Here is a 134,943-nt window from a genome sequence, read left to right on the forward strand (position 1 = left end):
TTCTTATCATCTTACGGTAACGCTACATAAATGGTGATGTTGAAGTGAGTCTGTGATTCTATATACGTTGATTTCCCGCATAAAGTGCAAAGACAGGAAAAGTAGTGCGATGTATGGCGGATATATATATATAGAAACTGTGCGAGTGAAATTTAAGTGCAGATGGATTTGATAAGTGACGCATCGTTGCATCTCAACAACATGGAGATGAAGGACGGAGACACGGGTTCGATCCCCGATACTCGAGACAGATGCCTTGCCACAGGAAGACCCAGACGCTTCAGACAAACGAGGACCTCTTCTCCGGGAGTTGAATCCAGAGGACAGCGGGGTCTGAGAAGGGACATTAGGAAGCATTGTGACGGTCAGTTAAGTACAGTGCAGTTTTCTTCTGAAGTGTGGAAATATAAGCGGAAGGACTTATTAAGGTAGGACAAAGTATTCTGCTATTTTCTTTATTGAAGAAGGACTATGGCCAATATTTCCGTGATTCGTGATCTCCATACTCACCTTTTCCTAGAAACTTCGGGACATTGTTTATTCATACGGAACTGTCCGTAAACATTTAGAGCATTTTTTTTCTTTCTTTTTAAAAGAAGTAAACAAATAGCCTAATGCCTTGGTTGCATTTCCAAAATTAATTCACTGATATAGGAACTGTTAATTTCATTCTTGAATAAGTACCATAAAATTTTTGATTATTTTACTAGTGAAATTTGTATACATTGATTTGATCTTCAATCATGCATTTATTTGTAATCGTAATGTGTCAATATTTAGATCCTTGAAGCCGTCATTATAATCATTTATATGCAATCCAGTATTTATTTATATCAAGTATGAATTATTTCTCTTTTAAACATAAATCGCGTTTAAGATGTGTGAATGTAATGTAATTTCTGTTTTGAGTAAACTATGATTTAGCGTCAAAGTCTAGTTTTTCAAATTTTAACATTTGTATAGGTTGTGTTAGGGAAATATGTGTCAGAGCGGTAAACAGGCTTAATATGATTTTATTGTAACTTGTCAATTTTTATTATACTCATTCTTAAAAGAAACAATCAATATAAAGGTTCCAAAGACGTGCTATGTTGAGTAAGTTTCAGACAAATAAGTGTAAACACTCTTATCCCGTAATATCGTTAGAGTCTCGTAAATAAGGTAAACAAATTTAAGATACTCGAGTAAATCCCTTCGGAGGTACCTATCTGAGCAACGAACGCAGATAGGGTCCATAGCTATGGAGAAACGTTTATTCGCAAAATAAGGAATCAGTGAGAAAATCAGAAAGCGTCGACAATGTAATTATTTTGATCAATTGGCCAAATTATAATAATAGTAGTACTATATATATATATATATATTTCTGTGTAGTGCATTTGGATATGAAATATTTGTGTAGTTAGTGTTGTGTAACGATTTTTATTGTGAATGGTATTATTTTCCAACTGACATAATATGTATACAAAGCTATGTTTGGTTTATGCAAATCTTTTAATATTGAAAATTCAGTAGAGTTCATTAGAAACAGTGCACTAAATTTTCTCAAAAGCATACTATCGCTTCTAAACTATTTCTCCAGTAAGTCTTGCAAGCAACATAAACCATTAATTCTTTCATTCCGCAATCCGATTCTTAAACTTATTTCCATTTCTTTTATTAATAAAAAGAGGAGTAACTGTGGGCAAATTACTTAATAGTCGTTTATGCCTAGGGGAAAACAATAAATCATTTTGCTAATTAATATTCAGTTTAATAGAAATTTTTGTTTGTATAACTACGTCATAGTAATTATAAAGAATCGAATATTGTCAGTTTAGTTGAGTAGAAATAGATTGTTGCTAAATTTTACAGTCAAGATTGAATAATTTGAATATTACGTTGTACAGTGAAGAATGTGTTAAGAGAAATCATATTATTTGGTCAAAACAGTCAAAAGTCTGATTCATTTGCAGTAAAGTCAATTAATTCATTTTTTTTTGTAAATCCAAATTAACTTTCTTGTTGATTTTTGTAGATATCACCTTATTTCTCGTTAAATTTATTAAAAGTCTATTTGACGTTAGAACCAAAGCATTTATGTGGTTATTATTTCAAAGATATGCCTATTTCTTTAACCGGTATTAGCATACCTAGAAGAACTGAAAAAGTTGAAATACGGTTACATTGACCATCAGAAATTTTTATCTAAATTAACTCATTTTTTTAAAAAAACTTTAAATTAAACTTTCCTTGTTTGTTGCTTTTTAACTATTTTTGCTATCTCCACACACTTCGGTGACAGAGTGATAGTCAGTGTAGCCAACTGAACAAGCCATTAGCGAAAAATCTTTCTTTCAGCTTTGCAGCTTGTGAGATTTTTGCTCCGCATGTTTAAATCACTTAACTATTAACTACGCACCTGTTTTCCTAGCGCCTTGGAGACACCGTTATGGGGAAAACAGGATCGATTAGACTTAGGTCATCTTTCGTTATATATATCATTTTTTTTAATTCCTAACCATCTTAGCAAAACTGTATCTTTACCTTGGAGAACTGAAGTTCGAGCCCCGTGGAGTCAACTTCAATTCTCCAAACTCTCATTCATTTTTTTTTATTTGTGTAATAGGCAAATGAGTTGTCGCTCATCAATACCATTCACTTTTCAAGTACAAGGTCAGGTATTCATTTCTCTGATGCATATTAGGCTCATCCGTGAGTGCCTTAATTATTCGTTCTAGTTCAGATTAAATATGCAAATTAGAGATAAGGAATCGAATTCCGAAAACAATACGTTTCATATTCCTCGTCGCCCGAATACGTAAGATCTGCTTATTCGTAATATCACGCAGTAATTCTATTTGGCAGCCCGAGCAGAAATTTTCCTTTCATTGTTAGTAATTTTCAATCGTTATAAAACTTGGCTTCCAATACCGGAACCCCCAGTGTAACAAGAAATGGCGCAACCGAACTAGGACCAAAGTACAGTGTTACAAGAAATGGCGCCCGAACAGGGACCAAAGTACAATGTTAGTTAATCTTATTTGAAGGACCAACATGCGTAGTTAATTTTATTTCAGGACCGAAAAGCGTAGTAAGCTTTAAAAAAAAAAAAAAGTAGGAAATCTAGTTTGGAGAAGCATACATAGTAAATTTCGAACAGCGAACGAAAACAGTAATCAAGTCTATTACGTAATACTAAAATTAAGAATGGGAAGCGTAATAGGAAATTAGGTAACTTTGTATTCAAAGAATCATTATTTCGAGATTACCCGTAGGGAACGATTAAGCGTTCTACTCCCCCTCGCAACCAATTTTATTTCATGTCAGCACATGCGTAAAAAAAAATAATAATAATAATAATAATAATAATAATTGTTCTTACCTCATGTTTGTTTGTTGGTTTGTTTGATTGGAAGAGAAAGGAGATACACCATTTTGTTTGTTTAAAAAAAAGAGAGAAGAAAAGAAGGAAAGAAGAAAACAAAAAGGTAATGCACCAGGTAAGCGACTAATATAAGTGAACATGCAAATTCTTGGCATATTGATGCATAAATTTAGCTAAGTGTGTTTCTAGTGAATAACATTAGTATTAACATAATTATATATTCATATATAGATATAGGTTTAGAATAGGTCAGATTTAATACTTTTATTTACACATGCATTTTATTACTTACATATTATTGTGTTTTAGACATGGTATCTGTTAATTAATACACTATTTGTATATACACATAAATATCCATATGAATATAGTTAAAAAAAAAAAAAAAAAAAAAAACAAGAATGAACTAAGTTGTTGTGGAAAACGTGTGGTGATAAAGTAGCTTGGCATGCTACATTGATGAAATAGTAATATTTTTGCGTATTAAGGTGAACTTAGAGTACGAAGTTTAGAGTGATTGACAGCATAGGTCAGATAATTAGAATTAATTTTAGACAAATTTTAATAAGAATCATTCTGACAATCCAGTTATTTAAGTCTACTTGCAGATGCCACAGTTGAGGCCATCTACCTTGAGGCAACGACCAAGAAACAGGATGTCTGCAATGGAAGAAGCACGTTGTCGCACGTGTGGACGTGACCTATGGGAACAGGATTTGGATCCCACTGATGAGGCTCGAAATTGTCCTGAATGTGGTGACCAGAGGAATACAAGTCCAGTTATGGAAAATGATGTCACTCAAGGAAGTAGAGACAACATTCAACAGCATCACAGGCCGAACAGCACTAATGGCGATTTTCAGGAATCTTTTCTATCAGCGTTACAATCAGCGTTACATGAGTTAATGAGACAACAAAAAGAAGAAAACAAGAAAAACGAAGAATTTAGAGAAGAACTGAGGAAGATTATAGAAGAACAGAACAAGAAAAACGAAGAATTTAGAGAAAAACAAAATAGAAAACTTGACAAGCTCATGGAAAAACAAGACCATTTGGCAGAATACCTCTCGAGGAAACGACAGGAGCAAGCCAGGAGGCTGGACGAACACGAGAAGTCGAACACGGAAGTACTGGAGGAACTTCCATCAGAAGCAATTGTGCAGGATACACACCAGGAAGCCAAACAAACCCCCGCACCTGTAAAGATAAGCACAAGTGTTTCCAACGCTGTGAACGCTCCAAAATTCAAGAGCAAACGTAAACTGCGTGGAAGAATGATCCCTGGGAGGACAAGAATACAACCAAGACGAAACAAAAATACAAGAATGAAAGGTTTCCACGACAAACGTGCTGGATGGCAACGCAGCCATAACTATGTCAGGAGGAATAATCACCCGAAGACACGGAGAAAATGGGCAGAAGACTCCAGAAATGCAGAAGGAAAAGGAGTACTTGAGTTCGAGGACCCAGATTCATGGAGAACTTACAACGGCCAGAGAAGTCCATGTGACCGGCAAGATATACACAGTCAGGCCAGAGCAGTAGAGACACAGGAGATAAGTGACGATAACTGGCAGAACGAAGCAAATCCGCCAAGAAGCAATTTTCATGATGAAGGCACCAGAGAAGACCGCAAGTCAGAAGCAGAATGTAAAAATGGCCAACAGGATACATTGATTGCCAATAGGAAGGTGGTGAGCACTCAGGAAATGAGCAATGACAATTGGCATTACTCACAATGTACCAAGGAAAGCCTGGAAAATGACAAGAATGGTATCGGCATTGTCACCATTCACCCGGCCATGACAGTTGCATACTAAAAATTGACTTGCAACGGTCCAGGTTCGAGTCGAGGTTACGTGACAGCTTGCTGGAAAACAGACTAAGACACACAATGGCATGAAAACTAATGGAAGCACAGAAATAGAATGATTGTAGGCAAGAAGTAAAGAAAAATTGCAAGAAGATACTGCAAGAAAAGTATAAGTCAAGGATAAAGTACTAGCGCGAAGAAAGAAAACTTAGCAGGAAACTGATGAAAGAAATATAAGAGAATTTTGTTTATGGCATAGCTCAGTTGAATGTACTGCATCTCTTATCCAAGCGGCTAACCCTAGAAGATAAATACAAATAATAAGAAGATGAACTATATGGATGCATAATGCCCAGAAATGAATTTGTTTACCAGCATTTGTTTTAACTTTATTTCAGATACCGGATGTGAGGCAATCAAAATTACAGAGGAAGACTGGAAAAAGATGTTCACCAATGTGCGCAACCTAGCATTGAAACCGGCCCAGGAGAGATATAATTTTTGTTATGCACGAAGAAGTGCCTGTATACGGAGCAATCGGTAGAGATGGACTCCCGATTTGAGCTCTCTGAAGTGGAGTTTTGCGTTTAGAGCAGAGACTCAACGCACCCCTTCGCCTTGGTGATGATACCTGCGAAAACGCGCCGAGCCTAAGAATAGTGAGCTACGAGCAGCGAGCAGATGACAAATCCACCAAGATGTTTGCAAGTTCCCACAATTGGATGTTCGCGACATGGAACTTTGCCTTACTCATTTTACTCTCCTTATATTTTAAAGTTATGTTACTGAAGAAAAATCATGGCCGAAGAATAAAAGCAAAAGTGCGAGCAGTGGCCTTGCCCTCGCACATTGAGGAATTGAAGCTCCATGCCACCCTCTGTACCAATGCTCTCTTTCCCGATGATACAAGACGCTGAAGATTATTTAATATTGTTGTTTTGTTGTTTTATTACCTAGGGCAGCCAGCACTTTGGAAGAAATATAAGAAGTCGTATACCGCGCAGGGAAAATAAAGAAGAACTCCAAGAGACAATTAAGAATAAGGTCATATTATTTAAAACATGCCTCATAAGCTTGTGTCCAGCAGCTTGAACTGACCACCAACTCAATACCTGAGACCTCTCATCTAGATTGAGATTATCTCTCTCAGCATGCACGAAATTTTAACATTAGGGTTCGGATTTTTGGTGAATTTATAAATTTTCTTCTTCAACATACATTAGGGTTAGAATTTTCATGTATTTGTACTTTTTGTCAGAATTTGAACTTTTATATTTAGCAAATGTTACTTCTCCTTAGATGCAGCCGTGCCTCACTCTGTTGCAGCACTTGCTACATCTTGGGAGGGGGGTATTGTGACAATTACGCTCACACACTTAATTAATTGTTCATATATTCAAATTAAAACATCGTTATATGTAAATTCAATTTATTTTAAAAAGTCAAGGAAAATTTTATTTTGTTTCATTTAGCAACCGAGCAACCTCTTTCATTTGTCCCAGGTAAAGAAGTTTCTCTGCTTTTCAGAAAGAAAAAAAAAACATAAGACGGTAACCGCACTAATAGACCACCCACCGTTCTACCTCGCCAGTCGATGGTATTGTTACTCCAGCCATACTGTCGCACTACCTAAGTACCTCGATATCGCAAATATCACGTCACAGACACACAGGAACCAAAATTTTTTATCTACAATCTTCGCAAGTGCTTATGAAACTCTTTAACATCACGTACGAGCCCAGAACAGACGCTAGAAACCCAAGCCAAATTATCAACCGACTTTTGGGAAATGGTGTCACGAACTTAAAGCGGCGAATCAGAATCCGAAATTCAAAATTCACAAAGAGAAGAATGAAGCGTCTATTTTTTTTTTAAATAAAGAAAGCTGGGAGAACGCCCACACGGAAGAGAGGTTACTCTAAGTCGACACTTCATCGTGAAAACATCACCAACACGCGATTCATAAGCGTACGTCAACTCATATATACATATATATATATATATATTTAAGTGTTTAAATTTCAGAAAAATGGCTAGCTAAACACCCGTTAGCAGCCAGTTACTTAAACCACGCGTTATCCACAGCAACTTCGTCGTTACAAGATTATTTATACAAATATTTAAAACATCGGCAGATAGACAAAATTCTTATCATCTTACGGTAACGCTACATAAATGGTGATGTTGAAGTGAGTCTGTGATTCTATATACGTTGATTTCCCGCATAAAGTGCAAAGACAGGAAAAGTAGTGCGATGTATGGCGGATATATATATATAGAAACTGTGCGAGTGAAATTTAAGTGCAGATGGATTTGATAAGTGACGCATCGTTGCATCTCAACAACATGGAGATGAAGGACGGAGACACGGGTTCGATCCCCGATACTCGAGACAGATGCCTTGCCACAGGAAGACCCAGACGCTTCAGACAAACGAGGACCTCTTCTCCGGGAGTTGAATCCAGAGGACAGCGGGGTCTGAGAAGGGACATTAGGAAGCATTGTGGCGGTCAGTTAAGTACAGTGCAGTTTTCTTCTGAAGTGTGGAAATATAAGCGGAAGGACTTATTAAGGTAGGACAAAGTATTCTGCTATTTTCTTTATTGAAGAAGGACTATGGCCAATATTTCCGTGATTCGTGATCTCCATACTCACCTTTTCCTAGAAACTTCGGGACATTGTTTATTCATACGGAACTGTCCGTAAACATTTAGAGCATTTTTTTTCTTTCTTTTTAAAAGAAGTAAACAAATAGCCTAATGCCTTGGTTGCATTTCCAAAATTAATTCACTGATATAGGAACTGTTAATTTCATTCTTGAATAAGTACCATAAAATTTTTGATTATTTTACTAGTGAAATTTGTATACATTGATTTGATCTTCAATCATGCATTTATTTGTAATCGTAATGTGTCAATATTTAGATCCTTGAAGCCGTCATTATAATCATTTATATGCAATCCAGTATTTATTTATATCAAGTATGAATTATTTCTCTTTTAAACATAAATCGCGTTTAAGATGTGTGAATGTAATGTAATTTCTGTTTTGAGTAAACTATGATTTAGCGTCAAAGTCTAGTTTTTCAAATTTTAACATTTGTATAGGTTGTGTTAGGGAAATATGTGTCAGAGCGGTAAACAGGCTTAATATGATTTTATTGTAACTTGTCAATTTTTATTATACTCATTCTTAAAAGAAACAATCAATATAAAGGTTCCAAAGACGTGCTATGTTGAGTAAGTTTCAGACAAATAAGTGTAAACACTCTTATCCCGTAATATCGTTAGAGTCTCGTAAATAAGGTAAACAAATTTAAGATACTCGAGTAAATCCCTTCGGAGGTACCTATCTGAGCAACGAACGCAGATAGGGTCCATAGCTATGGAGAAACGTTTATTCGCAAAATAAGGAATCAGTGAGAAAATCAGAAAGCGTCGACAATGTAATTATTTTGATCAATTGGCCAAATTATAATAATAGTAGTACTATATATATATATATATATTTCTGTGTAGTGCATTTGGATATGAAATATTTGTGTAGTTAGTGTTGTGTAACGATTTTTATTGTGAATGGTATTATTTTCCAACTGACATAATATGTATACAAAGCTATGTTTGGTTTATGCAAATCTTTTAATATTGAAAATTCAGTAGAGTTCATTAGAAACAGTGCACTAAATTTTCTCAAAAGCATACTATCGCTTCTAAACTATTTCTCCAGTAAGTCTTGCAAGCAACATAAACCATTAATTCTTTCATTCCGCAATCCGATTCTTAAACTTATTTCCATTTCTTTTATTAATAAAAAGAGGAGTAACTGTGGGCAAATTACTTAATAGTCGTTTATGCCTAGGGGAAAACAATAAATCATTTTGCTAATTAATATTCAGTTTAATAGAAATTTTTGTTTGTATAACTACGTCATAGTAATTATAAAGAATCGAATATTGTCAGTTTAGTTGAGTAGAAATAGATTGTTGCTAAATTTTACAGTCAAGATTGAATAATTTGAATATTACGTTGTACAGTGAAGAATGTGTTAAGAGAAATCATATTATTTGGTCAAAACAGTCAAAAGTCTGATTCATTTGCAGTAAAGTCAATTAATTCATTTTTTTTTGTAAATCCAAATTAACTTTCTTGTTGATTTTTGTAGATATCACCTTATTTCTCGTTAAATTTATTAAAAGTCTATTTGACGTTAGAACCAAAGCATTTATGTGGTTATTATTTCAAAGATATGCCTATTTCTTTAACCGGTATTAGCATACCTAGAAGAACTGAAAAAGTTGAAATACGGTTACATTGACCATCAGAAATTTTTATCTAAATTAACTCATTTTTTTAAAAAAACTTTAAATTAAACTTTCCTTGTTTGTTGCTTTTTAACTATTTTTGCTATCTCCACACACTTCGGTGACAGAGTGATAGTCAGTGTAGCCAACTGAACAAGCCATTAGCGAAAAATCTTTCTTTCAGCTTTGCAGCTTGTGAGATTTTTGCTCCGCATGTTTAAATCACTTAACTATTAACTACGCACCTGTTTTCCTAGCGCCTTGGAGACACCGTTATGGGGAAAACAGGATCGATTAGACTTAGGTCATCTTTCGTTATATATATCATTTTTTTTAATTCCTAACCATCTTAGCAAAACTGTATCTTTACCTTGGAGAACTGAAGTTCGAGCCCCGTGGAGTCAACTTCAATTCTCCAAACTCTCATTCATTTTTTTTTATTTGTGTAATAGGCAAATGAGTTGTCGCTCATCAATACCATTCACTTTTCAAGTACAAGGTCAGGTATTCATTTCTCTGATGCATATTAGGCTCATCCGTGAGTGCCTTAATTATTCGTTCTAGTTCAGATTAAATATGCAAATTAGAGATAAGGAATCGAATTCCGAAAACAATACGTTTCATATTCCTCGTCGCCCGAATACGTAAGATCTGCTTATTCGTAATATCACGCAGTAATTCTATTTGGCAGCCCGAGCAGAAATTTTCCTTTCATTGTTAGTAATTTTCAATCGTTATAAAACTTGGCTTCCAATACCGGAACCCCCAGTGTAACAAGAAATGGCGCAACCGAACTAGGACCAAAGTACAGTGTTACACGTCGTCTCCCCACTTCCAGCGTCCCCCCACTTTCTAAAAAAAAATTACAATGGCCAAAGATAGGCACGGGGGATGGTGTGACGTCATGCATCCCCCTACCTTTTCAGATCCACTTTTACCCCTGATTGCTACAATATAACGGAGTTTGTCTCGGACTTCGTTTGTTTGCAGTAATAAGTTACGCCGAGTTCAACTCGGGCTTAGAATTGAGTGTTAACGTGCTTCATTTGAGGGTGACATGTTTTGAACTTATATATATATATATATATATATATATATATATATATATATATATATATATATATATATATATATATATATATATATATATATATATATATATATATATATATATATATATAGGGTGTTTAATAAGTAATGGTCATAAATTAAACCGTAGATAGTACACGCCAAAACTAACAAAAAAGTCTTAGTAAACGTGTGTCCGCAAACGCTTCGTAACGGAGATAGGGGCTGTCGAAAGTGTGAGAAAATGAAGTTTAGAGACGAATATCTCAAAAAGTATGAATCGGACAGAGGGCGGTCCAATGAATGACTATCGAAGTCAGACCTGCGCTATGCAGAAATGCATGGTTGATAACTTCAATGCGCGCGCAAGGTTCCCTAAAGAAACGGACGGATTTCCGGACAATTGTCCGAGGAAAGGGGGCTCAAGATGAACATCGAGGGCGCGTCTATCCACCAATAATTCATAAGTCGTAGTACCAGGTCGAAAGCTCGAAAAGAAAGAAAATGGCGGACAATGTTGACGTGTCGTGTGTGGTTGCATAATCAGCAGGAAATGAGAGGCAATCGAAGAAAGGTGGTGGTGCATGTTGTGAACTACTTCAAAGGACATTCCTAAGACGAATGCACATGTACAGAGTAGTCTTTTACTGTACCATTCTCGCTTCCCACATACTCGAATGTTGTCATGCTTTTCCCATTGCAATCCAGTTTGCGGATATTTGTTACGTTAACTGCTTAGCACATAATGCTTCATCAGTGCCTTGCATACCGTTTGGTTTACCTAAGTGCTGCCACACTTGTACGTGTGCATTAGTTGTCGGAATTCTTCCTGGAGCCATATAAAACGTACATCACCACACTTCGATTGCCTCTCTCATTTCCTGCTTTTTATGCAACCACACACGGCACGTAAACATTGTCCACCATTTTGTATCTTTTCGGGCTTTCGACCTGGTACCACGAAAGCGTGTATAGCGTAGGTCTGACTTCGATAGTCATTCATTGGACCGCCCTCTGTCCGATTCATACATTTTGAGATATTCGCCTCTAAACTTCACTTTCCCACAGTTTCGACAGCCCCTATCTCCGTTACGAAGCGTTTGCGGACACATGTTTACTAAGACTTTTTTGTTAGTTTTGGCGTGTACTATCTACGGTTTAATTTATGACCATTACTTATTAAACACCCTGTATATATATAACGCTCCTTCCCCAAACGATTTATTGCTCCTCTTCTGTCGCTCAGAAATCTTGTCTTCCTACTTATTACTGATAGGAGAAAAACAGACAGTTTTTCTACAACTTTACGTCTGTCTCTTTAAATGAAAATGGTTACTTATCAAGAATATTATACAGAGTGGCCCAAAAATAGGTATATACCTCTGCATTGATCTAGTATAACATTCTAGTTTATAGGTTTGTTTGCTTCTGCTGTTCCGAACTTAAGGTATAAGAAAAATGGCATTAAGAACAAATAATAAAGAAACTAAGTCTATCTGATGGCTTACAAAAAAGAAATGATATAAAATGCAATGAGCTTATTAGTACGGTACTGTATATCTACTTTTGAACCACACTGTACAATAAGTGACTTAAACAAGACAAAAATAACTTCACATGTAGAATTTTATCTTTCCAGTTTTTGTTTCAACAAAAAAGCATAAGATGACGTTAATGTCCCAGGGTATATGAGCCTCACTGGATCAACCTTAGAATTAGACAGACGTAAGTTATTGCACCTAAAGATGAGTGAAATTTGCACAAAACTGCTACTTTTTACAACTTTATTTCCATAAAGGCGCAAATGCTACGCACGTACGTAAAGAAATTTGTGTTGCTTATGGACACGATACGTTATCAAAAACAACTACGAAGAGATGGTTCAGTGACTTCCATTCAAGAAAATGTCCAAGATGCTCCTCGCAGTGAGCGAGCAATACAGGAAAAATGTAACAGGGAAGATAATTTCAATCAATGTGTTCAGCTGTTGCTTCATTAAGGATAACGGTAACTTGTCTAATGTCTGTCACACCTGAGGAGTCAGTTTCCCAAATTGGGGTGGACAGAGTATCCTCTCAAAGTAGCTCCCTCCAGGTCGGTGATAATATTTTATGAAAGAAAAAAAACACAGACACGCAAACCAATTCTAGATAAGTCAATAATTTGTTAACAGCAAATGTGAATTGAGTCAAAGCTTTATTCTGAAAGATTGTTAATTTCAACAGATGACTGTCAAAGTTCTAGTGATAAAAGTAAAGAAAACAGTTCTTTTTTTATCAGAAAAGTGGTGTTAGTCAGTCATACATTTTAATTACGCTTGATCCTAGCTATAGGAGCTAAATACACGGTTTTGATTGGTTGAAATTATCTATGTTTCGCCACGTAGCATGTATATAGAACAAATCAACCGCCTGCTGTTGTCGTTCCTCGTAGCCGAGCGTGCTAGCAAACGAGCTAGTAATAAAAATCGCTTTTGGCGTGGGCTCAAACCCGGCCCAAGGATTTTTTTTATTTTTTAAATTTTCATAACACTTTTATTATTAAAATAATATAAAATAAGGTAATAGTATACAACAGTTCCTCATCGTGTTCCGTACTCGAGGATAGTTCTTACTCTTGCACCACGTACAGAAATGGTGGTATGTTATGTACAAGTTTCAGTCGATAAGTAAATGAAAGTTGCTTTGTTACCCCATTTTCAAGTTTCTAGATCCTCAATGAATAATCCGTAAAAGACTGAACTTCGTGAGTCCTCGGGAAATGATGAGGAACTGTTGTATACTATACCCTAAAATAATACTCATCTGCTATTGTACGTAATATATAATGCATAAAAAGTGATTTACTTACATTATGAAACAGTCTAGCAAGCATCAGCGACTGAAGGGGTTAGAATCCCCTCAGGGCTCGTTTTGTTCCACCTTTACCTCCATAATAATATCACGTGACATTATGTCACACTCGGGTGGTCCAACTTTGAACCTCACCCGCTTCCTTGTGACCAAAATGCATTTTTTTAAGGGTAGCGCTTGAAAAAAATATTCCTCGTGTTCTTGTGAAATGTAACCCAAACATAATTATCTTTTTATTTTTATCGACACACATAGTGGCAATTTTCTTCTGTTACTATACTAGACAATACATGTACCAGAAGGTTTGGACAATCGCAAACTGCAACCAATGAGAAACATGTATTTAGTTCATATGGCTAGAGTCGAGCGTGAAACAATGTTAGACAAGAAAATATGTATTACACCAATTTGGCTTTCATTGCTCCATATATGAAAATCGTTAAGCTTAAATTCATCTGTAAAGTAATCCTATAAGCTTGTCCTTGTTGGAAAACTTTGCAACCACCTGAAAAATATCTCTGAACTGGGTGTAAACAATAATCTAAAAATACTTAGGTATTAGAGGGTGCATCTGAAGATTCCAATTTCATTATATTTATTTTTTTAAAAAAGTAATTACAAATGCAATTTTTTCTATAACTAATAATATAAAATTTAATTTTACAAATGATCAACCATTGAGTATGTGCTTTACACTGTTAGACAAAATTAATGGCACAGCACACACATTCTCTCATATGCTGGTATATACTTCCTTATTTCTAGGAAAACCGATATTAATCCGCCATCTTTCATAATCACCCTTTATTTTCATAAATATTTACATGAGAATTACACATTGCAAAACAATTATTTATAATAAACTCAGTGATATAGGGACTGATACCTAAGTCTGTAACTGAATTGAAGTTGAGATAGTGGAAAGTTTTTTTTTTTTTAATTTTGAAGGTCATGATAAGTTGTCAGATGTAATAGTTGTAACTAATACTTTAAATAAATAGGTACTCTCTTATATAAAATGGAGAGCACGGTGGCTAATTGGTAGAACACTTACTTCTGGTGTCTGGGACCCATGGTTCGATCTTCGGCTAAGTAAATGTGTGCTAGAAACATCGTTAGACCCATATAGATGAACTTGATACTCTTCCGGTTTATGTATACATACTTAAATTCACGAATTATGACTTACTTCTTCAGGAATTAGATTAGTACATTATACTACAAATGCATTTTAAATTATTTCTTATGGAGGGAGTTGTATTCATGGGTGCAGATTTACTTTAGCACAGCTTAACTGTTATATTACATACTTGTGAGGATTATGCCATAAAAACGACAGCTAAGAAAACAGAAACACTCTGTGATAGGTGGCCATTGAATAAGATGAATTCCATCTAACAGAGTTAGAGCAGGGCAAAATTTGTGGCCCCTCTTGGGGGCTAGTCTGAAGAGCAGACGCGTTAGAGACGGTGAGTATGCATAAGCGAAGATGGTGTAGGTATACTATATTTTTCATGTTACTACATGCCTTACTTGTCAGACAGCTTTATCATTACGGATGATGACTGAACACAGCATTGACATATGAATTCAGTTCATCATGACTTTCTTATGGAATATTACGAACTTAAAAGCATACACTTTGGTTTATGTTTTTTTAGACATTATTACAGATGTCAGAGGTAAAATTCCGATATATTTTGATTACTTATATATCCTTGTTTTCAAATAACATTCGACGTTTTTTTTTATTTTTATAAATCTATGGATATCTAAACTGAGATAGCAACCTAGATAGATTTGAAAATATATCATGGAGAGCATTGATCTATGTATATATTGTATAGTGCTTAGAATTAAAAGGAGAGGAAAAATAACTTTACCTTCCATAAGAAAAAGCACAGTACAGTAGAAGGATTGAGTATAGTCCGCTCCCCCCAGTGATTTTTAACGAATCATAGTGATTCTAACGATTCATATTAGTTCATAATGAATCGGAAACGCATGTTATAAAAATTTAAGATGTAAATCTTGTGGTAAGGAAGCTTTAGTATAAGTAGTAGTAGTAGTAGTAGTAGCGATAGTAGTAGTAGTAGTAGTAGTGGTAGTTAGTAGAAATAGTAGTAGTAGTACTAGTAGTAGGAACGGGTTAGAAGCCCCGCAGGGGTTGGTTGGGTTCTGTTCTCGATATAAGTAGTAGTAGTAGTAGTAAAGTAGTAATGTAAAGTAGTAGTAGTAAAGTAGTAGTAGTAAAGTAATAGTAGTAGTAAAGTAGTAGTAGTAGCAGTAGTGACTCATCCAGTTCCGGTGACAAAGAACTGGGGGGAGCGGTATTCTACACAAACCCAGTAGAATACCGTAGAGGAGTACAAAATGTAGTCCTTTGTCTTCGAAAAGAAAAAGTAGAATATAGAGATAATTTTGTACATGTTACGGCTAAAGGACGGAGGCCAGATAGTCCACGAAAGTTCGTGGTACTATTTTCATAAAGGCAGTAATTTTATTTACTTTCATCGTCGAATATAATCGAAAACGCACATTGAAAATCTAAGAATGTGATTAAGGACTCTAAACAGACTAAGAACTTACCCTACTGATATCTTTGTAAATTCCTAGAGAATAAAAATTTATAGTATTTATTATCTTTGCTACTGTTTCTCATTACAAAATGCAGTTGTAAATCTCAATTGAAATATAAATATTATATACACACACATACTACTCATTGTTTGTATTGAAACTCGTGAAATTAATTCATATATTCCATGAATTTCTTATCATGTAAATTAAGTTTGTCATTACCACAATTTGTCTTAATATTAAAATTCTTTCACAGAGTATATCTCCCCTTTTAGAACAGATTTACACTGAGGACATGACATTACATTATTTGGTACAGATGCAGCTATAAGAGAATCACAAACTTCTACGTAAACATTCAATTTTTTGTACAAACTATGTCCATACCGTTTAGCAACACATTTTCACTCTGTTGCACTATAAGAAACCCAATAGGTACAGGTGAAGTTATGGGGATCCACTGAAGATACTTACATAAAAATTTCTGTTTAAAAAAAAAATTATATTTTCTACACTTTTAATAACACATAACACAATAATTCAGAAGCTATCCTTAAATGCACGAACCAATTGAAGCCGTGACTTCCACAACCGCACAAGTCCAGCTGAAGAGATATTGCGAAAAGCAATAAAAACTGAATATTTGTTGGAAATGTAAACTTGGAAATAAGACTTTTTTTTTCATACTTACACTTTGCAGAATAACAAATGTCACTATGTATGAAAAAGAAAGTCTGATTTCCAATTTCACATTTCCAACAAATTTTCAGTCTTTTATTTGCTTTTCTCAATATCTCTTCAGCTGGACTTGTGCTGTTATGGGAGTCACGGTTTCAATTTGCATTTACTCTAGTTCTGAGCACGGAAAACTGTGGCCACATTCGTACAGGAATGGTTAGTGATGATGCGGACAACAAAAGAATATTTATGTTATTACATGTATTGGTCTGTTTTTCTTCTAATTTTCCTTTTATCTGACTTTTCTGGACATTTATTAATTCTTTTTATCAAAATCTCCATTCCATGAGTTTTTCCTTGTCATGGCAGTCTCATATAGTAAATGATAGAGTCTCTGGATTTTCTTTCACTACAAGAAATTAACATGTGGAAAGCAGGTCGTGACCACAGATGTTGACATTTTAAATACCGAACTTACCTTCCCCTTTGTTAATCATCTTACATAAACTACTTACAAGATAATCTTCACTGAATCTTTATATGTAGAATGTCCCAACTTTCCTTCATGCAAAACTCAACACAATCACATACGTTACACAATCCTGCATCACTATTTTGTGTATTAACATAAAGCAGTCTTTGGTATCATCTAGAGGTAAATAAGTATTTTTACCTTCAAACAGGAAATTTAATAAATTAACGAATGTCATTGTTTTAGCGCAATTGTGAGTTTTTTTTATTCCAAATGCGCATATTTTTTAATGGTATAGCGGTGGACTTCTTGGTGATAATGCAATAATTTCGACGGTGAAACGTGATGTCCTACGTGTCAAATGATTCTCCATTTTCTTGTGCATAAATGAATAATGCGTTTCGCCCTAAAAGTAATTCAATGATTATTCTTAACTTATTAATAAACTTTCTGTTCCGTGACACACTCATCTTCATTCATATCTTTATCTCCGTAGCCCCAAACGGGATGTGTTCCATCCCCAGTCCGTAGTACTTTCCGCTTTATTACTTCTTGAGACACTGTTTTGAAGTCATAGGCCAAACCGAGTTTGGCGCATAGATTGAGGAAGACCGTGGTAGGGTTGTTCTTGACGACTCCGAATTCAGAGGCCCTATAGTCCCAGGGAAACACGTGGTGGTAGTTATGCCAACCTTCACCTAGTGTGAAGAGAGATAGCTTCTTGTTTTCTGTGGGGCCAATATATCTGTAAAGAAAAAATAAATTGAGATTATTTTCAAAATGATATTGTTAGGGAAACAGCGAAATAGTTTCTGCTCCAAAAATACTACCTAAGAAAAACTACACGTTTTGTACAGAGTGATCACAAAGTTTCGTTACCCCTATATTTTACATAGATGTTAATGAATTATTGTTTTTTATCGTTGCACGTGCTGATATATATCTAAATCATGGGTGATAAATTCACTTACACCATGGAGAAAAGGATCGTAATGAACACGTGGGCTCACGAACGACCCCTTACAGGAAAATCAATAAGACATAATCAGCATGATTTCACTGTAAAGTTTCGTAAACCTTCCCCGCCAAAGCCAACAATTTTCGGGTGGGAGAAAAAGTTCTTTGCAACTGGTTGCATAGAAGATAAGCCTCGGTCAGGACTACCACCAACATGACTGGAAACGCATATGGAGACTGCAGCGTCTGTCGAACGTTCGCAAAAAAGAAGAAAAAAAATTCATAAGTGTCACAAGAATTGGGTCTCATACTTGACATTACAAAAACACATGAAGAAGGATTTGCAGTTAAAGACATTTAAATCTTCGTTCGTAAACGAATTGAATAATAATGGCGCTCAAGAACGTCAGCAGGCTTGTGAACGAATGCTCGATATCTTTACAACTATTACTTCAACGGAGAAAGTGTTTTTCTCGAACCAATGTGCAATAGACGTGGACACGCGATAAGGGGTAATGGGATTTTCTGATCACCCTGTAGAACATGGATCTGAAGGGACTTCGTCTCAGAATTCTATCCATCTCAAATCTTTTAATAAATAAACCTCGGAGTTGATAATGTTCACACCTTATGTATAAAGCACGTAATTCTTTCTATAGCTTTTAAGTTGAAAAAGAAAACTAATATATACATATATAATCTGATGTGAGGTATTTTTTGTTATTTTTGGGTGTTTGAAATCAATTTAGCTATAATTCAAATTCAAGATAAACTCATTTTAGGGTTTGAACAATTTTCATAAAATGGAGCTGACAGAGAGCTTTTTGGAACTGAAAAAAGAGATCTTGTTCTCGACTTTGGGAAGACAACTTTCGTGAAATAAAGTTGTCTTCGAGATATAATCAGGCCCGTATTTAGGTAAGTGCTATTCTGTGCTCGAGCACAGGGCAGCAGAATTTAGAAGGCGGCATTAAAAAAAAAAAAAAAAAAGATTGACAGTAAAGTAATATTTAAAACTAGCAACCCGCATAGTCCTACTCAAGCGCGAGAAAATATGTTAATGTCTTTAATTCGCTCTAATTACAGTAGTTACTAATTAGCTAGCTTATCTCATTATTTTTAAAGTCTTCCTCTCCCACCCCTACCAAAAGGGGTGAAGATGAACTTTAACATCATGAAAACTGATATTGTTATACTCAGCGACCTCGGAAACTATGAATTCAACACTAATAGCTATCGTTTTCGATTACTTTTAAAATCTCGCCCCTGCCCTGGGCATTGAGGTTGAATTGAATTAAAACTGTCACTATTCATCTCAGTGACCCAAAAGAATATGAAATCAACTCTAATATTGGTCTTCTTTTATTTGAGTAACCTAAAAACACTAGAAAACGCATACAGAAGAAAAACAATTTATTGGTAAATACTTTGAGAAAAGATTGTTTTTTATTCGAGTAACCTAAAACGTGAGAAAACACATACCGTATATGAGAAAAACTTTTTTTTTCTTCAAATATTTTGGACAGTTTTTAAGATTATTTAAGTAACCTAAAACATATAAGAGAAGAAACCGCATACACAGGAGAAAATAGTTCCTTTGCAAATACTTTGGGAGTATTATTATTATTATTATTATTATTATTATTATTATTATTATTATTATTATTATTATTATTATTATTATTATTATTATTATTATTATTTGGGTAACTTAACAACGTAGGAAAACGCATACAGGAGAAAAACAAATTTCTAGAAATACTTTGGGAAGTTTTAAAAATTATTCAACTAATGTAAAACATGAGAAAAGAAAATACATACAGGAGAAAAAGTTTATTTGCGAATACTTTGGAAGTAGTTTCTTTTATTCGTTCGAGTAGCTTAAACATATGAAAGAATCCACGCTCATTATGTAAACTAATATATTTCTTTACATATAAAGTTTTATAAAAGCTTTTTACTAAACACCTATAATCTTTAATTATATGATAACTTCAAAATAAACAACGTCAGAAACACTCCCTACAATTACAATATTTACTATTACTATTACAATAATAAGAGTAAATATTTAAGAAATTCAATCATAATTCAAGTGAAATTATGAAATTTAAAAATTACATTAACTGTTGATTATGAATTAATAAATAGAGTGCATTTTCTCCGGACAGTAAATTAAAACCTACATGAATAAATTACATGCCAGTATTGAGAGAATGTGTCCCTAATGGATTAGTGGTTACGCTCGTTGCCTTGTAATCAAGAGGTCCCAGGTTCGATTCCCGTTGGGGATACAAGTAGTTCAGATCCCAAGTTAAGCTGTAGGTCCTGTCCTTAGTACGTCCATGGGAGGCAATGGGAAACTACCATGGGCACTCGTTGTCGAGGAACCTTCGGACCAAACACCCACCTTCGTGCAGAACACCACATCATAATCATCATTGATAGAATTAGGCCATTTAAAATTACGTTTATCACTTTTGTAACTTGTAATACCTAAACTGCTATTCAAGAACAGCTGGTATGTTTGCAAAATCGCGACTTCTTTCCTTGTTTGAGATATAAGTATGTGGCGGGGGACGGCAAATTATTTTGAGCACAGGGGCGCATAATATATAAATACGGGCCTGGATATAATATACAAATAAAATTATAAAGTGTAGAATTATATATGATTGGGAGTAGTAATGAAAATAAAAATATATGTTCTTCATTCTTTTTCCAGATGTGAGAAACGACTAGCAGACTGCCCATTCAGAAAAAGCTTTTTTAAAAAAAAGAGAAAAAAAAGAAAGAAAGAAAGAAAAGTGAAAATGCTGTGAGACTTGAAGTGTGACAATCTGTTGTGCAAATGTAACAGTACAGCAGAGGAAAAATTTCCGACTAAACTTTTGCCACTTCACTTTTCTTTTTCGTCTTCTTCTTTTCATGTTAATTGTTTAAATACGAGGAGTGGCCGAAAAGTAAGATTACAAAGCCTGCAGTAAAATTTGTATGTACTATTTCATACAACCAATACAGCCAACAGATAGTACTTAAATTAGGTTACTTTTCGACATAGTCTCCATGTCGGTTGAGGTAATTGTCGCATCGTGACATGAATTTAAAGATTCCCTCCTGGTAAAAATCCTGTCTTTGCGTGTTCAGCCACGTTATCACAGAGTGTTTCACCTGTTAGTCTGATGCAAAGCGACGGTCTCCTAGATGCTCCTTGAAGCGCAGGAACATGTGGAAGTCGCTTGGAGCGAGGTTCGGGCTGTAGGGAGGGTGGTTGATGATGTCCTAGCAAAACTGCTTCAGTAATGTTTTCTTAACCAGCCGCAAACTTTCGGCACCATTCTGAGACATACTGAGAAGACATTACAGTCTCTCCGTAAGCCTTTTACCAGCTGCCGGTGAATTTCAACCGCGATTACATGTTTCGCCCACGGAAATCGAATAACTGAGCGGACATCTTCGCAAGACCACTTTTCGAAATGAGTCGCCATTTCTGTTTACCTCAACTAGCACCGTATAGGTGGCGGATAACTGAAGCTCTGCAGAGTTGCCAACTCGATGTATTAAAATTACTGCACACTTCTCATTCCTATATAACAGACTAAAGTCCAGAAATATTGGTCCTGTAACCTTAGTTTCTGAACCTCCCTCGTAATTAAGTAATAGTTACTAATTTAGTATTATTTGATATTTTTATTATAACAGACATGAAACTTATAATTATCTTAACCGCAATTACTGATTAAACTTATATTAGTAGTACAAGGACTGGATAAAAGGTATTGACAACATTGTTATAATTCACACCTGGTTTTATGAACAGATATACAGTAATATTATTCGCGCCTGGTTACTTCTATAATACACGCATATCTAAGATTGAGTATCACTGTAGTATCGTGTGCAGTGTCAGTTCGGTAAGAAAATCCTAGAGTTTGATCCTCTCGTTCACAGGAGTGTTGTTTTTCATCTTGTAACAAATTCGCGTCTCCTCACTACATCACAAACACCTTTAATTGTTGGTGTGATTTGCCAACGTCGTCATATGGTGTTAACGTCCGATGCCACTAATATCTTTAGTATGGAAGTACCTAGTATTTTTCAAAACATCGCCATGCTGTGTTAGTGTATAGTAGGCCTACTTGTGGATATTATTACCACTTTGCTGTATTGATTCTTATGTTATTATATTGTAAAACTTTGTCTCATATAGGTTTTGTGGGTAGAGCATTTAATAAAAAGAGCGTCCGGAATCGACTCCCACTACTAGTTTTATTATAAAAGATTCCACTATAAAAGTATTTTCACAAAATACAGTAAAAATTAATCTCTCTAGAATCAAAGGTTAGTTATAGGTGGTCTTTGACCGTAAGGTCGCAGACAGGATCTCCAACAGAGCCCCGTAGCAGGCTAAGCCAGGAGATAGGATAGGCGTAGTCCCGTAGCAGACTGGAGGCCTGGGGTTAGGTTGCTCCAAGAGTCCCGTAGCAGACTAAAGGAGGGTCACCAGAAAACTGGTATCGAGTTGCCTTCGTCCATCCAATTTATAGGGTCCTTTGGGTGGCGGTGGCGCTGCTGCTCCGATGTCGTCTTCTGCTCCGTGGGAGGGGCCAGAAGCCGTCGTCTGCATGTGATTATAGGTCCCTCTGGTGGGAGATCCTCTTGCCAAACCACGTGGTGATGTTTGTAAACACTGATGCGTGGAATTGTTTGTTTACAACATCACATAGGATATTACAATATTGTGATTGTATATCCTCACTACACCAGTACAGTGAGGGACAACATCTATTTATAGATTGAAGTACTAAAGCGGACTAACTATCTCTGCAACCCGATAGTGTTTAATTTTTAATATTTCTTGAGTTATGCACCTTGGAGAAGAACTTTATTGAGACCGCTAATGATGCGATTTACTCAACTACTGTAATCGATTTTTATCGCTGTACGCCTTACAAAGTTTTCAAGACAGTCTTCCGTCATTCTTCTTACTCTGGTTGAATTTCATACTTTGGTAATATACTCACTCTAGGTATATATAAATATAACCGGAATTCCTCTACTCACTCGTACTAATTACACCATCATAAATTATCTCAAACAATTCAAGATAAAAGTACACTAACAGATTAAATCTATTAAAATATAATTACCGAATCAAATAAATTATAACAAAATTACAAATACTAGGTACCGCTAAGCTCACGTATTTGACAAACAAAATTATATTATAAATAATAAAATAGTAAAGAAATAATCCCCCTTACTGTTACTTATGAACAACTCCTAATAGATTTTAAACGTAGACTACTAGTATCCTAATCATAGATGAATTAAATTAAATTCTTGCACAACCAGATATAACAGAAACCGAAAGACATTTCACCACTAAAACAAAATTAATAAAGGTAAAGTAAACCAAAAAAGTTCTATCGCTTTTTGTGGAGGACTGTGTTCAATTGACCCTCACACTGTGAGTTGAATGCGAATGAAGATAAGGCGAAGGTCAGTTGTTAGTGTTGATATGTCCAACATACTACCTGGTTGTGGCAGTTCAGTTACACCTTGAACTTGTTAAGGACAGAGTGAACATGAGACCTCCACAGAGTTTCATAAGGGCATGTATGCTGTACGAGTTCAAACTGGGCTCAAAAGCCGCTGCAGTGGGGCGAAATATATGCCAGGCTTTTGGTAATGATGTCGTGACGTCGTGACTACGCGGACAGTGCAGGACAATGACAAAATACTCGAAGACGCACTACGTGCCGGAAGACTAACACATGTACAAAATGAACATCTTCAGGCAGTAATTGAGGCGAACAGTGGCTAGACATGTGAGGAACTGAGACTACAATTCAGTGTGAGTGGAGAAACCATTCAACAGCACCTCTATCAACTTGGGAAGCACTACAAGTTGGATCGATGGGTCCCACATGATTTGACTCTGGGCCAGAAGGCAACGCGAGCAGACACCTGAGGAAGGAGCCATTTGCTGTCTCGTCTGAGGAAGGAGCCATTTCTGGACATGGTGTTGAAATGTGATGAGACTTGGGTCCTATAAGTTCCATGGTGTCGTCATGATTGGTTAATATCCTGGCTTCAAAATAACCGAAACTAGCACCGCACCAGAAGATCCTCCTGTGTGTTTGGTGGACTGCTCGTGGCATCGTGCATCGGGAACTGCTAGCAGCTGGTCAGAGCATCAATGCAACTGTGTATTGTCAGCAGTTGAGAAGTGTTCAAGAAAAACCCAAAACTCTTTAACCAGCACCTCTGAATCGCAAAGGGCACTGGTGTTAGGATGACCTGGGACACCATTTTATGCCTTGGATGCGAAACAGTATTGCATCCACCTTACTCGTCGGACATTGCACCGTCCGATTATCACCTACTCCATTCCTTGAACAATCACCTTAGAGGACACCAGTTTAAATCCCTAGTATAGGTGCAAAATGCACTTGATACCTTCTTCGCTTCACGGCCCACCAAGTTTTACCGCGATGGAATCCATAGCCTTCCAGAACGTTGGCAGAAGGTCGTCGATGCTAATAAGGACTATTTTTGATCTTCCAGGTTCGTCGTGGGTGACACATCGATGTTCGAAATTGGTGGGTGAAAAAGCAACAGAACTTTCTTGGTTACTTTTATAATATGCCACCTATAATATCATATTATCTTGGCTCTTTCCGTTTTGGTAAATAATTATATAATTATATTATTTAGTGTTTCTTGAAACAAAGGTATAACATTACATGTCTTCTTAAAAAATAACTTTCATTATTGTTTAAACATTGCCTTACGGTACTAATTAACCATTATTTAACAAATTAACTCTATATACCATACTTTAACACTAACTCAAGTTGATTCACCTAAACATAAATATAATAATAATAATAATAATATGTGCATAATTTCTAATGAAGGTAATCTGAATAACACAGAAACCCCTTTGATGTAAGCAAATAGCTCAACTAATAACTTATATTTTGTTGTACTCAAACTAGGCACACTTTCTGGTACACTATGTTATGACTCATTTCACTTAAACAAATGAGCAACGGGCTATGTGTACATATCCTAGAGCCTTACTTATATAACTCAACATTTCATTCAAATCCACTTTCTTTAAATTATTTCATATTAAAATTCTTTTTAAACACCTTATTGTAATCCATCTCCATTTTGTGATAAGCTGCATCTTGACCTGAGGTTCATCCTAACAAAGGACATTGAAGGTATCCAGTTTCTCCTTCACTACTAACACTATCGACCGTCTCTACCAGTATATTGCCCTAAATCTTTGAGCCTGTTCTTGTCTTGGAATTGTTCAGTACATTCTCAGTTTCTACATTGTATTCGACCTTTTTCATTGGCCCTGTAAACACTAGATCTCCTTTATTATGCGCATCCAGTTATAACTTGTAATTGTGTATTAACCTATGACCAGCAACCACTTTATGTAAACCTCTATCCTTTCCTCGAAACCTGAAAATTATCTTAGTGAATTTTTTAATATCATCTGGCTTCCAAAAACAAATATCTCAAATAAATCTTTTTTAGACTTCTAATCCTTTTGTGTCTCGTACATCAGTTACGACTATCAGACTTCCCTATAAAACTCGCAAACTCTTTTGCTACATTGACTATCTTGCCTAATGGTCCCTCATTATCGTAGTTCTAAGGCATGGGAAGTTGTGGTTCGTATAAGGGAATCGTTAACAGTATTAACAGTCACTATTGCATAGACGGGAATTCCTTAAAGATGCTTGAAAGAATAAGCCTAAACTAACGGCGTGACAAACTTCTTGGCGTTTGAAGGCGGCGCTCGAAGTTCCCTTTAAATGCTGCTAGGCTAGCAAATGAGAGGCCAGCGGTATTGCAACGTTTATTTTGTAACATCCATATTTATCTTCTGCCACCTGATCGCGCTGTAGTTCGTCTGCTTAGCCATAGCCACACCCCTTAGCTTTCGGCAACATCGCGTCAGAGCTTGCGTTTTATTCGTTTAGCTGAAATGTCAAGATGTTTGTCACAGGCTTGCAAAGACTCGTACGCTAAACATCACAATGGAGCTCATTATATTGGTTGGTGGGGTGGGAATGGAAAGAGAAAAGAACGCCACGTTATATGGTCAGTCGTAATGGAGCATTGGAGCACAGAACATCGTGTTATCTCAGTTTGTACATGGTGGTGCGGAGCCAGCTGACACATTTCAAAGTTGAATATTACGCAGGTGTGATAGGTTGGAGTGGGTTACGGGTGGAGATTGGAAAAGAATAAGATGTCATTTTATAATAATACCATAACAGTTACCATGAACATCAATAGAACGTTGAACAATGTGTTTTCTATGTTCGTGTTAATTACGAAAAAATGTCAGTCATTAAAGTGCAGCTATTGTTCGATATTTCATTGTTACCTAACATTACGCTAAAGGTCCATTGTAACTGTTGCAATGTTCTTACGAAATGGCATCCTATCCACTTTCCATCCCCCAGCTGTAACCCACTTGAAGCTAAAGCGCCTGCGCAATATTCACATTTTGAAATGTGTTAGTTGGCTCCGCGCCACTCTGTACGAACTGAGTCAGATAACACAATGTTCTGCACTCCAATGCTACATTGCGACTGACCATATAACGTGGCGTTCTTTCCTCTTTTCGTTCCTACCTTGCCAACCAATATGTTATTACGCCTGCGCAATATTCAAATTTGAAATGTGTCAGTCGGCTTCGCGCCACCCTGTAGAAAGACCTCGAACAACGCTATTGCCGAATTAAGTTAAGAATGCAAGGTATTCATACATTTAGGTACTTAGGTAACATGTGGTACAAAACACGGAAAATATACGTCAATATCTTATCAGAGTAAGAGAAAAAGTGAACATAGTTGCAATACGTACTTGTCATAAGGCTTGTTTCCCCACAAATGTGCAGCGCTGTTGACAGAGAAGGCAAAGTTGATGACAAACACAAATCGGAGGATAAAAGGGCATAAAAATGCCTGGAGAAGGCCTTCATCCCATAGCCATATGGGAACTCCAACTGGGATGAGGAACCACGTCACAAAACCCAATGGAATGAAATAACTGTAAAATAATAGAATAATACTTAGTAATCAATGTAAACTGAACATGGATTTTATCCTACATGCGGAGATACATTACAAACTCCAATTTCGGGAGTTTAGAGCATAACAGAATCAATTTCTTCAATAAAGGAGAAAGAATGTTTGGTACGTTCGAATACATGGAAAAGTTAGCAGTTTTTAAATATTACAACACTTATTGACAATATTTGGACATGAATCTTTTAGATTCCTTAAGAGGCTTTAGATAGAGATCTTAAAGATGAAGTTAAGTCCAAAATGACCAAAAAAGTGGACTTAATTCCCTCATGCACTGAACACGCCATACCATACATATTACCACGATTACTGTACAGTGGTCTCGCCCTATATCGGGTACAGCAAAGGCAGAGACAGACTTTCTTGTGCCCCAGCTACTCAATATATATATATATATATATATATATATATATGTGTGTGTGTGTGTGTGTGTGTGTGTGTGTGTGTGTGTGTGTTAGCCTCTGATCCTTTCAAGTTCTTCCTTTGTACGAAAACAAAATTTTTGTGAAATTTGAATCAATTTGCTTAATATTTAGAGGTGGTTCAAGCGATTTGAAGTTTATTGCATACTCTGTCGCAGACTACAATGCAAGTTGTACGTGACATACTATCTCGTTATTATAGTTGTTCATTCCATCATGTATAAATTAATGATAAATAATAATATTAAATACTAATACAAGTAACAAACAATATATTATTATAAATTTATAAATATAATGATAAGCATCCTTATATATAGATTGCTTATGTCTGTCTCTGTGTGTGCCCAGAAAGACCAATACTGAAAATTAGTACCTATAGCCAAAAAAATTTACGTCTTATACCACATTGTTTGGAGGGTAACCGAAAAGCAGGGATATTATCGCTTACTATCTACACGCTCCACCTCGCAAGTTTACATATTCTGTTATTTTAAGAAATGCATCAAAAGTGGCTGGTGTGTTTTAATTAATGAAGAACATATTTTTTAAGTTTAGATTTTTCAGTGACCGAACGTTTTGTAAGTATTAATCAGGTTTTAGTAGTGATATTCCAGGAAAATTATTCTTATAGCCATACATTGTAATCATACATTAGTTTACTTTTTAAAGACAACTGAAAAATGCATAGTAGAGGGCCATTCTCAATATGTATATTTATAGTGCAATTTCTGAAGTTGTAACGCGAATAGCGCTGAAGAATGAAATGGCTAGGCGTTCACAGGAGTTTCTAGTCACTCCTGCAGAAGTGATAGAGGGTAGTAAATTACCTTTAGTATCTTGCCCACTTTCTGTTGTCATAGTTTTTTTTTTTTTTTTTCAAAGAAATGATCCAAATGGTAGCACCAAAGACAGTGGAGCCAGTGGAAGACTTCTGGTTCCGTTCTAGGATACCTGTCAAGCATCACCAAGATTCGATAAAGAAGTTGAGCTTTTTTTTTTCCTTCCAGTGGAAAGGACTAAAGGTTGGTTTAAAGGGACAAGTTTTGTCGATAGATGGCAGTACAATCTTCGTATCTCTTCCATGTATTTTTTACCTTTCACAAAAATTTACAATTTCTTTTACAAATTTCAACGTAGAGACTTCAAATTTTTAGAGAAGGGACTTCATAACCTATTAAAAGGAACAATCCCTGCCGATTTTTTATTTAGAATTTTCTTCATTTTTGAAACAGTTTCATTGTTAAAGATTTGGATATCCATTTGAACAATCAAGCCATTTCAACAATGAGGAAAATTCTAAATGAAAAATCGGCACGGATTGTTCCCTTTAATAGGTTATGAAGTTCCTTCTCTAAAAATTTGAAGTCTCTACGTTGAAATTTGTAAAAGAAATTGTAAATTTTCATGAAAGGAAAAAATACATGGGAGAGATACGAAGACTGTAGTGACATCTATCGGCAAAACTTGTCCCTTTACACTAACCTTCAGGAAAATAAGAACCGACACGGACGCAGACTCAAGAAGCCAATAAAGCCACACTCTCAGCATTGATTGTGGAACTTTTTTGGCATCGCACATTCAATTGTCATATATATGATGGATAATGAAGAAGAATATGTTGTTCTCTAATAATTCAGTAGAGACTAATAGTAGAGACTATTCGAAACGTTTGCAGTTACATTGATTTACTGTGAATAATTAACTGTGTGAAACATATGGAATACTTGAACAATTAACATTAAGCTTTTGCATAACAAAACTTTAACATTGTTTTGAGCCACCTCTAAATATTAAAATTCTTACATGATATTTTGCAATATTATTTCTATATGAAAAGGAAACTTTTGAAAGGGTCAGAGAGTAATTGCTTTATTTTGAAATTTCTCCTTATGTATAAGGATAACCATATATATATAATGTACAGTCACCAGCAAAAATAATTCCCCCTGTTGGTTTAACTTCATTAGGTTGGATCCAGTACTTCTATTGGTATTTCAAACGCCTGAATAGATGCAACCGAACTTAAACGTAACATTTAAGGATGTTGGTAAACCTTTGGAGCACTGAAATAGGCTTTCGCTGGGCAGTATATGTAGAAACATTTCTCTATTTTAAGATTAATATATATTGTGTGGAGTGTATGTTCTCCAATGAATGCCATATATGAAAGACATTATAACTTGTTAACATAATGTACATAATATATGAAAGACATTATAACTTGTTCACTATTCTGCATATACGAAAAAAAGAGAAAGAAACACTGATCATACATTAGTTAGAAAGTGGTTCAAATAAACTGAAACATCAAATCTGAAACAATTCAAGGAAATAACTTTGTATGTCATTATCTCTATTCATGGTCTTACTCCAGTTCCACGTCATTCCAGCATCTGTTTCCTTCCTTGCGTGAGATTTTACTTATCACACTCAGTACGGATTAAAACTGAACTTGGAACATATTAAAAAGTTCAGACCTGTCAGGATTCTTACCTGGATCTTATGTAGGGAAATCCAACACAGTAACTCCTAAAATACACCGAGACTTACTTGAGATTAACAAAAATGGTTACACACAGGGCTCGAAGTACATGATATGGCATAAAAATATATATGTCAAACCTGTCCGTAATAGGGCACACACACATGTCGTAATGATATTAAACACACTGCCAACAACGTGAATAATACTGTCACTAAACACACTGCAAGAAGACGCTAGAAATATTAATTTTAGTGGAAATATTGCTAGTTTAGTCACTAGACAACATTTAAAAGGTGCTAAAATTCTATTCTAACAATGATAAATGAACCAATTGTTTTTGATAAAAATATCCTTAAAAATTTCTAGATCAAGCGACAAAGTGCTACATTGGTAACACTGATAACAAGAGACAAACCATAACCGCCTCACGTTTCCGCACATGTGTATAAATTGTTGACGTACAAGTATATCATCTCAAACACTGCCCCAGTGATCAAAACATAACATACTAATCCGTCAAAACTAATGAAAACAAGGCAGTCGATCATTTTGACATGCTATAGTTGCTCATTTTTTATGTTCATGGCGGACATATCCGTAATGTCGAAAAATCGACATATTTCCTTATGTCCACCATTAGAGGGCAATTCATTTGTACACATTAAAGTATGTCCAAATTTGAAGACATACATTTTTGTGTCGTTTTGAGTTGTTTCGGGCTCTATGTGTACCTTGTGGCAAACATCTCATGTAAGATTATTAATTCAGTTAATTAATTTTCTGTATCAAATTTGATTGTTAAGGTAACTATTATTGCAATTCTATTATTATTGACGATCATTCCAATTCCCATCAATTTAAAAATTCAACCTGTTTAATATCAATATTGTGACGTAAAAGAAGATGTGGCTTATGCAAGAAATACGTTTCTACATTACAAGATATGTAACATCCAATTATTTAAAAGTCTGTCGTATCTGACTGTAAACAAAACCTAGTATGCAACAGAAAAACCACAGTACACAAAGTCAAAAGCAGATTTGAAATAGCATAAGAAATATTTGACCGATTTGGATGAATAGCTTGTTAGTCTTATGTTCATGTTTTCAAATTTGGAGTAGATAAAGTTCATCTTTTTTATTGTGTTATCCGGTGGTGCTATTCTAACTTTTTAACAACTTGCTCTGTATATCTTGTATCTAAATATATAGGTATAATATATAAATAGATAGGTATAATTCTCTTCTAACATGTAGAGACGTATAAAGCATACTAATATAAGGTGTTATGACGAAAACATCTTGGAAACGAATCGTTGAAGATAAATGGTTGTCAAAAGTATTGCAAAGACTTTATCCAGCGCAATGGATAGACAGTTGTTGATAATGTTTTGTATGCCTTTTAAATATAAATAATCCTCACCACTTCACTCATATAATACCAGTTCTCATTCTTAATAAGATCTGAGCATTTGAGATTAAGGAATAAACGCCTATACCTTTTCTGAGAGATCGTATGTTTAACCTTGTAGCTGTAACAATTTCTAAGAACAAAGACACTTAAAATAAAAGTTTCCATTTCCCGCCCTCCATTAATCATCTGGTATGTACAGAGCAAAGTAACTTTCTTCAAAGAAATTAATTGTTTTCGGCTGTGAAACGTTTGTATTCTAAAAGCTCTTCTTTCCAGCTGAAATTTGCAGTACATACACTTGCTATGCTAATAAAAGTACAAGAGATATAGAAATGTTATCTGTATAGTTTATTTTCGATTTCCGAAAATTGATTCTCCTATGTGAAGTTGGCACCACTCATGTTTTTGGTATAAATAGTTTATAAATGGTGAACAAACGAAAATTTTATGAGAACAATCATGAACAAACAATAAATAAATAATCTGCATGGTTTATTTTCTATTTCCGAACTTAGGTTCTGCCAGGTTCATGCACTTAAGTCTAATTTGTTTGACTTATTTCTTTCGCTCTTGGCTAGGTTATAGTTGTGTGTGTGTTTATGTGTGGGTATCCGTATAACGGGTTCTGCGAACTAGAAATATTTTAACAACCGGTTCTACCGAACCAGTGCGAACCGGCTGAATACCACCACTGGTGTTATCGTAACTAAACCCAGAGACTGAGAGCATTTCTTTGCGTAACTCTTTGGTAACTCACTTCCTTTCAAATTCGATTAGAAAACAACACTATATAAATTATAAATATAAAATGTCATAGCTGAAAATAAGGTATTAAGTACGTTCACTATTCTATTATTATCCACTCAAACGCGGGAGACCACGATTCAATTCTCGGTGAAGCCCATGTGCTTCCAACAATGGAATGAACGTTTGGACAAGTGCGTTAGTACTAATAGCGAGTACATTTAGGATTATTAAAATTGTATTTGAAAAAAAAATTACATTAAAAAAAGTAAAGTCCATACTTTTTATCAGGAAATTCTGGTTAGTTTTGGGTCCCGCTATTTAGTATACAAGAAAGCATGCAAACAAGAAATATTTGTGAAAACAATTACCAAGGAAGTAGGGTAATGAAACAGGAGTAATTGTAAGGTATATCAACGTAGCCATAAGTAATAAAGAAAATAATGTTAGAAACAGGTTCATGTTCCTGCCATGAGGTCGAGACCATCAGCAGAACATTAGCCAACGGTAAATTTAACGGTGGAAATCCATATCACATTTTTACTATTGATACAGAGCTATATAACTGTAGGATGTTGAAAGTTACATACAGCGCCGTTAGATGGCAGTATATATCTTCAGCATTTGACATCTACCGGACGAAATTTAAACTTCTACGTAGGATCCTCTTTACTGTTCCTAGCAGAGCTTATTTATCTTTAAATTTGCCTAATGAGACTGCCTTTACGAACACGTGCATTTCTCTTTGCTCTTATTGTCTGTTCGTCTGATTTACTGAGAATGTGAAAACTGTACTATGACGCTACTAACTAACTCTATGGCCTATGGAACCAGAAGATTCAATGCCGCATGTACGAAAGCTCTCCACTGACTTCTATCCTTAGCCAACTGGATCCAGTTTCTACTTTGGATTCCTATTTCTGCGAGGTCCATCTTAATATTGTCCTCCCATCTGCGCCTTGGTCTTTCTAATGGTCGTTTTCCGATTGGTCTTCCAGTCAAGACTTTGAAAGCGTTTCTACTTTCTTCCATCCTAGCTATATGACCTGCCCACCTAAGCCTCCTAGATTTGATGACCTTAACAATGTTTGTTAAACCGTATAAATTATGTAGTCCCTCGTTGTGAAGTTTCCGCCGTTCCCCATTCCCGTTCCTCTTGGGTCCGAATATTTGTCTCAGGATCTTGTTCTCAAATACTTTCAGTCTATGTTCTTCCCTCAGAGTAAATGACCATGTTTCGCAACCATACAGAACAGCAGGCATGATTATCGTTTTGTATATTTTAAGCTTCAAATTCCTCGACAGAATTAGCGACGACATGAGATTTTGAACCGAATAGTAGCACGAATTCCCTGCTTTTAGTCGATATTTAGTTTCTTCGTTAATATGGCTCTCGTCCGTTAATATGACTATAACATCACAGAGGATTCAATTAGAAGTAATTAGTATTTTATATAGACCAAGGATGTTAGAAATAGAGGATCTGCCCATATGTATCTTCATCCTATTAAATCGATGAAGCCAAAAAAACAACAGAGCATCGGCGTTCTGATTGGCTACTCTCGTATCTGCCATCGTCTGATTGGCTACTTTCGTTTCCGCCATGATAGTTGGCTCAAAACATTGCGATCTTATTGAGCGGAGTGGGCAGAGTAGGGATGGCGAAACAGTGACGTATGGCTTCAAGATGTTGTTGTAAGGGCAGATCCTCTATTATATAAGATCCTTGATATAGACTAGGGATTACCTTTTCTTTTCTTTTCTTTTTCTTTTTTTTTAGAAATATCATGCAGAAAATATTTTTTTTCAAAAACGGCTCATTTCGCCCGGATCTTCATCACCGTCACTATTTTCAACATCGAGACATAGCTTATCCTTGAGTATATATACAGCTTTAATTCATTAATTGGTTGCTTTGTGAACCTATGTAAACGTCATTACAACCGAAGAGTATTTTTCCGGAAAGAGCTTCTGGCATTCTTTGTTTGATAAACGTAGGAAAGGAAAAATAATTGGCGACCGTTAGTTTTGCTGAGTAATGATGTCTATAGAAGTAATGAAAATTCGTAGAATAATTATCTATTTATTTTAAAACAATAAAAAGATTTTATTAAAAGGTTAACTATGGGTTTTACGAATTATGAAACACTTTGAGATCCTCCTAAATGACTCTTCGCTGCCAGGTGGATAGACAACGTGAGTTTCTCTTTCTTAAAAAAAATGTAAACACAATACTCTTAGGTATGTGAGTTTTTCTTTTTAAGAAAAATTTAAAAAAAGAAAGAAATTTTTTCCAACTAGTTATAATTAGTGGTAACTGCACAGTACGATACAGTATACATTACGCATGGGAGAAAGGGTATGACTCATGTGCTTCACAGAGTTTAAAAACTAAGAATAAATACACGTTTTCCTCTCTTATATATATTAAGTTATGGAGAAAACAATTATGTATAGTCAGGACCGGATCCAGGATTTTCTGAGGGGGGTGCACCATTAACTATTAGTACATTTGAATCAAATTTATTTTTTTTAAATGTCTTTAGGCATCTGTGATGTGCATGAGGAACTGACTTAAACTATTGTGTTTAGAAAAACCGCTTTCTTTTCAGCCCGAAACGGAAACATGACATGAAATTTTAGGAAAGTTGCTATTTCCACTGCCAGTTGCTCACTTTAGATAGTGTATATTCAAAACGGATGGGGAGGGATGCACGTGCTCCGATGCACCCCACTAAATCCGACCCTGTGTATAGTTTAAACTGCGATTCCTTTAACAAAAGTTTAACAGAACATCGATGTCCGTAACGAAGCATAGATTTTAGTAATTAGTGCATTTAGGACCAAGACAATTTTGCGTCCCTCTCCACCTTTCTTATACAGGGTGTTTCAAAACAACACCGACAACGTTTGAGGGATGACTCCTTACACCAAGATAAGACAAAAAGTATAGACCAACCTGACTGCAAAGATGTTTCCTGGAGCTATGATAAGCCAAAAATTTATCGGAAAAAATGCAAAAACAGTCATAACTCAAGAACAAAATGCCGGATAGAAGTCGGGTAAAAGAGAAAGTCTATTGCTTTTAGCCGTAGATTCTAATAATGCATAATTCGATAAGATGCAGCGGCGGCACAAGGGTGATCCCAAAAGAAACTGAAGAATTCCTGCTGTATTTTATCAAAAGTTGACTGAGGAAAATTGACCAGAATTAAGTACATTACGTCAACGAACCAAAATCGTGCTACATTGTTCAAGTTAGAAGAACACTCTATCAACATCACACAAGGAAATGGCAATCAATAACACTACCCAGCATTAAAAAAAAAAAAAAAAAAAAAAAAAAAAAAAAACCTGCGACAAGAGATATGATACGTGATTTTAACTAATTTGAGGTCGCTGAATATGAATCTGTCGTCCGCTTCTACGTATTACACCAGATTTTCTCGTAATAGATACACCAAAAAATATATTGCATATTATAGTAAAAAGTACTGACTAAATATAAGTTTGGAAACATTTACACAAAGAACCAAAATGATATGTTTATACAGTCCCTGACATGTGTATTCCATGTTGTGAATGTGGGCCAGATAAAATTAAGTTTCATCTATTAGAATTGCCAATACGTACAGTCGAACCCTAGTAACTGGGAATATATGTGACATTCGTGATTCCTGTGGTCTAGTAACGAAGTCCAAGCAAAGAATTTACCAAAAAGCTAATTTATATGTAAAATAACACCTTAGCAAAAGAGCAAATTTGTAGTCATGCTAATTTGAACAGTCCTAGTTGTCCCCTTGGAATTTTTTTTTTTTTCATTCGCTCAGCCGCGTTACTGTCAGCCGGTGCCTTGAGCATTCAAAACCGGCGAAGTATCATCATTGCGAATGATTTCTCTTTTGGGTTTATTTATTTCATAATTTTGAAGAAGGAAAGGGAAGGGGAAAAGGGAATGATCGCTTGGCTGCCCAGCACCTGATTGTTGTATCTTTGCCATCTCTTTCTAAACACCAACAGTAGTCTGCCATCATGGATACAGCCCAACCCCCTGCTATCTTCTTTCTGCTTCCTTGATGTCTTGGTGAAACCTCTCTTCCATCTCTTCACTAACAACCCCAAGACTTTTCGGAAAGTAATCGAGATGAGAATGAAGGAAGTGCAGTTTCAGGCTCACTTTACATCCCAAATCTTTCATGTGATCCAACATCGTTTTCACTATTGTTTCATACTGCTTATCCTTGACATTTCCTAGGAACTTTGTCCTGACTTCCCTCATTGAATTCCATGCAGCATACTCTACGGCATTCATCGTCTCTTCAAAGTTTCGGTCTTTCAGAAGTTTCCTAAATTTATGGTTCATCAAAAATGCCTTCCTTGACCTTTGCGCCCGATAAATGTGGAAACTTGTTTGCAATGTATTGAAAACATATATCTTTGTCCAAGGCCTTCAGAAACTGCTTTATGATTCCCAGTTTGATGTAAAGTGATGGCAGAATGTGTTTGTGTGGTCACCTAAGGCAACATTTGTAACATTTTTCACATCTGGTATTAACACGTGCCTCTCCATCCAGGCAGGTGTAGACCAGTGTTTGTTCCTAACCGTGCTGTCCCATTCACATAAATAACAAGGAAATTTACTGTAAACCAGGTTGGGTAAGTTTAATTTGTGCGGGTACTACGAACTACAGAAACGCTGGATCTAGCAGGTGAAAAGCTAAATTGTCAACACTGCATTTCAGATGGTAAAAATTCTAAAAATAGACTCATACCGGACGAATTCAATGGATGGAGTAAATGTGGTGAACGGGTGTTGGATTGACAAACATGCACAATAATAATAAAGCAAACCGTGGCCATACTAGTAACTGGCGATTCGCTGTTATTGCAAAGTAGTACTTATACCCGCAATGACAAGTTTGGGGAGAGTAAATGGTTATTATTACGAAAACTAGAAGTGATACAAGAAAACTGATTACATTTCTGAAATTAGGAGACCTTAGTTAGTTTAAAAGCACTTATCAGATGCGTTGCCACAAAAATCATTCTGTGGGTAATGTAATATGCAAACATGTTTACACACACAAAAAACACAACTAGCAAACGTAAGATCACTTTGATCTCCGAACTGGGCGCGTGAGCTCTACTTATGACGAAGTTTGTACTTCAAATCCGAGTGAGAACGAGGAGGCTTCTGTGTTGTTTCTTCAGCGTTGCCAAGTTGCGAGATATAAGATTGATCACTTGTAGTGCGTTGGGGTAGCATACGGCATGTCAATTCTGCAATCCACACAAGTGTTGATGCCAAGGCTACAGTGAAAGACTGGCTGCGAGGAGGTTCAGTACCCACCGTAAGCCCAGTGAAAGACTGTGGCTTCAAGGAGATCCAGTACCTACCTTAACCCCAGTGAAAAACTGTGGCTTCGAGGAGGTGCAGCATCCACCCTATAGCCCAGATTTAGCACTGCGAACTTGGCAACAACATTTGTATGGACTGGAAAATTGCCATGCATTACGCGACCCTGACGCAACAACGGGTTCAAATGATTGCCTTCAATGAACTGACAACTAATTAGACAATTTAAACTGACACATTATTTCTTCCGTAGATGTCATTGTGTACACGAATGTCTTATTGCAGTACTTGGCCGGACATGTTTGAAAATACCTTCGCATATGTTTGCTTGGATCACAATAAGTTTGTTACTTAATTTACGACTGTCAATATATTTAACTACTTACTTCTTTTGAAACATGACGAATTTATTTCTCTTCAAATCACTTAAATCCACAACTTTCCCCTTTCTGACAACTTCTGGGTGCTTCTTCATCATTAGCCACCCCACGTGAGAGAACCAGAAGCCCCGCTTAGCGTTGTGAGGGTCGGCGTCTGTCTCACTGAATTTATGATGCACTCGGTGGTCTCTCACCCAGTCAAAAATCGTGTTCTGGAAAAGAACAGAGCGTTTAAATAGGCTGTTAAATCAAACAGAAAATAGTATTACACTTGTGCTACAGTAATTAGATAAAAAGGCATACACAATAATAATAATAATAATAATAATAATAATAATAATAATAATAATAATAATAATAATAATAATAATAATAATAATAATAATAATAATAATAAAACAGTGAAGTAAGTATAATGTTTGGATACCATAGTAGTATCTTCATGCTTTTGTGTCTGACAAAGATACTGTTATTCAACAGTCTATAATCGGATCTGAGAAGAAAAACGAAAACCCGTATGATGTGTAATCCGTTCTATCACTGCTGCATAATGAATGACACAGTATTCCTCTGGAATCTATTCATGATTTTTTTTTTTTTTTTAATGAGTCCAGTCCAAGGCGAATCAAAACTAGTCTCCAAGTTAGTAGTCGTACGCCATATTAAGTGGATAAGCTGCATTTTCTAGGTGTTTCCATTATTTTGGTAACCATCAATAGATCTTACTGAATAAAAGAATTAGATGAACCTGTTTGAGCAGTGGCGTGTGGTGCTGTTGCCGATCGGGAAACACGTCATAAATAGTAATACACTCTTCACATTGTCAAATACAAGGGAATATTAGCATGCGTTTAATATGAGAAATATAATGTTAATGGGTTTCCTCAAAGCTCTGCCGTTTCCTCCCACGCTATCACTCCACGAATTATTTCATAACAATACGTTTTCTTTAGTCTAAATGACCTAATAGGAAGTTAAAGACTTCATTTCATTTCTACATATCCTCAGTCAATACTGCAAATGACCGATTTCCAGTAACATCTGTGAATCATGGAATTCATTTTTCTACTTCTAACAGTATTAAAAGTTGATACGCCCGTTATTTCGTGAAGTAATAGCCAAACAAAGGTAGAACTAAGAAACCCCATGTTCTATTTCGTTAAATAATTCCTCTGCTGTACCGCTGCTTCGGCCATTTTGAATTTTATTCCAAGTTCTAGCAAATGTAATTGTGTTCAACAAATGATTTACAACTTTCTAATCGTATATTACAAATTCAGTAGTTTAATTTAGTTGTTCTTGTTCATTGCCTTGCTAACCTGTCTTTGTCTTCTATTTTCCAATCCCTGATTTTAATTTTGTCTTTTTTTTTAAGGTAAATTATAGACTTTCAGTCAAAAAGCTACGTCATCATCTTTATTTATCCTAGGATCATGGTTTGTACCTCATTCTCTTCACAATCACAACCATTCACATGTCTCCATCTTGTATCTTAGGCGGGAAAATCGCGAAGGGATTTTTTTGTTAAAAATTTCCCTTTATTTTACCTTTTTGCTCCTCTGGAGCTCCCTATTTTAACGCAGAGATCTGGAAAAAATTTGAAAAATACTCAGGGGTGCACTAAGTCTGTGTGCAAAATTGCAACCTTCTAGGTGCAAAAGAGAGCCCGCCAAAAAATAATAAAAATAGGCATAACAAAAATATTTTAAATAATGACGTCATCACACCCTATCTGCCGACGCAGAAATGCATGAAAGCATACATAACGTGTTCTACAATGCTTCCAGGCTTGGAAAAACAAAAAAGAAACCGAAACAGAAAGCTTTATTGGTACTTTTTAAATCGAATAATGAACACACTACTTTAGTCCCTGAAAATAGGCATAAAATTCAAAAGATTCTTGTTCATTGACTTGCTAACATCTGTTTGTCTTCTATGTTCCAATCCCTGATCTGCTTAAGAGTCTTCATCCCGGCGAAATTAAAATACCGCTAATTTTACAGTAATTATGTGATATCTTCAAGTAGATAAAAGATAATCGAAATGTGGAACAAGAGCGCCCTAGACAATATTGTTTTACATGAGAAACCGTTATCACGACTCACTTATTTGCTTTCGATTTCGAGCCATTTTGAAAATCGGCATTTATTTTCGCGTTTCTAAACAGCTGAAAACGGAAAGCCACTAGGTGCCTTGTGATAACGGTACCTCACGCAAAATAATATTGTCTAGGGCGCTCTTGTTCCATATTTCAATTATCTTTTATCTATTTGAAGATATCACACAATTACTGTAAAATTAGCGGTATTTTAATTTCGCCGGGATGAAGACTCTTAAGAAAACTTCCGACACTAATTAAACAAATTCTTTTTGTTTGGTTTTACGTTTTTATTAGTTTTAATTATCCCACAATGATGTTGATATTGACCGTCAATCCTTGTGTAATCGAATGTCATTACCCAATACTTGGAGATGGTTTTAGGACTATTCATCACACTCACAATTTACATAATAATTATGAATAAATTCTGAGACATTCTAAACGGGTTTTCAGTAACAAAATAAATAAGACTAATACGTCAATTTATTACTTGACGAACACCCAGTTAATCGTTTCGTAGAATTATGATGACTACTTAGAAAATGCATTATGTAAGATTTTACTTTCATTTTAAATTCTGTAAGATGAGAGGCAGGCATACTATTTAAAATAATCATACATTATCATAAAATCCAGTGAACCAAAAAGACTAAATTTCACTTCATCTATCATGAACTGACTGGTTCATTTCTGTGCGAAAGGAAATTTCCGAATGCATGAACCATAAACAGGTACTATTTACCTGTTCTCTTGTCGACTTATTTTAACAAGTTTAAGTAGCAAGTTTAAGCCTTCTCAAGTTTTATTTTTTAAAAAAAGTGATACAATATCACATACAACGTTATATAAGAGGATGAAGAAATTCCTTTATTCCTTAGCAAATTAAAATTACTAAAACAAACTAAACCGTATGATAACTTAAATTCCATTACGTCCAATACACAAGTATGGACAGGTTAAACGCACAGCTTGCTCTGCTTCGTCGCCATGTTCGTGTCTGCTCGGTTTTACTCGGAAGGAAACATCACTTTGACCACCGACAGGAGCAGAGCAGACGACGTGGAACTTGCTAAGGCAGTAAATGAACTCCCCCTAGACAGTCCAGTTTTATAATAACTTAAATCTTACTTAGAGAGGTAGAACAGACTGTTCCATCTGTTCCGTGGAGAATCCGTCACTGGTTCTGGACTGCTGTAACATTGCGATTATATAAGTTATTAAATTGTGAAAGTAAATTACCTGTCCTGTCATAGAAAATAGAATCATAAGCAATAACTCGAGAGGCCATTTGGCTTTATAAGATCGATGAGACCACAGCCTATGAGCTCCGGCTGTTATACCTAAGCCTGATACCACCACAATGCCCAAAGCTGAAAAAGAAAAAGAAAAATTATTAACTCTATAATCTATATTGTTAGGTTGGATTTATAAACTTAATATTACTAAACATTGACATTTATAGACTTAAGGAAAAAACAACATTAAAATGGCATCGGACGATTCGATTGGTCCTTAAAATTTTCGTAGACAATTGACAATTTGTGAACTTCTTTAACTACGTATTCTCAGGCTAGATAAGTTACAGAAGTATGAATGGTCCTATTGTTTTGGAAACTACGCAGTTCTGTGTAAATCCGTGAGAATGGATGTCATATAACGCAGCAAATCCTAATGTTAAGGGGCCCATAGACGATCCATGGTTTGTGCAAACATCATGTTTACAATTCATCATGTTTACAAACATCAAACACTCCGCCATACACGGTTCAACTGTTTGTAGAAACTTCAGTTCAATTTTGAGTTTGAATGTGTAAACATGTCCAGTGAACCAGCTTGTTTAGCGATAGTAATTGCTTGTGCTTTGAAAGAGGAAAAACCTGGAAAAGCAAAACGGAAGAAGAGGGTGTGGATGAAAGAGTGGTCATCAAAATTTAATAGTCGAGCTTGATATAAGTTCGACTATGGACTATAAAAATTATTTACGAATGGATTCAACTACATTTGGTGAAATAAGAACGGTTCTTTTAAATTATTGAGCCATTAAAATGCCAAACTCCGTTGAATAAAAATCCATTTATTTATATCTTGTTGTCCTGACAACGACATTCCAAAATTCTATTGTTTAAAACATATAAAACATATGAATATCTTTTTATATCAATATTATAATTAACATTTTTCTTTTTCTTCTTTGATTTACATAATCAGCCTAGTACATATTTTAAAATATCTTACGCCCTAATAAAATAAGGATTTACAAGTAGTAAAAATATATAAATATACAACGTACTGTTGTATATTATGGCGCTCGACGGACTTTTCCTTTTTTTTTTACTCAATAAAAGGAAAAAGAATTCTGGACCGTTTACCTTTACATGTTAATCATTTGAGTTTTCGAATGCACCTCATATACTTGAAAATTACAATTCATATAAATATACATATATATCATATTTAATTTTATAACAATATTATTATCATATTTATTTTAAATTTTATCATCATCATCTTCATTTATCTATACGTTTCAACGACGATAAGGCACATTCAAAATTTGATTTGCAAGTTATTTAAGTCCCCCCTTTTTCTCGGGTCTATTAAATGATTGTTACAATTTAATGATTTTAATGATTATTTACTTAGGCATCATGAAGAAGGTTTTGAAAAAGATGTATGTGATATTCATATAGTTGTTCTTTGAAGTAAAATGATCGGATATAAGATGTAGTTAAACAAAGTATAGATTAAGATTGAAATATGATAATTATCAGAACATAACATAATAATTAACGTCTCCTTAACATTATAAAAAATACGAATAACAAACGAAATCATAATGATATTTCAAGTGAAATAATGCAAAAATCAATTGAGTACGGTTTTCTCAGATGCCGTAACTTTAATTTAAGTTACATGACCTACGACTTCATTTAAGTTGCATTGAAAACCATAAACAGAAATACAGTATTGTGCATTATTTACTTCTACAGTTGTTCGTTTCTTACTTTGAGAATTTTCGCCTTCTATGAGATTTCTACGAAGTCCCCATCGAATGAAAATAGATCTAACGCTTACATGCTTCTTAGGTGTACGTAATCGTACTACACTAAGATTAGGTTGATTTACACAATCACTATTACTTGTACTACTAAGGTTAGGTTCGGTTATCTTACCGGTAAAATTAGGTTCGGTTCTCATTCGTTTTACGGGTGGCGAGATGTCGTGTCTGTACCTATTCTTTCTACAATATTCACGGTAATCTGTCCTACCACAGTTTCTATTCCTATTGTAATTAAGTTCGGTTACATTACCGTTACTCGTTAATTTAACATCATCTTGTACATTGGGATCACACTTTAACCTCACATGAATGTATCGAATTTGGTTTCGATCAAGGTTCGTTTGGTTCAGGTTATTACTGTATTGCACGATCGATGGATTTTCAAAATTTTGTTATATCACACTTGAATGATGGAAACCAACTCACTACATCACGTTCTGTAAAAGCATCATCGGATTGTCTACTAACATCATTTTGGTCTTTTCGTTGAATGTACAATTTGACAGATTCAACCCAATCGGCCAATCGCTACAAATATTGGTGGGAACACATGTTTTCTTTCTGAATTTCACGAATACTGGAATCGACTGTCTTCCTGCTACATGAACCAAAGTCGTGTACATATCATTAAATGATTCTATTACCATTACTTCATCTTCAGGATTAGTATCATGACATGATATATACTCAACATGATACTGTGAGTTCAAGTAATCAATAGCATTCACTAGACGAAAACGATCGTAACTTTTCGCACATCGATACATACCAAAATCATCATTACCCGCAGCATCCATAAGACAATCAAAAATATTCGAATGAAAAGAAAAGTTAGGATAGTCTGTTCCAACCAATACGGCAGTATGCTTTTGTGAAAACTCCGTAAATTTCACTAATGTAAACTCAAAATTTGCTTTATCCGTTGTTTCTACAATGTCTACAGTCTTGAACTTCGTTGAATCTCTGTACTATCTTGCCCATTTCTTCAGCATAACGCTCGGACCTAACTGTAATTTGCTGATTCATTAGATTTAACTGTCGTTGTATTTGGTCCCATTTGCCATCGTTACATTGCTGCAATTGCTCTAACTTTTCGTCAAAATGTTGCGCTTGATCCCGAGCTTGATCCTTAATTTGTTCCGATATTCCCTTTAAAACATCCATTATGTTTTCTGGAAAATTCATGTCAGTATTTTGGCTATTCGTAGCACTCCTGATATTTCGAGATATTATCTTGCCACTTCTTAAGGTGGTACAATTAATATCAGACTCAATGTTGCTCTTTTTACTTTACTTCTAAACGATACAACCTATTCTCGGGCTTTCGGCATCAATTTTGGAACGGTTCTTTTAAATTATTGAGCCATTAAAATGCCAAACTCAGTTGAATAAAAATCCATTTATTTATATCTTGTCCTGACAACGACATTCCAAAATCCTATTATTTAAAACATATAAAACATATGAATATCTTTTTAAATCGATATTATAATTAATATATTTCTTTTTTTCTTTGAATTACATAATCAGCCTAGTACATATTTTAAAATATCTTACGCCCTAATAAAATAAGGATTTACAAGTAGTAAAAATATATAAATATACAACGTACTATTGTAAAATACTGGAAAATTTATTTTATTCCTCACTGAATCTCTATCCACCTTCCGGTCTATTTCCTTAATTTTATCCATCAATTTCTCGTATGCCGCATTTTTCAGAAGGCCTCTTACTCGGAAATAAACCTCGTGCTTCGACAAACATGTCCATACACGATCAACATGATTGTGCAAACATCATGTTTGTGCAAATAATTTTCGAACTAGTTCGATGTGAAAAAGGTTTGCACAAACGTTTGCGCAAACAGTTCATAAGCACCATACACGATCAAATTGTGTGCACAAACAGCGTTGTTTGCACAAACCGTGGACCGTGTATGGGCCCTTTTAAAGAAAAGTAGTGAAATTACCGAAACATTACGAAAAATTATCTGTGGTTCCTTTGTTTTTCATGTTGTATATGACACCAACTGTTTAAGAAAACAACTTTCTCAACTGTCTGTGACTAATTTTGCTGTGTATTCTAAACGCCAGTTCATTTGAACAATGCATCATCCAGATTTGAATGGAATCCATAAAAGGATGCTTAGTTTTTCACTTGTAGCCCAAAAATAATTGTAGTTGCCACCACTCTGTATTAGTAATCAATACATCTCCGCCAATCTATTCATTCTGTTGCTATCTAAAGTAAATAAATGTATTTTGGGTGCCTTCGAGTATCCAAATGGCTTAGGAGCATGCATTCTATCTGTGTGGTCCGGGATTCGATTTCTAGTGGAAGTATTTGACTTAGTAGTAGCTTGAGTTCTACTTTAGACGGTAGGTCATAAAGCATCGATTCTGAACAGCGGCTAATTTCATGCAGATGGTAACAATGCCCACGCTTGGATGAATTTTTTATTCCGGATTTTATCTATGTATCTACATATAAATGAAGGTCACAATGTTTGTGACTTAATAATTCTTGGATCATCTGACCGACCTCTAACAAATTTTCAACATAGATGAGGTTCGGGCCTGGAATGTTTTTCTTTTTTCTTTTATCATTTCATTATGACACTGAAACTTACGGGAGGGAGAGGGGGACAAATAATAAAGATTGAAAATGACCAATATTAGTGTTGAATCCATTGTTTTCGTCGTCGCTGAGATGAACAGTGACACTTTCGATGCCACTAAAATCCAAATTCATCCTCCATTAATACTTGTAAAGGGAGACATTAACAAGCAAAAATAATTGAAGATGACCGATATTAGTGTCGAATTCATAGTTTTTGGGGTAGCTAAGTTCATTAGTGACAGTTTTGGTGCCCTTTATGTCCAAAAATGAAACATATTCTCCTCGTACGAAGAACGGATATTCTGCTAGTAATACAATAATTTGAGGACGCTGAATGTGATATGCCTACTACTTTTGACCGTACCTATCCATGAGCTCACAAGAAAAGTGGCCTCGAAGCTCCGATATTTATTTTCATTTGTAGTTTTTTACCCCATACATAGATATATTTTTAAAAAATAATTCCATTAGATTTAGCGTCCAGAAGCTAGTATAAAAAGCGCAATTACAAGTTTAACTAAGCCTGAGCACTTTTGGAACATTGGCAGTGCGGTATTTCTTTCAATTAACTAATAAAAAATGAGTGTTGCTTGATTTCCGCACACCTTGTTTTTAATTAACCCATTTAAGACACCCGTGTCGAAAACGACCCACTTACCTATTTTGTTATCACTAAAGCTTATATATTTGCCCCCTGGATCTTTTTCGACCCAATATCATAATTAGCCAATGGAAAATCAGCAAAAACAAATGACACTAAAATCACCAAGAACAGGTCGAAAACTATTTATTTTCCAAAACTAAATCTAAGTACAAAACAAAAAAAGAGATAATGACATATATGGATTTGCAGTGAAAGCCTGATAATAGATAAATTGTACCTAATCTAAGATTGTAATAAGACAAGGTGAAAATTCATTGGAAACCAACCCACCACTTTTGAGTTAAATAACTTAACTACAATGCATACACCATTCGTTAGAGCTTGTTATTATACAGCACGTTCAAAAAGTCTCTACGCACAGTTGAAAATGGTTGCATTTAGCTTGAACACACATGTGTCCTCCTAGAGATGCTTGCTAATACTTGAAGTAAAGTCTGGTGATCGATAGTTTGTATGCAGTGCTGCTATTCAGCTAGAATCGGTTGTTAAAATATTTTGAGTTCGCAGAATTGTTTGTTATACCCAAACAAAAAAACACACACAAAAATCCTCACACTCACGAATGAGATATCAACAATGATGCTCAGATATCAAGAATGAGAACTGGGATCATATGAGTGAAATGGTTAGGGTTATTTACATTTGAAAAAAACATTCTTAACAATTGTCAACCCATTGCTGGATGAAGGTCTTTCCAATACTTTTTGACAACAATCTTTAATGGTTAACTAGGTCTTTCCAAGATATTCGCGGTGCTACATAACTTCGTCACATCACCTTGTATTAGAATACTGTGTAGGTCGCTACTATTTTATAGTTACTTGTGGTATCCAATAAAAAAAATGCTTTTGTTTACTTTGTAAGATTTGTTTACTAAAAGAATTACATCTATCTATCTGTCTATCTTTCAGTTTTAGATCTTGAAAAGTTTTAGGTCGACTTTTGTACACCTTGCGTTTGGTTCCCCCGCATAAGAAATAGATTTGTCATCCGTGGGAAACAAACAAACAAACAAATTTAAAAAACCTGCGTTGTTACGTTGTTAATATTGTAACACATTGCTGCACGGTTCGATACTCGACAGAACGCTGACTGGCTTTTACCGCTGACCACAGCAATACTCTCGTTCAATCTGTACCGGATATTTGTATAACGTACATATAGACAAGATGAAAAGTATGTTTCAACATTTTTCTCAGCTATATTCACTGACACTTAGGGAAAACTTTTCAGCGTACTGTATTTATATTGACATGGGTAACTATAGAAATGTTACTATTTGCAAGTTCCACACTAATATTATAACACTCGTACCTAGTGAGGATTTCATGGGGGGTCTCCGGGGGCCTCAAATCATGCTCATTTTAATTTACCAGTATTTTCGCATTTCTACTTTCATCCTCCCCTTAATTCAATCCCTCAGTGAAATAATCACTGTTTGTACCTATATAAAACAAACCTTAGACTGTTGATCCTTATAGGAAGTATAGTCATGGCAATGTACTTACCCCAGAGGATTGTAAGAAGTTTGGTGGAAGTGAGAGAGACGTAAAGGCCCCAAATTGCTAGGACATGGATGAGGCAGAGACCGAATACGTTGACCCATTTGATTGGTTGATTTGCTGGCGTCAATTTCTCTGGTTCTTCCTCTTCTTCTGGTTTTAGAATAGGGTCTGCGTAGATCTTCTCATTCGGAGCCATGCTGTTGGATTCTATAACGAGAGAAAGCGTCTTGTCTATTACTTTTATATAGGCGAAAAGTCAGGATTTTTTGTGACAGACATACTGACACTGGATATTAACAAGACATACAGGGACCGTTCTGAAACTTGGCAGTGGGGATCCTAATATTGAAAACAAGGCATTGCTCAGTTACCTGCGAGCAGTGGTTGAGGTGTTATCGCTCATGTTGTGTACAGCGAAACAACTTCGCATCAAGAACTTCTAGTTGGTGGATTTGGTGACAATGGAGCGCACTTTGGAACAGCAATACGTTGTAAAATCTTGTGTTAAGGTTAAAAAGAAAAACTTTTACGACGCATAAAATGTGGAATAGAAAAATAAAGACAAGTTTTTTTGAAAATTTGAATTAGAACTGGCAAATCTACACAAAATTTGGAATCTACCAGCAAAAACGGAACGTTTCTAGCACTTGTGGTTTTCGAAATCTCATTGATCTCATTCTCGAAAGGATTGGCTACAAACATATAAACTTTTCTTGACCATTAACATATCAACCAGCACTTTAATATATAAATAATCATAAACATTAGGATTTAAAATGTTATCATCGTAATAGCGAATAATAATTGTTAATCCACTTCTGGATGAGGGTCTCTCCAACTGTTCTCCATAACCTTTTGCAATTTTGTTTTCATCTTACTCCGCTGTGCTTCTTGATTTGGTCTCGTCTCATCACCTTGTAAGAAGACATTTCCTATGTCGTTTTTGTCTTTTCCTATCCAGTCAAGAATGTTCATCGATTATAGTTTCCTCTTGTAATATTTCCGGTCCACGTCACTTCAGAGCCTTTATTTTCATGATAATATCCGTTACTCCTGTCATCTTGCTGATCCATGTAATTATTTTCATCTCTTTGCGGGTGGTTCCTTACAGACATTTCTCCGTGCTTCGTTGTGTAGTCTGCAGACGGTGAATGACTGATTTTGTTAATGTTCACGTCTCCGATCCATGTATGAAGAGAGGCAGAGTACATCCATCGAAAATTTTACGCTTTAGACATGTTGCTTTTCAATACCAAGATGTTGCAGCTCAATGCATTCTAGCCTAACCTAATAGGTTACGTCGGTTAATTCATTTTTATGTTGTCATTCGTGTATAGGCCATCTTCTATCCCAGATAGAAGTAGGTCTTCATTTCTTAGAATTCCATATTTTCAACTTCAATTCTTCGATCATATTTTCAACTTCCTTGTGAACATTATCTTAAGACTTTTACATATTCATTTGCAACCTGATTTCCTTGCTCAAATCCTCGCTGAACAGACGGAATAGGGTAACTCGAAAAATTGTGATTTGGTTTGAGTTATGAACACCATCATCTAAATATGAAAATGCTGGGTTTATATGTTTGACTCCAAAGAAAAGTTTATATGTTTGTCTCTAAACCTTTCGATAATGAGATCTCGAAAATCACAAGTGCTAGAAACGTACCGTTTTGGCTGGTCTATTCCAAATTTTGTGTACATTATCGAGTTTTAATTGAATATTTTTTTCTTAAAAAAAAAAAAAAACATGTCCCTTATTTCTTTATTACATTTTTGGGGTACACTGGAAGTGTTGAAATTTTAAAAAAATACATCATATCCTACGACACATGTGTTCCAACAACACATATTTGTATATAGGTTTTGTATATCTCAGGCGTTTATTTCATGACCAAATGATATGAAAAACGAAGGATAACCATTTCTCCAGTCTAAGATGAATCTTTATTGTTTGGAGTGTTTTGCCCAATGAACACCATATATCACTGCCATAATTAATTATGTGTGTAATGTATTTGCTTATTATATACTGCATGTAAGAAGAAAGAAAACACTGATCATACATGAATTAAAAACTCTAATCGGAAGTAGGCTCAAATGTTGCAAGTGGTGCGAGATACTGAAACAATAATCGAAAAGATTTCTCCCTTATGGTACCCCTTGTCGATTTTTGTCAAGACGTCTTTCACTTGTGCCTGTAAAGGGACATGTAGAGATGTTGTGAGGAATGACAAGGAGATTGATACTCACATGTGAATGATGTGCTGTGTAGAGAGCACAAGCTCAGCTAGTCTATATACTAAAATGCTAGAAAGGTTCATATGTTTGTGGCCAATTCATTTGAACAATGAGATCTCGAAAACCACAAATGCTAGAGACGTGCTGCTTTCGCTGGTCGATTCCAAATTTTGTGTAGATTTGCCAGTTCTCATTCAAAGGTTCAATGACCTTGTTTTTATTTGTTTCTATTCCACGTTTTAGGTGTCGTTTCGACCCTTTTTGTTTAATATTTATTTAATATAATAATGGTTAAGGTTGACACCTTTGTGAAAGGCAATCAGTAGAACAGCTATGTATATGTTGGTGAATACTTCAGGCGCTTTGCTTTAATCTGAATAACAAAACCTATTGCAAGCTGGTAACTTCGAAGGCTTGTGGACCCACAATGATGCGTACTCGGATATGAAATTATAAGAAGAAAATATTTGCATTTGGTATCACCTATCCAAGTTTGCTATAAACTCATCCTTACATTCTATATATTAAAATAGTACATTTATATGATTGTCTATAGCAATTCAGTCCCTTTGAGAGTCTTCCTGTCCTTTACTTGTGTTCGTAAAGGGACTTGCACATATATAGTGAGAAGTGGAAAGGAGATTCACTCTCATATTTGAACTGTGCGTGTGTAAGTAGTGCAGGTTCAGCTAGTCCTTATTTAATCTGCTCTATCATTCAGGAAACATTCATGGCTGAATTTCTTACATTAACGGAGATATGAACTTTCTGGAAATGGGTAGCACGCTATATCGTTCAACGTGAAAATTTAAACCACTCTTCTGAAAAATTATAAAAATCAAGATAGGAAACTTAGCCCCTTCATCAGTGAATATCAGTAACGAGTGTCGACACTATCAAAGTAACATGTGCTTCTAGCTCCCGAGTGTTACTTCCTTAGTTAGAAAATACCTTAGTAACAGGAAAACATCTTCTCCACAAGTTGATATTCACTATTATACTCAGTTGCTTAAAATTATAATGAGCAGTTATTGCTCAATATAACTTCAAAAGTCATTTCTAAATAAAACATCTACATCAATCTTATAAACACTAAATAAATAAATTACAGCTTATAGTCCACTAAGAAGCGTAAGCTGTATTTTAAGTATATTCCATTTCATTTAAGGGAATTAGAAACAAAAATAACAGCACATTCTGTAGGCATGCTTCCAATAACAATACAGAAGGATATAGTACTTAGTTTTTATTTGAGGATCAAAAACAGGTTCGGAGCATTTTAAACAACACTCTCTTTGTTCCAGTGAAAAATAACTTTAATTTAACGGTATACAGTAACACTATGCTTATATTTGTTTATTTTGCGAAGGATTTTTATTAAAATTTGTTAGCTATTTATTGTTCCCTTTCCTCCCACTCTTTGTCACTTACATACAAAAGACATATAACGGAAGTTGCTAATTGTAGAAATTCGTAACTATTATAGATATAGAAGGCTAAGGATTATCAAGTATCTAAAACCACTTGTCAATTATGTGAGAAACAGGATGGAAATAGGTGCAACTGTGCTTTTCCATGTTAAGAAACAGAACCTTCCTGCATATGGTCAATGTTATTGGGTATAGTTGCAGGAATTAAGCAACTAGAAACGGTAACCAGTTGAGAATACTGAAAAGCATTGTCAGAAAGAACTTAAAAGAATTGGAGCTTTCGAAATTTAAATGAAACTGTACATTGAATTTATTTGATTAAATTGAATACATAATATAATATAGATAATAATATTAATATGAATTATAATTGTAATAAAATAATTGGAAATTTATAATACAAATTGTAGGCAATTAATTAAATGAAAAAATATGAAATCGGAACTTTTTTGGGGGGCCAATTTGTTAGAAAAGGTAAGAGTGACGCGAAAAACTCCATAACTTCTTTCAGATAGTTTTTGATGCTCCATCGAATAGAGGATTCAAAATTGAAAAATTTGCAAATAACAGACACACACACACACACACAGAGAGAGAGAGAGAGACAGAGACAAAGACAGAAAATTCAGTAATAAACTTTCTTTTCAGTTTTTTTTTTATATGAATTCTTAAGAGATACATCAATATTGTTTTGAAGTTAAATAGTGACGCTTATGAAATGAGACGAGAAATAGGATTATCGCGTCTCGTCTCGTATATTTTTTTTTAAAAATCTCGTCTCGATTCTCGAAAAATTCATTTTTGTCTCTCCTTGACTCTCGAAAAGTTTTACCTAGTGCCGTGTCGAAAAAATATCCCGCCTCGTTTTGAATTTACGTACAAAATGTATCAAATGCTTGTTTTCCTAATTTCACCTATAAGTTATCACAGTCCTTTATGTCACAAGAAATCCATGAAGTTAGTGATATAACAACATTTAAAAATCTCTTTATTTTTGGCGACGTACCTCAGTGGTAGTGCACTTACCTCTGGTGCGTTGAGTCTCTCATTCGATTCTTAGCCAGGGAGGTTTGTGGTGGACAAAACATCCTGTCCGTGAGTTTTCTTGAGGTACTCCCGTTTCCTCATAGATTCTCATTCCACCAATTCTTTCTCGCTTGCCTTAATCATCCGTCACCCTTCACTTAAAGGGAATAATCATAGAACGTTGGATTAAAAGATTTAAATTTTATTATTTTCGGGTATTGTGTAAAGATTTACCTGTCTTTAAACGTCGATAAATGTCCTTCATTGTGTTCGTAGAATCTCTTTATCAGTTTATAGCTATACTATGAATCATGTGATACTAAAACACTGTTGGAGACTTAAAACTTGGGTGAACTAGTTTTGCCGCATGGGACTAATTAAATTTCTCTTCTAGTCTCAATTATCATCTCCAAAACGAGACGAGAATTGTCTTGTTTTCAGCCTCGTCTCGCGTTTTTAGTCATAGACAGAAACATGATACTGTATGCATTTTCTAAAGTTTTTTTTAGACATTTTTCTGTGATGAAGAAATATATCATTTGTAAATATAGTTAAGTGACAGTAAATTAAATAAAACAGAATAAGAGCTAAAATAGCACAAAAAGGAAAAAAAATGAAGATAAGTAATACAGGACTGGGGAAAATTAAGTTCACGGCAAACACGCAGAAGCACATATGAGTATTTGCAATTGTGCGTATAGGTGTGTATGTGTGTGTTCGTGAGTCTAGAGGAAAACAGTGTGAAGGGTTCGTGAACATTGGAGCTACTATATACAAAGGTAACCATAGAAGTTCTGTCGGTTTTTGTGGAGATCTGTGTTTAAGTGGCCCTCACACCGTGAGTTGAATGCAAATGGAGATAAGACTAAAGTCAGTTGTTGGTCTGGCTATATCCAACATACTATCGAGATGTGGCGGTTCAGTTACACCGTGAACTTGCGTAAGGACAAAGTGAATATTGGACCTCCACAGAGCATCATAAGGGCGTGTATGCTGTACAAGTTCAAACTGGAGTCAAACGCCGCTGCAGCGGGTTGGAAGATATACCAGGCCTTTGGTGAGGTTGTCGTGAATACGCGGACAGTGCAACGGTGGTTTAACAAGTTTAAGGACGATGACGAAACACTGGAAGACGCACCACGTGCCGGAAGACTAACACGTATACAAAATGAAGATCTTCAGGCAGAAATTGAGACGAACAGTCGTCAGACATGCAAGGAACTGGGACTATGATTCAGTGTGAAGTGAATGGAGAAACCATTCGGCAGCACCTTCAGCTTGCCAACGCGACCAGACACCTGTGTTTCTTTGCTGTCTCGTCTGAGGAAGGAGCCATTTCTGGACAGGGTGTTGACATGTGATTAGAAGTGGGTCCTGTGCGAAGCACCACAGAGCAGTCATCATTGGTTAGCATCCCATGAACCGGTTTCAATACAGCCGAAACCAACACTACACCTAAAGAAGATCCTCCTTTGTGATTGATGGACTGATTGTGGTACCGTTCATCGGGAACTGCTACCAGCTGCTCAGAACATCAATGCAAGTGTGTACTGTCATTAGTTAAGCCGTATTCAAGAAAAACTCAAAATTCTGGAGTCAGGATTTCTGAATCGCAAAGCGGTCCTCCAGTTACAAAACAACGCTAAGCCCCACGTGGCTAGGATGACCCGCGATACCATTCTACACCTTGAATGGGAAACAGTATTACATCCGCCATACTCCCCGGACATTGCACCGTCCATCTATCATCTGCTCCATTCCTTGGACAATCACCTTAAACGATGCCAGTTCAAATCCCTAGTAGAAGTGAAAAATGCAATTGATACCTTCTCCACTTACGGCCCACCAAGTTCCACCGCGACGGAATCCATGGCCTTCCAGAACGTTGGCAGAAGGTTGTCGATACTGATAAGAATTATTTATGATTTCCAGTTACGTCTTAGGTGACATATCGATGTTCGAAGGTGATGGGTAAAAAAAGCGACATAACTTTCTTGGTTGCCTTTAGAGTAATCATGAAAAAAAAATCGGTTTGGAGAATACAACGGATTTACACGATTCATTTTCCCAGCGTTTTGGCTCCCTTCTACAGTATAGACCATATTAACATATCACCTTTGTGTTACAATGATAACATGTATTTACTTCTTTTATTTTATGATAACATGTATTTACTTCTTTTATGTTCGACAAAATTGCTATTTTATCTGTCAATAGCTCCAAATTAGAAGAAAGAGAAAAGATATAAAATGTCATGAATAATATTGATTTGTTAATGTTTTATTTTGCTCTAAAGCAAATTAGTTCATATTTTGAAATTTAGTGCTTTTCAGTGAACGAAAATAGTGTGTAATATGTAGTTTAAATTAAGAAAAAAATAGTAATCTTCCTTTAGTCAGTAACTTTTTACTATTTGTAAAGCGCTCTCTGATATCGGTCATTTTCGATCATTTTTATATTTCTGTCCCCTCCTCCTCTCCATGTTGCGTAGCTGAATTTAGATTTAAACGGGAAGCCGTGGTGGCTCAGTGGTAGAGCGTTCTTCTCTGGTGCATGGGGATGAAACAGGGTTCGATCCCAGCTCCCTCGAAGTGAACGTTCTGGTGGACAAGCACCGTGTGCGTGGGTTTTCTCGGGGTTCTCCCGTTTCCTTCAATTTTCTTCATTCCATCATTTCATTCATTTCTCATCATCACCTTCTCCTTTAGCCTAGCCGGCATAGACGTGGGACGTAAAACTCAAAGATTTCATTTCATTATTTAGATTTAGACGGCATCGGAACTGTCACTGTTCATCTCAGGGATCCCGAAAACTATGGATTCGGCAGTACTATCGATCATTTTCGATGATTTTTATATATCTCCAACCTTCCCTCCCCCATGTTGTGGGGCATGGCATCTGTTCATCTCAGCGACGTCGAAAACCATGGATTCAATACTGATATTGGTCATTTTCGATCATTTATGTTTACTCTCCCTCTCCCAAGTTGCGGTGCTGAATTTGGATTTAAACGGGATCGGATGTGTCACTGTTCATCTCAATGACTCCGAAAGCTATGGATTTCACAATAATGTCGATCATTTTAAATGTCTCTCCTCCACCCCTAAGTTACAAAATCAAAATGAATAGATAAAAACACTCCCAGGCTCAAAACGTATCAATGTTGAAAATTTAATCGAGATCGATCCGGTGATTCAAGAGATTAAGAGTCACACACATAGTTACTTTCAATTTTATAATATAGATATACTAGGATAAATCTTTATAATAATTCGAACTGTGGTGGTTACAGTATGGTCATCTGAATTACTTCTTAATGAAGGGGAATCTAACAAATTCAGTTTACGATGAATTAAATTTTGGAATTTCACTTTATGAAGTTTTGTCACGTGTAATATCCTTACACGTTGCAATATCTTGTCACGTGCAACGTAAGAGAATCCCTAACATAGCATCTTTGACATTGATGGTAAACAGTAATCTTAGTTGAGATGAGTGAAGTCAGCATATGAAGACTTCTATTGACGATGTAGCTGTTTTTCCTGGCTGAAGTCCAAGTCTTTGATGCTGAGTGAATTGCTCCGCATACAACTAGATCTTGCACTGATCGTCGGCCTAGGGATTTAGTTTATTATTATTATTATTATTATTATTATTATTATTATTATTATTATTATTATTATTATTATTATTATTATTATTATTATTACTATTATTATTATTATTATTATTATTACAGTGAAACCTCTACTAACGGACACCTCCCGTAACGGACACATTTTGTAATCCCCAAACACTGTAATAGGATAAAACATATTGGCAAACCTCTCTAAAGCGGACACTTTCTAGTACGGACACGGACAGTCTTTTCTGTCCTTTATAGGTATTGCTTACCTCCGTATTACGGACACTTTCTCTATAAATAAGTTGAAAAGTATTGTAAAAATACATTTTTAGTAATCCATACATGTGTCACCAAGAAAGCATTGTGACATTTTGTCTTCTCAACTGTCTACTCAGCAAACCAGACGAAGAGTCTCTGTTTAACAACACTCGCATGTCCTTTGATTGCATTCCACTCCCACCCAAGCTGTTTTAGACACAAAAGTGATTGACAGTTGCCAGCCGTTTGGAATAACACGTTATTCTACTTTCCTGCTGGAATCTCTAACCAAGCAGAAGACAAGTTCGGTAGTTTTTGCCCGCGGGTACGCATATTGTCACAAAAAGACACTACTGGACTGTAATTAATCCACAAATTGAAGCGACATCCTGAAAACCTAAATGTAAAGTGCACAGAATTATAACATCTTATTTCCATCTTGTGCCTTGAACATAAGAGTATTGGACAGCAGAGGACAACACAATACATTAACATTTTGGTAATGTTCGTGAATACATGATTCATCCAAAAATATTGTTACTAATTGCATATTACCTTCTTTACTAATTTACGTAAGAAAATATCAAAACCTCTCGAAGGCGGACACCTCTCTAAAGCGGACAATTATTGATTCCCCACGGCTGTCCGCTTTAGAGAGGTTTCACTGTATTATTATTATTATTATTATTATTATTATTATTATTATTATTATTATTATTATTATTATTATTATTATTATTATTATTATTATCTTATATATAAAAGAGAACGCACAAATCCTTTGTTCCCTCATCACGCTAATACGGCTGAACCAATTTCTTTCATTTTTGGGGGGTTATTAGGATTTGGACCCTAGATGGTTTTTATCATATCACTTTAATTTTTAATTACCAGTGTCTTGAGATAATTGACCATTCAAGTGTCCATAACGTACAAATCCTTTGTTAGTTCATCATAGGTAAAAATAAACGTATTTATATGCAACCCGCATGACCGTGTCACTCGGCGGGTTAACATAAATGACAGGCGATATAATGTTAACATTTACTGCAATCTACTATGGTTTTTATCATATCACTTGAAAGCGAAAAAGTAAAAATTATCTAAGTAACAAAGTTTATTGCGTTCCGGGGTGACCGCAGCGAAGCGGGGCGGGTTAACATAAATGACAGGCGATATAATGTTAACATTTACTGCAATCTTCTATGGTTTTTATCATATCACTTGAAAGCGAAAAAGTAAAAATTATCTAAGTAACAAAGTTTATTGCGTTCCGGGGTGACCGCAGCGAAGCGGGGTGAACGCTGCTAGTAACATATAAAATCACTTGTTTGGAAATTGTTAGTACTTGAATCGACATAAGTTTTCTCATTACACTTGGATTGAAATGCCTATCGTATTGGTGGAAGGGAAGGGTGTACATATGCTTTTGAAAAAGAATAACTGCTACACCGCACTGAAATGAAGTTTTAGAAATGGCCACCACTTGGCTCAAGTCGGATTTTTATTGCTCTATTTAGTGGCGGATCCAGGTTATGATCAAAGGATGGGCTAAACCATAGTTTGCTGCTTTATCCACAGTAAAGCGGGATTGAAGCCCATTTTATCTTGGGTATACCTAAGCGTCAAGGGGGGCTATAGCCCGTATAACCCCCCATTGGGTCCGCGCATGGTTAGATTCAAATACACATCATAAGGGAAGAAAAGGGATTCAAAATATACGTGTCGTCAAACGTTTTTCATAAACCTATGAGTATTTCCCATGCAACTTCAGCTAATATCTTATACAGTAGACTATCGATTATCCGAGTCCCGGTTAACTGAACATCTGGATTAACTGAGTCAGTTTTTTTTTTAAATACAGATTAGAGTTGTTGTAAAAGATGGCGCTCATACTGGTTCTTGCCGAACTGCTAAGTCATAAATCTTCGGTGTCAGCTATCTGCCATTGTGTATCGCAATAATATCGCAGCAACAAAGAGAGACCAAAAGATATCACAGAAAAGTCACTGACTTTTTTTAAAAAAAAAAGTTTTGTACGATACTGTATGTATGTAAAACTATTGCTTTTTATAACTTCTATTATACTGTAATAAATCATTTCTTTATGAAAAATATTTAATAATTTACACTACGTGTACTACCTACAGACTGCGTAAGGAAGGAGTCAGTGTACCTGATAACAGTTGATCTCTGTATTATCCAAGTTTTGTATATCCGAGGTAGGCTTGGTCCCAATTACCTCGGATAATCGGGAGTATACTGTACATAAAGCTCATTCTATATTTGTCCCTTATAGATAAGCATGCTTTTAGGTAACTGTAGGGAAGGGATCGTAGGCTATCTAGAAGTTTCTTATCATGCGTATCTTAAGAGAGGAAGGGGTTCAAAATTTATGCCAAAAATAGAATATTTCAGGAACCTCTTAATGTAGTGAGATGAAACTCGGTATAAAAACTTCTTATTAAAACTGAGTTCAGAAGTGTTCAAGTATCTTCAAAAATTACACTATTTAAGGGAGGCATTAAAAATTTTCCGTCATTTCATTTCACATTTAAATTAATGTTGTTTGTCTCAATATTAGAGGTCAACGACTGAAATCAGTGGCGTATTTAGGGAAGCTATCAGGCTCAAGCCTCCCTCGAAATAAATTTGTTAGTTTTTCGCATTCCATGTACAACAATAATCCATCTTACCATTTCTAAGAATTTCATTTTCTTATGCTTTTTGTTCAAAAATAATACTGTATTCGTCAAATTTCATTCCATGTAAGAACTGCGTTCTTTTTTCTCTCTCTCTCTTTCGTCCAATCTACTCTTCTGTTCCTTTTTCTTAATTGTTACTTTCTTTCGTTTCTCGTATCATACTTGCAAGCGTTGCTACTCGTGACTCAAATCGGCCGTCGTTAGTAACACCAAAACTAAGAGGAGCTGATGAGAGAAACTGGTATTCCACACTAACTTGCACTAATGTCAACAGAATGGGACTTCAGTTATTATAGCAAAAGAATGTTTAAATCGTTTAACTGTGAATAAAAGAAAATCAAGAGGAGGGGAATAAGTAGCCCGGGAAATTAGATAGGCCAAGAGGATGCTTCCTCTTTCTTCTATGAATAGAATAAACGGTTAGATTCACTGCTAAATTTTTGTGTGTATCACATCACATAAGATTCACAAGTCTGCATTTCTTGCCATTAAAACTTCAAATTATGCATAAATTAAAATATTTTTAATTCTCAAACTCAAGTTGGCAATTGCCCCCGTGTTTCCCGTGTTCTGCATAGCCCTCGAAACAAAATCCTAAATACGTCACTGAATGAAATGTTTCCCATTTAGTTTGGAAGATAGTTAGAGGATCACTCGAACCACGTTTTTATCATTATCTTTCATTAAATTTCATATTTTCTAGGCAGGGATGTTTTTTGTTTGCTTTTTTAAAAAATTTATGCCAATCTCACACCCTCAACCGTTTACAATCATTTTTTTAAAAAATATTACCACTTGCGTCAACCTAGATTTTATCATTACAGTTTCACTGAAATGGATATTTTAAGGACAATAATGATATTTGAATTGTTCAGAAAGAATTGTTTCAATTAAATTTTTGAAAAAATGAAATGAAATTTTTGAGTTTAACGTCCCACAGTTATGCCGGTTAGACTAAAGGAGATGGTGATGATGAGAGATGAATGAAATGGTGGAATGAAGAAAGTGGGAGGAAACGGGAGAACCCAGAGAAAACCCACGTACACGGTGTTTGTCCACCACAAAGTTCACTTGGCGGGAGCAGGGTTTGAACCCGGGACCCCAAACACCAGAGGTGAACGCTCTATCACTGAGCCACCGCGGCCCTCTAAATTTTTGAACATAGCACTTGGGTCCATCTGGATTTTTATCATTTCATTTCGAGTCAAATACGTATCCCACAGGAGAAAAGGCCGTTATACATTACAAATATTTTCCACAAACATATTCTTCCCGTGCGGAGAACGGGTACGAATATTAAACATTATGCACATGCATGAAAACCCGTGTTTTATATGTACCTGTCCAAAATCTTCAATAAGAAAAAAGACATGTTGATATCTATGCATGTTACTGTGGAACACCAGTTTCGATTATCAACTCCTCTTAGTTTTGGTGTTACTGAAGACGGCCGACTTGAATCATAACTGACAACGGTCGAAAGTATGATAGGAGAAACGAAAGACAGTAACAACTAAGGAAAAGAAACAAAAGAGTAGAATGGACGAAAGAAAGATGAAAAGAACGGTTCTTACATGAAATGAAATTTGACAAATACATTATTTCTGAACCAAAAGCATAAGAAAATGGAAAGTCAATGAAATTCTTAGAAATGATAGGTCTAGGAAGGATTGGAATGTTGTACATGGAATGCGAAAAACTAACATTTACTTTGGGGGACTTGAGCCCGATAGCACCCTAAATACACCGCTGTATATATAGTACACCACTTTATATATATATATATATATATATATATATATATATATATATATATATATATATATATATATATATATATATATATACAGTAGAAACTCGATTAACCGTCACTCTCTGTTATCCGTCACTGCTCCGGACAGTACTGTACTTTAAATGTGCCGTAATTGACGCCGTGCGCCGCACGGAATAAAGTGTAAGCGAAATGGACTGAAATAGTCATGCGTCACTATGCTACTTTCCACATAAAAACTTGGTACAGTACTAAAACCCTTATGGAGAAAAGCATGGACTTGAAACACTCAAGATGCCAGAAATTAAATTCCAAACTGTTATGAATTATTTTCAAGATGAACCTATATTAGTGTAATATGGAAGGAATACGGTTTACTCTGGTCCTGTTCAATCATTATAAGTATTATTTACTTGTATAAGGTTATTTATTTCTTCCAGAACCTTTTAAATCTACTTACTGTAGAGGTTTATAACGATATTTCTGTTATCCGTCTATTCTCTTAACCGTCATGGTCCCGGTCCCGAGGGTGACGGTTAATCGAGTTTCTACTGTATATATATACATATATAATACAAGATGTTGGCATTCTCCTGAAAATTTAGTAGCTCTATGTTACAGAAGCAACGAAGAATATCGAGAATCCCTTCCTGTGTATCTCGTATTCTTCAACATGCAACTAATTAAAGATGAAGATACGAACCTTACTTTAAGTGTTCCTTCCCAATCAGATACTTATGCGAAACTAAAAAAGATTTTCAATTCACACTTTCCAATGCAAGGTCAATACACGACATACCTGAAGCTTCCTAGCTAACGCATGCATTTATCACAAAAATCACTCATGCCTTATCTATACATGCCTATCATCGCACGAACAGCTTATTGTGAAAGGCAGTTATAGTATTTGAAAACAAAACGGGAGAATTATATATTTGGAAACTTCAAGAATCTTTTATTTTTCAACCAATAGCCAGATCTCATTAGATTAAGGAAGTCAGCAGTTCAGGGTCTGGATTGTCCTTGATCGATGGCCGTTGGGGACAAAATTACAATATCAAAAATTATTGAATGCAGGACATTTGATACAATATATAAAATTTTGAAAACTGCTTATCTTATATGAGTTCACTGTCGCAAATCTCGGGGGTATGAGGGGGACTTGTCCCCTCCAATCTTGGACCTAGGGCGGACTGTTCTCCCAATAATCCGATTTGAATTTTTTGGGGGGGAGAAATGTGATGATTTTTGTGCAAGTGCCACAAAGGAAAGTGAGATTAAATTGATATATCCCCAGAATAAGCCTCAAATCTGCCTGTCTCTCAATGTCGAAGACAACTATGCTCCCTGATCCTCCACAAGATTGTTTTTCAACTTCATAAATACTGTATGTTGAGCATCGCTTAACAAAAAAAAAAAAAAAAAAAAAAAGATATGGTCTTACTTGTCCCCCCCCCCCCTTAATATTGAAGACAGATTAGCGCCGCTGACTGAGTTGACGAAGTTGAAACTGTAGTAGTTGAGGCAAGGACACATGCACGGGGTTGGCCCTGAAGGTCCGGATCCCCCCCCCCAGAAAAAATCCCGACAATTCTATAAATTTCGTCTAATTGTAGGGGTGATTTTTAAATATGAATATAATTTATCCTCATATTGAATTTATCTTCCCCAAAAGCTTTAGATCTCCTCCTGAAATAAACCCTGCTTACGCTAATGGTTACAGAAACAGAATGTGACTTGTCCTACTTTTTCTGCAGCTGTCACTTTCGACACAACTCCGTTTATGTTCTTGTAACAAATATTTCTAAAATTCTTCACAAGACATGTGTTTGAACTTAAATTTTTAGCAAAATCATCCCCTTAATATGTTATTTCTTTCGTTTGACCACACGGTTAGAGAAAATACTTTTTCAATTGCTGCATCACTGGTTCCAATTTCAAAATAAAATTGAAAAAATTTACATTCACTGCATGTTTCAGCTATTTTTAGTTCTGAAAAATTAATACCACTGCTGCTCCTTAAGAGTTAAGTTTTCATCTACACCAGAAATTCGTACCAGACTAGACCATAGTATGAATTACTTCATAAATGTGTATTTGTATGCTCAATTACTCACATGACGGAAACTGTTTAAGAGTTTCTATCATTTCTTGTGATTTTTTAAAAGACAAATATAAATCTGACAATTCAAAAATAATTTAAATGTCTGTCAGACTGGGTAGAAAATAATGAATAACAGGGCATGTCCGGTAGAAATCGTAAGGATGGCAACCCTGGCTGGGGATAACTCCGATAGCATCAGCGACATGTCAAGTGCAATCAGCGTCATGAGGGTAACTGAGGAGCTAGTAGTTAAAAAAATAGCAGACTGTTGTCAACGAAACCAGCAGCGATGCCGATGAGACTAATGATGTGCTGACTAATTTCCACTAATTTCACAGTCTAGCGCAGTCTAGCTGTAAGCTACGTCATTTGGTATTGTCTTAGGCTGCATTCCGCACATAAGGGCCAGGTTCACAATCTACACATTGATAAACAAATGAGAAACTGCTACAATCTGTTTGAAAGACATCTGTCGGGGTGACAATGGACGGTGGTTGTCACACTGAATGAAATGTACAATTATCTCACGCGTAATGCTAACATCGAAAATGAAATCTGTAAGTTTTACGTCCCACGATTATTCCGGTTAGGCTAAAGGAGACGGTGATGATGAGAGACGAGTGAAATGGTGGAATGATGAAAGTGAGAGGAAACGGGAAAACCCACAAGCACGGTGTTTGTCCACCACAAAGTCCACAAGGCGCGAGCTGGGATTGAACCCAAGACCCCAAGCACCGGAGGTGAACGCTCTACCACTGAGCCACCGCGCCCCCCAATGCTAACATCGAGCAACTAGATAAATTGATACCTCTGATACAGGACAGAACGTATTAAGTTATTTTTCTGCTAATCCAGAGAACATTTCTCACAGAAAATCGTGACTGTTATCGGATAAGGCCACGAGGGGAAGTTGGAGGTACGTAATGTGGTATACGACGTGAAGGTGAATGCTGTTTACTTCCACACATCCATCATGACCGCATTCTATTGGAAAGGGATCCCTCGTGTGCACGGAGCCAACAACAATAGATGCAAGGTAACATCTGCTGACACTATCTGATTGTATGAGATAAAATTATAAACGAGAGTCTGTGTTATTTCTTCCATGGCATTCCTGTAGAAAGTAATGACGCCACATTTCTATGCATTTGAACTATTTAAAAGCTATCTAGAACGTTGCCCTCTCTGACCGATGGAAACCCTGCAGGGTGAAATGAGATCGAATTCATAGGTGTGTACTCCAACATAATTTGTTGCAGTGAAAATTGCAATGTCGGGTGATAATTCGTGTTTTGCAGTGGTGTATGGTGCCATGTCTTTTTATGGGGTAAGCGCACTATGAAAATTAGCCAAGGTTAACTCAATCAATTTTCTATAGTGTTACATGGGGGAGCAGTGCAGAAGGCGTTCATTCGTCGCCAAGTGGCTAACGCATGATTTGTGCGCGACAGAGAGAAAAATCCCATTTTTTGTGTGTATTTTTTTTATTACAATTTCTCGAATGAAGGGAATTGTCGTCGCGGTTGGCAATACATATATCGGATTTTTCATACTTCATAGTGAACAACAGAATTCTCTGTGGGAGGAAACTTCCTAAAGAGTTCTCATAAGCTTGAAATCAGTGTTAACTGTTACATTTTGTTGCCGGAAAATGCATGCTACTGCAGATGCAATGCAACTTTTGATTCTTTAGAAATAGCCAAGGATCTTATAAAATAGAGGATCTGCCCTTACAACAAAATCTTGAAGCCATACGTCACAGTTTCACCACCCCTACTCTGCCCACTCCGCCCAATAGGATAGCAATGTTTTGAGCCAACAATCGTGGTGGAAACGAAAGTAGCCAATCAGACGATGGTAGAAACGAGAGTAGCCAATCAGACGTTCCGATGCTCAGTTGCTTTTTGGCTTCACCGATTTAATAGGATGAAGATACATATGGGCAGATCCTCTATTTATAACATCCTTGGAAATAACCTCCAAAAAACGTAAATTACGTTCTGGTATTTAAATACTACTACCACTAACTAACTAACTCTATGGCCTATGGAACCCGGAGGTTCAATGCCGCGTTCACAAAAGCTCTCCACTGACTTCTATCCTTAGCTAATTGGATCCAGTTCTTACTTTGTATAAATACTACTACTACTACTACTATTACAAATAATAATAATAATAATACTGATAAACAACCAACTTAGAGAATATTCCGTACAAATTTGCTGAAGAATAAAATTTTTCTAATATTAATGCTCATTAAAAGATGATCTCACAAAAACCACAAAGGATAATAATTAAAACTGACAACAGGATGTAGCTACATTTTCTCATCAACACTTTCAGTTCTCTTTTTTAATTAGGGAAAAGGATTTGATAAACGCAGAAGATGAAATCTTACGGATAGTTCACTCGTAAATTGAAGAAGGTGAGAAATATAGAACTGAGTGAGTTAATTTACTTTTCACCCACACATATATATGTATACAATATATTTTTTTAAAAAATAGTATAAGGTGGGAAATTGAAGAGCGTGGAAATTTCTGCCTCTCGACATGGCATCATTGGCTAAAATTCTATTAGGAAAGAGAAGAGAAGTTGCTTGCGTCGGGTATAAACCGATATAAACTCATGTAGCTTCGCTGCTGAGAAGGAACGTTTAACTCCAATTGTCCAATCAATTGAGATACAGGTAATTATTCTGGTGTAAGAACAACGCGCATTGCCTTTTAGTACCAGTGGCGGGTCTAGAAGGTAAAAAGTGGGGGTGGGGCAGGCAGAACTCAGACTATGATAGGTATACCATAAGTTTACATAAACTTTAAAAAATATATAAATAATAGCTTAAATTATATTTCTCACTGAAAAAACTGGGAGACCAAGGAACTCCCGGCCCCAGGCTAGATCCGCCCCTGTTTAGTACACGCTTTTCGTTGAAAAAGACAGTGGTTTTAAAATGAAGAAATGCTTTATAATGAAACCAATCCGTAAACAATATACATTTTCACATTTATTTTCTTTTAAAGCGTAATTTGTGAAAGAATATTAAAATTTCTCACTTTTTTCTATTTTGAGTTTGTTTTGACGAGATACAAAGAAAGAAAATGGCTCCGGGCTGGGCGTCCATGTGGGGGGGGGGGATAAAAGCGAGCGACTGTCCGCGATTATTTACTTTAAAAAAATTGAGCAAAGTCTATCAGAATCTGAGTGAAATATAGGCCAACTCCATTTGTAAGTAAAACGTAGTTTAGTTTAGACTGTTTCTAAAAAAGTTTATAAAAAAACAACAGAAAAGACGCTAAAACTACTCACAACACTGTATGTCCTTACTTTTCGTTTTTAATTTGTACTTAATGTATCATTTTACAGTATATTATATGAGAGACAGAGAGAGAGGGGAATATCCTGTATTTTGCCTGTAAAATGCGCACCTTTTCGTCAATACTTTAAAGGAAAAAACCTGGATGCGTATTATACACTAGTAATTACACATCACATTTACTGCATTTACATGAAAATAAGGGCTTTTTTTTCTGTAATGCAGGGCTAAAAGTCTTGATGGCCGCTTATACTCGCATAACAGTTTTAGTAAAAATTTTATCATACACATATAGATAGATTCTTTTTAATCATTGTTTATAATACATTCTAAACAGTAACATTGATTTGGTAACTTTGATAAAGTAGAGTTGTATTCTCGATTGTTTAATTTTTCAGTTCACATCGCACCACTGCATCAAACAGTTGAATAATAATAGCATTTTTCAGAATAGACAAACGTACTACTGGCAACTATATCTGGAAAGATACTTTAAACAAGTAACTAATAATGATGGATTGTTAGTTTTGTGAATTTACTGTAGTGATCTTGTACGGTGTGCTTATACGCGTATCCACGTAATGAACGGATTTTCAAAACAGATAAAATTTTTAGGTAACCAGTTATATTTGAAGGATTCTTACATTTGCATAAAACCTTACATAAATGTTTTAATTCTCATATCAAGTTTTTGTCTGTTAAAATATTGTCATTTCTAAAAGCAATTACGTCAATTACGGCAATAATTCCAATTGGATTTGTTAATATTACTATTGCAATGAAACCAAATTATGTGAGTTAAGTACATTGTATAAAGAAACGAATATGACGTATTAAGCACTCTGATTATTAAATCATACAGTAATAACATTTAAAGCGAAAAATGTTGAAAAGTGTCACATATAGCAATTGATAGAACTTATTGACAATCTGCCCTCATGAAGCCCATTATTAAAACACAAACAATCTGCCCTCATGAAGCTCATTATTAAAACACAATCTGCCCTCATGAAGCTCATTATTATAACACAAACAATCTGCCCTCATGAAGCTCATTATTATAACACAAAAAATCTGCCCTCATGAAGCCCATTATTATAACGCAAACAATCTGCCCTCATGAAGCCCATTATTAAAACACAAACAATCTGCCCTCATGAAGCCCATTATTAAAACACAAACAATCTGCCCTCTTGAAGCTCTTATTAAAACAAACAATTTGCCCTCATGAAGCTCATTATTATAACAAACAATCTGCCCTCATGAAGCTCATTATTATAACAAACAATCTGCCCTCATGAAGCTCATTATTATAACACAAACAATCTGCCCTCATGAAGCTCATTATTATAACAAACAATCTGCTCTCATGAAGCTCATCATTATAACAGAAGTAATCTGCTCTCATGAAGTTCACCATTATGACTAGACATCGAATTTTTATGCAAATGCATATTTTGTTTGCTTATACGTATCTCTGTTAAGCTTCGTAGTGGTTACAACAATAATACAGCTCCGATTTGAAGTTTTATAGTGCATATAATTGGATATTTCGAAGGTCAAACCACACATTAATGCTTAACGTAGAGCATATTTTGTAAGTTTTCACTTCAAATATACGCTTATAGCATGCAATAAATATAATTTTAAATAGAATTTTCAATGCATTTAAATGTGTATGCAACATAATAACTTTTTGCATGGGAGGATGGAAAAATGCCTAGTTTATGAACGACCAATAACTTTAAGAATCGATCAGCAGAGTAAATATGTTTTCAATTGTCAAGACTTTAATGGAAATCTGATAGTGATAAAGAATCATTTTAAGATCTTGTCGACATCAACTCCGAAACAAGAGACACGAGGATGCTTCTCTGTTAAATGCTTTAGTTGATTAAGTCAGCACGTGTTCTAGTCAGTTCCTGGTAAATGCAGGCGCTCTATGGAAAAGAAATTGATGGATGCTATTACTAGGAATTTTGATTATAAAACAATTGAAGGAGTGGGAAAATACCTTCAAGGGTTATATTCCAACTGCCAGAAACTACAGATACTAAATTTGCTCCTCTCTATAAATGTTGTACGGTAACATCTGTTGATTCTGATAGACCATTTTCTAGCCACAAACTTCACAAAGGGATACCAGAAAATATAGAGAAATATCTCGTGAAATACTGTAAGGCTAATTACGGGAAGGAGTAAGTCCTTAAAAACGAACACTTATTTTTTTATACAGTGGAAACATGTACAAAAGTAAGGCTCGTCAAGGAAAATGCATTCTAAAATACAATTGTGATGAAAAACTAAGAATTGCGTTCTCATATCACTGTATTCATTTTAATCTCATAATCTGTTTTTTTTTTAATTGAGGTATACAAACTGCAAATATCATTTTTTTTAAATCTTCAGAGAAATCTCTTAAACATAAAGTACAGTATCGATTTTATATTTCACCTACAAAACTTTAGTCATAACTTTACTGCATGTTTTAAAAATGTTCATTGTATTTCTAGTTCATATTAATTGCATATTTTAACACATTTAACTGCATAGTTATAGATATATATATATAATTTTAATTGCATAAAAATCTAATGTCTGATTCTGTTACTAGCAATCTGTCCTCATGAACCTCATCATGTATCATTACACTCACAAGTAGTCTGTTCTCATCTCTCATTAAGCACGTCATTATGACACTAGTAAGACAATAGTAATTAGTATGTTTAATGAGATATAACCTAAATATATTATTAAATCTTAAATGTTAAGTTCTGTTCAACTACGAAATTGTCCAAAAACAAAACCTGTATCCGTAGATAAATCCCAGCGAAATGAACAAAATGTCACCCATGAGGGTAATTTCTTATGAGTAATTTCCGAGAAATAATAAGAAAAGAAACTTTTAGGGTGCTAAAGAGCATGTCATTCGTTGACAAAATAGTTGAAAGCTGTTCAAAGAAATTGTCATATATTCATGTAGTGTATATATAGCCTATTGTTATTTGTGTTTTCCAAACGGTGAGACACATACTCTTTACGCACACAATACCTGTAACATTGCTTGAACCATACCGCCGCCGAGAGACAGGTGGTTCAAGGCACGGCTTATGGAATGACCTCCAGAGTAGGGATGGCCAGAACCGGTTCCTGGTGGAACCGGTTTTAGGGTCTGAAAGGATCCGGTTCTAGAAGATCCGGTTCCGGAACCGGTTTTTCGGATCCAGGTCTGGAACCGGTTTTTCGGATCTAGGTCTGGAACCGGTCCCTAAGATCCGGTTCTGGAACCGGTTTCTAAGATCCAGTTCTGGAACCGGGTTTTCAGATCCAGATCTGGAACCGGTTCTAGAAGATTCAGTTCTGGAACCGGGTTTTCGGATCCAGATCCGGAACCGGTTCCAGAAAAGATTTTGGAAACCGGATCTCCGAGAACTGGTTCCTAGCGGAAACGGTTCCGCCGGAACCGGAACTTTGTGGCCATCCCTACTCCAGAGCACTCCCAATGAGCCAGAGTGGATCAAGGTTGGCAAACTGGACCCAAGTTGTGTATATCATAGGGTGACCAGATCTGCTTTTGGCCAGGCAGTCCAGCTTTTAGAGGTCCTGTCCCTTGTCCGTCGAGCCGGACACACATTTGTCCTGTTTTTCAGTTGTTTCATTGTAAATATTTAACTTTCCATTCTTCTGATGACTCGATGGCTCCCGTCTCAGACATGTCAGAGTTTGCAAATTATTATCAGTACGTTACATTAGGTACAATTTCGAAAATTTAAAGAAGATCCATCCTTATTATTCTTTCCATACAAAGTAGTAATGCTTACTGCGAACGGGTATTTTCATTAATGAATGCTGCTTGGATAAAAGAACGCAACCGACTTAATATCTCCATTGTTAAGTCCGAACTTCAAGTTTGTTTCAACTTTGAATGAAAAAGTGAGAATGGAACGTACAGTTGACACATTTAAAGAATTCTTGCAAAACAAGCGTCTATTGAAAGCCGCTCGAGGAGCAGAGAAATATCTATAAGGTAAGAATTTTAACATGTAAATGTAGCTTTCCCAACTTGCTTGAGCCAAAAATGCCTAAACGCAATTAATAAATTGAATTGTCATGCATGGGGAAAAGGTTTACAAACTCATAAAGTCCGTCTTTCTAAGTCAATGTGTCCGACTTTTTAATCATTGCCTTCTGATCACCCTAGTATATCATAATTTCTTTGATATTCTGATTGATGTAAGTTTTAGATTTATAAACTTAGAGCAGTGGTGGCCAAACCTATGAAACTCCTGAGCTACCGTGCCGTTTCTAAATCCTACTGTGAGCAGTTGCGCGGGAAAAACAAGCAATTGTTGTCGTCAGCGCCCCCTGTCGTTAGCGTCAGCTCAGTGGAGGAATCGAGGTTAGCCAACCGGAGCGTTAACACGATCTATCGAAAAATGTCCCCGAGATCGACGATTTGGCGATTACTAAGCAATTTACGTTATGTTAAAAATATTTTGAGGAAGTACTAGACCGAATTTCATAATCCTATCTTTATTAACTTTTCAGTTATAACTAATTACAATTTTTATTATTCAGATAGGAATAGTTGTCTTGGACGGCATGGTAGTGGCATGGCAGCTCTGGACGAGTACAGCCTTAAGGTTATTTATAACGTCCAAATAGTTTGAGTCTAACACGGTAGATGGCGCCATCGTCACTAATGTTAACATATACAATACTTATTAAATATGCCATTATGGTAATAGAGCTGCCGACAACTCAGATCTCTTCCTACTGAGAGAGGCACCGGATTGTGCAGATAACAGGCGGAAAAGCTTCTTCAAATAACAAAGAAAAGGCAAGACATAATAGTTCAGAAACCTAAGTGCTCATTATACAGGGTAAAATACAGTGTTAATATCCCTTTGAGATCAACCATATGGACGCCTATGCTCACAGTGATAATGAGAAATTTTTCAATCTTTGCGAATGACCTTGTGAAAAATTTTCGCGGGGAGAAGAGAAAGAAAAGCCGAAACGCAATTTTCTGCTGTTCTGCAGTCTACTGATATGTTGTGCTGAATGAGTGAAGGTCAAAGTCGTGTGAAAATGTTGGTTGCGTCGTTTTCTTAGTCGTCACTTTGCTATCGCACCTTCAGTTCCACATATTTGAATCTGTGGGATGGAAATTATGGAGTCATATACTTCCTTAACTTGTACGTGAGAACATGTACATTTAAAGATATCATATATTGATTGAATAAACGATGAGAGTTTCATGCTTGTGTGACAATGCATTTATTAATCACACTTGATTTTATATCTACGTACAGAGTTTTTCAATTAAATTCCTTGTGTATTGAAGCGAGCTTTAATGAAGCTTCAATCATTCGACTAGATTGGCATTTGTTTCGGTCTGTCGGTTCCACAGGAACTCTCGTGAAACCTTATCCGGTTCTGATGGTAGGACGTTCCTTCCTTCAACATGCAGAAATAACTCCACTGTTTAGGGTTGCGATCTATCAAGAATAACAGGGTAAAATGGACAAAACGCAACCCATGTTACAAGTTTAGACTTCTACATGCAAGACAACTTTATAATACAAACTAAGTAAAAAAAAATGTATATTTTTTACGAAATTGGAAATACCCCCACAGTTTTGGGTTAACACCTACCAAGATTGAAAGTGTGAATTCAACCCCTCCCTCGATTATGAAAATATGTTCTATGGTAATTTTCGTTTTAAAATGTTTAATCTTGATGTAATCTCGTACATTTTCTTTAAGATTTTTCAGTCATCCTCTCTCCATGGAGTTAAAATCAAAAAAAGAATAAAGTAATGGACTTACTCGCCTACTTCATCTTTCCCCGATTTCTTTTTGAGTACTACGACAAAAAATTTTAAAATTCAGTTTCATACAATATAATGCACATTTTCTTTGACTCTTTTCTATACTCCCCAGTGCTTGGGATTGAAATAAGTCAGGAATGAGCGGTGAATTCAGACCCTTATCTAGGACTGCAGACCAACAGACCCTCATCTTCATTTTAAAAAATATGTTCCACTATAATTTCCGTTACAACTGTTTGATTTTGTTGTAATACATTTTCTTTAAGGTTCAGAATCATCCACTCTGCATGGAAGTAAAATCAGCAAAGAATAAAGTGCCGATCATACCCCTGGACTTCCCAATTATCCTTTCTGAAGGAAATTAAAATCAGCCTCTCTCCCTCCCCCCGATTTCTTTTGGGATTCCATTTATTTGGAAGTTACGTGTTATAATGTCTTCCCTTGAAAGATGACCAATAGAAATCAGTTTATGTTTATGGAATGTCTTGAATATAGTGAAAATTTCTGTGTGGATAAAGAATACAGGAAAATTTTATAAATGTAATTCACGGCGTTATATTCTAAATAGTTTTTCTCTTGCTGCACGCGCAAGCACAGTAATTGTTTAGAGATAGAGTAAGTCCTGTAGAGGTGGACCCCTTTGGGTGAGACGAACCAGGGTCACAATTCGTAAATTATCCACCAGAGTGGTATGAATATTGGTTTAGCATTATGGCGAATGTATGTACGACACTGCGTGTTTTCCTGAAGCACAAATTCACACATTTCTTGAGTAAAAGTGATTTTTGATTTCAAACAGGTTGAAACTTTTTTTTTTTTTTTTTTTTTTTTTTTACATTTCATTCGAAGCAGTATTCAACGTTCTTGATGTATATTTCTTCGGTTTTGTTTTTTTACTAACGTATTTCATCATAAAAGAATGTGTTAATGAAAACAATAAAGTTTCCCGCGTTCAAAAACTACCTATCCTTGTTATCTCTCCTTCTCGGGATAGACGAACCACAGCCATTGTGAGTGAGATGGACCACATAGGTAATATAAGAATGTTTGTGATTTCAGTAGCAAAGGTTTCAAATTAGTGTTATCGAAATCTGTTTTTGAAAAAAATCTAAAACCGGTTTTTGAAAAAAGTGAATTTTCATAAAACCAAAAAGTCGGTTTTGAAAACCACTTTTGCGGTTTCGGTTTTGAAAACTGCTTTTGTAGTTTTGGTTTTGAAAAGCGTTTTGCGGTTTCGGTTTTGAAAAGCGTTTTTGCGATTTCGGTTTTCAAAACCGTTTTTGCGGTTTCGGTTTTGAAAACCGCTTTTGCGGTTTCGGTTTTGAAAACCGCTTTTGCGGTTTTCGGTTTTCAGAAAACCGATTTTTTTTAAAAAACCGAATACCGCAAATGTCACAAAAATTCGACAGCACTATTTCAAATATACAAAACAAGATGCAATGTATGGTACAATATAATTACCGTCCACTCATTTTTCTTCTTAAAACATGTAACTTATGTATTCTTGCGATTTATAAATGTTTCTTTTCCATGTTGCATGTTAAAAAGAAAGTTCATTTTAGATTTTCTATATTTCTCACTTACTTTAATCAATATTAGATTATATGAGACCAATATTAGATTTCAGTAAAAACTTCGTAGTTGTATAATTTCTACTTCATTACTATAATGTATCTAAAAAATTAAACTGGGGCAACAGAGGCTCAGTGGTAGAGCATTCACCTCTGGTGCATGGGGTCCTTGGTTCGATCCAAGCTCACGCCAAGTGAACTTTGTAGTGGACAAACACCGTATACATGGGTTTTCTCGGGGTTCTCCCGTTTTCTCCCACTTTCTTCATTCCACCATTTCATTCATTTCTCATCATCACCGTTCTCTTTAGCCTAGCCGGCATAATCGTGGGACGTATAACTTAAGAGCCTGCCTTACTAAAAATAATACAAAATTTCCTATTTTTCTTTTGCTTATTTATTCATAAGTGAAAGGAGATAATAAAATGCAACTTACCACAATCGTAGATAATGTTATTCTACAACAGAAAATATGAACTTGAAGAATTTTCAGTGTTTCCATCCATAGAAATGACAGTGTTGCCAGAATTACAATTCCCCTAAAATCTAATTCAAGGGGGCGACTAGGGGAACGAACTCCACTGCATTTGATTATGTATAATGTTGTTTTGGTTTGCTGTGAACTACTTTTTAAATAAGAGCTGTATTTAATTTGTAATAAACAAAATAGTTTTAACACACAGTTATTAAAATTAAATAATGACGTTATTTAAAAAGTAGTTCTCAACAAACCAAAACAACATGATATGCAGTTGAGTTCGTTCCTCTAGTCGCTGTTTTAACTTAGATTTTAGGGGAATTGTAATTCTGGTGACACTGTAATTTCTATGGTTGGCAACACTGAAAGTTCTTCAGAGCCATATTTTCTGTTGTAGAATAACATTATCTATGATTCTAGTAAGTTGCATTTTATTATCTCCTCACACTGATGAATAAGCAAGCAAAAGACAAATGGTAAATTTTGTAAATTTTTAGTAAAGCAGGATCTTAAATATTTCATTTCATTTCATTTTCAAAGACAAAACTGTTCCAAATTATCTATTTATTTTTTTATTGTTTAGGTTCTGCATATGGTCCATCAGTCCCACACTGCATGGTGCATTTAACCCATAGTACTGTGGGATAGATGGACCAGTCAGACATTTTTTAAAGCTTAAATTTCACTTAAAATATATATCTCTTTTGATCCTAAAAACCTTTAGTAACGGTTACAGAACATTCTTTCTTATATTTCGTGCAGTAAAAAAACAAACATGCTCTACATGCACAATTACTCGAGCTATTGGAGGCAGAATAAAAGTGACCATCTCTACCGGACTTACTATATGTTTAATATGCCTGCAGAATTATTTGCCATCCTATTTCAAATAAATATTTTCAATGGATTTCATTTTCAAATAAGTCGACTTTTAAAGTGCAATATAGGTATTTTAATGGAATTTACAGACATATTCATATAATTTGGAGTTAGTGGGAGAGAAAATGAAGGATCGCTCTCTTCAAGAATGTATCACTAGTTGGGATCTCTATTAGTATTTGTGGATAATTGAAGCGAGCATAGCGAGCTAAATTCAAATTAGTGTATCTCAAATTAGTGAAATTAGTGTAACTGAAATTAGTGTACGATTATTCTCGTAAAATTTATTCGATTTGAATGAAACTTAGTATATTACTTCCCTCTAACTAACTAACTCTTGTCCTCTTGTCTATAGCATCGGAGGTTCAATACCACGTTCCCAAAAGCTCTCCATTGACTACTATCCTTAGCCAACTGGATCCAGTTTCTACTTTATATTCCTATTTCTGCGAGATCCATCTTAATATTATCCTTCCATCTGCAATTAGGTCTTCCTAATGGTCGTTTTCCGATTGGACTTCCCATTAAGACTTTGAAAGCGTTTCTACTTTTTTCCATCCTAGCTACATGACCCGCCCACCTAAGCCTCCTAGATTTGATGATCCCAACAATGTTCGGTAAACGGTATAAATTATGTAGTTCCTCGTTATGAAGTTTCCGCCATTCCCCATTCTCGTTCCTCTTGGGTTCGAATATCGGGACCGCGGTGGCTCAGTGGTAGAGCGTTCACCTCTGGTGCTTGGGGTCTCGGGTTCGATCCCAGCCCCCGCCAAGTGAACTTTGTGGTGGACAAACACCGTATGTGTGGGTTTTCTCGGGGTTCTCCCGTTTCCTCCCACTTTCTTCATTCCACCATTTCATTCATTTCTCATCTTCACCGTCTCCTTTAGCCTAACCGGCATAAGCGTGGGACGTAAAACTCAAGGATTTCATTTTGGGTTCGAATATTCGTCTCAGGATCTTGTTCTCAAATACTTTCCGTTTACGTTCTTCCCGCAGAGTAAGTGACCATGTTTCACAACTATACAGAACAACCTCCCTCTAACTTCTGGAACTAATCATATTGTTAAGGGTTGAAATTCACTGGTCGAAGTGAGACGGTATGCGGTGGTATGCCATACCGCCTCTGGTTTTTCAGTAATGAGGACATACCGTCTCTGGTTTTTCAGTGATCAAGACAATATTTAAATAGCCGGTATGTTGAGTCAAAATCATAATAAACATACCGCCTTTGCTTTCTTTCCACTTCGAACACTGTGAAATCCATCAACGATAAAGGACGAAAAGAATCAACATACACCCAATTTTGCAAGTTTAAGTTTTGAAAAAAAAAAAAATCGCAAGAGCATGACCAAATTAACACGTCCTGCGGCTCCCAGAGGGGAACAAAATATTTAGGCAATTTTGTATTTCGTAATGTTGAGAATAACATACTAACCGATTTTGAAGTTTCAATTAATTCGTTTCGTGAAAGTGAAGATGATATTCAAAACATAAATTCGCCCTTTCCCACACAAACATTCCCCATAGTGAATCTAACATTATAAAGTGATTTCTTTCTATTTTTAAAGGGAACAAAATCATTAATTAGAAGAATGATGAGCTGTATTTTTAGAAGGAAGACAAAGAATAAAGAAGATACTTTAGCGAGCTAATATAACCTATTAAAAATTACAACGGTAGCAAATGTCTTCATTTATTACATTAGAAATCGTCTCGGGCTGGACCGAGCTTTTAAGAGTCCCTATCACTGCGAAATTAAAATACCGCTAATTTTACAGTAATTATGTGATATCTTCAAATAGATAAAAGATAATCGAAAAGTGGATCAAGACCTCCCTAGACGATGTTATTTTGCATGAGGTACCGTTATTACGAGTACCTAGTAGTTTTCCGTTTGCAGTTATTTAGAAATGCCAAAATAAATGCCGATTTTCTAAATTCCTGGAAATCGAAAGCAGATAAATGAATCATGATAACGGTATCTCACGCAGAATAATATTGTCTAGGGAGATCTTGTTCCACTTTTCGATTATCTTTTATCTACTTGAAGATATCACATAATTACTGTAAAATTAGCGGTATTTTAATTTCGCAGTGATGAGGCCTCTTAAGGATGCCACGTATGACCCGCGTGCCGTAATTTGGCCATCACTGTATTAGGTCATCAAATTAATACTATGTACTATATTATATTCAATGCTCATTTAATATGGGTGATTTAATTGTAATTGTGTCATACTGTTTTTCAATTCATTTAGTAATAATCTCATTTTACGAAGAAAATAAACGTTTGCCACAGACGTTAGCCACCATCGTTGAAAGAAGTATCGATGTGCGAAATCACGCTAATGTTAATTCCATAAACGAAACTCACAACTTAGCAAAGAAATAAAATGAAACTAATTAAAGGCTTTAACGAAGTTTTAAGTTTTTTCTTCATAATCTAATCTAATATAAATATAATAAAGAGTTTGTTTGTGTGTTTGTCTGTCTGTGTGCGTTCTGGGGAGCAGACGAGTGGACCGAGAGTTACCATATTTTGGTCAGGGGTACCTTGACCCAGGCCCCAGATCAAGGCAAAGGGGGTCTGCTCAGGCCCCTTTCTTCAAATTTCGAACCAGCAGGTCTCAGGGGGGGGGCATTTACCGGAACCGGTTTGGGAACCAGACAAATTGACCGAGAGTTACCAAATTTTAGTCACGAATACTTTGGTCCAGGCTCCATACTAGAGTTAAACGTTTTTGTCAAAATTTGAACCAGGGGGGTCTCAGAGGGGCGTTTACCGGGACATGTAAAAGTAGTAGAAAATGACCAATATTAGTGTCGAATTCATAGCTTTCGCGGTCGCTCAAATCAGTGGTGAAGCTCCGATCGCATTAACTTCCAAATTCACGCTATTTGGCGCCGGGCCGGGGGTCACCAGGGGGGGTGAGATACCGAGACATATAAAAGTAATCCAAAATGACCCGTATTAGTGTCAAATCCATAGTTTTCGCTGTCGCTGAAATCAATGGTCACACTTCCATTAGCGATGATGTGCAAATTTAGTTACAATTGTATGCGGGCCGGTAGTCAGCGGAGGGGGGATACCGAGACGTAAAAATTAGCCCAAAATGACCGATATCAGTATCAAATCCATAGTTTTTGCGGTCGCTAAGATCATTGGTGATACTCCCAAAGGCGTTGACTTCCAAATACAGCCCCCGTGCGAAGCATGGGTATATTCAACTAGTATCATAAAATAATTTGCATCAAGTAATATTACGGTTATATACAATATTAAACAGTACATATCGATCACTGAAATATTCCTTTTGGTTTCTGTTGTATTTTAGTAATAATATATTTTTAAAATTAAATGTGTGTGTGTATCTGTTATCAAATATTTGCTTAGAAATAAGTCATCTACAGTCAACAAGGTTTGTACACAGAAAGATTATCTCCAGACATAATTGCGTACAAAGCATTTTTATAAACGAAAAGGGGTTCGAAGGGCCAATATTTATATGCGAAAATCATAGTGAAAATTCATGTTGGATAGGCAACCCAACTATTTTCTCTGTGGTTCAGGTTGCATACCTCTCAGGTCTTGAATTCTTTTGCATTAACCTTATCCTTCCCGTATGAAGAAAACGCATATCAGCTTATTTCAGTTTAACGTCCTACGATTATGCTCTTGAGTTAAGGGAGACGATCATTATGACAAGTGAATGATGATGGAAGAATTGGTGGAATGAGAATTTGGGAGGAAACGGGAGTATCCCCAAAAAAAACTACGGACACGATGTTGTCCACCACATACTTACTTCACCGGGGATTGAACCAGGAACCCCAAACACCAGAGGTAAGCCATCGTGCCCACCAGCTTTCCCAAGAATCAATAGCGGCAATGCTCAAGACATTGCTCGTTGGTATATATTTCACGCATATCTTTACTTTGAAGTCAAAGATTTTACATAAAAATTATTCTTCCCATGCGGAAAACGGCCACCCTATTTGAGTCCTCATAGGAATATACTATGTCACATTCTTGAACTATTGTTTATTTATAAAGCAGCTGGAATGCCCGTACTTCGCACGGAGAGAATAGATTTGAAGAAACTATTTGAGACTCTTCCTTACATTAGGATGCGCATTTCAACGAAAGTGTAATGATTAAAAAAAAAAAACTCTGTTTTGGCACAAATATTGAATCCCTCTATATCCTTTAGGGTAAGCCGAAAAAAGTTTTTTTTCTAAATCGTAATACTAACTGCTGATGAAGTTAATGTCTGATGAAGACAACGTTAAGTTATCGAAACCGTTACACTGTAATTTAGTTTTCAATAAACAAGTGTATATACTCTGGTCAGAGGTGTTTATTATTTCTTTAGTGAGTTCCAGAGTCGTGATGGATAAAATAAAAATCGTTTTATATCTTCCGGTTGCGCGTGTGCTTTAATTTTGGCAAAATTTGGAAAATTCACATTTTTACGATAATTTTTAACATTTTTAAATTCGCCTCTTTTTGAGCGTAATAGCTATTAACTATTAGGTATTACGGCTTGAAAAAAAAAAAAGACTTTTTGGGCTCACCATGGTACACATGACATTTTTTTTTTTTTTACACCACCCTACGCAAACTCACCTGAGAAACTCTCAACAATTATTATCTAACCGTCTCCTTCAGCCCAACAGGCTTAGCTGTGGGACTTAAAGCTCACAGATTTCCTTTTAAAAAAATATTTTGCAGCGACAAAACGTATAAATTTCTTAAATATTTATAATCTCGGAACTTTTTGTATTGTTACTTGAAAACAAAACTACCGCAAAACGTGATTTTAGAAAAATTACATTCATTTCTTGTTCTTTACTGACTTTTTAGTCATACTGGTGACAAAAGAAAATCTTATTGATAAAAATCTGTTCTCCTAAAACAGACCAAAGCCGATATCTTTCAAATAAAAAATAAACGACAAAAAATGTCAAAGCCGATCTAACCTCTAAGAAATGGTCTGCACAATAGCCCGCAGGCCATTCAACGAACATTAAAAAGAATTAGATGACCATCCAGCAGGTATTACAGTAATACACTCCTATTCTTGTATATACAATATATATGGGAGTACAAGGGCCCACCTGCAGAATGATGCTTAAGGGCCTTGATGAATACCGAGTTGGTCTGGAGTCTGGACTGTCTTTTTAGGAAGGAATCCTTACCTGGAGACTTGGATGGCTAAATTCCCGCTCCCCACGAAATGTAAAGTTGTGTACGAATATCTATAGCTAAGCATTATTTCCCTTTCTTTATTTTCTACACTCTGAAAATCTTTGCAATGAATCGTACATATGCCTTCAAAGTAACGACTGTTTACATTGAAAGAGATCTGAATATGATACGATTCCATCTTCAAAATTATGAGGAATTTAATTTTCATGAATGGTGCATGCAAATGAGTGAACGACCCTTTGCCTACCCCTTCCCGCCACTGGACCCGACTATGATTGCAATAAAGCTTTCTGAAAATGTTTCTGAAAGTTAAAAACTAAATCATGAAGTAGAAGATACGCCACAGAACCGATGCTATGTCATGATGATACTCCTACCGCATTTTTTTCAATTTTAACTCGAGCCCCGGCTTCGTCTAGTAGTTAAAACGTAAGATTTCTTTTCTACGCTGTCCCGGGTTCGATTTCCAGTTGGGGTGTAACTTTTCGGCGTTCACCCAGTGTCGTAAGTCTGCTCTCGGAGCAGGCAATTGGGGAGGCGACTGGGTTCGACCCTGCATGTGGCCATCCTGATTGAGGTTTTCCCTCAGTCATAACAGACGAATACCGGGATAGTACTTTGAATAAATCCTTCTCAATCCCTTTGCTCGGAGGCATGCGCTGTGGGACGTCATCCTCCTATCTTGTGAAGGGTTTCGTAAGGTCAAAAATGCCATAAATGCCTATTCAAATAAAGTTTCCCTTTTCCCAATACAGATAGCAACTTAAAATGACATTTTCCCTCATAAAATCTCATATCCTTCCAGCTATCAGTCTATAAAGCGTCCAGTGTAAGTGTGAACTTCATTCATGTAATGCAAAGCATAGCAGTGGTTCTTATTTCCAAACTAGCGGCCAATGTATATACATACTTGGGGCAATCCATCTGAAGTGGTCCAAAGATCTGAAAATGGTTGCTCGATCACCTCCAAAAATTATAAAAATTTGGCTATGGAAGTTTACGGAAATTTGCGGAAAAATTACGGAAATTTGGCTACGGGCATATAATTTGAAATACTCACCAACTACCTCTATAAAAATTGTTCCGAAAGTGCCACAGGATACTGAAACATGGATATTTGGAGGAGGCACATAATAGTTCATAAGTGAAATCTTGACCCGACTGAGGTAGGCCCTATAATATTGGACCTATGGACCTTTAAAGTTCATTTTTTTCATGTTTTCGGCAAGCCTATAACCCCGAAAGGAAGCATTTGTGCACTCAGGTTGGTTTACACTTTTTGTCTTATCTTGATGTCAGGAATCACCTTCCAAATGTTGTCGGTGTTGTTTTGAAACACCCTGTATAAACGTATTTACATGAGGGGAAAATAAAATCTAGTACGTACAAGTACACAAGATTGAAACTAATTTAACGTAACTTTCAAGCAATTAAAAAAAAATGAGGCGTTAGAATTCATATTTGAGTCAAGAGCGAGTCCTAGCAATAATCGTAACGTACAGAATTAATTATACAGTAATGAAGGTTTTCAGTTCTTTTCCTGTTGTACACACGAATCGCACTTTCATCAGTTGTTCAAAGAAAAAAAGGTTCGGAATTATCGGGCAACTTGACGCATTGCATGATCTGTTGGTTTTGTACTAAGTGAACCGAATGGGATTGTGATACGCTGTTATAATTAGTTAAGAGTGTAACAATAATTATCTAATGCAGAAGGCAAAATGACACTTTATGGAATACAGTAATTGTCTTACCATCAACTCGACAATGAAGACGGGCAGGTTTACTTGAACTTCTATGTCAGAAATTTACTCTTAGGTATAATGGGAAGATCCTCCTTCTCAAAGAGCAGCACTCAGACTACAAGGGATGCGAGGCGATATCTAGTCAAACACATGACATCTCTTACACGCCCTGTGACCATCGTCATCACTTTGCTGGTAGGAGCTTCCACGCAACATGCTGGTCAGCTATATCTTCATTTGATGTTGCTACTATCCTTTCTATATCGTCCATTAATTACAGCTTCTTTCGCCCATCTCTCTGCTATCTTCTCTCCCACAGTATTTGCTATCACGTCACTCAGGACACAGTTCCCTTTCAGACAATATTCCAATCAGTTTCCCTTCCTCTCTCATTAGATGATTATTCTTTTACACCTTACTATTCGCAACACGTCCTCGTTCTTTTCCGTTTGACCTAAGTTTCACCATTCTTCTTAACACTCACATTTCGATATCTTCTTTCGTTTCTCTTAATATCTCTCTCTGTTCTTATCTCGTAGAATGCAACGCTCTACAGCAATCATTTTAGTAGTAATTTTCTCAACTGGTATACGAACAAAATCTCGCGACCGAAACATCTCCGTCCAAAATCCCACGGCCCATAACCTTGCGTAGCCAAAATTTCGCTTGGCCAAAACCTCGTAGACCGATCTCGATGGGCAAAGGCTTGCAACGGACAAAACCTCGCCGTAACAATATAGCTATACATGACTTTCTGAGGTCAAAATAATAATAAACTTTATTATTATGAGAAAAGCTAAAATGTAGCACATTTCTTACTCCACATATATTAGCAGTATAATATAGTATAAGTGATAAATTATTATTATCTCATTAACATAAATTATTAATAATAAAAACACTGACACTGTAGTGTAGCGTATGTCAATTACTAAAGACAAAGAAATGTCAAAAATTGAAAGTAAAAATTAAAACTACTAAGTTTCATTAAAAATTCTAAATATCATATTTTAGGATATGCATTCATTATAGCTTGTTAAAATCCTAAAATTTTAAAATATGTTTTTTTATTATGTGGTTGCAATAAAATTTTTACCCTTGTACCATATGTTGGAACTTTAAAATCTACATTTTTTAAAAAAAAATATATAGTCCGAGGTACACGGTTGTCAAGTAACTTTTCTACAAATATACTACAGAGTTTATCAATTTTCTCCTGTCAGCTAATCGTTCCAATTGAAAGTATGTTATCTAATATTCATACGTGCTAGAATAATGGTCAAGTCCTAAGTTAAAACAAAGTATTCTAAGAAAACACTTTTCGACCATTTGAAACTTGTTCACGAGAGAATTTGTTAGACTCTTTCAAGTCACCGATGCATATTTAAGTTTTGACTTTACCAGTAATTTATATAAGGGTACATAAGTATCTGAGTGACAAAAAGGTAGGCCGTTGATTAAACAAATAACCAATTATTTTTCTAGCTTCATTACATACATTTGTATATTATCATCAAAGCGTAATGTCCTGTCAAATGTTACTCCTAAATCCTTCATTGTGTCAACTTTCTGTATTATAATACCTTGTATTTCGTACTGACTTACACAGTATTGCGATTTGTTACTGTAGATCATGCACTTAGTTTTCAAACAATTGATACTCATACTGTTATCTTTGCACCATGTAATGATCCTGTTTAAGTCTTCTTGTAGCCTAACATTGTCCTGAATATTGTTTCCTACTATATAAAGCTTAATGTCATCAGTTATAATAATAATAATAATAATAATAATAATAATAATAATAATAATAATAATAATAATAATAATAATAATAATAATAATAATAATAATAATAATAATAATAATAATAATAAATGAGAATACTTAATTTAGACATTCGAAGCGAAACAAATTATGGATATATAATGATAAATCAATATATAATCGTAAAATAAACTTAAGTTACGACAAATATCATCCATCGAATCTATTTGTAGTTAAATTATTTGGTGGAAGTGAACTGCGAATGCTACCGAGAGTTCAAAATTAATGTCAAAAATCTTGTATATTACGAATCCCTTAACTTAGAAAGATGGAACTCTCAATATAAAGTTCGTTCTCATTAATAATAACTGGAAAGTCCCAGCTTTCGAGGATAGAAGAGGGCAATTTCTATAGTTTTTTTCTCTTCAATTAAATAAACGTTGTCTTTGACATCATCACTTGAAAACTTCAGAACCGTTTGAGATGAATTTTCTGCCTTCCGTACTGTACTCAAATTTATTTTAAAATGTAGAAAGGTGAAATTTTCTGAACTAAATATCTTTTAATTGAAAATAGTTTTTGTCCCTTTTGAAGTGTTAGCAACATATTCCGTGTTCATATCTGAGAGTGACCATAAAATAGAGGTTTAACTGTATAAGCTATTTTATGCGTATATACAAAGATACAACGACGCGATATTGTGCACGGCGATATTTCATCCCTCAAGGTTATCGCCAGCTCGTTGCACGAAGTTTTGGCAGGGGCCGATTAAGGAAGGGCTTATGGTGGAGTTGTAGCCCCGGCCCTCCAGGAGAACGTAGGCCTCCGCTCTGATCAAAATCTCAACTGGCTATCTAAAAAGAATCACACAAGATACAGTCACCATCATAAGATAAAATATGACCAAAAATATAAAATAAATTTCTTCATTTGATACATTCACGGTCTAAATTTGGAAAGCTCCTTTAGGTATAATATCTTCTAATGCGTGGTATGGTTAATGTTGTAGAACTACGTGTATCCCCTGAACTTTCCTAATGTACTTTCACAGAAATGTGTTAGGCAAAGTCAGCAGGGGCCACAATTTTTTTTCTAGCCACATTCTTGCAGATGGGTTAATCTGACCCTGGGTTTTGGCAATGCAAGATTTTGACCAGGCAAGATTTTGGCAAACGAGGTTTTTGGCGGCAAAGTTTTGGCCATGCGAAATTTCGGCCGCGAAGTTATGTACCCATATCTTCCTAATTCTTATATTCAAAGAACCACGAAATATGTTTTTCTTCTTCGGAATATTTCTTTCGCCACTCTTATCTTGTTTTCTCTCTAACACTTTATGTCTTCACTAACAGTACAGGGTGTGCAAAAAGTCCCAGTATCCGCCAAGACAGGTTTGTTCTTCAACTGCAAGCTTGATTGAAGTATGGTCTCAGCAGCATATTATTCGATTGTAATAAGAAACCATCTTAATGAAATGGTTCCCAACAAATGGATTGGTCGGAGTTCTATACACTTACCAGCACCTTTAGACTGGCCTCCGAGAAGTCCTGACCTGTCTTTTGTAATGATGTATCGTTGGGTTATATCAAACAGAAAGTTTCCAGCACTCGTCATCACGAAAAAGACAAACTTGAAGAAATCATTCGAATGGATTTGCTACTATGCCTCCAGCAATGCTGCGGAGAATTTAAAATTTTACCTTGAGACGAATAGTTCTGTTATGAAAATGATGATGTATACATAGAGGCCCTGGAATAAAGCATCTACAGTTTCCTCAGAATACTCTGTTCACTTCAGATTCATCACTTATATTAGAAATATACATGGAAGGTAATGAGATGCTTGGCTCACCCCATACTAAATAAATTATCTGTCTTAACTTATTTCCTCTTGCTTTTACGTTTGATACAGACAACCTCTGTACAGTCAGTATTGTTTTTGTTCTAACGTTCACTTTAATTCTATAGTATTCTTTGTAGCATTTCCTCGAGTTTTCTAATAATTTGATGTTCAGATTCAGCAATCAGTATTATATTGTCAGGCCCTAATTAGTCCCTAGGTCAGGTCCGAATTAGCCTAAGTAGGCTGGAGCCTGGGGAGGCATACAGCCTAAAGATGACATACTTTGACACCCTCTCTCTATTCTATCTTACAGAATAAATTAGGCTTACATACTCGCTGAGCAAAACAATACGTTTATTGTAATAGTTATTAATGTGTGACAGTTTCTTCAACTATCCACTTTGGCTTCATCAGACACTATAAAGACGCAACAACAGCCAATGAAAATGAAAAAATGAAATCTTTGAGTTTTACGCCCCACAGTTATGCCGGTTAGGCTAAAGGAGACGGTGATAATGAGAAATGAATGAAATGGTGGAATGAAGAAAGTGGGAGAAAACGGAAGAACCCCGAGAAAACCCACGCACACGGTGTTTGTCCATCACAAAGTTCACTTGGCGGGGGCTGTGATCGAACCCGGAACCCCAAGCACCAGAGTGAGCCACCGCTTCCCCCACAACTACCAATGCCCTTACAACACACACCAAAAAATAAAAATAGACACAAAAGTCGTTATTCCCCTTCCCCACCTCTCCTGATGACAACCGTATACATTCATTGCTAAGAGCTAGGCCTAATACAATTAACAAAATGAGCTTTACAATTAACTTCTTAAATATGAATACTAACAACGTAAATTATAAAAAATAATACGGAAATTACAAAAGTAAATCTGTACAGTTAACTTAATGTAAATTTAATATTGTGAAGTGATCCATAGTTATCTGTACTTCTGTTATAATTTGTTAAATTTAATAACATAATCAGTTTATTTTCATTCTACAAGTAAATTTTATTACAATTATTGAAATCTTCAATTCAACCGAGACAAAACTCTTATTCATGTTGTACATTTTCAGACAGCTCAAGTAAACATATACTTCCTTCTTGTCCTTCTTGTCCAAAAGTTACCAGTAAATATCAGACTAGTTTCTCTTGCTTCCTGAAATGAATTAATACCTATGGTCATAGCTCCATACACTGGCTGAAATCAAATTATAATAAATCAGTGCGATAGAAATATTCACGGGGCCGCGGTGGCTCAGTGGTAGAGCGTTCACCTCTGGGGCTTGGGGCCCCGGCTTCAAAACCTGCTCCCGCCAAGTGAACTTTGTGGTGGACAAACATCGTGTGCGTGGGTTTCTCGAGGTTCTCCTATATCCTCCCACTCTTCATTCCACCATTTCATTCATCTCGCATTATCACCATCTCCTTTAGCCTAACCGGCATAACCGTGGGACGTAAATCTCTAAAATTGCATTTCATTTCATTTTATCAGAAATATTCACCACATATAACCTAATACACCAACTAATATGCAAATTCTTCTTATCTTCATTCTTCTCTCTTGAGTCTTCTATCATTCTTCGGCATCGAATTCCGGACTTCAAGAATTTCGGACATCGAGCGCATGGAATAGATTCTTGCAAAATCTTGCAATTAATCTTCTTGAATCTTCTTACTATGTATCTACCTGAGTGTTAGTTCATATATACGACGATAATTTTTTCCATTCTTTACATACTCACATTTCGAACATATCAAAAATATAAAGTATAAGAAACTTCTACAGCAAACAATAACGTTGCCCAAATGAGTAAGATATTATAATTATTGGATTCCAATGTATTCCAAATTAAGATAAACTGATTAAGTGATTATTATTAAATTTAACAATTTGTAACAGAAGTACACATAACTATGGGTCATTTTATAGTATTATTTATTTATTTTTATTTATAATTTATGTTACTAGTATTAATATTTAAGAAGTAACAAATAAAATTGATATTCCCTTCCAGCATTGAGGCTATATGAGGGATGATCTATTAATTACTGGAATTCGCCGAGTCAACCACCACCGGAATCGAACTTCGAACCACACGCACAATCAAACCGTACTGACTGCCTACGTATCTTGAATCATTAGCGCGTGCGTTGCTTTATAAGGAGAATTATTTCTATTTTTTCTTTAAAATGGAATTTAATTTACATATTTTGCACTTATTTCTTCTTCAATTCGATTCTTCTTCCTTGCTCTTTTACTTCTAAGCGATGGAAGCAGAGAAGAAAGTATGTTGCTCGTTAAAAAAAAAAAAAAAAATGAATTCGAGATTAATACGGATTTACACGTTTCATGGCCTCTTCTTGCGAGAAACCAGAACTTTGGATGGCTGTACATCTGTTCCGTCTGTCCCGATGTAATCACATCTAAGTAATACAGGCCACACTATTCAGCTTACCGAGACCAAATTTTAAACTTAAGATTTTTTTAAGGTTCTCTAGGAGTGTTTTTGGAATTTTCTTCCTACCACCAAAAAAAGCGTAGTTTACTGAAGGATGAAAATCAAAATTTACTATTTTGTCGAAAACAGCTCTAACAATTTTGTTCATATTTCGTGAAGCAATGTACCATTAGAAAAAGAATGAATAAATTTTACTGTGGGGTTAACAGTCGATAGTATAGTAACTCATTAACATGCTTGGGACCCTTTGTATTGTATGAATTCTGTTGACAAATATAATAGATTTGATTCTTATAATACAATCACCTGATAACCGTCATCTTATAAGTCGATTTTGTATAAATCTTCACGATAATTATATAAAATAAATTAGAGAGAACAATACCGTGGCAAATAACACCAGAATCGAGTCGTGGCAATGTTTAGTTCGGAATCCTATAATATGGTATACGTTTGTTGTTGTTTTATTTTTTCAGACAATACACTTATAGTTTACTCCTTCTGGTTCTTTCTGGACGATTTTCTTAAACACTAAATCTTTCTATTTTGTTCATATTTCATATATTCATATTTTGTTAATAACACTGCACTGTGGCTTAAGTAGTTTTTCCTTTAAAAATCTACAACTTACAGTTTATTCTTTAGGATGAGCTTTTTTTAGGACGATTTTTTCTAAAATTACTCAGGTGATTTTTGTTTATATTTCATAAACAAATGTTCCGTTAATAGGTTTGGGTGCAAAACTTCACGGATCTCGCGTCATGAAATCTTGCCTACGACAAAGCCTCGGCATCCAAAACCAAGCGAGATGAAACCTCGCCATGGTGATTTCTTCAGTTTAGAAAATTCAAATATCATTGTATGCACTGGCTTATTTAATATTTTTGGTCCGGGGCAGCGGTGGCTCAGTGGTAGAGCGTTCACCTCTGATGCTGGGGGTCCCAGGTTCGATCCCAGTCCCCGCCAAGTGAACTGTGTGGTGGACAAATACCGTGTGCGTGGGTTTTCTCGGGGTTCTCCCGTTTCCTCCCACTTTCTTCATTCCACTATTTCATTCATCACTCATCATCACCGTCTCCTTTAGCCTAACCGGCATTAGCGTGGGATGCAACACTCAAAGATTTCATTTTCATTTTATTTTTGTTTCAGGGGGGCTTTGCTAACCTTATCCTTGAAATGTGAAAATTCTGCAAGATATTTCAATTACTTTAAAACAATAAATAAAAGTTTTGGGGGGCTTAAGCCCGGAAGCTCCCCCTTAAATACGTCACTGATTGTATTTATAGGTTATACTCTAAATATGTTCATACAGTTAAACTTTAAACAACGGACACCATAATAGAATTAAATTTTTGTCCTGGTGAGAATATATGTATATATGTATACCAGACAGATACTACTATTTCACGTAAACTTAGAGATATGGACACTAACAGTGTTTTCGCCCCCGTAACATGTTACTAGCACGCTGTTTTACTTCTTCATAACTGAAGGGAACTATTCACAATTCAAACTTATTTACCACAGAAATTTTGGCCTTTCTGAATTTTAAAAAGAATTCTTGGGCACAGTATAATAGACAGAAAAATTCATTTCAAATTGTTCAACCGTTTTCAAGTGATGATGTAAATTTAAATGTGGAGAGAAACTATAGAACCCCCTTCTCTCCCCCATTTAAAGTTGAATTTTCGAAAACGTTGGAGAACGTTTCCATTTATTTTTAATCAGGAGTTTATATACAGAGGTTCAACTACTTATCTTAAGGGATTTGTGATATACTAGATTTTTAGCATCAATTTTGAACTGCCAGTGAGATTCGAAATTCATTTTCACAAAATAATTAATTAAAATATAGGCCCGCGCCCGTACTGGCCTAATCATCATTACACTTGGCAATGTCTGGAAGTGCGAAGGAAAAGCAAAAAACGCAAAGGGTTAGAAATACAGTGCATGGAACGCGTAAAGAATGTAAAAGTTACCTTTATTTTCTCGTTTCTTGCAGCTAAAAGAAGACAAGCATTTTGCTGCAGTCAGAGGAACGCGTGGTTTTCAGTGTTTAGGTGATAATTAAACGAGGGAAGAAAAAAGATGTTCTCAGAAACAGCGGTCGAAGTGTGACGGTATGCGGTAGTATGACGTACAGCCTCTGGTTTCTCAGTGATGAAGACTTACCGCCTCTGCTTTTTGAATGATCAAGACATACCATCACTGGAAAGTGGATGCTAATATACCTTTAACAAGTCCTTTTTTATACACAGTAATTGACGAATGGTTTTGCACATCAATTTTATTTCTTATGCAGAAATAATTTCAAGTTGACGACACCAAAATTTTTGTTATATTTTTCCTATCTTTTGCTTCTAAAATGAAGCGTCTACAAAGAAGTCCACCCTTTGCTCCTACACAAGAACTCGTGTTGGTTGTGATGGTTGCAGATAAGGGTCACATGATAGAAAGGAATCAGTCATAGGCCCAATCTACCAAAAGGAAGTATATTGAGGCAATTCGTTTAAACTGAAATTGGGAAGTATTGTTATGAGTTCCCCGGGACTTCTTTGCTGTCCGCAATGGTAAAGAAATACATAACTGAGTCCAGTATTTACGAGAAAAAATATAGTTTATGCAATCAAAAAGAAATATGTTATTTTGTTTAAGTGTTCGTTTATTATGTGATGTGTCAAGATTAAATTGATTGAGCTTATATATCTATCTATTAAAATGATTAAAATGCTACAATTGCAATTAAAAGCGCCCGAGCTCCAACCTATAACTTTGGCTTTTAAATCTTTCATTTACGGTTATGTGTGATTTCACGTTTAACAGAGACAAACATTTTAAGTACGAGTACTTTAAACAAATCAGTTAACTAGATCTTTTTCATAAAGTTTATGATATAAAATTATTGTTCAAAGCCTTTGTATTTCAATAAGCCTTCTCTAAAATCAATGAACATGAATTGTGCTGCCATCTTCCGAGTTCTTTTAAACTATATGTTTTGGACGTTTATATGTTTGTGGTAAATCCTTTGGACAACGAAATCTTGGAAACTACATGCTCTAGAAAGATGACGTTTTCACTGATCGATTGGAAATTTTGCGTAGATTGTCCAGTTCTAATTGAATATTTAAAAAAAAACATGGCCATTGTTTCTTTATTACATTTTTTAGGGTACACTGGAAGCGTTGAAATTTAAAAAAAAACTAAAGCATCATATCCTAGTCGTTATACATTCCAACACCACACTGCTGTATATAGGGGTTGCATATGTCTCAGGCGTTTGTTTCATATCCAAATAATAATGAAAAAGAAACGATAATCATTTCTCCAGTCTAAGCAATAAGATGAATCTTTATTTTTAGAGTGATTAGCCCAATAAATAACATATATAACTGCCATTATAATTAATTGTGTATGTAATGTATTTGCTTATTGCATACTGCATGCAAGAAGAAGGAAAACACTAGTCATACATGAATTAGAAACTTCAACCGGAAGTAGGTTCAAATCTTGCAAACGGTGCGAGATATTAAGAAAAAAAATAATCGATAAAATCTCCCCTTTATGATACGCCTTGTCGATTTTTTTCAAGATTTTTTCACTTGTGTCTGTAAAGGGACATGTACAGATGTTGTGAGGAATGAGAAGGATATTTATGCTCATATGCGAATGATGCACTGTGTAGAGAGCGCAGGTTCAGCTAGTATTTTCATTAAAACGTATTCTTGCATCTTTCTAATAATTGGATAAGAACCTTACGGGGGTAAGGAATACTTCTCAGTCAAATGGGGAGTTCGAGAATTTACCCGAAGGAAATTGTTTAAAAATTGATAATATTAAAACAATCGGTTTTAGAGCATTTTCGTGTGTAATTCTTAATAATTCAACATAAGGGGATTTTTCATTATTCGTAGAAAATTGGGGTGGCCTTTCCATGCCCCACCCGTAACTACGAAAAGTTCTCTCATGTTTTTCAATCATTAATTAAATAGAAATGCAATCTTTTAGGCAACATACCCTCACTGTATTTCAACATTTAGATAACCGGTATGTCGAGTCAAAATCGTAACATAACATACCGCCTCTGCTTTTTTTCCACTTCGAACACTGCTCAGAAACGGATATTCTGCAATGCTGTATTGGTAGGTACGTCTCGACCGTTTCCAAAAAATACACCGTATATCCATCTCCGTATACGTTCGTTCTTTCGTAAACGGTATAGCCGCATAATGCGGTATAAAATGCCCTTACACGGATTGTTGTAATATTCATACCAAAGGTATCTCATATTCAAAGATAACTTTGACCAGAAAATAAACTTCAAATTCCTTCGAATTTCGATATTGTTGAAAATTCGAATAAAAAAAATGCTCATATAGTGTTGCCATAAGACGAGACAGAATTCTCGTGTCTCGTCTCGTCTCGTAAACAAGACGAGACAGAACTGTTTGAGTCGACACTAGACGCGACAGGCTACTTGTCATGTCTCGTTTCTAAGACGAGACGTCTCGTCTAGTGTCTCGAAAATGCAAACATAGTTTTTGAATTTATTTAAAAATTTATTAACTCGGATTAGATTATTTGCCTTCGAAATGTATACCAGCGTTTATTATTTCAAATGAGAACTATCCTATAAAGAACAGGAAATACCTAAAATTATTTTTTTGAAATGATTCTTACAAACAGTTTTCATTTCCATTTTTCAATCGATTCAAGTTTAACTATTTTGTGACAGTGGGCCAGATTCGAGTACAATGTTAAAGCATTCATTGAGATCAGTGATTCAGAAGATTTCATTCCTGGGATGGTGGGGATATCTATGTATAAAAACCCTGTTATAGAAGTACAAGTTCTCTTAAAGGCAGTTTTATCAGTAATTGATCATTATTTTATGGACTTTCTCGTTCCGAACAAAGTCAGACACTTGCCAGCCTTTTTCGATACTGACAAGTGAGTTTTGAAAGGATGCTGTTTTGACAATATAATTTAGTTTATTATTTTATGATGTTATTCGAACCTAAGCCTTTTTTGAAATCGGAAAGACACATAGACCTCCTTATTTGTTGAAGTGGCGCCAGAGGTTCTGAAAAAAGGGCCTCAGAATAAGTGGGGAGGGCTTGCCTTTCGACTGTACCAACGGTATTAACAAATATTCCTGTAATTCAATACTGGTTCACTCGAAACTAAGCAGTCGTTATTTGAAGATTGTAGTCGTGTTATGATGTGCTCTGTTAACCAAGCCAAACTTGGTTAAAAGTTGAAGTTTTGTACAACTTGACGTAAGAGCTCTTTTTTTGTGAGCATCAGCCCTCCTAGTGTTGCCACAAAACGAGACATTTCTCTTGTCTCGTCTCGTCTCGTAAACACTGATATCGAGAGAACAAGGCGAGACAGAACCATTCGAGACTAGACACGAGACTATATAACTTGAAGTCTCGTCTCGTCTCGTCTCGTGGCAACACTATGCTCATATCTCGGAAACGACTGAAGTTACGAGCATTAAACAAAATATGAATATACTTTGAAGAGCCTTACCGAAAACAAGAAACAATGTATTTCGTTCTTCAAATTTCCAGTGAAAAGCCCGTTGATTTTTTTTTTTTTTTTTTTTTTTTTTTTTTGTATTGGAGTTACCACCTTCTGTTTTCCACCATAGAAGCAGCACCAACCCACCTATAATATATTTTGATCATGGTTTGTTACTCGTTTTGCAACTTTGTGTAAAATAAGGAAAGCCATACGCGTCGAAGATAAACAACCCACGTTACACTATAAATGGTCGGCATGAGGGTATCAAATCTTGGTCAAAATATATTATAGGCGACTTAGTTCTGCTTCTATGTTGGAAAGTACAAGGTGGTCACTCAAACATGAAGCAAAAATATTTGAATTCCAATACTTTCGACTCGCTTTTTGCTAGAAATTTGAAGAGCGAAATACATTGTTTCTTGTTTTCGGTAATGCTTTTCAAACAAAGTATATTTATATTTTGTTTCATTCTCGTAACTTAATTCATTTTCGAGATATGAGCAATTTTTGATTTTTTGAATTTTCAACAATAATTCGAAATTCAAAGGAAATTGAAGTTGATATTCTGGCCAAAATTATATTTGGATATGAGGTACCTCTGGTATAAATATCACGGCAATCCGCGTAAGGGCACAAGGTAAGTATATGCTAAACTATAAAAAAAATTGCTGGGTACCTGTACACCCGATTACATCTCTGGTAATCTGGCAATCAGTGGTCGAAGTGAGACGGTATGCAGTGGTATGCCATACCGCCTGTGGTTTTTCAGTGATGAAGGGATATCTTCACTGGAAAGTAGATGCTAAATACTTTTAATAAATCCATTTTTATACACAGTAATGGACGAAAGCTTTGCACATAAATAATTTTATTTCTTATGTAGAAATAACTTCTAAGTTGACAACACCGACAGTTTGATTATCTTTACCCTACCTTTTGTTTTTAAAATGAGACGTCTTCAATGAAGTTCATCTAGTTTATATTTTGATGTGCCATATTCAATTGTTTCTGTCTTATATATGTGTATGTTTTGTTAATTCATATAAATGTCGTGTTTTGGCATGAGCGGATTTAGGGGTTGTCTGCTGTCGGGGTAATTCTTCCAGAGGTTTGGAATACTTCTCAGTCCAATAGGGTGTCCGGGAGCTTTCCCGCAGGAAATTGCTAATATAAAAAAACTCGATATGTTAACTTTGTTGCGTATAATTCTCTATAATGCAACATAAGGGGATTTTTTTTTCAGAAAGTTGTTGCCCCCCACCCCCCCTATCTAAAAGGAAGCCTTCCAGTGATTTCCAGTCATTATGTAAATAGAAATGCAATATTTTAGGCAACATACCCTCACTGTATTTCAACTTTTACATAGCCGGTATGTCGAGTTAAAATCATAATAAAATATACCGCCTCTGCTTTTTTACCACTTCGAACACTGCTCGTAATCCTAATTTTGCTGTAAGAAAGGACAGCAACTATGAAACAAAGAACACATTTACCTTTTTTAAAATACACGTAGATAAAGGAAAAGTTGGGTTTTGATCGAGGCTATTCTAAGTATTCCTTACCTAAGAAGTAATTCCAGTTTCAAATAACTAAAATAAATACAACACTTTTCTTACAGCACAAGAATCGCTAAATCCGTCCTTTGAAGAGCAGAAACAAAGCGACAAGTTACCACTTAGAAATTGTTAGACCTTCTGTCTGGCCATTGTTGGCCAGTGATACTTATATCCACAAGAATACTAATCTCACATGACACGAGCCGTGGGAAAAATTCCCTCGAAACTGAAAGTGGCGTTTTGCCATTTTTTTTCCAGCGTACTTCGTTAGCGTGGTTTATCTCATGCATTGACCCTGACATTGGAGCAACATTGAAAAATACAATCACAACAATGGAAGCGCCACAAATCAAATGGAGGCGTTCTTGTGACTTTCGTGTTACGTCCAATAGTTCTTTCGTAACTTAACAAATAACAAAATGGAACGCTAATTAGCTACATCTATTCGAGGTCGCCATATTTTACGTGCTTGCAGATTCACAGATCTTAATATGGTTATTCTGCATGTTATGTAAAATATTATTACGATACATTTATTAGCAGTTGAGGGAGAAAAAACAGAAAAATCATATCTAGTTGAACAATTTTAAGAATATTATCTTTATTTTTATATCACAATTACCTCTCTGAGGACTTTCATTGCTGTATGTCACGCATGTCCCAGGTGTTTGTGTAGAGCTTCTATTGCACCACAACTCCTCTGGACGACTCATGCCAAAATAGTTCCGTAGAATTAATAACGGTCTCGCTTTGCGAAGGGGAGGTTCTGATTTCGATTGATTGAGACTGCGGTTCCACGCCAGACGATTAATTTCACCAGTCTCATGGGCAGACCTATAGCTAGAGATTTCGGCGCCTATGGCGAAGTAGAATCCAGTGCCCCTACACTCATCTCTCTAGTCGGACCTTTTTTTTTTTTTAATTTTATTTTTAAATATAAGTGAAGCAGGTTTTGTTGTTACGCTACGCTGAAATTTTATCAAGCTGCTTGAACAAACCATTGCAACAGCCAAAAGCGATCAATATGTAGCCTGTTCTTTTACAGTAAGAGCTGTTTTCAAGAGGCTTATTATCGACTTTTTACTAAACTTCACGAAATTACCTTTAGTTGATAAAGAGAGCCACTTGGGAAACAGTTATGGAAATGCTTTTAAAATGTTCGAAATGGGTGACAGCATTAATTTGAGCAATAATTGTAAAGTTTTGAAATTTTATTCTGTATGTGCCCACACAAATGGCATTTACATTTCGATTCTTTTACGGTAAAATATACAACGGATGGGCTCGTCGACTCGAATTTCGAGTAGAATCAAAGGTAATTTTCTTGAGTCGAGTTCCGAGCCGAGTCACTGTTTTTGAGGTCGTTTTTCGAGTCGAATTGAATTTGATAAACGGCTTGCTCGTTCAGCTCATTTTAACTCGTTTTGAAATCATGGCTTGATTAGACTGGAAAGAGAAAGCCATGAGAAATGTAAACAGAAATGTCGAAGACTTTTAGTATTGCTTACGACACGGGACAGACACTACTTGTATCTCGTGTCGTCTCGTTATCGAGACGAGACAATAGATTTTTATAACGAGACAGTTTCAAATGTCGTGAGAAATAATATAAGTATATACTGTAGTTCTTATCATCAAGGCTGAGATCTGCACGGTCGAATTTTTGAGCCCATGCCGGGTAGTCGGCTCAGCCCGGTTCAACTGAGCGAACAGCTCGAGCCGACCAAAATTGTACCTATGACATGTGGCGTTGCATAACTTCCACTTGCAGGCAACCAATTATAATAGCCAGGCCTCAACTGAACATACAAGTTCTGAATTTTGTAAAGGCACTGTTTAATTGTACAATTCACTATGGGAAAGCAAAAAAGTAAGAAAATCTCGAAAAGCCCAAAGAAGCAAAAAATAACCATTTTTAAAATTAAAAAAAAACTTTTTTTCGTATCTATGTGAAAGTCAGGTCTCATTTTTATAAGCGTGTGTGTTACTATAGGAAGATCTAGGGCCGGATTTAGAGGGATGTACTGGAGCAGGTGCCCCATCTCCCTTCGTTGTGAATATACACTGTCTAAACTGAGAAGCTAACACTGATAATAGCAACACTTGCTGAAACTTTCTAGCATGATGTTTCCGTTTCGGACTTCTCTAAGAAAGCGGCGCTTTGCAAAAGGAATAGTTTAAGTCGATTTACTGAAGGTTGATGGAGAAGGACTCAGCAAACAAAACAATATAACATCTCTCAAATAGCTAAGAAATCAGAAACCAGGAGGATTTAAGAATTAGATTTCTGGGTTTTCTGCGTCTATGGCCATGTTAGACCGTCATGTATGAGAGGTGATGTTCCTCAGCGATCACACTATCCGAGGAAAAGGAATGAAGGAAGCTGCCTGGGCACCCCGGCATGTGCCTGGTGTGAATGAGGAAAACCTAATTCAGTAAGCCCGGTTTGAAAAAACTTTTTAAACCGAGTGCCCCCACCGGGAATCGAACCCGGGACCGCTCGTACCGAAGGCGAGAGCGTTGACTACGCTATGCGGAGCCACTAGAAGCCAAGAGGAGACAACATTTTTAGTTCCTGTATGCCACTTGCGACCCTTTATATACAGTGATCGCCAAACTGTCTTTCGCGAGCTACTAGTAGCTGGCGGGGACATTTTCTGTAGATTGCTTTAACGCTCCGGGTGGGTAACCTTGATCAGTGTTGCCATTTGTTTATTGCAAATGTAAGATTTAAAAAAAAAATGTTGGTAGTTCCCTTGGTTGGTAGCTGACAGTAGGATTTTAAAAAGGTACTTTAGTTCAGAAACTTCATAAGCAGTGTGACCACCGCTAGCACTTTCGTATTAGATGCAGTACCTTTTTATAATATTTTAGTGTTCTAGTATGTTCACCAACAAATCTAGTACATTTCTCCTCCTCATCTTTTCTCATAAATACATTTGGGAGAGAAAAAAAGAATCTCATGAACATTTGACAATGTACGAAAATTTCACTGTTAAGGGTGTTGGGAAGAAACAGATCCATTTCTATCAATTTTTTGCTGTAACTTATAATTCATTGTATTGGGGAAAATAGGAATACAAAAGTGCCAAAGAACGAAGGGTTAAGACTAATAAATGACCACAGTAAACAATAAATTATTACATATTTGATGATCCGTTCAAACAGTAGACTATTAACGAATTAAAACTCGATTTTCTCAATTAAGACAATTTTATGATATTTCTTGTTTTCTCCCGACATCTTCTATATTTGTCATACTTGTGTTACATTCGTGGTTTTATAGTGAGTTCTAATACGACAATTAAGCACTTATTCCGCCAGGATGTGTTAGTTTGGGGATGTAAAAGTGAAAATTGGGAGGGTGTAAGTGGTTCTTTGCACGATTTGTATCGAATTTTGACTGTAAAAAAAATAAAGTTGGGGGCCCTTTCAAGAATGTGGGGGTCACTCCCCCACCCCAAAGGGAAGGGAGAGCTGCTGGGTGGTAAAAAGTCATAAATATGATGAAACGCGAGCACATAAAATTTTAGTACTTTTTCCCCAGATCAAGTACTTTTTTTCTGCCTAGGTTAGTACGAAATATTTTTGCTAGGTGGTCACATTGTTCATAAGTTTGGCGACCACTGTTCTATAAAATACTCTCCTTCGTTTTACGCATCAACGTTGTAGGGAGTAAAGTATTGTCACTTTGAAGAGTTTCAGTGTGATTGATTATTTTGGTTATTATTGGTCCACCACCTCCACCTCCGGTAAGAAAATCTCGAATCGGCCCTGGCAAGATCTGTCTCATCATGCTTCGTGCCCAATTTCAACTGTGGGCCGCGGTGGCTCAGTGGTAGCCCTCCCCGCTGGTCTAATGGCTAGCACGTGTGCCTTTGGTGTACGGGGTCCCGGGTTCGATTCCCGGTGGGAGAGCCTTTGTGATTTTAACTGTCCTCGATGTTAACTGTTCTATGTTCGTGTCCCTGTCGCTCTAGGTAATTGCAGAAAGCAAGTTAAAAATGAGTAAAGCAAATAAAATTAGATATAAGTAGTTTCAGTAATTAAAAAAAAAAAGTGGTAGAGCGTTCACCTCTGGTGCTTGGGGTCCCGGGTTCGATCCCAGCCCTCGCCAAGTGAACTTTGTGGTGGACAAACACCGTATGCGTGGGTTTTCTCGGGGTTCTCCCGTTTCCCCCACTTCCTTCATTCCACCATTTCATTCATTACTCATCATCACCGTCTGCTTTAGCCTAACCGGCATAAGCGTGGGACGTAAAACTCAAAGATTTCATTTCATTTCCAATTTAACCTTTAAAAAACTGACAAAATAATATAAAGAAGAATAATAGAAAGAATACGTTCTCTCCCACATAAACGAATGGGCTCAAAAACAGAAAACGCAGCTATTCAACATGCTTAAAGAAATAGCTAATTTTTATAATCTTCGCCGTTATACTGTTATTCTTTCACTTTTCATGTCTAATTATTTTGTATTTTTGTATTTTAATGTGTTATTGTAAGAAACTTTTAGTCAAAAGATTGAGCGCCAGAAAGAAAAGTGTAAGCCTTAAATTTATTAGCGTAAAACAAGCAAACAAAATGTGTCGAAAGTAACAAGCCACACAGTTAATTTACCTTATGTTCTATTTAATCTATTTTATAACGTTTACTACTTTACCTGAAAACTCGTCTACGACCATATCATATCACAATACGATTTCACACGGATGCAAGAACAGAAAGCAAAATTCAACAGTCTCTCCATAATTCTGTGTGCAATGAATTTATAGCTTTACATTTCTCTAATTCTGTTGCATTCACGGTCGCATTTTAATGTCTACTGAGTCGACCGAAAACAATCGATTTTTACGTTCTTCAAGTTTTACATTGTTCCGGGAAATTAGTAGCAACTCTTATCAGTAGTGGAACATACGCAACATGTTCAAGCCAGATAAAACGTTATTTTCTCCAACACCAAGTAGAAGTTCATATATTCATTTTTTTAGAGATAAAATAAACGTTTTAGAGGAATTTTAAAGCGTAAGGAATGTAGTTAATGATCTGCAAAATTATTGGAATCGTTGCAGGGGGAGGGAAAGTGAACAAATTGTTAATCCGTGCGTTGGGAAACTTTCATAACATCGATTCTTTCTCTTTTTTGTCTGTGAATTCGCGTTTTGAAATGTTCTTTCACTGCTGTTTATAACGTTATATTTAACCTTGAGAAACTTCGACTGCAAATGCTGACCGAAGAATGAACCAGACTTGTGGGCAGATCTGCAAGTCGGTTTTACGAAACCCTGCGGTGACATTTTAGATTTTTTTTTTTTATCACTCGTTAGTTGACAGTTTTATTAACAATAAAGTTACATTATTACCCGCGTATGTAATGGTAGTAAGTCAAAGTTCGTTCTAGACTTATTTCTAACGTTGGAAACAGACTATAAACAGATTTTGCAAGGTAGTTGTTCATGTTAGGAAGTCGTTTGGATATACAGTATATTAGATGTGCACAAGGGCACCCATCAGGGAGGGCAAGGTGGGGCGCTCGCCCCCTCCCCTTTAGAGGATTGATCGATTGATTTTTGAGTTTAACGTCCCGTTCAGCAGCGAGGCTATATGAGACGTGGAATCCGAACCACATGAGCTCCTGCCGGAAATCCCCTTTAGAGGAAATTGTGCTTCGGAAGATCGAAAACTCAATAGATATTTTAGAATAGTTCCCGCAAAATTTGAGACTACATTTGTAATATCGCTTATACTTGCCCCCCCTGGAAACCACAACATGGGCGCCCTTGGATGTGCAATTATGCCATTCAGCTGGTTTGGCCCAATCGGTTGCTAAAATTTCTTAAGATTCCCGGAGCTGCTTCTTAAAATTGTGTATCCATGTCTAGATCCAGTACGTGCGCAAAAATCAATTATTTTTCTAGAATTATTTTTGAGAATCTGTTATATACGAGGGTGATCGGAAAGTAAGGTTATCAAGCCTGCAGTAAAACATGTAAATATTATTTCATACAATTAATACAGCCAACAGATAGTACATACACTGGGTTATTTTTGACATAGTCTTCATGTCGTTTGAGGCACTTGCCGCAACCTGGGATGAGTTTGAAGATTCTATCATTTCAAAAAAAACCTGTCCTTGCGTCTTCAGCCACGTTGTCACGAAGTGTTTCACCACCTCGTCTGAAGCGAAGGGACGGCCTTCTGGTACTCCTTCAAGTGCGGGAACAGGGGAAAGTCGTTTGGAAGGCCTTTGATGATGTCCCAGAGTAACTTCCGTGCTTGGTCGTGTTTCGTCCACAGAAATCGAATAAGTGAGCGAACTTCTTCGCGAGACCAGTTTTCCAAACGAGTCGCCATTGTGTTTACAACTCTGCTTGGGGGGAGGTATGGAAAATTGACCTATTAGCCTTCTCCTCCTACTACATGGTAGTGAAACAGATATTTTCTCCGAAATCCGGTATTGCCAAGAAATTCTAGCTAGCTGACAATTCTCGACCAGAATTCCTCTCTGTCACTTGAGAAAGGTTTTGACGAAAAAGAAAGAAAAAAGTAGTCTGGAAACTCCGAGTGCTTGATGTTGCTTTGTTATTTGACACTTTCAACCTTCAGAATATTTCTTTTATCCATTGAGAAGGAATGATCTATATATGCAGGCAAGTTGGTCAGTGTTTGTTTATTTCCCCCTTCTCTATATAGAAAGAAAGAACCCACATGTATAAGCCATTAATCACAGCGTAATTGGGACCAAAGCTATGGCAACGTCGTTGAACATAAGTTATTTATTTATTTATTTATTTATAAGTTATTTATTTTATTTTATTTATTTATTTATTTAACAATCACCAGATACAGCTCAGAGGCCATTTTACACTGGATATCCAACAACAACAACAACAACAATGGAAAGGATTTGGGAATGTATCGGCCAGGGCCTGTTTAGTAGGTACCATCCCAGCATTTGCCTGGTAGGACTGAGGGAAACCCTGGAAAACCTCAGTCAGGATGGTCGGCAGCGGGATTCGAACCCACGACCTCCCGAATGCGAAGCCAACGCTCTACCACTTGCGCTACTTCGCTCGGTAAAGATCCAATGTCACTAGTAAGAGGATATGACTGTTCGGACAGTTCCGATTACCACCCACGAAGATTTTTAAGATTCTGTCAGTACTGTACTTGAGATCTCTCATTTCTCCACAACAGACCAAACTTCAGAAATACTGGTCTTGTAACCTTCGTTTCTGATACTTTAAAGAGACAATTAATAACGCTGTGGTTGAGGCATGACACCTGAATTTTCTACAGTATCTCATAAAAGGGAAATATAATCATATTTATGTGTAGATGCAGCTCGTTTCTGTAGCATGTGGTTAGATCCCGAACATGTATTTATAAACGCAATTTTTTTGTTGCTTTGAGCAATGCGATATGAAAAGGGTCACCTGATATCTTGACTTTTAGTATTTAGGAATTAGTTTTCTGCCCTTTTGGCAACTATGACTATGTTAGCTGGTCACGTATGAGGGATGACGTTCCTCGGAGATCACACTATATCAGAGGAATATGAAGGAAGGAAGCAGCCTCGAATCTGTAGGTTAGGTACCATCCTGGCATTTGCCTGGTATGGATGAGGAAATCGCAGGAAATGTCTCAGGATATCTGGTCTGCAAAAGCTTTTACACTTTTTTAACCGAATGTTTCTATCGGGAATTGAACCCAGGACCACTCGCTCCATGAATTGACTTTACATAGGCGTCGCTGCTATGTTTCAATGACCAGAAGAAATATATATTGCAGTCACATGATATTTTGTATCTAATTGGTAAATTACGAAACAGACAACTCGGTGTTACAATTCTGTCATATCTTAACGATCAGTGATATTTTCCGTTGAGTTGATTTAGAGTTTAATGTCCCTTTCAGCAACGAGGCTATATGAGACGGGACCTACTAATTAACGTGGAATCCGAACCACATGGCTCCCGCTAGGAATTGAGCCCCGGTCTCCCACGCCAAAGGTGCGTAGGCTAACCACTTAGCCACGATGGATTTCCAGTGTGATTTTTTCCGTAACAATTGTAGTTTGTTTTAACTTCTGCAATGTAGTAGCCTATAATAGACACTAATACTGTATAAGTACCAGTGGCGGATCCAGGATATGATCAAGGGAGGGGCTAAACCATTGTTTGCCGTTTTATCCAGTGTAAAACAGGATTGAAGCCAATTTTATCCAGTGTATACCTGAGCTTCAAGGGGGAGGCTATAGCTCCTATAGCCCCCTTAGATTCGCCACTGCTAATTATAGTACTAATAATAATACTATTAATAGTATACTACATAATAATAATAATAATAATAATAATAATAATAATAATAATAATAATAATAATAATAATATTAACTTACTGGACTAATCATAGACTTGGCTGTTCGTTTGCTTTATTGAGTTAAATGTGTCTTTCAGGACAGACTATATCACTCCCACCCACTGGAAACCGAAACCGCGCCTAACGCGCGTAGAGAACCGGTTGTTAAATAATTTGAAAAACGCCACTGGATATAACAAATCTAATATTTGAGGAGAGAAATATGAATACGCGACAAAACGTACTAGCGACGAAACGTACCACCGACAAAACGTACCACTTACCCTGAGGGATGCTTGTGAAAGGTTTTCTAAAAACACTTTAAATAATGACAAGCGACAAAACGTACCACTTGCCTGAAGGGCTACTTGTGAAGAGTCTTCTAATCAGTCATCAAATAATGACAGGCGACAAAACGTACCACTTGATAGGACGGCATATAAGTATATACATACCGGCTAAAATAAGGTTAAAAGTTGAACAGATTGCTGGTGAAAAAAGTAGCGATGCAAGACCAAGACTAAGACTAAGGCTAAGACTAACGTAAGACCATGCCTGCAAGATTCTCGCAACACCAAGACAATACCTGCAAGATTCTCGCCAGACCAAGACCAGCAAGAATCTTGCATATGCAATATTTGAATATTTGCTGATTTCCATCACACTTTATCCAGGCTTTGGACCAGAGACGGATAGGCATTATTAGAGGGACGCGGGCGCTTTCTCCTACAAGGGCCACCAGCATCTCAATGTCACAAATCAATTGCAGTTTTCTTTCTACAGTAAGTCAATAGTATCAACAATTGACAATTAAAACCTGATATTCTTTCATCAGTATATTATTCTGAATTGTTCAAAATATTATATGAAGTTCAAGGAGAACGTATACTATATTACAAAATTAGCAGATGTTTTAGTGTACTAGTTTTTGATGCTACTGTATCTATCACTTTTGTATTCGAAATATTTTTTAATAAATCTTTTTCAATAGACATCAACATAAATGTTTTCAAATGTTCCTGAGACATAGTACTCGTTATCCTATTTTTAATGTATTTCAGTTTATTTAAGTTTTGAAAAATTTCTTTTACATGTTACCTGAGTTACGGGCAAAGTCAATAAAAATTTGTATGCTGGAAACCTGGATAAGTATTACTGCACACATTACAATTCTGCAAAATTAAAAAGCAGCACATTGGACAATTTTGCAACACGTTTTGCATTCGCTTTCCTTGTAAACAAATGTATTTTCTCCTAATTCTGAATCACTTGCACCATCAGGACAGTCATTTTTTCTCGGTTGTGCTCGTCATCAAGACTGACTTTCAAGGATATCCACGTCCTTCAAAAGTCCAAGAGAATACATTTATAGTATCCTTGGAAACTCCTTTACTGAAGTTTTTCAGAAAATATGTAAGTTTATCGAAAGGCACGTCTGGAAGTTCTGTTACTTGGTTGAAGTGGGTAGGGTCCAAATAATCCATAAAGTACATTGCTTCTTGAATCTTGAAGAAATACTCGAAACTACCATGTCCAATATTGTATGAATGCTTCGATGCAATTCCTGGTCATTGGATAGAAGCAGCTTCATCTTCATATTTACAAGAAAATCTTTGTCCATCTCTGAAGGCGAATTGTCGACAGGTCAATAGAAAAAAAAAAAAGAAAAGAAAAGAAAAGAAATCACGTTCTAAGTCTTTAAATTTGTTATTGGTCCATTCTACAAAGCTTAATGCTGCATTCTTAACGGATTCAAAATCATCTCTCTACTCTTTCTCTTGGAACAGAGTAGTCTGCACCATCCGATAGGACTACACTAGCAGCACCCTCTATTTGGAGATAGGTTGACAGAGAGGTCGTCACTTGAAATATCTTAAGGAACATTTGTGCTGTCCGAGTTGTTTTGAACTTGAGAAGATCTTTTATATATCCTTTCGCTTTACACCTAGCCTTTGGTTTGATATTTTCTGTAGAAGCAATTTTCTTAATTATTATGGTCAACTCTATATACAAAGCACTTTCTGGGTTCGAAAAATGACCAAACTTTTTCTGAAAAACAGTGTGTTTTCTACCATCTTGTTTCCGCAATAATTGTAAGACGCCTTTGTTAACATTTGATCTTCCAAATGTCCATTCGCTGATAAGACTCACGCATAAATATTCTGCACAGTCATTCAGCAGAACAATGACACAGAATCAATGCAATTTTTTGTTAGATCACATATGACATGATTGAGTATATGAGGGTAACACCACACGTGTAACTGAGTTTCTTAGTGGTTAAGCGGTTAGCGTATGCGCCTTTGTCGTGGGAGACCTGGGTTCGATTCCTGGCAGGAATTCATGTGCTTCGGATTTCCCGTAAATCAGTATGTCCCGTCTCATATAGCCTCGCTGCTAAAACTCAAAATCAACTGAATCACAGTGTAACTGATCATAGGTGAATTGAAAAAATCCGAATATTGTCCTTCCATGTTACTTGGTCCATCGGTTGAATTTCCAATACACTTTTTAATATCAAGGTTCAAGTTCCACAGAATTTCCTGCAGTAAACCGCAAGGACACTGGCCTGTGGTAGATATGCATTTTACAATGACAACAATACTTTGTTTAACAACCATTTTAAGAACATACCGTAAAACTATAGAGCACTGGCCTGAAACTACTATATCTTGAGTAGTGTCTAATAGAACAGAAAATATTGAAGGTTGAGAGACTTCTTTCGAAATATCTTCTCTGATAAGTGTGTTGATAGCATTCAAAACAAAATTCACCGTGTTTAGTAAAAGTTATGCGACAACTATCCTCGTATATTACTCTTCTCGGTGACCTTACCTAAATTACTTTTAAGCGGAAGATCAAATTTGCTTAAGAAAGGAATAATACCCAAAAAGTTTCCATGATCTATAGCTGTGTCTTTCAGTTTATAGGCTGCTACATTTCCTCTGTAAATGAGCCCTCTTTTACCAATGAGTTTCTACACTTTGACAACTCGATATATTGCCTGTCTGTTCTTGTCAACCTTATACTGCCGTTGTTTTATCTGTTCATGAGGAAGTAGTTTCTTAACATTATGTTTTCTTTTGTTAGATATGTAAGCACCCACATTGGTCTAATGTATTTTGGAAGACTCGTGTTCTCTTACTCGCTGATAAACGTGTTTAATGTTACGTTTGTCACGTACAGAACCTTTAAGAGAAGTTTGTTCGATCTGGAGAATAATCTGTGATCATGCTGAAAAAAAAAAAGCTTGAAGTGGTACGTTTTGTCGCGGATTAAATATCCGAAATGTTTTAATTAGTCCAAAACAGGTTGTAATTTATATAAGTGGTACGTTTTGTCGTGGAATAAATATCAGAAATGCTTTAATTAATCCATGACAGGTTGTCATTTATGACAGGTCGTCAAAAGTGGTACGTTTTGTCGCGAAAATTCAAGTGGTACGTTTTGTCGCTGGTACGTTTTGTCGGGACACCGAGAAATATACCTAGGTAGCAATGTCGTTACTTCAAAGGAAATATACTCTATTAAGGCGTTCTTTGAAATTCCATTTTTCTCAAATTCAGTGTTTTTTCTTTTCTTTTCTTTTCTTTTTTTCTTTTTTTTTTAATGGCTACATCATTTATGGCTGTCTAAGTGTGTGAGATACAGATATGATTGTTGTTATTAATCTTGCAACAAATGTTGTTTATTCTAAAGTTAAAAAAAAAAAAGACGAAAATTTGAACAATAGTCACATCTGATGCACTTAAACAGAATTATGGCAAAAGACGCTACACTCATTTCGCAAAATTGACCTCTGTTTCTTATTGCCAAGGTTCTTTTTCTATTGACACTTCTTTCTTTTTCGCATGGCATTTATGCACAAATAGACGAAAAGCACGTATATGTATAGTGACGTTTTTCTTCTCTTTGTAACTACGTGTACTGGACCTCTGCCCTCACCTCATCATTAATTCGCAGTGTAGTCGACCGAAAATTTCATGAGTGCGGAAACTAAATCCTCTCATAAAGACGAAATAGCAAATAACTTTATGCATTAATTCTAGTCAATATTAATACTTAATTAGTACTCAAATAATAATAGTAAGAATAAAGTAATTATTTTTATATGTTGGATAAGGCAATATAAGATAGAAATGATATCAAAAATTTAAAAACCAGACAATTGAAGCTGATGAAATAGCTAAACAGGGGCTATCTAAGGAAGAAAGCAGATGCACAAAACAGTAATTTGTAACATTGGATTCAACTATAGTATTGCCTAGGTTTTATGTTTCTGCATTTAGCGTTTCGCAACATTCATTTAAGACTCTTTGAATCTATGTTCATAATGTAAGTTTATTAAAATCCTCGTTTTCGTCTTTAAGAATTTTTAATGCCCCGCCATTTATGCTATACCACAGTGATCTCGAGTATAAAACCAAGATGGCTTCGCACAGATAATAAAACGAAGTCAACTCTGGCTTCCTGCTTCTTGCTATAGTGATGAATCCATTTAGACAGTCCCTCTATCTTTTCCAAATATCACCAAAATGGTCTCACGCGTTGGTGTACCGTTTGTGCTCGTTTGTGCACAGAAGTTCTCGTTTGTGTACAAAAGAGAGTAGAAAATGTTGACGTTTCTCTTTTGGACTCCAGTTTCCCCAACCCTACAGATTAGCGCTAAAATATAGTTCTGGTTAGGTTTTAAGCTCTTGAATCTAAACTAAAAGGACTGGAAAGATTGAAGCCAAACCTGCAGGATTCATAATTCATTGGCCTACGATTAAAAATCCAAAACACAGATATGTCTATTTACATATAGAAAGCTGACATTAGGCATACTCCATAAAATTTGAAATAATGAAAGAAAACTTACAGAATTTGCTCTGAAGCTCTGAAAACTAACACTATTTTTCCATTTTTATTTTCGTACTTTGAAAAAGGAAGCGAAAAAGAATGCCAAGGAGGCAGTTAGTGAAACAAAAGGCAATCATTTCTTGCCCAAACAGCACATAAAAGGTAAATTAAACAAAAATGTGTCGTGGGTCCATTTCAGTAAAAAAAAATGTTTACTATTAGGGACCCTAGAAATAATATTTATTCGTATGGCTTTGAGATTTGTCAATATTGTCCCCTTAATTAATTTGTCATGTATGGAACGGGCCCAGGGCGCAACTAACAGCCCCGCAGATCTTGCCGTGCCGAAGGGCCTACAGGCTCCGGGGGCCCATAAAGAGTAAGAGAAAGGTGGAGAGAGGGGGCCCAAGATTTAGAAAAACAACTTTTTGAGGGCTCAAATACACGTATTAATGCTTGCCTGCCCAGAAAAAAAATCTAAGTTACGGCACTGCCTATGGTTCTCGAGAACTCACTGTTGAAAGGATTGATCACAAACACATAAACTTTTCTAGCATTTTAGTATATAAATCCTTATCTTGAATTTGAATCCCCGAAAAGCTAGGGATCCCCCCGGAAATAATTTCCTGCTTACATGCCTGGTAACAAGAAATACATAGAAGAATAATTTGTAGATCATTTCATGGTATTCAACGAATAATACGTAGCACAAATATTTCTATTCATACTTTAAAACACCACGTAAATTTTTCCTGTGATCTTGAGCGGTGACGTCAACAATCAACGCAGAATTAGAATTTACAACAAAAAAATATCTAGCAGTGCTTCAAATTATTCAATAGCTACAGAGAACACTTGATGTTTAAGCTTAGGGAGAAGAGTGACAAGCAATAGCGTATTTAGGGGGGGATTCCGGGCTTAATCCCCCCCCCCCGAAATCTTACTTACTATAGTAAAGTATATTAAATATCTTGCAGAATTTTCACATTTTCAGGCAAAAAAGCCCCCCCCCCCGAAAGTTAGCAAAGCCCCTCCAGAAACAAAATGGTAAATACGCCACTGGTGACAAGTAACAATGTAGAAAATCACATACGAATACTCATCTTGAAGACGAAGCAGAATTTTCTCTTCTCTGTAAACTTCTTGTTTCTGGAATCGTCTGAACAAAAATTACATCTTCACGCTTAGCCTGCTTCCAGTGTAAAGCAATCTTGAAAATTCAATTTCACGCTCGTTAGGAAGTTAAAAATAGGTATTCTATACAATGTCTTCCTGTTCATCTATTGTACGCTCAAACAGCATGAACCATTATTAAGTAGTCTGTGTGACTTGCATTGACAAATAATCGTTTGTAATTTGCATTTTGGAAAATTATGGAAAATGAGAAGTTTTTTTTTTTTTTTTTTTTTTTTGAAGATTTTATTGAATAGATGGGAGAAATTCTTTTTTAAAAAATAGTAAAAGATGAAACTTGACAGGATAGAGAGGCAGAGGCATCTACACATAAACGTTTTAAGAACATAATTTCAGAAAATAATTGATGTTTGAAATGTGTTTTGTTTAAAACGAAAAAAAAAACGAGAGCATTGAAAAAAGAACGTGTGTGGCTTACGTAAAAACGTAGGTTACAAGTGTAGACTAAATCCTGTAGTTTTTGGACTTAACGTACAGCAAACGTATAATCGAAACAGTATATTTTATACGTACTTTCTGTACAAGTGTTCTGAACAAACGTACTTTCCGTACAAGTGTTCTGAACAGACGTACTTTCCGTACAAGTGTTCTGAACAAACGTACTTTCCGTACAAGTGTTCCGAACAAACGTACTTTCCGTACAAGTGTTCTGAACAGACGTACTTTCCGTACAAGTGTTCTGAACAAACGTACTTTCCGTACAAGTGTTCTGAACAGACGTACTTTCCGTACAAGTGTTCTGAACAGACGTACTTTCCGTACAAGTGTTCTGAACAGACGTACTTTCCGTACAAGTGTTCTGAACAAACGTACTTTCCGTACAAGTGTTCTGAACAAACGTACTTTCCGTACGAACAAAAGCACTATATATAGGTGGTGAGGATCTCACATACAGATGGACGTATGTAACATATAGCTGACGTATATAACGTACGTATACATGTGTAATATACGGAAGACTGTTAGGTGTCAGACGTCCTGTAACGGCATGTTTCAATATCTAAGTGGGAAAAGGACAGTGCATATGTAGCATATGGATAACGTATGCTCCGTAGAAATTTCCGTAGTAAACATAAGGATTTCGTATATTTGTACAATATATCATTGTCCGGATAAAGGATTTTTCTCAATGTGACACCATAAAATTTTGTTTAATATTTTAAAGTTACACATGCGCTTGATTGTGGTAGGAAGGATTCAAAGTGTTATGGTAATCAAAATGCATTTTGGACACGATGCAGGCAAGCTGACATGAACTGGGGTGGAACCACTGATCTTATAAATCAAGTAATTTGCCACTAACCCACCGTTTTCGTTCCAGGGCTTGAGTTCCAAAGTATTTCAACTTACCACTTCTTAGAACCTTTTTACCATTACATAAATGTCGGAAGATCACCATTAAATATGAGTTACAGGAAAGTGGGGCACAATGAAAGATGTTGATATACTCAGTACGTATCGGAAACAAATGTTGCAAACTCAGATGGTACGGTAATATTATAGCAGTAGTGATATCAGATACTAGTTTTCAGATGGCTACCAACTGTTATTTCTGTGTTCAATACACTTACTGAGATATATATTTTTTTTTTTTTTTTAACGAAAAGTAAGATTTTGAACAGCTTCATAATTAAAATTTTGAGTTAATTAAAGTCCTACTTTGATTTCTCATCTATTCGTTGAGCTTCTTGAGGCATTTCACTTAGCAAAACAATGATTTTATTTTTAGAATATAATACTCGTACACATTAATATTAGTTTCTTCTCAATACGATGACAAATGAGCATTTATATTGTTATTATCTAAAAGCACAACTATTATAAATGTAGATTTTTATTGTTTCATTGTGTTCCACTTTTGGGGTACAATGAAACAATCAATCACAACACTGTTGGGTATCCTAACTTTGTATTTTGAGTTATATCAACAATCTACTCAGTGTACACAGTGCACAGATGACTCTTTCAAGGCACGCTTTTTGGCTTTTTGTATGAAATGAATCAGATATTGTTGAATATAATGTTTTATTTCATTGTTCTCCGCTTTTCTCTATAGACCATGGCTAACTTGCCTCTCTCGTCAGTTTTTTAATGTTTCTAGTATAAAAATTTAATAATAATTCAATTAAGCCTGCCATATATTTTCATGAGAATACGGGACACCTTCAATGTTCCTCCCTCCTCTCAAACTTTCCAACAAAAACCAATGAACTGTAGCTCTGGTTATAAACTATTTTTCTCTCTTCATTCGCTGCAATTAATTGTACGGAGTGAAGATACTTACAATGCAACTAGTAAAGAATCACCTTAAAAACTCGAGATGACGTTGTATAGAAATGCTTCACTGGAAAACAATATGCAAATAAACTTGTTTTATTTAGATCAGCTGTACAATTTACTTTCAATACTTTTTTTCACATTTGGCAATATTTATTTACATGGCTGTATTTGCCAAAATTACATTTCTCAGTTTAATCTGACAAGTGCTGATTTTTCTCCTTGTGATTGTCAGGGCCTGATTTACAGTTTTCTAAGCCCTAGACCAAACCACAATTCTTCGCCCCTAGCCGCTCAAAAATATTTTTTTTAAATAATTTCTGTTAACTTACTTATGAGGAAACCAATTCAAGTGTGACACGAAAGTGTTGACGAGTTTATGGCCAAACGAAGTGCTTTTGTGTACAATTAAACCCATTAGAGGGGAAAACCCTTGATCTCAACCGTTCCGGAGATATAGGGGAATAAGGGGAAGGTTGGTGCTCCTATATTTTGTCAATTCTCGGCTATGTTGTGAGTGAATATGTTTGAAAATTGCATTGAAACGTTAAGAAAGATGCACCAGGTGGGATAAAAGTGGTGTTGAATGTTGAGGAGAGTGGTGTAGTTTTTACCCGGCGCCCGAAAAAGAACGAGCTTAAGGAATAACAAACGTCATTGACATGAAGAACAAAATTGTATGATATTACATGCTAATATATCATCGTTAGTTCGTAGAAAATGAGAAAAGGTGATATAAAAATGTATAAATTACGTTGCCAAAGGAACAGAGACGTTATTGTGTGAACAAAAATACAATGTTATAATATGTGCAAATGTGCTATAGAAAAAAAAATTAAATAATAGGTCTATGAATCATAAACAAATATTGTTGCAAACGTAAGTACGACAGTGTGTAGTTGTGTGACATATATTGAAACGCAATGTATGGATCAATAAGAAAAATAGTATCTTCAACTTAAAAAATAAAAGCCGGCACGAATTTTATACTGTATGTCACATATAGTTCCGATCGGTTAATAATTGTAAAAGTTATATAAATGTTTGGAAAGTTCGGACAGCCACCATTTTTTACATAGAATATTTCATCCTATTTGACTGATAATGCTTTTATTCGATTCAGCGTACCAAGAAACCTGAACATAGATACCTGACACGCCTATTTTTTTTTTCAGGCAACAATGAAACTCTGGTATTTTCGCCTTCCCAGTCCAAAACATTCTTCTCCCAGAATTTTTTATGGACTCTTCAGTTTTGTAACCCTCATGTCTAAGGCAACGTACTACTACAGTTTCCTGGATGAAGGAATTATTCGTTTTTAAAAGACTCTTTTACTTGTACTAACGCTACATATTCAAAAATTCGCAAAATATCAGAGCACCAGCCTTCCCCTTATTCCTCTATATCTCCGGAACGGTTGAGATCGAGGTTTTTTCCCCTCTAACGGGTTTAATTGTACACAGAAACACTTCGTTTGGGCATAAATTCGTCTATAATTTCGTGTTTCCTCGTCAGTGTCTTGCTGGAGTAAAACTCACTCATAAGATGTAGAAGCACTCGAAGCCATCTTATATTTGCTTCTTTTTTTGGTGTTGAAGAGGGTCTGAGTTTCTATGTGCAATGGAAAAAGTAGCATGGCAAATTTTGCAGCTAACTGTATAGTCCATCTTCATTACTTTCAGAAAAGGATACTTCTTCAAATAGGACTTCCGTTTAGGCATTATTGTTGATACAAAATTGTAAAACTTCACTTGTATTATCAGCAACAGCTCAGCTCTTACACTTCATCAAAGATTGCAGATCTTGACTGTAACTCTGCGCTGCGAGTTTATTGGCTTGCTCGCTATGAAATCGGAGAGGATGTCATAACTTTCTGCAAACTGTTACATGTCACAGTTTATTATTCATTCACTAATAATAGAGTTCCCAGCTGCCAAAATTTTTGATTCTTCACTTTTCGATAAACTGACATTGAGAACAGAAATGAGATTGTATTAAAATATTGGATATTTGCCTGTCCCGACTAAATTTACGGGGACGCGGGACACTCTGGTCCAAAATCGGGACTGTCCCGTTTTACGGGAGGTATGGCAGGCTTAAATTCAATGTGTATATTTTTAAAAACGATACTTAAGAAAGGTATGTACAGTGAAGATGGTAAGAAAATTAAATGCATTGACCATGGAATGTTAGGTAATAATGTTGAATTGATGCTGAGGCAATAAATAGCATAAATAATTCAATTATTTTGAACAAGAGAGATTTTATTGTTTGTGTAGACGTACAGGTATTGTAATTTAGTATATATATATATATATATATATATATATATATATATATATCTTAAGTCGTGATGAATGTGTAGTGTTTTCCATCATTAACAAGTGTGTACGGGATCAAGCAGGTACTCCTTGCACTAAAGATGAGTGCTCTACCATTGGGTGAGTCACCGTGTTCTCCAATTCGACCACGAGTAGTGTATACTATTAATTCAGTTTAACATTCTGCAGTAATGCTTATAAGCTTTCTCGGATGACAGGTGTCTGGGTCACCGGGTCAGCCGAGTTTGAAGAGGAAAACACACACCCAGGCGGCAGGAACAAAAATCGTGACCCTTTTGACCAGAAGCTCAATAAAATCATTGAAATCCCTGTCCTGATTCGAAGCTGTTAATAACGGGTTTATGGAGAGTGAATTTAAGATCCTCAATGCTCCACGCAAGCAAAGGGGGGGGGGATTATAGGCCAGAAGGTCCACGCAAGCTGTGTGACGGTGGTTTAGAAGTCGCACAGAGTTCGAGCAAACTAAGTGGGCACGAAAGGAGGTTTAGAGTTCCAAGCAAACTACAATCTTTGGGTTAGGTTCCTCTCAAAGGTCCAAGCAAGCTGAGAGAGTAAAGGTGATCAGCCGTAGACTGCTGTGATTCTTCTAGTTATATGTGGGGGCGCGGTGGCTCAGTGGTACAGCGTTCACCTCTGGTGCTTGGGATCCCTGGTTCGATCCCAGCTCGCGCCGTGTGGACTTTGTGGTGGACAAACACCGTGCTCGTGGGTTTTCTCGGGGTTCTCCCGTTTCCTCCCACTTTCTTCATTCCACCATTTTCACTCATTTCTCATTATCACCGTCTTTTTTAGCCTAACCGGCAAAACCGTGGGACGTAAAACTCAAAGATTTCATTTCATTTCATTTTCTTCTAGTTATATGGATGCTGCAGTGTGGAAGTGGCACTGCTGGTCCTTCGGTCGTCACATGATCAGTGGTGTACCAGTCGTGCATCACCATAGTAAATTCTAGATGGACGCACATGATTAATGCTAGTAAACATAAAGCACGTGTAGGTTGTTTGTCAACAAATCATTTGCGGGATAATACAGTATTTAGAGAATTTACAGCAGAAATGTTATATCACGAGGAAAGAACATTGTCTGAGTACACAATTTATACATAAGATAAATAATAGAATTTCAGAATACAAAAATTAACGCCCAATACAGCCCAATCGTTTATAGCGAACGTATTGTGCATTATCAAGAATGGAGTAACTACTATTTTCTCGGAAATGGTATTCATCTTGAAGTGTGAGAACTGCGAACCAGTATGAAGGATAGTGAGAAATTTGATGGTTATATGGCAAGTGTCTAGAAGTGAGAAAACAGAAATCTCAACATTATATTGTTAGAGATCACGTAAAATAAATTATAGGAGATGCATCTGCAAAGTTAAATAGGAGGAAATACAACTAAACAATGTACAACTGCAAAACCACATTCACGGCAACATAGTCGAGCCCTAATCCTCTGTGTTATTAGTCGCAAAATTTAGATATCACGGAAGAGGAGTGAAAAGACTGCAAGTACTAGGAATGTGAGTGGGGAGAAGAATGGAGATAATTAGTTGGTAGAAGGTTAGAATAAGGGTTGAAAGAGAGAATAACGATACTAGAGATGGTTAAAAAGGGGGAAACTGAGTAGCACTAGTATTTGAGAATAAATTGTGTTATTAGGAATGATAGAAGGTATGGTTGATGGTAAGAGTAAGTATTGGAGGAGGAAAGAACAGTATTGGAGGTTGTTAAAAAGAGAAATAGAAACTGGTTAGGAAAATATTTGTGAACAAATTGTGTTATTAGAGAAGTGATAAATGGTATGGTTGATGGTATAATAATAGTAACTGTTGGAGGAAAGAAGAACAATACTGGAGATAGTTAAAAAGAGGAATAGAAACTGGTTAGGAAGATATTTGTGAACAAATTGTGTTATTAGCGATGTTATAGAAAGTATCCTAAAATATAAGCGTAATTGTTGGAGGAAAGAAGAACAATACTTGAGACAGTTATAAAGAGGAAAAGAAACTGGCTAAGAGAGTATTTGAGAAGAAACTGTTATTTAGAGATCTGATGGAAGATATAGTAGAAAGTAAGAGTAATTGTTGGAAGAGAGAAGTACAAAACTGGAGACAGTTGGAAAGCGATATTAGTTGACAATAAATTAATTGATTGGAATTTCAGCGTCCGTTTCACTATCCAGGCTAAGAGATATGCACCTACAGCTTAAAGTAGGATTCGAACTACATGACTTCCTAGCCGGAATCGAACCCAGGCCTCCGCGCCAAACACTATACCCACGAGGGCGTTCAATTTGAGAAGAAATTGTCTTATTAAGAATGTGATACAATGTACAAAATGAGGTATAGGATAAAAGAATTTCGGTTAGTTAGTTAAGATTATCCTGAATTTTAGTAAAAACAGAATTTTTGTTGGACCTTATCATGATAATCTATACGTAAACTAATCAAAAGTATGTCAGGTAGCTACTCAATACCAAATTTTAAGGCACTACCACTAAATTTTTGGATCAAAAGATCCAATATATTTCAATCAATTTTTTTTTCTTATACGCCTTATTTCTGGAGAACTACATATAATGCAGCCAAACCCAAAATATCACTTAACTCAGTATGTTCTGCTTATTCCGTAGAAAATACGAAAAGTCGATTTAGAGGTCGTTCAAAAATTTTGTGGCCCTTTATCCAAAAACTAGCAATACGAGGGAGGACCCAAAAGAAACCGGACTTTCGTTCTAAAAAAAAAAAATACATTTTTTTTTACAAAATTCTTTCAGTCTCCTTCAAAGTACTCTCCATTAAATGCGATTCATTTCTCCCACTGCTTGAAGCACCTCTGGAACTCTGGAACTTTTTTATCGTCCAATGCGCTCTGCGAAGTTCTTTTTACAGCCTCTACACCATCAAAACATTTTCCTTTTAGATTTTGTTTAATTCTCGGAAAATGTCATCATGTAGGTCCAAAAGTTTGGATCACTTTCAATCTGATTTTTCACGTCCTGGCTCAAATTCAGACGAATGATTTGATCCTGTGTGAGCAGGCGAGAAACAAACTTAGCAGCAACATGTCTCATTCGCAAAACCTCACGCTGGCACGAGCTCCAACTCACTCCTGCCTGTTTTGAAATATCATCGTCGCTTATTTTGGGGCAGATTTGTTTGATGTTTTCGTCGTTCCGAAATGATGAAGAACACCCAGAACGAGCATGATCTTCAACACTCATCTCACCATACTTAAAGCGCCCAAACCACTCAAAAAATTCTGTGCGGTTCATAATATCCTTCTTGAAAGCCTGTTGAAGCATTTGGTAAGTTTTCGTTTCCGATTTCCTAAGTAGGATGCAAACACACTCCTTGTTCATTTGAATCTACCATAACGATTTCGCAGGCGGCAAACAAGAACAGTTGAGAAAAACAATAATACGATCAAACGTTAACCTCCTACGCAGACGCCGCTTGGCCAACTGATCTGGGAAGGTCTCTACTAGATCCACTTATCAGGAGAACTCTCTACTACGCTTAGGAACGGCAGCGCTCTTTCAATCCAGTTTCTTTTGGGTCTCTCCTCGTATATTTGAATCAAAAATTTTCTTGTAGGCCTTATATCTGGAGAACTACATACAGTGTAACCAAACCCAAATTATCGCTTTACTCAGTATGATGTAGTTATTCCGTAGAAAATACAGAAACTCGATTTACAGGCCGTTAAAAATTTTGTGGCCTTTGATTCTTTTGATGGAATTTTTGGGATCATTCCTAAAATTTTTGTTATTATGGACACATTAATTATAGTTATATTCTTTGGTCGCACATAAAATAAAACATGTTCAGTTATTTCTCATACTTTCCTCGGTCATTTGCAATATCTAAACTTGAGCTTAAAATTACGAAATATTGGTAGAGCTAAAAGTAAATCTGTCCCACTGTTTGTACTATGATAATTAAAATAAAGTAATACTCACATGATTAACGCGAAAGATTCACAGCAACAGAAACAGTGTTAGTACACGATTAAGCACTAAGCACAGTGGGTAGAGTTCATGTTAGTCATCATATGAGTATGGCCTTCAATTTTAACTGTTGTTTTCATTAGGCTATTAAGAATACCACATTTACAGATTTCTGTTTGAAAAGCATTATGAATAATAACGGAAATCTCTCTCTTCAGAGATATTTGGAAACATGGGAAAATTATATATATATATTTTTTACCCTGTTTATTTCCAGTGCATGTGGTACTAACAAATAATGAGAATTTGATTAGCTTTGAGGAAAACGTTTCACTCTCTGTTGAAAGCGCGTAGAGGTTTTCTCATCTCTGAATTGACGGAATAAAAAATAAAATAAAAAGTCCAACAGGAAACAGTTACAACCGTTATAGTTGAAAAGTCATAAACCATAACAAACTTTTTTTCTTATTGGGGCAAAAATAGAGGTATTTCCACATCCCTGGGTTATGCTCTGTATCCTGAAGACCAAGCCAAACATTATCGAAGAGTTGGTAGAACTACAATCTTAGAAAAAACGAAAGGACACGACATTATCTGCTGCTAACGTACATTGTCTTCAGATTGAACACATGAACAAGAAATCTTTCGCACAGTAAGAAAGCGCTCTACCATTGCTACCCGACCCATTATTGGTATAAATGTAATACGAATAATCATTTTATAGATACCGTAAACTGCAGTTACTTGGAAAATCTGGGGCTATTTGGAAAACTGACATTTTTGGTGTTATATGGTATAATAATGAGAGAACTATGGCTGATACGTCGTTTTCTTCCAGACCAATTAAAAGTAGGCACCTAAAAGAAAGAATATGGATGGTCATAAGTGCTGCTTCTGATTTATAGTCTGGTCTAAAAATTCTCACAGCAATTGATGCTTTTTTGTGTTTTTTGAATTTTCTGTAAATTGTTCCTGTGTTTCCGTAATGGAAAGTGATTTTTAGTTGGTTATGTTAAGTATCATAGATTTCAGAAGTTTCCTAATGAGAAGAATTAATTTTACATTTCCACTTCCTTTCTGGGACAATCTGTGGCCATTGATTTTTATTTCCTTCCTATTTTCTACTAAAAATGATGATATTGACCGAGGGATAGACAACGATGACATTATTGAAGTTTTGCCTGAACCTAGCTAACAACCGCACAGAACAAGTTTTTACATATGACTTTGCAGCAAAGAATTTCAATATGTGAATTTTTGTCCTTATCTTACTGTATTACGTTATTATTATTATAACAGTACCATATGATATTTTTACAAATGAAATTGTATAGGGCATGTTTTAGGGTCTTAAAGAAGTCTCAAGAGCGTATGCGTATATTGGCATTGAGCAAAATTTCATTTGCATTGTTTGAAAAACTTGGTTTATAAAAGCATATTGCATTTTTTTTTTTACTGGTTCTGAAGGCCTTCAGGAAGAAAGCTTATTACTGTAGTTAGTTTAGATTGGTTCAACAATGTATTTTGTTTAACTAAAAGATTGTGCAAAAAAGTATCTTTTTTTAAAAAAAAAATTAAAACAGCCTAGGAATGCATTACTATAAAAGAAACATAGGCATGTTGCATATCAATCTTCTCAGGAAAATATGATCTTGTAAGTGGTTCTTTCCAAGTAGCCCTATCTGTCACACAGCTCTTACTACAATGAAAAGACATATATTTTTCAAGTAGCCCCAAAGGCTACTTGGAAACAACACATTCTGGTTTCTGGGAGGTTTCAGTCTCAGTAAAATTTTGTTATGACTGCCCATGCTGTAGTTTCCAAGGGAGGGGGGCAAGTATAAGCGACGTTTCAAATATAGTTTCAAATTTTGCTGTAACTAATGTAAAAATTCTATTGGGTTTTTCGATATTCTGAAGTATAATTTCCTCTAAGGGGGACAAGCGCCCCACCTTGCCCCCTGTTGGGCGCCCTTGGTAGTATGATAAAGAAAAAAAACTTTCCAAGTAACCCTAGTTTACGGTATAGTATAAATATATCTTGACAGAGATGGTAATAAGATGCATATGCAGGTCTGTAATGTAAACCTACCTAAATTAACTTCTCCTAGTCCAATCCAACCTTTAAGGATCATGGTTTACCAAACTCTAGTCTTGATCCTCCAAATATCTTGTATAAATATACGAAGGTTACATATGAGCTGACAGTTTTACATCAGGCCATTGTTTCAAATAAACTCTCTTATTCTTCTGGCCCCTTGAACTATATCATTAATATGTTTGCTAAATTTTGGGTTTTGTTAATATGTGATACATATTTAGTTTTCTCACAATTTATTTTCAGTAAGTTATTTTTACACCATGTACTTACAATATCTAAGCCTTCCTGTAGTAAATAGTTATCATGCCCAATATTTACTATTCTGAATAATTTTAAATCAGCATATAATAAAAATTTGAATATTTAATTTTTTCAGGCAGATCATTAATAAATAAGGAAAAAATAAGGTGTCCCAAAGGAGATCCGTGAGGTATGCCATTCGTTGTACAACCATAACTAGAAGTTATTTTAACTAATTTTTACTTTAAATTTTCTGTTTGCTATATAACTCACAAACCAGAAAAATGTACAAAGGAGATAGGTATATATTTGCTTATTTATTAATAAGAAGTTCGTGCTCTATGGAATCAAAAGTTTTTCACATATCTATACATATAGTGTTTACTTTTAATTTATTTTTAAATCCTAAATATGTAAAATCGGCAAAATGTAAAAGATTTGTTACAATCGATTTCCCTTTATGAAACCCGTCGTGAAATTAATTTATTTTTACATTAAAATATAAATGTTTGTATATTATAATTTCCAATATCTTGCAAAATGCATTGACTAATGTTATTGGCCTATATTATATATATATATAATTCTATGATTTGTGTATACACGCAATATATACTTGTTCCCACATTGAAGAAAACTCATCACTTCTCAGAGATGCATTAAATATATTTGTTAGAACCATTGACAATTTCGTGCTGCAGGGATAAGGAATAGTGTTAGGACCAGGAGTAGTGTTTCCCTTAATAACTTTAATTGCTTGAATTACATTAGATTTAGTGATACTGGGTATATCTATTACGTCATGATCTATAAGAGATGAAGATTTCATATCCTGGTTATTTGCATGATACCTGTGGATGCATGATACCTTAATTCTAAATTAAAATTTTTGCTAAAAACATCTTTAAATAATTCCACAACATAATTTTATTCTGTAGCAGATTTATCATTATGTTTCATTTCGGTTGGTATTTGCTTGCCATCAGAATTTTTATTCTTTTCAGAAAATCATGTTATTTGCAATACTTTTTTCCAGACTCAAATAACATGATTCTCTCCTATAAGTATTTCTTTTTGAGTTTTCCGTAAATCGGGGTATCTTTGATACTATGTATTATTTTTCGTTTGTCTTTGTTTTACAAAATATTTGGTTTTCTTATGAATTAATGTTTACAGTTCCTTGTTTAAAATTATTCTCATATTAATAATGACGTTATTTTTTTATCTAATATTGTTCCTTATCAGTAAATACAATATTCGTGAACGAATCAAAATTATAGTATTTTTTCTCGTCAAGCACATTTTCTTGTAAGAGAAAAGCATCCTGTACACAGTCAGCTCAATATACTTACTTGGGAATATTGGAAAATTCAATTTTACAGATAGAAATCCAATTTTCATCATTGTGATGAGAACTGTTGTCTGTGGGTCCTCCTTGGATGCTTGATTTTAGTGGCAATTCACTATGGGTTTTACGTTTATGATAATGTTTCTCGTCCAGTTCGTGTATTCATTGAGCCAAAGAGGTCTTACTAATATATTGTTGAGTATGTTCGTAATTGCTTGTGTATGTATACTTCATTTGTTTCTATGCTAATTTTATAACCGTGCACTGCTCAGCATATATAACATCCACATGTTTCATTATCCCATATAAAAATATTCACATAATACAACTCCTAAGTTGATGCAATCAACAAATCATTTTTCCTTTGCGTTTCCATTATACTTAAGAAAAATAATTATAATAACGCACTGACATTGAAAGAACTTAAGCAACACGAAACTCAATGCCAGGAAATCTTAATACTTATCTGAAGACGTGATTTTATTTTTTTAAAAGAAAAATACCCAACATACTTCTAATTTGAAGGCCATAATGAAGAAATCGTACGTAGAATTTTCTGAAAATAGTTTAAGTATTAATAACTATTTATAATTTCTATATGCCCTTTACTATACAACATGAATCAACGTATCCAAGGTCTTCATATCTGCACTGTTTCTGTCAAAGTATGTAGTTTTGCTGATGACGTAAATGTATTTCTTCGGGACCCACAGGATTTAGAACTAGTTGAAGCTTGTGTTCAAAAGTACTGTGACCATTTAGGCGCACTTCTTAATCGAGCGAAAACTAAACTCTTCCCCTTTTAGGGAATAGTTCTACAAATTCATATGACCATTTTCCGACAGTGGTGCCAGTTCTCAAAGCATTGGGCATTTCTTTTTCCTGTAATTTGCATGAGAGCATTTCTAAAAATTTTGAAGATGTTTTCTTGAGGGTCAGATCTCTTTTACATCAGCACCAATATCGTCAACTTTCGTTGATATCTCGTGTGTATTTTGTGAACACCTATGCCTTTTCTAAGTTGTGGTACATATGTCAAATTTTGCCTATGCCTAAACTTTATATTCACAAATTTACAAGCATCGGTAACTGGTTTTTGTGGGCAGGTATGATTTTTCGAGTGCGCTATCCAGCTACCTGTTTGCCCTATCATGAAGGAGGACTGAACTTGATACATGTTGAAAGTAAAATAAAAGCTTTATTCTACCACAGAGGATTCCAAAACATTCAAGGCATTGGAGATCAACTCAGCAGTACATTACTTTCATCTCTAGTTGATACCGATGATGGAACATTACCAGTGTGTTTGCCTCTCATTCCTCCCGACTTTTATTATTTTACGGACGTTATATGTAGTTACTTTTACTTGTCTGCCAATAGCACCCAACATCTTCCTAAAAGTGTCAAACTTCTTTATACGTTGCTATTACAACAACAAAACAGCCGCTGTCATCGCATAACTTTCAAATTACCTAATACGAATTGGACACAGATTTGGAGGAACATTTCCTTCAATTTTTTATCAACCTCAGCTCGTTCGTTATGGTACAGGGTTGTTAACAACATCATAGACACTAAGGGATAACGACATCATCTCCAGATTACAGACGACAATCGATCTGATATCTGTGGAAAAGTAGATACATTGGAACATCATCTCACGCTTTGCAACAGATCAACACCGGTTTGGAAAATCTATTGTGAAATGATTCAATACGTGTGTAAAATCAGCTTTGACTGTATTACTGTTGAAGTGCTTATGTTACCTGATTTTAAACATTTTCCACAACAGAAACATCATTCTGTCATTTGGCTTAGTGCGAATACCATTGAATATATTTTGCTCCTCGTTCTCCTTATTCACGTCACACGTACAAGGACTTCCTGTGTCTACAATATGGTAAATTTCCCCCACCAAGGAAGAAAACACTGTTTGCCAATTACCTTCATTATCTCTTCTATGGTCACTCTGTGTAATTATAATGTAAAGGGTTTTCTTATACAAATTTTTGTATGCATGTAATTACAACTGAAAATTATGTAACTTTCTCACTGTAATTCGAAAATAATGTAAATAAAAAGTTTTTTTTAAAAAAAAAGCGGAAACATACGAGGTTACGAATTAGGAGACCAAGGTTCAATTCCTACCAACTTCTTCTCTTATTTTTTTTCTTTCTCGGAATGTTTACTTTTATATTAATTGCTAAAAAGCTTGAGTCAATTATTCATGAAATTTGATTTCCACCTTGCCCAACAGACAAACTATTGAATCGAAAGGGGCACTTTCTCATGTATCTCATATATTATAACTATGTAAACTGCCGACGAGACAATTGCTAAAAGGCGTTTGTGTGTGTCTGCGTCTGCTTAAAATTTATAACCATGCTTTTTCGGCATCTATTATGACTATTTTCCAAACCGGTGTTCAGATATTGACGTACTTTCGGTTTGGAGGCTAGAGTTATGCTATAGACTTCTAAATTGGTATACGCATGTCTTTAACGAGAATCCACAAGGGGCATAAACGGGAGATTTTTTTGCGATTTCTCGCATCATTTCCGGTTTGAGGCACACACTGTTATCACAAGACAAACTGTATTGTTGTCTGGTCTGGACACTATATCGTGCAAGTGATACCCAGTGTTTCTTCGAGACCTGTATAATACGTCTACACCCGGGAGAACCGGGAGAAAACCAAAATAATACGTTTACAATACCATAATAAATAGAATATTAGCAGTGCCCCTGCCCCCAGGAATACCAAATGTGCCCCCCGGAACATTGTTTCTGATAAAAACACTGGTGATGCCCCATCTCCAAAGCTACATATGTTTGTATTTAAAGACTTCTGTGTCGTCTCGAAGCTTCACATGAACATAGTACCTCCTCTCCAGACCATCTCAACAGTTGCCGTATAAATATATCTTTCGCTCTACGTATGTAACAACGAAAATATTTTGTTCGCGCAATACAAACAGAAACTATTTTGCTAATACGAAGCAACGGTGATAAGAAAACAAACGCTAGATAAAACAAGGATTACCTGGGAATCGAACGTAGACCGTCTACTTAGAAAGCAAACGCTTTACCTCAGTGCCAAGTTACTACCTTGGTTTGTTTGTTCTATTACCCTCAACATACCACATAACAGGCCAAATGAAGGCAATTAAAAAATATGGCAATTTTGCATTCAAGATGGCGACTTCTCCAATGATTTGTTTCTTCACTTAAACTACACATCATCTTCAATAATATAGCAAAACCTGACTTACCTACCTTGAGCAAAACTTACAATTTTCATGGTTACAAATTTTTGAGCCGCCATATTGTATCGAAGATGACGACTTTTCCAACATGTTCGATTTTTCCCTTACGCTGCAATTTACACATTTGAACGCAATTTCGTGTTTCCACCATATCTACAAGTTGTCTATAAAGTGAAGGAATTTTTCAAATCGTAGGAGCCGTTGTATATGTATACAGGGTATAACATAAATGCATGGCCAAAAGTGACGAGGTCATTGAGAACATCCAAATAAGTAAAACATGTTGATATAAATATGGATCCAATGCCGCTTCGTTTTCGAAAGCCAAGGCGTTCAAGTGAAGTCAATTAACGGCTCACAATAGTAAAAAACGGTTCATAGATCACAACTATTGCATATTACCAAAGTTAAGTAATTCAGAAAGGTATTCGATGGAGGCCACAGCCTTTGTTTATACCACACATAAACTTCGGAAGACAGTGTTCCATGTTTAGGAACGTTTTGATATCAGCAGTCATATGCTAACGTTTGGACGTCTACGTCGACAAACACAATCCACCACGAAAAACATGACATGGATATATGGGTTTGGGTTGCACGAATAAAACTCTTGATAAAAGAACATAACACTTTAGCACGAAGCCAATGGTACCGTGACCTTTTAACATAAACCGTTGGTGACTAAAAACGTGTGATATGGTCGAATGAGTCATCATTAAACTGATTTCTATCCAAGGGGAAATGTTTATATCTGATGGTGGATGTCCAAAGAAGCGTTTGATTCGCACTCTAATCTGTCCAAGCTCAAATGTAGTGGAACTCTGTGATAATATACTAGTGCCTCAATATACTAGTAAGGGCAGCACTTGGTAGAACTTTTGTGCTCTTGGGTTCCTGGTCCAGAGTTAATGGCATAATGGTACCTAGGACTACCAATCTAAATTTTTGGAATGGACAAGTTGACTCATCTGTTCAAATTCCGGAAGGGGTGCATAGGACCACTTTTAAATTTTGAAAATTACCAAATTTAAAAATTTGGTATGGTGGTTTAGGACAATGGTATGCACTTCTGTGAGTTTTGATGCTTCACCTCATTCCCTTTCATGGGTAAAAAATTGCAAAAAATCAAAATTTCTAGAGTTTATCACATTATATGGTTATAGTATATGGTTGACTATAGGAGTCCACTAAAAACTCATTCGTGGCTAAGCGGTAAGTGTACGTGCCTTTGTCGTTGGAGCTCATTTCAATTCCGGTGGGAGCTCATGTGGCTCGGGTTTCACACAAATCAGTAGGTCCAAGTCTTATATAGCCTCGCTGTTGAAAGGGATGTTACACTCCAAATCAACTCAAATATAGGAGTCCACTCGCTTTCCTAAAAAGTTAAGCCACTCATCTTATATTTTGAGATGGGTACATAGGACCACTCCTTGAATTTGACGATTGGGTGATATCAATAAAACGGAGAAGTTACTCATTACGCCCAATTTTGAAGTAGTTACTCGCATTGGTATCAATAAAAAGAGAACTGAGCACTAGTCGTCTCGGCTGACCTCGAAGAAGCCCCGCCCTTTTGAAGTAACCACACCTCTATTCTCGAGCCGAGTAACTACTCCGCGTTTGATATCAATAAAAATCAAAGACTCTTTTGTGATGCTAGTAACTTCTCCAAATTTGTGGAGCAAGCTAAATAGGTGACTCCGTGCGAAATATGGCAGAGTATATGATTGTTTTGCTATGTAGCAAAATTTATAAATTGTACAGAAATGTTGCAAATGGAGATTACCAAAAAAAAAAAAAAAAAAAAACATAGGTTCATGAAAGAAAATGCAGAGTAGTTAGCAACATTTTTTTTAGGAGAATCAACGGAAATTTGGGGTGATGCATTACGTAATGAGGAAAAGATGCGGGTTTTTTTGCGTTACGTGAGTGATCCGGGATTCCAGGTCGAAATGTCAGGGGATTCTGTTGTGGCTCAAAGTACTGTGTCTATGACAACTACAAGTGTAATGGATGCGATTATTGCGAAATCTGAAAATTGATTGTTTCCGGATGTGTGTGTAATATTCAAACAGCAAAGGCAGAGTGGCAAGAACAATATACATTTCCGGGTGCTATCGGAGCACTTGACTATAAACACGTGGCAATAAAGAAACCTATTATTTTGGAGACGAATACGCTAATAGGAAGAGCTCCTTCGTGGCTAAGCGGATAGCATACATGCCTTTGGCATGAGACCCGTGTTCGATTCCCGGCGGGAGCTCATATGGTTCTGATTCCAAGTTAATCAGTGGGTCCCGTCTCATATAGCCTCGCTACTGAAAAGGACATTAAACTCAAAATTAACTCAACTAAACGCTGATAGGAAGAGTATATACATGAGAATGTATATTTTTTATGCCAAGGTGAAAGGGGACACGTATGGTATGGAAAACGCAATCAGATGGACGTGCTTTACGACGTGACTGGCTGGACTATTTAAAAAAAAAGGAAACAAAGGGACCAAGTGTCTGATTTCGTTCTTAAAGCCAAACAATCTTGGACAAGACCTTGGACAACACGTGATATGCACTTGTCGTGCAAATCTTGATATTGCTGGATTCCAATCAACATCTATCAGTTCCAAGAGGTTCGTTCCCGTGGTTTCAGTATTACTTTCTTGTTTCCCGTTTTCTTTTTCAAATTAGTTTTTTTTTTTTTTTTTTTTTTTTTTTTTTTTAATGCTTGCTCGGATATTAAAGATTCTCTTTTGGATTTGTGTCTCATTTGTAAATGTATTTGATATTTCGTTGCATTTCACTGTAATTGCCTTCAAAGCTTCGGCTTTCCTTCGTTTACTTTCTGGTAACTGTGACTTTGAAACTACTACTGGAACTTTTATAATATCTACAAATGCACTTTAATTGAAACTGTCGATGCTACTTGTCCCTTCCATGGCGTTTAGGATACTGCGCCAGAAGTTACCCACAACGAAATGACTGCCCAACAGATGGAAGAAATGAGTAACTACTTCTTTTATTGATACGACTCAGTGCTACGTGGAGAGGAAGCGCGAGTAAACGTTCATAAATCTGGAGCAGACTAGACCTGAGTAGTGGTTTGTTTTATTGATATGAAATTGAGGGAGGAGATTACTCCAGGTGTAGTTACTCCGATTCTCGAGCAGGACTTCTCAGGAGTAGTTACTTATTTTTATTGATATCACCCATTGTCATAAACTAAATTATGGTAAATATTCTCTAGGATACAAATAGTTATTTTTGTAAATTTACGTTGTTCATTTTGTTACCATTCATAGTTACAAAATTGCCAAAAATCCTCAGTTGTAGGTTTTCCACTTTACCCTATTTCATGAAGTTTAATAGTATTATGTGTTTCTTTGGATGAGTACAAGGATCAATTCTTTTTGATAGAACATGGGTACATTGATGTTTCCTATTAAAATTTGGGATGGGTACATTGTCCCACTCCTTAAATTTGGAATTTGTGACAAAATAAAATTTGGTAAATGCTTCCTGGAACTCGACTGTAAATTTGGTTGTTGCTGTTCGTTCCTCTTTTTTAAAAAAATGTTAAAAATTAAAAATTTGAAGGTTTTGACCTATTATATTCTTTTTGATAAAGCTTTAGTGTATTATATGCTTATATAGATGAATACAGGAGTTAATTCTCTTTCATAAGACATGAGTAATTTGATGGTACTTTCACAAAACTTTAGGGTGGGTTGGGTACATTGGCATACCTCATAAATTCGGAAATAGTCAAAACAGTAGATACTGGTAAATGTACTCTAGGGCTTGATCTGTTCTCTAGGACTTCTGTAAATTTGATTGGTCCAGTTTATCTTGTTTTATGAATAGATAATTGTCAAGAATATATTGTCAAAAGGAATGCTTTATATTTGCCGAGAGTTTTCATTTTTGACGGAAAAATTTAATTACCAAGAGACGCGAATTTTGAATGTTGTGCATAATGTTTACTAAGATAAATTGTAACATTCAGGCGAGGATCCAAGAGGGGCTATAGGGGCTATAGCTCTCCTTGACGCTCAGGTATACACTAGATAAAATGAGCTTAAATCCTGCTTTACACTGGATAAAGCGGCAAACTATGGTTTAGCCCCTCCCTTTATCATATCTGGGGCCCGCCACTGCATATGATCAGATGGATTAATACAAGGTTCCGTTGTCTTTCGTTGGACAAAGTACCTGAAGTTTCGGAAGAAGCACATTTGACCCACTCTTAAATTTTGGAAATTGACCCACCTTTTTTTGTAAATTTGGATGGTTAAATTTGAATCATTTGATAAGTAAAAATTGTCAAAATTCAAATTTGAGGGGTTTTACTTAATACATCATCTTAACACTTTGAAACTTATTGACAACTTATAGTCTAAGGTCTTTGATGTAAAATTTTAGGATTGAAACTTGATTTTTTTTGCAAAAGTTTTCTTTAAATTTTAAATTTTAATTTTTAAATAGCTGATTTTTTAAAACTTTAGTTTCAAAATTTTTGAACCCTAGTATTGTAGTTACGACTAATAGTCTAAGAACATTGGTTAAAGTTATTCTTGGAGCAATCTGATTTGCTGATCAGTTTCAAATCTTTGTTTAAAGTTTTTTTGGAAAGCTTTGTATTAAATGTTTAGTTTCAAAAATTTTAAAACCTTAGTATTGTAGTTACGGCTCACATCTTAAGGTTATTGGTGGAATAATTTAGGACTTGAAATCAGATATGGAAAACCTGAGATTGATTCCAAGCTGGACTCATGCATTCTAATTCGAGTTAAGCTATAGGTTGACGTCTCACATAGCTTCGTAGGTGAAAGGGAAGCTCAATTCAAAATTAAATCACAATAAAATAAAATTTTGAGAAAGGTCCATCAATTTACTCATATAACTATGAAAGAAAATTGACTCCTGTATTCATCTACAAGAGAATATAATAGGTCAGAAACCATCAAATTTTGAATTTTTAACAACCTTTTATCCATGAAAGGGAAGGAGTAGCACCAACCAAATTTACAGAAATATATATTCAAGTTCCAGAAAGCATTTACCATATTTTGTTTCTTCACAAATTCCAAATCTAAGGAGTGGGCTAATGTACCCATCCCAAATTTTAATAGCAAGCATGAATGAATCCATGTTCTATCAAAGGAAATTGATCCCTGTACTCATAAAAAAAAGAAACATATACTACCATAAAATTTCATCAAAGAGGATAAATGAAAAACCTACAACTTTTGAATTTTTGTCGCTTTTTTAACCATGAAAGGGAACGACATGGACCACCAAAACTTACAGAAGTACGTACCATACCCCTATATTGCCATACCAATTTTTTAAATTTGGTAATATCCAAAATTTAAAAGTGGTCCTATGCACCCCTCCCGGAATTTGAACGGATGGGCCAACGTGCCCATTAGAAAAATTTAGATTTGTAGTCCTAGGTACCACTATGTCATTGACTCTGGGCCAGAAACCCAAGAGTACAAAAGTTCCACAAAGTGCTACCCTTAATAGTATATTGAGTCACATAATACCACAGAGTTGCCGCTAAGTTTCGGATTGGACACAGGCATTGCGGATCAAACGCTTTTTTGGGGCATCCATCGAATATAGAAATTGGCCGTGGATAGAAATCAGTGATAGAAATCAGAAATCAATGATTCATACGACCATATGACACGTTTCTAGTCATCAACGGTCTATGTTGCATGTTCACGGTACTATTTGCGTCTGCTAGGCATTATGGTCCTTTATCTGGAGTTTTATCCGTGCAACCCGAACCCATACATTCATATCATGTATCTTGTGGCGGATTTTGATTGTCAACGTAGCAGCAGCGGCTCTCGACGATGCAGCTTCAGTTCTTCCGTCACTTGCATTGCAGTCGCGCAATGGTTCTGAATTACAGTCCGCTTTAATGTTCGTCAGAATCTGTCACTGAGGGCTTTCTTTCGACCACTATTCCTCTTCGCTGATGTGTTTTGTAGGCTATCATCACCATGGATACTGCCATTCTCAGCATACACAACACACTTCCCACTTTTATCACACTCGTACCCTATAATCGAGCGCTAACAATACACTCTCTTTGGAAATCAGAGAGGGCGTCCATTTTACACTATCAGTGCCTGTCCAGTTGATTGCACTCTTCCGTTCTACTGCTCATCACGTAGTATGGAGTTTGCCCTAACACGACACCTTCAACACTCCGGTGCTGCGGTCTCTGCCTGATTGTTTCCAACCCAGACATCAGACGTATATTCCTAATCATACGTACATATGATATATTCCAGAATAGATTCAGTCTCACTCTTGTCTAAGGTTGAGAGAGTTTTCAGAGGAAAAAAGAAGAATTTTACGACTTTGAGGTTAAAAATTGGAAAATATTGATTTTCGGAATTTACATATAACATACAGTAATATGATTTCACATATGTAGTAACGTTGAATAATTTTATTTAGAAACTAACATAATTGCAACACACAAAATATATAAAGGTATATTACAATGCTCGGTTGAAACTCATGTAGTGCGGATTCCACATTAAACTGTAGATCCTAGTATCATATAGCCTCGATGTTGAAGGGAACAATGAATTCAAATTGAAATAACCAGTAAAATACACAAATCTTTGTTGCATTTTAAATTGCATTCAAAAACTTCTTTGCACTTCTTAACAGTCTCATTTCCTTTGTTTATAACGTTCAAAAAATCCTTGGAGGGGATATCACAGCTCACACCCACTTGAAGTTTTGCTTTACGGTCGACCAAAACTCTGATGTGATGGAAATGGTGTTCACAGGTGAAGGCTAAGATGCTGATACCAAATTATCCTTAAACATAAGGTTCGCGTGTCAGTTAGATATCAGATAAAAGCAGATCCTGTTGCGTTTTCAGTCTGAACACAAGTTACATTGCTGGTTTACATTGTTTACAGCGTGTGAGAATACAGTTCCTCTGAAGAATTGCTTTTCTAGAATCGAGACGAGACGAGAAAGAATTCTGTGAAAATCGAAACGAGACAAGCTTTCTACAAAATTTATAACATGAAGGCAGAAAACCTTAGTTCTTGTCTCTTCTTGTGAGAAACACTACCTTGGTCATCAAGGAATGAAATCAAAGAGTTCTGAATCTTCTTCGATGAATTGATATATTTTACTGCAATCGAAAACTATTTTCAAAAAAATTCTAAGTACGGTTGCTTCATTATGACCCTCACATTAGAGTATGTTGAAATATTTTTTTTAAGAAAAAGTACATAATTACGTTTTCAGATAGATATTAATATTTTACTTTTATATTGAGTTCCGTGATGTTTAACTTCTTTCAATGTCAGTGCTTTGTTATCATCGGATTTCTTTGTTTTTTTTTAAAAAAAAAAGTATGTTGTAATCACAAAGCAAAAATATTTCGTTGATTGTAATCGTTAACTTAGATGTAATTTTATGAAAATATTTCTTTTATGTTTGATAATGAAATGTGTGAATATTATATATAATCAGCAGTATAGGTTATAAAATTATCATAAAAACAAAGAAGGTGTAAATGTACTAGTTACAAATGTGAGAATTACATTTCCATCTATGAAATAGAATCTTCCAGTATTCCTAAGTACGTACCTTGACCTGACCGTGTACCGGATGTTTTCTCTTAAAAGAAAAAGCTCTTAATGAGAAAAATGTTATAATTTTGATTCGTCGATAAGTAAAATGTTTACAGATAAGGAACAAGATTAGGTACAAAATAACATCAGTAATTATCATTATTATTATTATTATTATTATTATTATTATTATTATTATTATTATTATTATTATTATTATTATTATTATTATTATTATTATTATTATTATTATTATTAGAACAGTTTTGAAAAACAAAAAGCAATTTTTCGCTATGTGCTACAATTTACCGATAACTATAACCCTTAAATAACACATTGACTCTACATTTAGCGGTAAAGAGTGTAGAACTCTAAAAACGAAGTCTTAGTTAACCTTAAAAATAAATTTGATTTCACGATTGTCTGTACTTTAGTTTTTCTCGCGAAAATTTGCACATTCTGTACCTGAGAAAATGAAACCGTAAGAAACGTTGATTCATTAACACTTGTTAATTTGGCTACCTGCCTGTTCTGAAACTCAATCTCGTGGAAGCAACGTTTCTAGTCTCAAATTCACCTCCCTAAGTTGTACAGTCCGAAACAATATTAAGTATAGGTTGGAGGTATCATTTCTGAATAACAATATAGTGAACATAGTTAACGAATCTCTCAAGATGTTAGGGTTCATAAATGATACTGGAAAGGAGTTTTACAATAGTACCACGCTAACAAAACTGTATTATTCCTATGTCCAATCATAACTGGAATATGCTGCTGTGATCTGGAAGCCATCACAACAGCAATACCGACACCAAGTGGAAAAGGTCCAATCTAAATTTATCAAATACTTGGCATACAAGAGAACTGAAATCTATCCATCCTACGAAAACTACCTAACATTAATAGACAACTTCTGTATTACTACACTAGAACGAAGCTGAAACGTAATAGATCTCATTTTTCTCCATAAAATAGTACAAAACGAGTTTAATTGTACGAATCTGATTTTCATGTCCCGACACTTAAAACTCGTGTTGATAACTCTGGCCAGTTCTATTGCAAAAAAGAAAGGACAAACGTATTATTGAAATCACCAATCTGGAGAATATGTTGTTATGTATCGAACACAAAGAAATTGACATATGTAATATGAACTCTATGCTTTAGAAAACTATTGTGAATATATTATGTAATACACCAACACTATAATTGGGCTTATGCCTGTTGTGTTGATGACAAATAAATAAATAAATTATACCTTCAACTTATACTTAATATTGTTTCTGACTACACATCCAGTGGCTAGGGTATTTTACTAAAGGGGCATGATCCTTTACTTCTTAGAAGAACCTTATCTGTTCACGTTTCTAATGGGAGACACAATGTCTTACAAGGTTCATTCGCTAAGTGTTCCTCGGAATTCGTGTAAAATTGATTCAAATGCGAAGTTCTTAGTGGCCCATATGGGTAATTTGCATATTTATGGGCCTTCATATAGCCGGAATTCAATCATACACCACTATAACACAAAATTGCTTTTAGTTTCTTTAGATGCAACTGGACATGAATGTGGGCACTCACTCCGGCCGCCATATTGGATTCAACTTTCGGTTTTTCAAATGGGAATAGGTGCATGTGATACTTCAAATTCATGTACAATTTTCTCGAAAATTCACTGGTGTAGTGAATTTTACTGTAGTTTGTATCATTTGGAAGGTATTGCATGTTAAATCCCTCCAGGCACTTCTCGAATAGTCACTGCACAGTAATATCAGTTACGCTTACGTTTTTGATGTTGACAAATCAAAACAATTTCTAACTGGAAAAATACTGTAGGTTTAACAAACTCTTTCAACATTGGTGTCATAATCTTATTACATTTCTGTGAGTGATTGTTATCACTTTCCTCTTATACTGCGTATAACAAGGAAGTATTGTATTACGGTCAAAATACCTAATGTCAATCCAAATACGACCAGATTTGTGTGACGACCTACTATTTCCGTATTTATGTCCGTTTTTCTGTATGTAACGTTCAGATAATATTTCGTCAACAATAAATCACGTAAAAGATTACATATACATATGGTGCCC

At 35.7% G+C, this 134,943-nt stretch overlaps 1 protein-coding gene across 3 annotated transcripts; it reads right to left on the reverse strand.

The window, feature by feature from the left end:
- Positions 1 to 12,728: 12,728 nt before the first annotated feature.
- LOC145663203 (acyl-CoA Delta-9 desaturase-like) lies at positions 12,729 to 100,103 on the reverse strand. 3 transcript variants are annotated; one of them, XM_081729553.1, is made up of 6 exons: positions 99,977 to 100,103; positions 47,970 to 48,173; positions 41,357 to 41,487; positions 38,023 to 38,228; positions 26,990 to 27,175; positions 12,729 to 17,876 (listed from the first exon to the last, which is right to left on the reverse strand). In XM_081729553.1, exons 1-6 carry the CDS (start codon positions 99,996 to 99,998, stop codon positions 17,570 to 17,572), a joined length of 1,056 nt encoding a protein of 351 aa, XP_081585679.1. In that variant the 5' UTR covers positions 99,999 to 100,103; the 3' UTR covers positions 12,729 to 17,569. The 3 variants fall into 3 exon arrangements, with proteins under 3 accessions (XP_081585679.1, XP_081585681.1, XP_081585680.1); XM_081729555.1 differs by lacking the exon at positions 99,977 to 100,103 and adding an exon at positions 61,821 to 61,920; XM_081729554.1 differs by lacking the exon at positions 99,977 to 100,103 and adding an exon at positions 61,725 to 61,854.
- Positions 100,104 to 134,943: the final 34,840 nt, after the last annotated feature.

Source organism: Thermobia domestica, chromosome 10, assembly GCF_964235325.1.
Source record: "Thermobia domestica chromosome 10, izTheDome1.hap1.1, whole genome shotgun sequence".
In the NCBI taxonomy this organism is placed as follows: domain Eukaryota; kingdom Metazoa; phylum Arthropoda; class Insecta; order Zygentoma; family Lepismatidae; genus Thermobia; species Thermobia domestica.

Coding starts and splice junctions, on each gene's coding strand:
- LOC145663203 (XM_081729553.1), bottom strand. CDS start 99,998: ATGGTCGTAGACGAGTTTTCAG. Junction 38,229..41,356: donor TATTTTCTATGACAGGACAG/GTAATTTACTTT, acceptor GTTCTTTTCCAG/AACACGATTTTTGACTGGGT. Junction 27,176..38,022: donor TTCGTCATGTTTCAAAAGAA/GTAAGTAGTTAA, acceptor ATTATTTTACAG/TTATTTCATTCCATTGGGTT.